Here is a 144,179-nt window from a genome sequence, read left to right as displayed (position 1 = left end):
TTCAGATTAGGTAATTTCCCCAACTCTGACTCTATGTAACTAAATGTCATATATGACTTTTGGTAATAATGTTTCAGATTAGGTAATTTCCCCAACTCTGACTCTATGTCACTAAATGTCATATATGACTTTTGGTAATAATGTTTCAGATTAGCTAATTTCCCCAACTCTGACTCTATGTCACTAAATGTCATAAATAACTTTTGGTAACAATGTGTCAGGTTAGGTAATTTCCCCAACTCTGACTCTATGTCACTAAATATCATATATGACTTTTGTTGATATTGTGTCAGATTTGGTGCATCGCCAAAAATGAGAAAATAACCTGACATATTGTCACTAAATGACAGATTGAAATCTGAATATTAGTAAAATTTTGTCATATCTGAATATTGGGAACAAAGAGTCATATTATGTCAGATTTAAATCTGAAATCTAGTGACAGTGGTTTTCTAATCTGACCGAAAAGGGGTAAAAACTACTAGGGTTTCTCTGCGCGCGCAACTTTACGGTCAAACAGTAGTGCGATAGCTGTTACAGTGAAGACACATAGATTGTTTTGATGCTAAAATTCAAAGTAAAGTTATTTTTAATAATAAGTTAATAGAAACCAAGAAGAAATCCCATGAAGATCAAATTATTTCTCTATTTTTTATTTAAATATTGCTTTAAACAGTTAAATCCAAATACTGAAATGAAAATGTTTGAGTTTTAATTGTTTAATTAGCAATATTTAAACTTAATTCTTTAATCGTAATCAAAGACAAAAAAATATCTGAAACGAAAAAACCGTCAAAATCGACTTTTTAGAGCGACTGAAAGGTAAGAATTATTTAGTAAATGAATTTTATAATTAATTTTAAGTATGTATATATAACAATATTGAAAACGTTTTGAATGCTAAGAGGGAAATGGGCGGAGTTAAAATTGGCTTGGGTTAGGTAAAGTGTGAAATGGATAGGGGTGTAATTCTACTCATTTGTGTATTATTTGAATTTTCAAACACTAGAAAATAATCATAGTATAAAGTTGTTTAAAAACTTCAGCATGCATTTAGAATAACCACACTACTTTTTAAAATCAATACAAAGGTTAGGTTTATTTGTAAATGTGTCTACTCGTATTCACAAACTTTATCTAAGTTAAGTTTAAATGTATAAATTAAGTTAAAAACATCATTTAAAACATGTTTTGGTTTTCAATCTTAGGTTAGGTTTTGGCTTTAATTATGACTATTTGACTATATGGATTGTTTATGATGAACTGAAAATAGTTGCCGAATGTGTACGCAGTTTCCTGGGTGTTTCCTCATCCTAGCTCAATATTTACTACTAGCTACAAATCTTCAAACTTCCCTTAAAAAAATTAAAATTTGAAAGTATAAACGATTTATACATTATACATTATAAATTTGAATTTTTTAAATTTTGATTTTTTTTGAAGTTTGAAGCTTTTTTAGCTAGTAGTAAATATTGAGCTAGGATGAGGAAACACTCAGGAAACTGCGTACACATTCGGCAACTATTTTCAGTTCATCTTGTTTATATATTTCAACAGAGACTAATATTCTAAAACTAAAAGTTGAATTTTCAATAAGTACATTATTATCTAGTTTGATTAATCTATTAAATAAACCTGCAAATGTACTGTACCGGTAACGCATCTGCTCACTCATTGTCAAAAATGTTTGAATCTTGGCCCAACTGTGCGTTTTAACTAGAGATGGTAAAAATGGTTCATGCTGCTGCTATGTCAGGTGCGCGACATAAAGCAATTGAGGCTGTCATCCTTATACTAAAGTAACAGGATGTTTGTGTATCTGTGTGTCTGTCTGTACCAAAGGATCTCGCTAATCGCTGAACCGCTCGGGTTCTCCTTAACAGGGTAGCTTCTCATAGGTCCCGGGAAGGTTTATAACTATTTTCTTGGGGGGTGGGACACCCCCCCCCCAAAAAAAAAAAAATACCCCCCCCCAAAAAAAACAAAAAAAATGTATTTTTTAACTACAAATAAAAATGATGGGGGGGGGGGCATCCCCCCTCCCCAAAAAAAAAAAATTTTAACCCCCCTAAAATATTTTTTTACTTTTTCTTTTAAAATCTAAAATAAGAAATTGGGTTATCAAATTCGACTCCCCCTCCTCAAGTGCCCCTAGAGGCCTCTAGGGGCGTAGCCGCTAGTATTAAATAAAGTAGTAAGGTTTTTAAAAGCGAAGCTTTTCTATAATTAGGGTACGTCCGTCCGTAACAGATAGCTTTATCCATTAATTCAGGCACGTTAGAATTGTCCCATTGACTTCAAATTTTGCATGGTGATCCCTGTAGTAGTTAGGTACAATTTAGAAAGCATAGCAACTCTATAATCGTTACCAGAATGTCCGTACGTCCATTTTCAACATGTTGATTTTTTCACTTTTTAACAACAAAATATGATCTAATTATCCGATTGATCTGATTTTTGGTATACTGATTCCTGGGACAACAAAGTACAATATCATAAGCGAAGCAACTCTATAATCAAGTCATAAAAATGTAAATATGTCCTTAAACATTATCCCGCATCAAGCAATTTTAACAAATTTACTTATAATTTTGCTTCGACTATTATACATTTATATTCTGATGATTCAGTTCTAAAAACCTTACAAGTGTTAATGCCCTTTTGTCCTACTGTTTCAAAGCTTCACTTTTGTGGATGTTGTCTTCCTTGTTTTGTTTGTAACCTAAGATTTTGAAAGCTACCGAACTGATTGAGTTCTTTATTTTAGAGAATCTTCACATTGGTCTTACTTTTTAGGATGGTTTTATGCTATTTTGTTTCCTCCTTACCCCTTCAAATACAAAGCTTCTAAATGTTAGGTTTGCAGCCGCTAGTATATCAAGTGTCAAGTAATTAATAGATTAACACAAGGATGACAATATCCCTAAAAGCGAAGCACTGAAATGGAAAGACAAACGGACATTAACACTTATATAGTGTCAGAACTGAATAATCAGAATATGAATGTATAAGAGTCTAAGCAAAATTGTAAGTAAATTTGTTGAAAAACTGCTTTATACAGGATAATGTTTATGGACATACTTACATATTTAGGACTTGATTATAGAGTTGCTTCGCTTATAACATTATACTTTGTTGTCCCAGGAATCGATATACCAAAAATCAAATCAATCAGATGATTAGATCATATAAAAATTTGTTGTTAAAAAAGTTAAAAAATCAACATGTTTAAAATGGACGTACGGAAATTTTGGTAATGATATAGAGTTGCTACGCTTTCTAAATCACCATGCAAAATTTGAAATCGATAGGACAATTCTAACATGCCTAAATTAACGAAAAAAGCTATCCGTTACGGACAGACGGACGGACCGACCCTAATTATAGAAAAGCTTTGCTTTTAATAAGAACACAAAAGCTTACATTTTACTTCAATTCATTGTTTTTTTCATTGATCTATCCCTACTCAACTTAGATTTGTCATGTAAATAAACCACACGGACGCATTTAACAAGGACACTTTACTTAAGAACAAGGATGACAACATCCATGAAAACGAAGCTCTGGAACGGTATGACAGACGAACATTAACTCTTATAGAGTATCAGAACTGAATTTACAAAATATATGTAAATATAAAAGTTTTGACAAAATTATATGTATTTTTTTGTAAATACAGAATTCTGTTTAAGGACATACTGACTTTTTTAGGACTTGATTATAGAGATGCTTCGCTTATAATATTGTGTTTTATTGTATTAGGAATCAGTACTTTAAATTTCAGATGATTTTATCAAATATAAATATGTTGTTAAAAAATATAAAAATCAACATGTTTAAAATGAACTTACGGACATTCTGGTAACGATTATAAAGTTGCTACGCTTTCTAAATCGTACCTAACTACTACTGAATTCATCATTCAAAGTTTAAAATCAATAGGACAATTCTAACTTGCCTAAATTAACAAAAAAAAGCTATCAGTTACGTACGGACGGACCGACACTTATAATAGAAAAGCTTTGCTTTTAAAAATTAAGTCAAGTAGCATACATTTATTACCATGAACAATTTATCTCTAAGTAGTGAAGCTTTTTTTTGTCTATAAAATGTGCAGCTACATAGAACTAACTATTATATACCCTCACCCAAACAAATTTTGAAAGTACATTAGATCCATAATTTAATAAACCAACCAATCACATTTCATATAAATTCCCCAATGTTGTTTTGCCAACGAATAAGAAAACGTAAATATAAAACTTTGGAAACAAATGTTTTAAACAGCTCATTGTCCTCTCTCTCTCTCTCTGTCTCTCTCCTCTCTCTCTCTCTCTTTCTATCTATCTCCCTCCCTCTCGCTCTCTTGCAGAAAATCTAGCTGACAATTTTATATTAATAAGGAAAATTATGTTCATGATTAGCGAAGCAAAATATTTTAAATAGATAGTCTAATAAGAACTATCATATCCTATCCATACTAACATAACAATAGCATTCTGTAATTATTTCTAATAGAAGAAATACCGCAGCAATATATGTTTCTTATTTTAATAATATACAGCTATGAAATAAAAGTGCACTTCAAACTAGCTATACTTATTCTAACCAAGTACAATTTCAACAATAAGTAGCACAGCAAAACCAGCCAACTATTTATCGTGCAAAGCTTGAAACTAATGCATTGCAATGGGACAAAATTTATTAATTACGGATGTACAGACCTAACTTAATTACCTTCTAAAAACTCGTGGTATCAAGAACGTCCAAGCTTTTTTTTTGGATAGGGGGGGTATTCATCCCTTTATAAGTAAAGTTTAATAAAAGTATAGTTTTTAATCCAACGAATAGATCAACGTGATTTTAAAACTTTGGATACTTTACCCTCCTCCCTGAAGATATTTAAATTGATTCTCTAAGTGATATCCCTGAAAAAATAGATTGACGATAATATGTCTACCAAGGCTATCATTTTAACAGCTATATAGTCGACGACTATATTAATTTGAACTTTTTTCCACTTCTATTTTTAGCAAAGCTACTCTATAATTATCTTTGTCCTTTAGACTGTTCGTAACTCTATGTGGGCAATGCTAATGTTTAAGTTAGACCGCTTAAATATTTGGTACTAAAATTTTTTTCCACTTCTATTTTGTAGCAAAGCTACTCTATGATTATCTTTGTCCATCAGTCAGTCAGTAACTCTAAGTGGGCGATGCTAATATTTAATATTGACCCCTTAAATATTTGGTACTAAAATTTATTTCATATTTTTTTTCTTTTCTATATCAGCTGACCATCCTCTCTAATAATAAGTTTTTTGCTTTGTTTCTTGTGGATATTGTCATTCTTGTTATTAATGTTGCAAAGTCTATTATTTACAAACTGGTTATTTCCCCCCTCCCTATTTAAATATGCTTGCACGCCCTTGAACAAGAATGACAAGCATGCATCTTTATAAAATAAAAACGCATTGAATACTACGCTTTTTAGATCGTACCTTACTGTTTGAATCATCATGAAAAGTTTGAATTCGATAGGACAATTATGACATTTTTGAATTATTCAAAAGAGCTATGCGTTTTGAACGGACATACGGATAGACCAACCAGAATTATAGGAAAGCTTAGACTTTTAACAATTGTTACTTATGCATAGCTAACTTCTTTTCAGGGATCGAAAGGGATAAGACAATGGCCGATGATTTGATGTACATCCCCAATGATGGTACACAAATTTACCCCTTCTGTAGATTACAATTATTGGTTGAAAGTCTCCAAAGTTTTCAACGAAGTTTGCAATGAATAAGAAAACATTATCATAAGACTTTGGGGACTATAGTAATAAACAGCCCAATGTCCCCTCCCTCCCCAACTACTATACTGTTTTTTTTTCAGAGAAAGAGAGGACAATGGGTTGTTTATAACACTAGTCCTCAAATTATTATAAAAATGTTTTCTTATTCGTTGGCTTTTCAACTTTGGGCCCTTTAGTTAATTTTGATTTGTTGTTTCATTAAGTTGAAAGTTCAAACGTTTCAACCAATAATTTTAATCTACAGAAACGGTGATTTTGTGTATAATCATTGGGGAAGTACATCAATTTATCAGCCATTGTCTTATCCCTTTAGATCCCTGGTTTTTTTAAAGCGACTTTGTATAATTGGGGTCGGTCCAGTTAGCTAGAATTATCCTATTGATAATCAACAAATATTAATTTTTTTTGATAAATATGTTGTTGGCGTAGAGTTGGCGTAAAACTTGTTTCTTTATGTAAATGAAGGGAAGTGGGTAATAACTGCAGAAAAAGGAAAAGGAGATTGTGGGGTAATTTTCACTTAGAATTGTTTGTTAGTATCCAATCCCTTTTCCCTAGTTTTACTACTTTGGAGCTTCGCTTTTGTATGTTTCCTCGTCAAAGAGAAGCTTTTTATATAGTTAGGGTCTGTTTGTCCGTACATAATGGTTATATTTCATAAATTTTACATGTTAGAATGTTCTATCTATTTCAAACTTTTCATAATTATTCTATAAATGTTATCAGAAAGTCCACACATCCATTTAAAACATTTTATTTTTATCAATTAGTTCAAGTGTCCTTTGATATGTTTAGGTGAAATTTTGGAAAGTTGAATTTAAGGGGGGCTGAGGTGCATTTATAAAATTGAGAGATATTTCCTGATATTCATTTTAGTAGACTGATTTTTAGATGATGTTCTTACTTGAAGTAGCCTAGCTAAAAGATGACCAATAGCATTGGTCAACTGTCTATAATTAATACTACAATTAATCCTTCACAGCTGAGAATCCACCTGCTTTTCAGAGACGTATAACATTGTCAGTGATAAAAGGGATAAAACAATGGATGATACATCAAAATACCCCTTTTAAATTCTATTATTATTGGTTAAAACGTTTGGACACTGCTGGTATATTAATTGGCTAATCAAATTTAATAAAAGTACCCAAAGTGTAGAGCGAATGAATTAAAACTTTGGTATTATTGTAATATACAGTTCAATATCTCCTCACTCTCTTTTTGACCAGGTAGGGAGGGGACATTGGGCTTTAAATTACGCTGGCACCCAAAGTTATCTTCGGTTGACAACACTTACAGGTTTTTCTTATTAAATTTTGAATGTTTTTTTCTACATTAGAAGATTGCAAATTTTTCAACCAATAATTTTATTCTACAGTAGGATTATCTTGTTTATCATCATCTGGGATATGAATAAATGTTTTGTCCATTGGTTTATCCCTTGAATTCCTATTAAATCTTTAACGTTTTTTCATTCATTGGCACAACAACTTTAGGGACTTTTTTACTCATTTTGGGTCTCCAAATGTTTTAACTACTAATTATAATTTACAGAAGGGGTAATTTTGTGCATCATCATTGGAGATGTATGTTAAGGCGGGTTGATTTTCCACTTTTTTGTTTACACAATTTTTTTTAGTAAAAGTCCCCAAAGTTGTTAAATCAGCGAATGAGTAAACGTTATTAAAAAACTTTGGGGACCAGTGTAATAAATAGCTCATTGTTCCCTCTCTCTCTGGACAATATGGTGATAAAACTTTGGGTACTTTCTTATTCCCTACTTTGACATTGGGCTGTTTATAATACTGGTACCCAAAGTTTTATGATAATGTTTTCTCATTCGTTGGTTTAATAACTTTTACAAAATTATGATTGGTTGATTTATTAAATTGAGTGTTCAAACGTTTCAACTACTAATTTTAATCTTCAGAAGGTGTAATTTTGTGTGCCATTGATATGTACATCCATTTATCTACCATTGTCTTATCCCTGAGTTTCATTAGATATTGCTATTTTCTTCAGGGATCTAAAGGGATAAGGCAAGGGCCGATAAATTGTTGTTGTATATCCCCAATGATAATACACAAAATTAACCCATCTGTAGATTGAAATAAGTGGTTAAAACGTTTGAACACTCAACTTTATGAACCAATCAATAAAAATACAATAAACATCCCTAGAGCTGGCGAGACAAAGAACAAGGAAAGGTTATTATAAAACTTTGGGGAATAGTGTATTAAAATGCCTATGGTTTTTCCCTCCCTGTATTTTGTTTCTTATTAGCGGCTACACCCCTAAAAGCCTCTAATGGGGGGGGGGGGGACGAATCAACTCCCCTTAATATTCAATTTTAGTTTTATAAAGAAAAGGTAAAAAACATCTTCTCCGAACCTATGAGAAGCTACATTGTTAATTAGAACCATATTGGTTCAGCAGTTAGAGAGATCCCATTGTATTAACAGACAAATTGACACTCTCATATAGACATCCTGTTACTTTTATATAAGGAGAAACAAATATATGAATTGTACTTTCAATAGATAGATAGTAAAGTTTAAGTTTTAAAAGGAAAAAAAATATATAAAAAAACTATATTAAATTTAAATAGTTGGAGAAAATATTTTGTGTTGTATCTTTTTTCGATATACTTTCCGGTTAGTTTTTTTTCTAGATAATCGTTTTTGTGGTTAAATTTTTGTGTTATATAACAATCAAGTTATTTGCATAAACCACAGAGGGAGTGGACATTGGACTGGAAATTATACTGGTTCTATAATCTCTAATTTGTTGGCTTAAAATTTTTGAATATTATTTAAAAATATTGATTGGATGTTACATGCCAAACATACAGACTGAAAGTTTTAAAAATTTTCATTAAAATTGTGTAAAAGTTAGAAGAACACTTTAGATTATAAGTACTGAGGCATTTAAAAAAAGGTTTTAGAAGGATTATAATCAATGTTACTTTGTGTTTCGTGCAAAAAAATTGGTGACAGCTAGGAGTAAAAATTTACAGTAAAGGTTGCATATTTGTGTAATTTAAAAAGAAATTTTGTAAATCTAACATTCAAAATAAGAGGCAAAAAAACTTTATGGGGGGGGGGGGATATTAAAAAAATATAGAAACTACTTCAAAATATATCACAATATAAATCTTATATCTTAGCTACATTAACAAAAACAAAAAATATTGTTGCATATTCTGTGTTTTTTAGTTTTTTCTGATATATTATTATTATTTAGTTTAATAAATTGTTTAATTTGTTTAATTGAATGTTGAAATCAAATATTCATAGATATCTAATTAATAGTATTAAATTTTTCCTTATTTTTTGCATCAAAGGGGTAGTTGCAATAATTGCATTTGAACTTGAATTTAGTGAACTGCATATTTTTTATTTTCAATAGTTTATCTAGGGAACATACATTTGTAATAATTTCAATTTTCTACCAGGTAGTTTTAAAAATATCAAGACTTGAAAATTATATATTTTAGATGGTATTTTTGTAACTTATGCTTGCCATCAAACTTTTTAAATGCACTTTATGCAACTATCCCTTTAGATATTATTTGTTGATTTATAATCATTTCTAATTAGTATACCTATTGTCAAAAATTAATTTAACACAAAATTTTAGAATCACTTTGATGTCAGGTTGTTTTTTTTTTAGTCTGGTGTTGAGGTGGTTTTGAAAATCTTATAATTACATCATAACTTATTTTTAAATTGTTGATGAACAGTTTTTGATGCAGTTACCACACAAACAAAGAAATGAGAAACCAAGAAAGAGACAATTTTCAATAGAGTAACTTAATTAAAAGATTGTTACATAAGAACAAAATCATTTATGATAGTTACTTCTGTTGACCCATTTGCACAACTAGAACAACCAGAAACTTTTGAAGAGTACCATCATTTAATTTTATAGTTTTATATTTTTTAATTAAATATTTTTCAACTTTGTAAAATTTATTGCTATTAAAATCAAAATATCAGAATTATTATTTGTTTAAAAAAAGAGTATGACTATTTGTCATTAAGAGTCAGATTAGAGTATGACTATTTTTCACTTGAATTCAGATTAGAGTATGACTGTTTGTCACTAAAAGGCAGTTTAGAGTATGACTGTCTGTCACTAAAAGTCAGTATGGAGTATGACTGTTTGTCACTAAAAGTCAGTTTAGAGTATGACTATTTGTCATCAAATATCAGATTAGAGTGTGACTGTTTGTCATCAAAAGTCAGGTTAGAGTATGACTGTTTGTCATCAAATGTCAGATTAGAGTATGACTGTTTTTCATAAAAAGTCAGGTAAGAGTATGACTGTTTGTCATCAAATGTCAGATTAGAGTATGACTGTTTGTCAACAAATGTCAGATTAAAGTATGACTGTTTGTCATCAAATGTCAGATTAGAGTCTAACTGTTTGTCATCAAATGTCAGATTAATGTATGACTGTTTGTCACTAAAAGTCAGTTAGGAGTATGACCATTTGTTATCAAATGTCAGATTAGAGTATGACTGTTTGTCATCAAATGTCAGATTAGAGTATGACTGTTTGTCATCAAATGTCAGATTAGAGTATGACTGTTTGTCTTCAAATGTCAGATTAGAGTATGACTGTTTGTCATCAAATGTCAGATTAGAGTATGACTGCTTGTCATCAATTGTCAGATTAGAGTATGACTGTTTGTCATCATATGTCAGATTAGAGTATGACTAATTGTCATCAAATGTCAGATTAAAGTATGACTGTTTGTCATCAAATGTCAGATTAAAGTATGACTGTTTGTCACTAAAAGTCAGTTAGGAGTATGACCATTTGTTATCAAATGTCAGATTAGAGTATGACTGTTTGTCATCAAATGTCAGATTAGAGTATGACTGTTTGTCATCAAATGTCAGATTAGAGTATGACTGTTTGTCATCAAATATCAGATTAGAGTATGACTGTTTGTCTTCAAATGTCAGATTAGAGTATGACTGTTTGTCATCAAATGTCAGATTAGAGTATGACTGTTTGTCATCAATTGTCAGATTAGAGTATGACTGTTTGTCATCAAATGTCAGATTAGAGTATGACTGTTTGTCATCAAATGTCAGATTAAAGTATGACTGTTTGTCACTAAAAGTCAGTTAGGAGTATGACCATTTGTCATCAAATGTCAGATTAGAGTATGACTGTTTGTCTTCAAATGTCAGATTAGAGTATGACTGTTTGTCATCAAATGTCAGATTAGAGTATGACTGTTTGTCTTCAAATGTCAGATTAGAGTATGACTGTTTGTCATCAAATGTCAGATTAGAGTATGACTGTTTGTCATCAATTGTCAGATTAGAGTATGACTGTTTGTCATCAAATGTCAGATTAGAGTATGACTGTTTTTCATCAAATGTCAGATTAGAGTATGACCAATTGTCACATTTTGTCAGATAAAGGATTAACTGGGCAAATTTTGAGGGTCAATTTAATCACAGATTACGATCTTAATCACCTGAACTTTGCTCACATTGAGTCAGATTCGTCAGATTATAATCTGAAATCCCCCCTGACAGATTAAAAATTTGGCGGCAAATCCTGAGTAATCTGAGTTTTAGTACCTTTTTGCGCAAAAACACAGGTTTCGTCAGATTACAATCTGACGAAATGTAATCAAATGTCAGAGTTGATTGATGAGGGGCGGGCAGATTAAAACCTGAGGAAAACCTGTCAAAACTCAGATTAGACAAGGTTTTGTCACTACTTGTCAGATTTAAAAACTACTAGGGTTATTTGCGTGCCCTGAAAATTATATAAGGTGATAAATTATTTAGGATATAAAAAGTTCTTTCTTTTTATAAGTTAAATCATTTTTCATTTCCTTAATTAAATAAAATTTAGATAATTTTAGTCTTTTTAAAAAGCATAAACATTAAGAGAAAGGTTTAAGTGGACATTAGATATAATTACACTTAAATTAATACACTATAATTAAATGGAGACATTAGAAAAAGTCAATATAGAAGAAACTAAGCCTTGAAAACCAATTCCTTTATTATCCAAATGGACAGGTTGAAATCTCAGCTTTGGTCCGACACATCAAATGAGCATTTGAATAAGATATTTTTTCATTAAACGCATCCAAATTCTATAAATGCACCAAAATGGTTATAAAAGAATAAAAATACTGAGAAATCCAACAAAATTTGCCTCTACTTTTATTAATTTGCCTTGAATTTTTAGGTTTAACATTATTCTTTTACATTTTCACCCCCTCCCCCCCAAAAAATATTTTTTATTTTTTAAAAAAAATTGGGGTCATGTGAAGGAAACGAAGTTGGGGGTTTCGTCATATTTTCACAGTAGCTTTTCTCCTATTTCCAGCCCCTCTAGCGGACAATCACCTAACCTAACTTAACCTAAAATAACCTTTCAAAATCTACTGTGAAAATACGACGAAACCCGCAACTTTGTTTCCTTCACATGACCCAAAATTTTTAATGATAATTTATTTTTGATATTTTATTCCTGTTATTAATGAATGGGCTCTTGAGGTCATAGTTCTATTCATATTGAAAGTATAAAAGCTTTTACTTTCCTGTAAAATTTCCATTATGAGTATCTGAAGAGTTGGGCTAATTCGCAGAAGAATCTCTAAAAGTATAAAAATGTTTAAAAACATAACAACTCAACTTGTTGAGTTCTCCTTTTTAAGGGTAGCTTTACTTAGGCCCCGTGGTGGTTTTATGCTATGCTTTTTTATTTTGAACTCTAGGGATGGTTCCAGGCTATTTTTTTATTCTTAGAATACAGAGCCTCTATTTGCTAGGGGCGCAGCAACTAGTCATTTTATACAAAGTAATATATATCGTTCTTTTTGTCTTTAGCTTAAGGTGTCGATAACTACTGAACCGATTAAGTTCTAAACATTTGGGAATTATTATACAGTGTTTTTTTTTATGAGCACTTTTTTGAAAGCAATTTTACCCCACTTATAGTTATCAGAATTTAATGATTAATGGCTTATTTTCTTTATTTTATAAGGGAAATTATGAAACAACCAAAAAAATTACAGTTTTTGTTGAAAAAGTACAGTAAAGTTGAAAATTAAAAACTTAGGTGACAACATCTAAAAATGGTTTTAGCGCATTTTTCTTATGTTCAAATATTCTACCTTTTGCAAGAATGGCTGCAAAACGCTTCAAAGTTGAGATATAGAGCTATAAATTTATACAGATACTATTGGGGACATGTACTAGAATAGGTCAAAGTTTGAAGGCCATATCACAATCAGGGAGAAAGTACTGGCCCCCCAAAGTCGACTACTGAAAATCCAATTTTGAGCATAAGAAAAATGCGCTAAAACCATTTTTAGATGTTGTCACCTAAGTTTTTAATTTTCAACTTTACTGTACTTTTTCAACAAAAACTGTATTTTTTTTGGTTGTTTCATAATTTCCCTTAAAAAACGAAGAAAATAAGCCATTAATCATTAAATTCTGATAACTATAAGTGGGGTAGAATTGCTTTCAAAAAAGTGCTCATAAAAAAAACACACTGTATATATCCCGGGGTGGTTTAAGAATATTTTATTTTATATGTAGGTCTTGCAATGGTTTTAAGTGATTTTCTGCACCTTTCGAATACAGATCCCATAGCTATTATGGGCATAACCGCTTGTATACACTATAAGTTTTAGAATAGCTTTGCTACTAAAAAAGTCTTGTTATAGGAAAAAACTTTTTCACCTTTTTAACGATATCTTAATGTAAAGATCCCTTTGCAATATTTATGATATATTATGCATATGAAAATACTCAACAAGTTTATGTTGCAAAATGCAAAAGGGAATATGAACAAGTACGAAAATATGCAAAATCATATACATATGTACATACTAAAAATAAATAAAAGTCTTACCCTCTGAAATAAAACTGCCACAGCTATTTATATAAATTTCCTGTTAATTTCATTATTTCATTCTTAGTTATACATCGTCTAAATATATTAAAACAAACAAACAGCCTACTATAGCTAGATTGCATAATATTTGTCTGTAGATTTTCATGGTGTAAAGAACAATTACGACTTATTCAGACTTAACCATTTGGTTACCTTTTGGTTACACGACCTTTGACAGGAAGTTCTTACCATACATAGTATTGAGAGGCCCCTGTTTTGGCCAGGGTTTTTTTCTTCCATGTAGCATATCTGATAAAGCAGCAGATGGTACTATCAATAGCTTTTTATAATACGGTTTCTACCGGGTTTCGAACCTGTCATTGAGCGGATATACTACGCTACAGTTACGGATAAAACCTTTTTTTCTTCAGAATTTGAATCCTTTCCTGAGCAAATAAAATGTGGTACATAATGAAAGGAATAAATTATTCAGCCAAAATGTTGAACAGTCTTTCCGCAAGTATTCCCACACAAAAAATACTCGACAAAATTACGCAAAAAAGCTTAATTTAAAACCTTGTAACTATTTTAGTAATCAATTTGAAATGCCCTGATTAAAAAATACTTTGGTTATTGAAAAAAGTAGAAGTCTGTGTCTATAGATTAAGATCTTGCTAATCGCTGGACCAATTTGGTTGTTCTTTACATTAAAACTTCGTATATGTCATGGCAAGGTTACAACTAATTTGTGGGAGGCTACCTTCTACACACGAATAAAATTTCGTAGAGAAATATTACGGAAGGAGATTTTAAAAAAAATCATTTGCAGGCTTAGGTTGATGATTATAAAAATGTACCAAAATCTTGAATATTTGAAATGGCTCCATTCACATAAATTTGCATTTGCAGAGATTTGATAGGACGTTGATTAAAGTCCTCCTAATTAAATGGAGAGGCGGGATGCATTCTGGGGTAGTCGTGGCCCCTTGGGGATCCTACAACAAGTCAAGTTTCAAAATACTAGAACAATCCTTTTAAGTCATTAAAAAAACGAACCAACTAACTGACTTACCCCATTAGAGAAAATCCCAAAATATATTAATTGATTCTATTTAATAGTTTATAAAATTTTGGAGAATTAGGAAACGAAACTCTTTATAGTGTACATTTATAATATATTCTTTTATTTATTCTTTTTTTTCTTCTTTATTTCAAAGGCTCATTGTTGAGGATTTTGAAGCTTCTAAATAAATTGCTGTGTTTGTTGGTAATGCTCGCAAGTACGTAATTTGGTCGCACGAAAAATTTGAAAAAAACTAGGATATTGAAACACGTATAATTACGTCCAAACTTATACATGACAGGAAATTATAAGCTTTTTAAAAGCGAAGCTTTTCTATAATTAGGGTCGGTCCGTCCGTACGTACGTCCGTCATAAACAAATAGCTTTTTTAGTTAATTTAGGCATGTTAGATTTGTCCTATCGATTTCAAACTTTGCATGGTAATTCCTTTAGTAGTTAGGTACGATTTAGAAATCGTAGCAACTCTATTTTTTAACAACAAATTTTTTTTGTGATCTAATCATCCGATTGATCTGATTTTTGGTATGTCTATTTCTGGGACAACAAAGTATAATGTTTCAAGCGAAGCAACTCTATAATCAAGTCATAAAAATATAAGTATGTCCATAAACATTATCCTCTATCGAGCAGTTTTTCAACAAATTTACTCTTACAATTTTGCTTCGACTCTTATACATTTATATTCTGATTATCTGATTATTCAGTTTTGACACTATATAAGTGTTAATGTCCGTTTGTCCTACAGTTTTAGTGCTTCGCTTTTATGGATGTTGTCATCCTTGTTATACAATAAAGTAGCAAGGTTTTTTGTATGAAGCTTAAGATCTCAATAACTAGCGAACCGATTGTGTTCTCTTAAAACTTTATATAGGGCCTATTGTGGCTTTAGGCTAGTCTATTTTCTGATTTAAGTCTTGGCATGGTTTAAAGCTGTATTATTTGCCCCTTCGATTACAGCTCCCTAGATGCTCAAGGCAAAGCTAATAGTAATGTTATAAATATAGTAAGTATAGCGAAAAAGCAGAGTAAAGTTGGCTTATTTAAGATCGGTTTATACTTCCTATGAGGGTAACTTGGAATCGCACTTATTCAACAACAAAAAACCAACAAAATGTTGGGTGTGGCTTGTTTCTTTTAAATGGTCAATATTAAAAGCTTTTATATCAGTTAATTTAATGGGTTTAAGGTCATTATTATGACTAAAACTATTTAAATTTCAACATCATTGAGATTGTTTAGCTTTGGATTAAAGTATATGTATGATTATATCAAGATGAATGTATATCATTAATACTTACGAGTACGACATCTTTTTTACAGTATATATTCACTATTTTAAAATAATTTAGTCCTTTTCTTTCCATATAAATTACTTCAGTATTTATGCATGTTTCTTAAGTATACATTACTAATAGTATATTAATATACATACGATAATTAATTATTACCAAAATAATGGAATAAAAAGTACAACTAACAAATTATCTTCGTTATGGAAATCTTAAAGAGAAATCGTAAAACCTATTAATAACAGCAGCCAAGTAATTTGCATTTTTCTGTAAGAATCTAATTTTTCCCCTAGCGCAATGGACTTACACACGGAAAAATTGAGCAGGCGAATCCTCACAAGAAATTTGAGAAGCCTATATCATTTAGAAGCTGAGTACAATACATTTTTCCTATTTGATTTTATAGCGTTATGGACAGACAGACGAAAAATGTAAGTTTCGAAGCTTTTCATATAAAAAATGGCCTATAAATTGGTCAATTAAAAGGTATACTGCCCTGCCATTGGTAATGACTATGTATTGGTTATTTGTATTTTATGACGAAATTTTTTTTATAGGCACTAAGTTTCAGAAGTTGTAATCACCAATCAGTAGAATTTATTTTCTAAATGGAGTCTAATAATTCCTCTATTTTAGATACCAAAGGTTATTGGACTGTGTTCTATCGTCCTATCCCTATTTCCCTGAATATTACCCTAATGATATTCTTAGCACAGCAACTAATTATACCAACTATAATGACATAGGCTATTAAAAATAATTGCATATATTATTTTTTATTTTAATTAATCTTACTTAATATATTTGTTTTGTATACAATATACATTCATTTTTTTGTCAAATTATCTATCCTTTTGAGTAGCAAAGCCTCCTAATAATAAACTTTGCCATAAGAAAATGGGATTTTCTCAGCTGCTACTTAAGATATACTTATATACTTTATGTGAAGATAACCCAAAGATACTTAAGTGTTTTTACAAATACTTTTAGTAACAGTAAAATTTGCACGATATTGTCCCCTTCATTCCTGGTAAATAAGTTTTTTACAAATACATTTACACTTTTTTGCAGACTTCTAAAATATAATCAGTATTTCACTTCAAAACCGATTAACATCCGCTTGATTAGAACCGGTTCTGAGCCATACTAGAAAATCATGTATCGCCGTATTACAATTCTTTTGTCAACAATAATAAAACATTTATAAAAAAAACTTAATGTAATCGATTATCTACATGCAGCATAGTAGTGGGAATGTGGACAAGAAAAATCTGAAATCTAACATTAATTGCATACAGATATGTATAATGAATGATAGAGTAGCTTCGCTACTAAACAGTGTCATATACACAAATATGCTACTAATGTTTAAAACAAACAAAGTATAAAATAGAATAATAATTATTCTAGTGCAAGCTTAACTACACCAAAACATACACACCAGTAATTAGCTACACTTTAACATGGTTCCTTATTCACCTAATTTTTAGAATTACATCTATATTTTAAACCCTGTTTAGCTTAAATATACTGTAATTATAATGTTTTAATGACCACAGAAGCTGTTTTTGGTCATAAATTAAAGATATATGCCATTAACATCCCCTAGACACACATATATTTTGACAACTTATCATTCGTTGGAATAATTGTTAAGAAAAAAAGGTTCGCTACAAAGGACAACAATGTCCAATAGTAATAAAGCTTTTTAAAAGAAAATGAAATGATCATGCATCAAAACATGAAAACCTTGTTTTGATTGCACACTTTTGTCTTATAGCCTGGCTTATGTTTATTTGCCTTTCTTATATTATAAATGTAACGTGCAAAAATGTCAAGATCTTTAGCTTCAACTTTGACCGCTGTATACATATGATAAAGTAAAAGGATATCAGGATGTCTGTATGTTTGTTTTTCTGTCTGTCTGTACCGAAGGATCTTGCTAACCGCAGAACCAATATGATCCTCCTTTACAGTGTAGCTTCTCATATAGTTCCTGAGAAGGTTTGTAGCTTTTAGGGGGAGGGTACAAAAAATCTAAAAATATTTAGAGTCGCCTAGCGGATACTTTTGGTAAACAGTGTCCTTTAAGGCCTCTAGGGGCGTAGGCGCTAGTTACAACTAAAAAAACAAACAGCATATTTAAAAATGTATCTGAATGTAAAAATTATTTTAATTTGATAAATATCTTTCAAGTATAACTGCAAAACCTTTAATTATCCAGTGAAATAGAACCGGTTAGCAGCAATACTGAAAAATTATGTATAGCATCGAATTATAGACGTTTTTCTACGATTCACAACTAAACTGGTTTTAATCATATAATTAGTTAATCACAGAAAGCTGTCTATAATACTATGCGATAAATAACTTTTCTCGTATTCATTTGAATCCGGTGGATAGGAACCGGTTCTCATGAATACGAAAAAACTATGTCTAGCATCGTATTATATCCAGTTTTCTACGAATATAGAAATGTACAATCATAAGATTAAAAGTAGTTTTTTTAGCCGGTGCCTTCGGCACCATGGGGCTAAAAAACTAGTTTTAATCTTATAATTGTACATTCTATATCCGCGGAAAGCCGTTTATAATACGATACGAGAAATAACTATTCCCTCTGATCTCAATGGCGAATATTTATGTTGGTTCAACCATACAACATAATATCGGACAAAAATAATGGGATTTCCCCCAAAAAAGTCTCTAAGTCTTTTTTGTTATAAAATTTTTAATTATAGAATGTTGTAATATCTTTACTTTCATAGCCTTTAATATTATTCCAATAAAATATGTTTTTAAAACAGTGAAACAAAAAATTAAAAATTCGACTGCTCAGCATGAGCTAAATTCATTCAGAAATATTTGTAATTTCTGTCAATATTGAATTGACCCCTTTAACAACCCTCCACCAAACTTGCTACCATTCATCATTTCACTAGCTGAAAAATTGGTCAGCTAATTTTACTTAATTTCATATGATGTAAAACAATCATTCGTCAATATTATATCAACCATGATTACTTTCATTAAATGCCATGTAGTGTAGTCGACATATTCCATCTCGATAAAATGCTTCTAGTACTAGTACTGCCATCTTTGGGCTTTAAAAGATTATAAATACCCCTTGAAAACAGCATAAAACCTGACAAGGACCATGCAAAATATACAAAATAGTACAGGCATCCTAAAGATCTTACAGGACATTAAGAGTCAGCAACCTTAGTTTTAAGTAAAATTTAAATTCATTCTTTGAATTTGGGTGAGGGATTTGTCGTGGCCTAATTTGATAACCCCCAAATAAAGTAACGGGGGATTAAAAGTAGTTAATATACAACCAATAGGAAAATGTTAAAATTATATATGTACAAGAATTTTAACCAAATTCAAGAAACTACTGATTTCTACTGAATCCTAACACATGGAAAACTGTAGATGGTTTTGTCAGTGGTTAACTCTTGTGTACAATGACTAAATGTTTAGCTTGTTTATGTACTTAACAATTTTAAAGACATACAGATAAAATTTTAAAAAACAATTTTTTGAAAATTTTATAGAAAAGGACTTTTTAAACTTAATTTATTCTCCTTTTTTTCAAAAATACTTTTAAATAATTATACTTATTATTAATAATCAACTTGTGCAAAATTGTTTTTCTAATGGTATTTATTATTCTATGATTTCTACTGGTTTCTGAAGGCTTAGCATGAAAACACAAAAATTAGGAATATCATTAAACAGTCAGTCACTTGTTATCACTAGATTTAGTAGCAAAGTTACTATTTCATTCTCAATTCCCAGTCTGTCTGTCTTTCTGTCCATCTGTGGCTTTAAGCTTACAGCTCCGCCAGTCTGTTTGTCTGGAAAGGGAAATGGTTATTATTTCAGCTGCTATTTTGCTGTGATTTGATTATTTATAATGAGACTGTATGTGAAGATTCTCCAGACCAATGATTTTATATCCTATTATATAAAGTAATAAGGTTTTTTATCTGTAGCTTAATATTTTGATAACTAGTACTTTAAAAAATATGACTTTTAGTCCATTATGATATTTATTTCAGATTTTAGAAAAACAAATTTTGGTTCTTTGGTTGTACAAATTCTTAGGGGTCAGAGATTAATTTATCTACCATTAACCCACCCTAATCTGTTCTGACTATTGTTAATGATGTCCTTTTCATTTTCAATATTCGCCTCAAACAGAATAATTTATTCTTAAAAACAAAGCTATTGTTGTTGTAAGAGGTAGGGAATCATTTCTTGGGGGTCTAACCACGCCCTTAAAAATATACTATAATCAGCCCAAGCTTCCTCTGAAATTTTTAAAAACTGGCTCTTATTTTATAATTTTTATTGAATATTCGTGGAAAATTGTCAGTAATACAATTCTACACATTGTTTTTTTTGTATGGATGAGAACCGGTTCTAATCCAGCGCATATTAATTAGTTTCGTATCAATACTGAAAAATGACTTTTTAGTTTTTGGTTTAGAAAATAAGTCTGTGTTCCAATTTAATCAATAAATGATTAATTTATCTTTTGATCTGTAATTATAAATTATAAATGCGCGTGCACCCATATACAGTTTAGTTAATAACAGTTACGGGAATGTACATGATATACCCCCCCTTTCCCCCCAATAAAAAATACAAAAAAAACTAGAAAGAGAAAAAGATTTGAAGGTGGGTTATAAAATTGCATAGTGAACCCGTATCAGGGAGAAAAGTTTTATAAAACACATTGCACTCCTTGGCTTAAAAACTTTGGATACTTTTAGTAATTCTTGATTGGATTAGGGTTATGGGTGAACATCCAATTAAACCTTACAGTTTTTTGTTGTTGTTTAAAGACCAAATTTCTAACATCACGTTGGTGTCCCTAACTGATTGTAGATGGTCAACCTCCCAGACAATTAGAGGTTAATTGTTATCCACATTACAAAGATAGATAGATCACCAGATAGATTGTTAGTCACATTACAATTTTCAGGGAGGTAGGGAGAGGCAATTTAAAAAATATACAATGTTAGTAAGATCAATACTTTTTTGTGTTTAAGCAAAGTCAGGATTAATAATTCAAAACAAATTTGCTGATGTTTAATGTTTATCTATCTATCTTTATATATCAACAATTTAGTTTTGCTTTTTAGGAAAGCTTACTGTTAAATCTAAACTTTTTCTTGGTAAATTTGATGGGAGATGTCACAAAACCATTTTGGTATAAAGTAATTCTATTATCTACAGACTTTTTAAAGCTGATAAAAACATATTTCAAAATGGTTAAAAAATAACTAATGGACTAACTTTTGCACTCATGGAGTCAATGAAAAACATTAAAGAAATATTAGAAACTAGCGGCTACGCCCCTAGAAGCCTCTAGGGGCACTTAAGGTAGGAGGGGGAAAAGTCGACCTCATCCCATTTTAAATTTGAGTTTCAAGAGAGTAAAAAAAATAATTTTTGGGGGGGAGGGGGGTGAAGACACCTTCCCCAAAAATAGTTTAAAACCTTTCCAGGACCTATAAGAAGCTTCACTGTAAAGGAGAACAATATCGGTTCAGCGGTTAGCAAGATCCTTCGGGACAGACAAAAAACGCTTACTACTTTATATAATAGGATACACAGGGTTTGAAAAATTCAGGCAACGCAAGAAAAATATCCAATGCTACTCAGCTACCTCTACCTTTATTTATGGCCACTATATAAAGCCCCAAATTCGTGGGAAATTACATTAGTTTTCGACTCTGTGAATCAAATATATTTGGCTCTTTACAAATCACATTTAGAAGTAGCAGAGGAACTCTATAATTCGTGTCATTGGTCAAACGTTCTAACGTCTCTTGTATGCGACGGTGTTGTCGAGACTTGTTACCATTTACGCGTGTTATACCTTACCTCGTATGAGCGGGATTCTCCTTCGATTTTTAATTGATAATCAAGAGATTTCAGAACATTATCCGCTTCTAATAAAACACGATACTCTAACACCCGTTACTCTAACAGTCGTAACTGTGCATGGTAATGAGTTGCGCTTGTCTATGGGCTAAGGCATTCCTCCACTCTAACTATTTATGTCGCACACCTGAGAAAGCAGCATTATGAACCATCTTTAACGTCTTTAGTTATGATGCGGTGTCGGGCCGAGATTCGAACCATCACCCCGACGACGAGCGGATGCGCTACGGTCGTGAGTTGTTGATTTTTTGACAAAACTTTTGTTAATTTTGGTTGTATTTATCCTTGTTTATTTTTATTTATATCCCCCAATAATTCATTAACCTACCCCCACATTTTTGGGGAGTGCATTCTCTTCCGCGCATTTATAAATTATATTATTTTTGGTGTTCGATTAAATAATATAATTTTCAAAAGCTATAATGATCTGAAATTTACTACTTTATTATTTTCTTGTTTAATTTTTTTTAGGAATATGTATATTGTGTTAGTATGCTACTTTAATAATTTTGATAATTATTCACGTTATTGCGTATTTGATTATTAAGCACACAAATTTTGATTCCCTTGATTTTATTATCTATATATCTCCTTTTCTGTAATCATTATCTAATCTTTCAATTTTTGCTTCCTTTTTGTTTATTATTTAACTTGATGTTATCCTTGTGTTTTATTCACTGTGCACAAAGTATCAAGTGGTATCCTAAACCTCATTAACAAGTTATTGAAGCAGTTTATAGCAGGGATCTAAGGGGATAAGACAATGTACATCCCCAATGATATACACAAAATTACCACTTCTGTAGATTAAAATTAGTTGTTGAAACGTTTAAAACACTCTACTTAATGAATCAACCAATCAAAATTCACTAAAGTCCCCTAAGTTGTAAAGTCAACGAATAAGAAAATGTTATTATAAAACTTTGGGGACTAGTGTGATAAACAGCCCATTGTCCCCTCTCTCTCTGGGTTTATAGTGTCTCCAATAAAGTGGACAAATATTACTACACTTGGCTGAACTATCCCGATTGACGTCATATTAGGAGGGAATATGACTTCAAATAAAGTATCCTATTATATAAAGTAATAAGCTTTTTTTTTGGGGTATAGTCCCTTTCGTAACATCGCGCCTTATGAGGCGATTCTTCATATTTTTCACAGTAGCTTTTCTCCTATTTCTAGCCCCTGCGGGGCCAATTAAATAACCCTGTGGGGCAATCAACTAACCCAATATAACCTAACCTAACCTAAAATAACCTATAAAAAGCCATTTTAAAAATACGACGAATCGCCCCATATGGGGCGATGTTACGAAAGGGACTATTTTCTCTGTAGGGTATAGTCCCTTTCGTAATGAAGGATCTCACTAACAGCTGAATCGATTTAGTTCTCCTTTTCAAGGAATCTTCAAATATGTCCCAGGATGGTTTTAGGCTATTTTATTTCCGGATTTAAGTCTTGGGGTTGTTTTAGGCCATTTTTTGCCATTTTCTAGCTCTTAAAATACAGAGCCCCTAGATGCTAAGGGCGCAGCCGCTAGTGACTTCAAATAAAGTATTTGAAGAAACAAAACAGAGATTGACGTCGTACAGACATCCTCTAATCCTTCATCCTAAGAAAGTAACAGGATGTCTATTTGTTTGTTTGTACCGAAGGATCTCGCTTACCGCTGAACCGATGTGGTTCTCCTTTACAGGGTAGCTTCTCATTGGTTCATGGGAAGGTTTATAACTATTTATGGGAGAAAGAGAAATCGCCATAAGAAAAAAATTCTCCCTCCCCCCTTATTTTTTAAAATTACAAAATAAAGTTAAAAATGGGTGAGGGGGGTTCGCCCCTTTGTTTTACTTTTTCTTTTAAAATCTAAAATAAAAAATTGGTTTGTCGATTTCAACTCTCCCTCCTCAAGTGCCTCTAGAGGCTTCTAGGGGGCGTAGCCGCTAGTTACATATATGGAAGAGAAGCATCGTTTTTAAGTTTCCCTAAAAATATTTTGTATTAATTCATTCATTATCATTTATTCTGATTGATCTTTCCACCAAATACGGTTAGCATCAGTTATATTAACAACTCTAGCTTATTACCAGGAAGGAGGGGACATTGGGGCTGTAAATAACACGGGTACCCAAAGTTTTATGACTATCTTATCTTATTCGTTGGGTAATTGGTAATTTGGGTACTTTTATTAAATTTTGATAAAACAAAAATTTAGACCAATAATTTTATTCTACAAAAAGGTTAATCTTGTTCTTATTAATTGGGGATGTTGTTAATTTATCCCTGAATATTAAGAACTCTAGAATTTGGGGATAAGAAAATTTTCATTTTTAAAAACGAAGCTTTTCTACTTTTGGGGAAAGTTTGTCAGTCCGTTACGTAGAGCTTTTGATTTCGAATTTTATTTCTCAACCGTAACAATTATCAGAAAAAAAACATTACGTTTGTAAACTTAAACTTTTTTGACAAATATTTTAACGTAAACAAATTTTCTGTATAAATTGACCTATGAAATATTGATCCATAGGACAATTAGGCACAATGATGTGAGCAAAGCCTCTTTACCTATATTCAATTCAATTCGGGTGTATAGATTCATGTATTTGTATAAGTATTTGTATGTTTATATTGGAAGGACAAACCTTTAACGACCATTTTGAAATACAACTTTATTGCTCATATGTTGTAAAACTCGGATTTTAGAAATGACATAATGACCGTACCTTTTATATCATTCTTTTTAAAATTTTGTTCCTGCTTATCTTTTATCAATTAACCTATCTATCTTTCTTTTCATCCAACTAACTTTCTATCTTTGTTTCGGTCTAACTTGCTATCTATCTATCCAGCTACACTGATTGATCTTTTGAACCTAATACGGGCTTTGAGCAACGCTTTGTAATATGTAATCTACAATATAAAGTTATTAAAAAAAGACTGCCAGAAATGTCAATTTATAGACATCAATTGTTTCAATTTTGAAAGAATCAAACATCTATTTGAAAATTAACAAACATACCATACATTTATTCAGCAAAATTGCTTGAAATGCAAGATATTCTACTTTACCATAATCACTTTTAGTAACAGTCTTATAATTTCTAACCTGACTAAAATATAATCCAAACATCTTAACTAAGAAACCCGAAATATACAATGATTTGGCTTGTAGAGAGAAAAAGCATATTCTAGAAGACAAATAAAGTTATTGCATAAAAGCAAATAAAAAAAATCTATAAAAAGAATCCTAAGTTTGTTTCTCTACGTCTAATAAGTCATTTTTGTTTAAATAAAGGGAATATTAGTATTTGTGGTTTTCTTAATCGCATACAGTTAATCTATGACTCATATTGTCTAAATAGAACAAGCATTATGTCCATAGATAGCGCAGAAAAAAACCAATATATTAATGAAACAGTAGTGTATTATACAGTAAATTGCAGATATGAGTAGATTACTGATCAACAAATTTTGGTTTAATGGTTAGGAATGTTAAAAGTTATAATCCAGTTTTTCAATTTAGAGTTTTAAATAATATTCTATAAAAAAAAAACTAAATTGGATCTAATTTGAAACAACCCTTATCCATTATTTGAAAAGATAGTTTTACAGCCCTTATCCTGATATATGTGAAACAAGGATGACAACAGCCATTCAAGTCAAGAAGCTTAACAATAAAACCCGACGGTAAATTATAAAGTAGATGTTAATTCTTCAGGGAAATCTCCATTAAAAATTTCAAAAGCTAATCTTTATTGTTGGGTAGAAAATTACATAACCACCACCTAAAAACATTTTTACTCCATAGGATTAAGGATATACAGAAGTAAACTTTGAAGATTTATCAGAGAAATCTTCACAATAAAAATAAAACTTCTATCTTCAAAACAAGATAAAATATTCTTGCCCCCCAATACAATTTAAAGCGGACAGTTAGAATTATAGAAAATCTATTCTTATAAATATAGTGAACTATATAAAGTATACTAAAATGTGCTGTATGGCAATAAAAGGTAAAATATTTTACAATTTTATACACATAAAACATTGTCTGATATTAAAGTGTTCCTTAAAATATATTTAAATATCAATATATTTGTACACCGATGATAAACGTACTTGGGAGATATCAGGAGTAGTAAAACGCTCAAGGATCTTTAAATTTCATGTGGTAAAAAATGCAAATGCTTAAATTTTTTTTTACAAATTAAAGAAGTTATAACATATTTTTATATATTATTTATTAGATTCTATGAGATGAATATCTATGCATTTTGATTTAAAATAAAAAAATAATTTTGAAATGAAAAAAAATTACATTTTCCTATGAACACTTGTTATAGGGTAGGGGGCAGGGAAGCAGGGAACTATCAATAATTAATCTAAATTATCTTCCACTGTACAATCTCTTAATATTTTGATCTCCCATGTACATTGAATATAAGCTAAAATAAAAAATATAAAATTTTAGACCTAATATCCTATCCCTATTTTCATGGTGGGGGGTAAGTTTTATGCCTTTAATACCAATTTAAATTTTATTACACCAAAACTTTAAACAAAATTATTTTATTCATTTAAGATCTGCTTATGTGAAGTCGTAAAGAATAGTTTTTTTAGCCTTTTCCCCTACATATGAACATCTTTTAAGTACATTGTTATTATTTACATTTAAAAGCTTCGTTACTTATGAATGTTGTCATTCTTGTTTGCTAGTTAATTGCAGGAATCTAAAGGAATAAGTTAATGGCCGATAAATTGATGTAAATCCCCAAATTTAATACACAAAATTTCCCCTTCTGTAGATTACAATTAGTGGTTAAAACGTTTGGCCACATAACTTAATAAACCAAGCAATCAAAGTTCATTAAAAGTCCCTAAAGTTGATAAGCTATCAAATAATAAGAAATCGTTAGTATAAAACTTTGGGGACTAGTGTAATAAACAGCCCTTTTTCCCCACTCCCTCTGGTATCAATTTCTGAACATGATTCCTGTAACTGTTGTATGCATTGTATTGAAATTATAAATATTGATTCAATTAAATCTCAATTTTCCCCTCCTTTGATAAAACTATATCATATCGAGAGGGACTAGACTCTCAAAAATATTGGCCCTAAGTTTATAATAATTATTGACTACCGCGTATTATAGACAGCTTTCAGCGGATAGTAAAACTAAAAATAACAAAAATTGTCTGTAATAAAAATGTTTTAAGCTTGTTTTTATCTTTCTACATTTGGACAATTTATTAGAATACTACCCCTCTCCTTAGATAAAAATATATACGATATTGGAATTTTACTTAAAATTTTTCCAAATTACTTCATATTGAAGTGCCCTTTGTTCTGTTTTATAAAATATTAATCTTTATTTATTTACGATTTTATATTCTTAAAGCAAGAGTGACAACATGCATATAAGCGTAGCCAGACGAATCTGACAAGAAAACTTTAACCTTTATAAAGTAGCAACAGTTTTAATCTTAAATATATTTTGAAATTGTATTTGAACGGATTTTGCCTTACCCACCCACTTTGAGTAATATAGATACTGTGGTTGTAATAAATTATTTCATCGTTATAGGAATCAAAGGTTAAAAACTATAGAAGAAGATAATGCCAGTTTGATAGTTTTAGCTTGGTGATTCTGTGCCTCTTTTGGATAAATCTATTCTTGTTTATTCATCAAAATTTATCCCAATCGATAAATAAATACTTGGATGTTGCACCAGATTTTCTTGAAATCTAATAAAGTTATACTACTCCCATCCACAACCTTTACCCCATCCCATCACCTCCTTCTAGATGAAAGAACGGACCAATAAATAAGGTCCGTATTGACGATAATATAAAATATTCCTCTGTCAATAAATGCTATATCAATTTTTATCTCTTATGAAAAATATTTGATATTAAACTTTAAATGGTGTGGGTTCAGAGTAGTTAAACATCAAAATGACCTAAATATATTTTTTAGAAATTGGACTATATGAATAACATTAAGCCCCTCCCCCCAAAATTTTTCTAATGCGTAAAATTTTTATTGGGAGGTTCAGGAGGGTAAAATTCCCCATCCCCCTTAAATGTTAAAGAATTAAATCACTTATAACCCCTTACTGAGTGATACCCACATTTGAATAGTCTTTTACATGGACAGATGGCACAAATCTAAATCCAAACTTTACTTGCCAAATCAGGAGTTTAATATGGTGTACCATAACTTCAACAAAAATGTGACTTTTAGGTCATATTCATAAATAACATGTTATTTTCGCGACTCTATAAGATCATATTAGAATAAACAAACATCTTATTATCTTCATATGTAAGAAATATTGGCAACGCCTCTTAAGGGACGTTTCGTCGTATGTTCACAGTAGCTTTTGATAGGTTATTTTATGTTAGGTTAGGTTAAGTTGGGTTAGGTGATTGCCCCGCAGGGTTAGAGCCCCCCTGCAGGGGCCTAAAAAAATTAATAATATATTTTGTAGTTCTATATATTCATTTTTGTAAAAAAATTTATATTTTAATGTATGGAGCTTATTATGAATGGATTTTAAAAAATATATTCATAATCTAATTTTAAAACTCAGTTTTTTTTTAAATTGAATGATTCTTAGTAGAAGCTTGTTTTTGATTTTTCATATACATTCATCAAAAATATACAAATACAAAGAAAAATCAATAGATATACAGGACAGGTAGATGGATGGGTGGGTTTCTAGGTCAAAGATAGATAGATTTAATGAAGAATTAATAAAAGGATTGAAAACTAGATGCTGATAGATAAATTAATATAGAAGAATGATATGGATAGATTTATAGATGGCTGGTTGGATGGATAGATAAATAAATGAATATATGATGGATAAGGGATTGCTAAATGGATAGATCGATAGATGGACAAATGGATAGATGGATTGATATATAAATTGTTGGATTGATATATAGATGGATCAATAGATAGATAAATGAATAGATGAATAAATAGATGGATACATGGATAGATGGATAATTGGATGGATGAATGGATAGAATGATAATTAGATATATAGATACGAATAGATAAATAGATGGATGGATAGATATATTGTATGCAAACAGATACCAGTAGTAAATAATCAGATTTCCAGATGCAAGTTTGTTTACCTTTGGTTAGGGATACAGTTTTAAATAAACAAGGACGATTATGTCAAATAATAACAAAGCTTTTTCATACATAAAGAGAGAGAGAGAGAGAGAGAAGGAGAGAAAGAAAGAGAAAATATAAGAGAGAATTTTGTTACGGAATGTAAGAAGAACAGACAGACAGTCAAAAAGACGTAGTGAGACAAAGTAATTTAAAAAATCAGCCATGTAACGTCAGGGATTATCAATCTCTTTTTTAAGGGTTTTCTTTCCCACTTCTCCTTTCATCTCCCTCACGACGTCACATGGCTGATATTTGAGTCACTTTGTCCCACTACCAGAAAGATGGACACAGCAGTTACTTATAGATCATCATTGCTATTAGTAGAAGAAATGTTGTTAAAACTGTACCACTGTAATCCTATGTGGTCCAATAAAATTTGGTACGCTAAGTTATTGGCAGTTTGTTTTATAATATACTTTTTAACAATAGAGTTCAAATCTTTAAAATACTAGAGATATACTTTTCAATAAACTATAATCATAGTTAATCTTTCATAACTTATGAAGCTCTTTATAGTGCCTATAAAGATGACGTCATACAATACAAATGACCCAATCAACCACTGGGTTCAGGTAGTTATCAGGGTTAATTAATAAGATTACCCTATTCAATTGAATTTAGAATATAGATTCGTAGGACGAACAGGCAAAGTGTTTTTAGGAAAGGGTAGTTCTTACCTTCCAAGACAATTTACATTCCTTTCAGGCTGGAGGTGCAACCAGTCCATTAGTTGATAATCTAGTTAGATCATCTCTAGTATTTAAGCAAACATAAATAAACACACACACACACAAGCTGTGGGGGTCCTTAATCCTTTTTGCCTACAGAAGTCGTCAGTGGGGGTAGCGAAAAATAGGGCGTTCTTACGAAGATTTTATATTGTTACACAGCTAAAATAAACTTCCATTCTAGAAGTGATAACCTCCAACTAAATATCATATTATAGATTTTCTGATTTCTAAATAAATTTTTCCTAATTGTAGCTTATGGCAAATGATTGAAAATTTAAACTTTTTCATCAAAAGATGCTTACATACATACTATACTAGCACAATAATTATCCTTTATATGTTATGTTTATATTCCATGGCTGAATCCTCTTACCCTACATGGTTTATACCTACAGTGCTCAAATCCTGCGGGGCCACTTCATATCCAAATAAAAATATATATATCCAAACCAAACCTAGCCTAACGAAAACACTTTAAAATAGGATTTTCTGTGTTATACTAGGCACTTTCTGCAGAAACGGCTTTAACAAATTTGTTGTAACTTTATAGCGTTCTAATAAAAAGTATAATGCTAAATCATATATTTTTTATGATATAAACATTAAAAAATGTACAAAAGTTTGATGTTTCTGAAACTATTTGCTACCATAAAATAACAGTATTATTTAGCTTTTGTTGTGCTGTTTTGTTTATAGATTCCTCTCCTAGATGATATGGGCGCAACCACTGCACTGGTATAGTGCATAGGCATTTTTAAAGGTAATTCAATTTATGCCCAATTACTAATAATTTCCTGTTAATAAATTAAATCAAAGATGGCTAAAAATTTCCTCTCACAATTTTCCGATGACAGAAAAGTCTGTGATCTGTTTGTGTACAGTACATATTCTGTACTTAAAGGTACTCCGCGATCTTTCTCAATTTTAAAATGTTTAAACAAAACTGAATATTTTATAAGCAGATTTTTTTTATGTAATTGCACTTTTTATACCTACGTACATTCTCAGACTACTGAGTATCTGTTAACCTAATACATGTAATTTCATTTTCTGGTTTACCATGTTTTTAATTCTAGTTTTGTAATCCCAACAAATTTAAATTATCCTTTTGTAATGTAGGTATACATACAAGTTCTATTAATTCCTACAATATCTTATAATATATAATTTTTTTTTTATAAAGCTAGAGATCTCTCTCAAATTGCTGGTCCACTGGGCTTCTATTGTTTTGAGCGCTTCTTATAAAATTAGTTTTAATTGAATAAGAATCGTTGCATAAATTTTCGTCTAGAAAGGGTTAATCTCTTAAATTGTTAGTTTAATTTAACGCTACAAGGTGCCATTTGTTAAAAGGAAAAATACATAATATTAGATTAATAAACATATAGTATTAATATTAATTGTGTTTTCATTTATAATTGTTTATTTTCTAAAAGAAATTTAAGGGTAAATATTCATCATTAAGCCTGAAAATAATATTTCTCCGATGTTCTCTAAGTAAAGCTGGTATAAATTGTTCATCCATTGTATATTAGCTTATCTACTGTGTGTGTTATGGCAAAAGCCTTTCCTCTTTGAGATGCTAAATGCATTATTTTCCTATAAAGTGAACGGCGCTAACATCGGAGCATTCCCATTAAGTATCTTATCTGAAAATACTAAGTTATGCACAATACCCCCTTCCTTACCCAGGTTCTACGAAATACCAGAAAAAAAAATCGTTTTACCAGAAAAGTGGTAAAGCTGGTCAACCTGGTAAAATATACCAGTTTCGTGGTAAATTTTACCAGCAAAAATTTTAGCCAAAAAATTAGTCAAATTTTACCATTTTTTTGTAAAATTTGACGAAACAAAACCCCGTTTTTTGTGTTTTAAATTAAAAACAGCTCTTCATAATCAGTTGTAGTACTTTAAAATAATGACTTCTATACAATGAAGCCTAAATTTAAAATTTTTTTTTTTTTTTAAATTTTACCACTTTTGGAAGTTTTACCAAAAATGTGGTCAATTTTACAACTCTATTTTTCAGGTTAAGTCCGAATTTTCGGACTTAGACAAAAAACGCAATTTTGTCAATTTTTACCAAAAAGTTGGTAAAATTTGACAAGGTATTTTTTTAGGCTAAGTCCAGATTTTTGGACTTTAACAAAAAAAAAACTTGGTAAAATTTGACCAACTTTTTGGTAAAAATTGACAAGGTAAATTTTTAGGCTAAGTCCAGATTTTTGGACTTTAACAAAAAAAAAAACTTGGTAAAATTTGACCAACTTTTTGGTAAAAATTTTTACTTTTTATTGAATTTTTTCGCATAAAAGAAGCTAACTTTTTTTTAAAACCTTGAAAATTATTTCATCATTTCTTTTAAAACATCCTCCCGCATCGTCAAAAATATATCAAATTTAATATTTACTTATTTGAGCTAGCTTCATACGAATTAAAATTAAAAGAAAAAAAATCCAGGTAGGTGTGTTTACGCAGATGTGCCGTGTGCATTTCAATTTATCGATTTTTCATCTTTAATATAAATATAAGCTTTCGTATATTCCCCTGAATGTTTCTAAAAGAAAGACAGAGATTTCGAATTATAGAGTAATTTCGCTACAAAACTTATATTTTTAAGTTTTGAAATTTATGGCACCTCTGTGCGCGCATGCGCACTATTGATAAGCTTATGATTATTTGAATATAGAGTGCCAAAAATAATTATTAGTTTTGATTCAATTTAATCAAATATTTTGAATCAAGAAGTAAATTACTACTCAATTTTCTCTAAATATTTAAATTTGTAGAATTTACAATTTGTTTGGAAGATTTTTTTTAAGCAAGATGTTTAAAAATGTGGCAAAATTGTGGAACAACAATGTTTCATGATTTCTATATTTATGTTGTCTTTGCCAACCGGAAATACCACCGAGATGGGTTTTTAAAAGATGAATGCCACATTTATTCGGCGTTTTTTAGACATTGATTGATTGAACGTTGACGATAGAATTTCAAACAGAGTATATAACATAAAAATACTGAATTTTAAATTATTTTTTAGCAATTTTTCTAATGTCTAACACAGCTCTAAAAAGATGCATTAATTAATATGCAGCAAAAATGGATTGAAGATAATCTTTTTTTTTTCTATGAAGGCCGTACCATCAAAAGCGAAATAATTAAATAAATCATTGTATACTCTTTTAGATTTTGCGAATGTCGCGCTTGTTATTCATAGCGTAAAAAATGTCGAAAAAACGCGGCAATATCTTTTAAGAACCCGGCCGGAAATAGATTCATTATATGTTCATATATGGTTAACAACTATATATATATTTAAATATTTTTTTTTAATATTGAATGCACTATATTTTTTTATATTCTATCGAATATATATTTTATATGTCATTACAAAACTATATTACATTTAATATTAACATTAAAAAAAAAACATCAATTTAAACTTTCGTAACCCTGTATTGGCTTCAGAAGTACAGTTCTACAGAAACCACGGTCCACGCTTGATCTCACCAGCATGGCTCTGCCTAGGCTTAAAATTAGAAAGGCCAGGGTATTATTAGTGGTTGAAAAGTTTGTACATTATTATTACAGGTATTGTGTCTTTAAAGGGACTGTGAACGTAAATTTTTCTCATCTTAATATCAAATCTTAACATTATCTTATTCATAATATCTCACAGATAGAGCAAAACGCGCTTTTGTTTGCTTAAAAAACGGCTTTTTCCGACGATTTTTATAAGGTACAGGGAAAGGAAGAAATTTTCCATTATATAAAATGTCCATTAAATTGATTTTTTGGTATTATCCTTTTTTGTCTGAAGCTTAAGATCTCGGAATTTCACCTTGCATAGAGCATTCGTAAAATGTACTGGGGTGCCCTTTCTTTACTGTTTAGTTTTAATAAGTTAAACCTTACCTAAAGACAAAGTAATCAAAAATCACCCCCCCCCCCTCACCCCATTAATGAAAATTTATTTCAAAGTAAGGGAAGAGTGGTTTTCTAGGGGCTGGGTTTTCTCTGCTTGAGTAGACACTCTGAGGGAAACCGCGAGAATCCTAGTGCTCTAACTCTTTTTATTTGTTTCCTAAAGTGGCACCTCCGCCCCAACCCTTCCTTTGTTACCTACATTTTATTGTGTTTTAGTCAAAATTTATTATAGGTATTAAAACTGTGGCAGTTTACAGTGACAGCGACAGAAACTCTTTGCATGTAGCCATGGCGGACGAAGCTGTTAGAATTGGTCCAGCTGCCTCACAACAGAGCTATCTCAGGGGAGATACTATTTTAAAGGTATATTATACCAGAGAGAGGAGATACTGTTTATTAAACTAGTGCCAAAAGTTTTATAATTACGTTTTCATTTTCGTTGGTTTACAACTTTCGACATCAGGACTTTAGTGAATTTTGATTGGTTAGCTCAATAGGTTGAGTGTTCGAACGTTTCAACCACTAATATTAATCCAAGGGGTAATTTTGTTAATCATCATTGAGGATTTACATCAATTTATCGACCATTGTTTTGTCTTATCCCTTTATATCTCTGACATTATACTGTTAGGTATTAGTTTTAGATGGACATTACAAGAATTGATTGATTAAAATAATCCTTAAATAAAAGTAACAGGATGTTTGTTTGTCTTCGTTTGTAGCGAAATATCTAGCGTACGTACACGTCTCTCCTCTACATTGAAGCTTATTGTATGTCTCGGAAAGGTTTTAATTTATACATGGATTTTTTTATAGGCCTAAGAAAAATTACCCCAAAAATTTTATTTTTTAAAAACTTTGAAAAATTAAAATTCAAGGTAGTGGGTCGGCTCTTTCCCAGCCCCCCCCCCCCTCCCCACACCTTTCACATTGCAAAAAAATGGGTGTTGTTTTTTGCTTAATGGTGTGATTGATAATTTAAATTGAAACTTGGAAGAATCTACCTATTAAGATTTAGAATAACTCTTATATGCATCATCCTATTATATAAAGCAGTAAGACTTTTTTTCTAAATAACTACTGATCCGATTGGGTTCTCTATTTTAGGTAGGCATCACATAGGTCCTGAGTTGGTTTTATTCTATTTTCTGATCATATTTAAGCCTTAAGATGGATTTTTTACTTTTTCTATTGAAACTAAAATAAAAAAATGTTGGGATCTATTTCAACTCACCACTAACTCAAGTGCCCCTAGAGGCCTCTAGGGGCTTAGTTACTATTGACCATACACTGTATTATCTTAGGTTGCGGCGGAAACCGGCTCCGATGCTGTACATCCTGGCTATGGATTTCTCTCCGAGAATGTCGAGTTTGCTAATCTTTGCCAGGTAAATGCAGGGAGGGAGGGGACAATGGGCTGTTAACTACACGTGTCCCCAAACTTTTATAATAACGTATTCTTATTCGTTGGCTTAACAACTTTGGGGATTAAGTGATCTCTGATTGGTTGGTACATTAAGTTGAGTGTCCAAACGTATCAACCACAAAAGGTAATCTATGTAAGGGGTAATTTTGTGTATCATCAATGGGGTTGTACATGTACAGTACATCAATTTGTCGACCATTGTCTTATCCCTTAAAGGGCGAATATAGGTTTGATATAATATGAGCTTATTTCAAAGGTGCCATTATATAGATTATAAATAACTTAAGGATATTGACATATCTAATTGTATAAGTCTGTTTATAGCTTAAAACCTTTCTAACTCAAGATAATATTATGTAATAAGTGTGGTTCCCTAAGAACTTAATTACCCTAGCATCACACAAGGCTTTGTAGCAAGGTTGAATTAAAAAGCTTTCGTTAAAGGATAGTCGTAATAACGTGGAAACTAATTAATCAGGGGTAAATATACCCATCTTCTACCTTAATACAAATTATATAAAGTAAAATATTTAAAAGTTTAAAAAACCATCAAATAATGTAAAAAGTAAAAAAAAAATAATTGATAAAATTTTCTTGGAGGAAGAATGATTTCAAATCCCTGTTTTTTTAAGGTTCGTGTGTGTGTGTGTTAAAATTGCGTACATTAGGGTTTTTATATTTTCCAGAATTAACCAATGATCTTTGTACAGAAAATAAACTTTAAGACGTATTATCTACCCTCGTCAAAACTATTGGTGCACTTCTACGCAAATTATTTCTACGCTTTTTAAAAATTGAATCAAAGAGTATATAATCTAAATTAATAAACATTTAAATTATCATTTAAGATGCGTGCCATTGTAATAGTCAATCAAACTTAAGCAAAATAGTCAAAAAAAAGTCTTGTAAAGGGCTAAAATAAACCGTTTGTCGTCAATCTCATTTATCATATGTTCAATTGAAACAGAAAATTGCAAAATCTACTTAAGGATTTTTTTGAATTTTTAAATTTGGCATAGATATTCTAAAAGTATGAAATGGCACCTTTCATATAAGCTCATATCATATGGAACCTATATTCGCCCTTTAAGATTCTTGGGTAAATGGATATATTATTACCTGGATGTTACACCAGTTTTTCATGTACTCTAATAAAGCGGTACTCACAGCGGGCTAAAATAAAGATACACCCTTATTCCTCCCTTACAACACCCCCTTACCTCCTTCTGGGTAAACGAACTGACCAATATATGAAGTCCATGTTAGGAACCTAAATTCATGACAACAAATTTCCATGATATGTCATTAATAATATCCACGTGTATTTTATATCCCTGGACAGGTAATATTTTCCATTTGACTGCAGGGAGGGAGTGGATATTAGACTGGAAGTTATACTGGTACCCAAAGTTTTATAAGCACGTTAGCTCACAACTTTAAATCTTGATTGGTTCATTCAAACTAGCAGTGTCTGAACTAATCTAAGGTGTTGTTTTGTTCAATATATTTGGGGATTTATATATGTATATTTCGTTCATTATCTTGTCCACGGTCATTAGTGTGAGGAATGGGGTTGACAACACACCCCTTAAAATTAAAATTATGTAGATTCCCCCCCCCCGTTTTTTAAAAACCTCTAAGATTACATCCCTTCCCGTAAAAACCCTGTGCACGCCACTGTACTGCTTACGTTTTTTTCTGGTTAATTTCAAGAATGTAATATTATATTAATAAGAATGATACCTACCTTTTAATTTAAATTTTTTTTTTTTATCAGGAGAAAGGAGTTATATTTGTTGGTCCACCGTCCACTGCCATTAGAGATATGGGTATCAAGTCTACATCTAAGGTAAATGATAGAGTAGCTACTCAGGAACTTATTTTGGTTGATTTCAAGTAGAAAGAAATAACACTCTATACTATACCGGAGTAACAGGATGTCTGTTCATTTGTCCTCTACGATCTCAATCTTCTGGTCTTCCATAATTTTCAGGGAATGTTTATGCTGTTTTTTTGGCGGGGGGGGGGGGGGTATGACACCGCTTCTTGGAAAAATGACCTCGAATATTTTCATTGGTAAAAACCCTCCAACCATCCTCTTTTAAGACGAAACACAAGTAGGCTCTAGGAAAAGCAACTGTGTATTTAAAAGAAGTCTGTCGTTACAATTTTTCTAATATTTAACCTGTTTTTTAGATGATCATGGAAGCCGCTAACGTACCTGTAATCCACGGTTACCACGGAGAGGACCAGAGCCTGGACACCTTGAAGGCGGAGGCAGACAAGATCGGGTTCCCTGTTATGATCAAGGTGGGAACAAGGACAAGTATGTCCACATGTACCGCAATAAAATAGTAAATAATATAAATATAAAACAGGATGTTTAATATGGACAATGACATAATATATTTCAACTTCAAGGCTCGATTATAACATTATACCTTAGGTATAATTCTGGGAATCAATGTTAAAAAAAAAAGGAATATGTAAGTTATATAAATTATATATATGTATGTAAAGAAATGTAGTGTTATATTTTTCTACCATTGTGTAATGATATATAGTACAGTCAGACGGAGTGACGGCATACCTTATTGTAGAGTAGCTGCTAAATTTTATATTGTTTTTATTTTTCTACCTGTGGAAAACTGTTATTTGATATTGTCATAGGCTGTCCGCGGAGGGGGTGGCAAGGGTATGAGGATTGCCATGACCGCTGGCGAGTTCGAGGCCCAGCTGGAGTCTGCCAAGCGCGAGGCGATGAAGTCCTTCGGTGACGAAGTGATGCTCCTGGAGAAGTTTGTTGTTGACCCCAGACACGTAGAAGTTCAGGTCAGTTTTGTTCCAGGGGAAATTATCAGGAACGCATGGGCTTTTTATTTCACTAGTCCCCAAAGTGTTATAATAACGTTTCCTTATTCGTTTGCTTAACAACCTTTGAGACTTTTATTTAATTTTAATTGGTTGCTTCATTATGTTGATTGCTAAAACGTTTCTACCACTAATTGTAATCTTCAGAAGGGGCAATTTTGTGTATCATCATTGGGGATGTATATCAATTTATCGGCCATTGTCTTATCCCTTTATATCCCTGGGAAATTATACTTGATTAATGCCTATGGAGAGAGATGGTTGATTTAAAACGTAGTTAGACATTTGTATAAAGTTCCAAACATTCTTACTGCCTTGCTAAAATCTTCTAACAACCTATCTCTATTTAGGATGTACCCAAGCCTGGTTTTCACTGCCTACCCCAGCGGGCTGCCTTGCTAAAATCTGTGCTCAACTTCTTAAAGAAGGCTATTCAGGAATGGGTTATTAAATGATTTAAGACGAAGTAAAATATTGTTTAAGTTAAAAAAAACATTGTACTAAAATAATTTACGTTTCTGTAGACACAATGGGAAACTTTGGATACCATTATGATATTTACACCATATTTTACCCTCCCTGCCTGGGGTTTAGGTCTAAATTTATCTAATATTAGTACTTGTTTGGGACAGGGATCTAAAGGGACAAGACAATGGCGGATAAATTGATGTACATCAGCAATGATGATACACAAAATTACCCCTTCTGTGGAGTATAATTAGTTGTTGAAAGCTTTAGACACTTAACTTGATTAATCAACCATTCAAAATTCAATAAAAGTCCCTAGAGTTGTTAAAGCAACGAAGAAGAAAATAAAGCTTTGGGGACTAGTGTAATAAACAGTCCACTTCCTTCCTTCATTTAATCCTCCATAACTTAGGACCCCGCGTTCCACGACTCCATACGCCACGTGAAGCATATAATCAGTAATGCCGAGTACTATCCTGTTCTTGTTAGCCACGGATGTTGTTACTGATTATGTTTTCCAGGTAAGCTTTCCCTTTATTTTTTCTCGTTCTGCGTTTTCAAAGATGTTTAGTTAGATAAGTTTGCTGATTTTTTTGCCACGTGTCAAGATGCCTGTAGGAAATGAATGAGGGGGGAGAGGGGGAGTCGAACCTACACACTTTTATTTTTGCTTTCAAAAGAAAAAATTTAGGTGTGAGAGTAAGGGGGGGGGGAAGTTCTGACACATTTGCGTAAACAGCGAGTATAGGCTTTATCTTTGGGACGGACGGACGGACAGACATCGTTCTACTTTGTATTATAGATTAGATATTTAGTAGGGAGGGATGGGACATTGGGCTGTAAATTACACTAGCCCCCAAAGTTTTCAAATAACATTTTCTTATTCTTTGGCCTAACAACCTTGGGTACTTTTATTGATTTTTTATTGGTTGGTTCATTAAGTTGAGTGTCCTAACATTTCAATCACTTATTGTAATCTACAGAAGGGGTAACGATGTGTATCATCATTAGAGATGAACATCAATTTATCAGCCATTGTCTTATCCCTTTATATCCCTGTACTTATCTAATTAACTAATGAGCAATTTTATTCCAGGTTGAATATCAGTGATACGAGGTCGAATGGGGCCGGTGCCCAGCAAATCCAGGAGGTTGCGCAACAGTTTTCTTCGGCCAGAGCAGTAGAATCAAGAAAAATATGTTTAAGTGTTTCAATCAATAAAGATAAAAATGAAAACAATTTTTTTTTTATTTTTGCGATTTGTGTACAAGCGATGTTTTTCTATAATTAAGGTCGTTTTTTACCACTTTCTCGTGATTTTTACCACCCGTTTTTACCACATTTTTTGGTAAATTTTTACCATATTTACCCTATTTCTGGTAAAATTTTACCAATTTAGGGCAAAAATATTACCAGGTGTTGAACAGTTTTACCACTTTTTCGGTAAAATCTTACAGAAATTTGCGGTAAATTTTACCAAAAAAGTGGTAAAAATTGGTCAAAATCTGGTATAAATTTGCGTCCTAAAATGGTAATATTTTACCGGAAATCTGGTAAAATTTTACCGATAATTGTGGTAAAAATCGATGGTAAAAAGCGTCTCGCTATACCACAAAAAGTGTTTTTACCACGGTTACGGTAAAATTTTACCACCTTTTAAATCGTATAGGCTGGTAAAATTTTACCATAAAAGTGGTAAAAACTAGGTTTTTTTATGGTATTAATTCCGTCCTGGGTATTTTGGAATAAATTGAAACAGGAAGGGGAAGAAGTTTATTTAGGTTATATATACTGGGTGTAGCCCCGCTGGGGTTGTATAGAAAAAAATACTCGGGAAAGCATTGAAAATTGTTCAAATTAGAATACGTAATATGTATTCATATAGTTTACCCAGTTACCTTGTATAAGATGAAATAAAGAATGAGTACTGATGGATATATTAGTCCTAAGTACATATAGTTTAGCTACGCTGCTAAAAAAGACTAAAGGCACGAAAGTTTAATTCTAAAATATTAGAAATTCTAAATTCTTTTACCAACTTTGAAGAGGAAATTTTGAAGGGGAGAAAAGGTTAGAAAATATAAATTTAAAAGGGTAAATAGTAAAAAGATTGATAGATAAACTGTTAGGACAAATAGATTTATATAAACATCAGGGAAAAGGGATATGGACTGTAAATTACACTTGTATCAAAACTGTCATAATCAAGCTGGATCAACAACTTTGAGTACTTTTACTGAATTTTGAAAGAATATTTCAAAACTAGTAGTATCTAAACGTTTAAACCAATCTTTTATTTAATCTACATAAGGGGTATTCTTGTTTATCATAATTTGTTATTAATATGATTTTATTATTCATTGTTTTCCCCTTTAGATCCCATGAAAACATTTACAATTTTTTTTTCCATAGGTAGCGAAGCAAAAAACAGACACGCAAAGGTAGCTAGTTAAAAATGACAGTAAATTGAAAGACATGTAAAGACAAAATATTTAGATTAGTGGAAATGTTTTAACTCTTCTAGTTGAAACAAACTATACAAGATTTGATATTGTACCCAAAATGATAGAATATAGCTGTGGGCACCAATATGATATACTGAAAGATGTCACTACCCAGCTGCTCAGACACTTTAGACTCACGGTCGTAAGAACATCCAAATATACAAAAACTTTAAAAACCAACAATCAACACACTATCCATCCGTTGTCTCTGTATCCTTAGAAAATCTACACTTCAAATGACCATTTTAAAACATTGGTGTTACTTCATTTCCACGCAATTGAAAATCCTTCCTTTATAACAAGATTATTTTTAATAAATAATAGTTATTCATCACATCATATAATAGATAGCTTTCCTCGAATATTAAAATGAAAAAAAGATCAATTACAATTTAGTTGGCTCTCTCCGAGAAGGGACGAAGGCCCAGGCTAACTAAACTGGAATTGATTTTATGATATATTTATTTCATTATTCTTGGAAAATTATCGATAATACGATAGAATACATGACTTTTTTTCAGCATGGCACAGAACTGATTCTAATCCAGCGGATATTAATTGTTTTAGAAGCCAAAATGAAAATGTCCTTTTTTGCAATTAAAGTGAGAGAAATATAAATCTGTACATACAGAAAGTGTAACATGTAACGTCATAAAAATACGTCTAAATTCATCTCTTTTTTTTTTAGGAATTTCCTTGCCCAGTTCTCCTCTCATCCTTCCTTTCAAGACGTATTTTTATGACGTCGCACATGACACTTTCCGTATCTCCTATAAATCTCAGTCCTTGGTGTTTAATCGTCTTGATTGAAAAGAACACAATATTAAACAGCTACATCATTGATCTTTTTTTGCAGTTTTGTATAAACATACTATTAGCAATCTAAAGAGTTTCTTTGTTTACTTTTAGAATTTATTTCAAACTGTCCACTTCAGGAATAGTCCATTCTATCTATCCTCTATAATAATTTTTGTATATTTTTAAAATTTTAAAATTTCTTTTATTCTTTACTTATTTTTAAATTCAAAATATCCCATTTTGGGGCGAAGCCCAAACAAGACCACAAGCAAAACACATGAAAATAAAGAAAATAAAAATTTTAAAAAATTATGAAATTCTAAAAAACCTGTAAGGAAAAGCCCCTAGATGCGAAGCCATTATATTAAGTAGTAAGGTTTTTTTGCTTGAAGCCTAATACCTCAATAATTACTGAACTGGGTTCTTTATTTTAGGTAAGCTTCGCATAGGTCACGAGATGGTTTTAGGAAATTTCATGTTCAGATTTAAGTTTTGAGATGGTTTTAAGAAATTTTTCAATAGACTCTAGATGCTAGGGGTGACGTCGCTTGTCTTTATTATAAGTAAAAAGATGTCTGTTCGTCCGTCTGTTTGAAGCTTAAGATCTCGTTGACCGCTAGACCTTTTAGGTTGTGCTTTACGAGAAATCTAAGTTAAAAGTTAGAGTCAGTTTACGTCAATGACGGATGACCTTAGTTATAGAGTAGCTCCGCTACTAGAATTATAGCAGAAATAAAGGAAAACTAATATAATATTAATGAATTATAACATTATAACTTCTATTTATAGAATGCATTTGATTGTAAATAATTTATTTGAATTGTTAAGAACTTTGTTTGTATTATATAAATGTAATGTATGGTTTATTTAAACTTGCGGCTACGCTCCATAAAAGCCTCTAGGGGCACTCACGGAAGGAGGGGTAAATGTCGCCCCCCCCCCTCCATTTGCAATTTGAGTTTTAAAAAAATGGGGAGTGTCAATTTTTCTTGGGCGGGTGAAGATACCTACCCTCCCCAAAAATAGTTGAATACCTTCCCTGGACCTATAAGAACCTTCTCTGTAAAGGAAAACTATATCAGTTCAGCGGTTGGCGAGATCCTTTGCTACAGACAAAAAAGCTTACCACTTTTTAAAAATAGGATTGACGTCGTATATGTTGGCCTTTAGGTGCCGAATGGATGGACCAAGAAATACTTTGCCCGTAGCATCGGGCTCAATCGTCCCAGGAATCATCTGTTTACTAAATAAACCAAATACATTAATCATGATAAGATTTAGTATAGAGAGTTAAGGAAAATCTATATACACCAGCGGTTATGCCCCTAGAGACCTCTAGAGCACTTGAGGAGGAGAGAGTCGAATGTAATAACCCAATTTCTTATTTTAGATTTTAAAAGAAAAAGTAAAAAAAAAATTTTTTTTGTGGGGGTTGCCCCCCCCCTCATTTTTAATTTTAGTTAAAAAAAAAAAATTTTTTTTTTGGAGGGGGATTTTTAATTTTTTTTGAGGGTTGGGGGTGTCCCAACCCCCAAGAAAATAGTTATAAACCTTCCCGGGACCTATGAGAAGCTACCCTGTTCAGGAGAACCCGATCTTGAAACTTTATTTTATTATAAGGATTACTATTAAATTCGACTTACAGACGTTATAGAGTTGTTACATCACTTTGGAATTGGATCAAAGCGATGGGATAATTTTAACATGTCTTAAATTAGGACCAGAGCCACCTAAATAGGGTCGGTTAGCAAACTCGCTATGAAAAGAAGCTTTGCTTATGAAAGTTATACATATTTTTTTAGATTTGGTATTCAAAACATGTAAAACACCTTTGATTACACATAATCTTATCTTACATATAAATATATCTTATCTTAACAAAAGAAGGGTAGGGCAATTATGCAAAAATGTGCCACTATTTCCCCCCAATAATTATAAGCTACTAAATGGTGATTTTACACTTTATATTTATCTAAATCAAGATTTTATTAATTCTCGATTGGTTGGTTCAAATTAGCAATGTCTTAACTTTTCGACCGATATTTTTTTTTTATCCACAGAAGAGCTAATTATGCTTATAACATTGGAGATATCCATAAATCAAGCGCCCATTTTTAGTAGCGAAGCAAACAAATGTCCCTCCGTACGTCTGTCCGTAATTAAAGAATTGGGGGAAACGTGATTTCCTTGGCTTCTATTCAAGATAGACAGCTGAAATTTTTAGTGAAGATTCTACATATTTCCACCAAGTTTCATTCAGATTTGTATATTAATTGGGGTGCTAGATCGATTCCTAGATTTTTAGGTTTTTGTGATTTAAAGGTTGCGTGATTTCTCTATTTTATCAAATTTAATGATTTTTGTATGACAATGCATGCTATACAGTACTTTTTTTTCCAGATATCTATTCATAATTTTGGAGCTTCGCTACTTATGGATGTTGTCATTCTTGTTTGATAACATATAAAGATAAACAATTACTTGCTAAACCATATAAGTTGCGACTTTTGGTAGTCAAAGCATTAATAAAAAGAAATAAAATCTTACCGTAGACCCGTTATGGCACACCAGGTACAGAACCCGCATGGTAAAGGTACCCCGCAGAGTTAACTTTTAGGAAAAAACTACCCTCTTATTTTCTACTTATTTTAAATTAAGAGGGATGGGGTGCTCTACAGGTACTTTGAGGGAAAGCAAAGGTCTATTGAATTAGATACTATAGATAGTTATGTTTTACAACTATATAATTTACAGTATATTAATATAAAAAATTAATGTAGGCGTATAATGTGAGTTGTGTTACAATATTTCATTGTTATGAAGAAAAAAACAGGGATGACAACATTTACAAGTATCAACGCATAGAACTATGTTAAGATATAAAAAAATTAGCCATCTTTCTAAACAGCAGCTGAGAAAATCCAGCTCTTCCTTCAGTCTAACTTACAAAAATTAAGAATTATAGAGTATCTCCTAACAAAATTATACCTTTTTCTGGCTGTCAATAATGCTCAGTTTTTATATTAAAAATGTTAGTTTGCTTTATATATTTTTGTTCGCTCTTGCTTTAATCTATCCATAAATTAATATTTCGTAACCCTACCACAATATAGAAACACACAAAGAAAAAGAAAATGAGTTATTTGTGCCAATTTCATTTACATAACATCAAACAATAGACATAAAATATCTAGATGGTCCATCCCACCCTATAATTCGTTAAACTTCCAAACAGATTCAATAGCAGACAAACAAATTAGTTAACATCTTTTGCGCGCATTCAAGTTATAAAAGCAACGTATTTTTTTTAAAACTAATAACTTTCTCCTAAGGAATTCAACTATTCGTGGCTAACTTATATAGGTTTTGTCTTGTGCTTCACAGCTATACTAATAAATGATATAACGATATAATTTACCCTGGAATAGCGCTATTTTAAGAAATCCAGCTATTTATAACTCATTATGAAAACGAAATGAAAAAAATTAAGCTCCTACAAAATCTGTACACAAATACAGCCAATGACATGCCTGGAATGTACCTCCTCCTATTGCCTGATTTATGAGAGTATGTCTCTGGATTATCTCTATTCATCCAACCAAGACAAGTACAAGAATATACGTACAGTTTTAATGGACACAAAATATTATTTGTAAAATAAAAGTATTTACATCTAATCAAGGATGAGAACATTAAGCGACGCACAAAAAAATCATGGAATGGACAAACGGACATTTATGAAAACTGCTAAGAAAATTACAAAACCTTTAAAAAATAAGGTTCATGTCGTTTGAAGCATTACTAATAGACAGACTGAAAAAAACATAGGAATCTTTGATAAAAATTTCGAGTGTTTTTTTTCAATAGCAGCATTGAAAATCATATTTCCCTCCTTAGCGTTACGGACTGACTGACAAAGTGAGTTATAGAGTATCTATGCTATCAAAAATAAGAAAACATTTATTTTAATAAATTTATTCTTTACAGAATAGAGCTATTGCTCCTCAAGGAAAGCACCAGCCGTCAATTTTAAAATTTTAAACTGCGTGGTTTAATTTTTACTAGTCTAATAAGATTTATGAATGGAGAAAATATCTAAAAATAGTCCCTCTAAGGGGAAAATTTAAACGCAAATTCAACGGGCCTTTTGTTTTAAACAGAACAAATTTGATCAAATGCTCAACCATTTCAATAAAGTTAGAAAAGAATAGTTTTATTCCTTAGTAAATCATCAATAATAGTAAACAGTATGTGGGGAGTAAAATAGAGCGCGAAGCGCGCTTATATGTTTTTAGAACCCTGTTCAAATATTTTTCTTTTGTGAAAATATGTCTTTGATTCTAGTTTCCATAACGATAACGTTCAATAGCAACAAGATGTTTAAATTCACATTTTATAATTTGTTAATAACTAAATTTTATTTAAAGACTTACTCATAGGGGGTTAAACAATTTCAGGGGAAATCTTTCAGTGAGGTTAACTTTTTACCACTGAACCTTCCAGGGATTTAAAGGGATCAATTACCTCATGCGGGCGGGTATGACAACGGGCTATAAATTGATGTGACTCCCCAATGATGATACACAAAACTACAACTTCTGTAGATTATAATTAGTGGTTGAAATGTTTGAACATAAAGTTACTGCGCTAATTTCGAATTAAAAATTTGAAAATGATCTCTATCAGTAAATATGTTTGATGAAAACAGCAATTTCTATTTTAAAACTAGTAAACTATTTGCTCATACAGCATTCTTGTTTGCTGGGGAATTTGAGTAAAACAATAGATTGGCAGAGGTTAACTAACTGTATGTCTCCACCCCGAGGACCATGTGCCGACATTCAATTGTGACTTTAAAATTCAACCAATTGTGTCGGGAATATTTACACAGCCAATTTGCTACAAAAGAGCAGAAAACAAGTTCATAGCAGACGAAAAAGGTCCCCAACAGGGGGATCCATCCAGGTAGTTATCTGGTTATACATCTATATTGGTTCTAATTCTTAATTAACTTAATAATTTTACTGTTTTATAACTTATTTTTTAACTAAAAAAAATAGCTATATAAAAATTTAGAATCAATTTAAATTAAAATATTATCTGTAAAATCTGTGCTGCTATTGGACAAAATCATCCTTGTATTTTAGTTGTTGTGTTGCAACGCCCTTTCAATTAAGTAAAATTTTCTTAGGGTCAGTCACTGTCAGTTGCTTTTCCACTTTCATCAACACAGCAATCTTCTTACAAAAAATGATAAAAACAATTTCGAGTTTTTGGTGAGATTTCTTTGTTGTCTTTTTTATTATTATTATTATTAGCTTAATTTATTTCAGTATAATTACAAATAACATGAAATAAACTATAATATTTTTGGATTTTTTTTATAAAATAAATACAGTAAAATATTTCACATTAATGAAACAAAATGTATAATATTTTGTTTTGTTTTAATAGTTTAAAAAGAAATATTTACTTTATTAGATAAAAAAAAAAACATTTTTAGGTTTGAAAGTAAGTAATATTATCTTTATATTGTAAAAGAAAATTCAAAAATTCAGATGGAATATTAATATATAAAGAAGATTTTTTCTAAAATTTTTATGACAAATTGGGCATCAAAAAGTGTTTGAGAGTAGCAATTATTAACAGTCCATTTTTGTATAGCTTCGTCCTTGCTAGATTTCAATGCTCTGTCTTTGGCTACTAAAATGATTGTTGAAATTTAAAGAAATAATTAATTTCTATATATTCATTTATCTATCTATCCATCTGTCTATCTATCTATCTATCTATCTATCTATCTATCTATCTATCTATCTATCTATCTATCTATCTATCTATCTATCTATCTATCTATCTATCTATCAATCTATTTATTTCCAGGGATTTAAAGGGATCAATTACCTCATGCGGGCAGGTATGACAACGGGCTATAAATTGATGTGACTCCCCAATGATGATACACAAAACTACAACTTCTGTAGATTATAATTAGTGGTTGAAATGTTTGAACATAAAGTTACTGCGCTAATTTCGAATTAAAAATTTGAAAATGATCTCTATCAGTAAATATGTTTGATGAAAACAGCAATTTCTATTTTAAAACTAGTAAACTATTTGCTCATACAGCATTCTTGTTTGCTGGGGAATTTGAGTAAAACAATAGATTGGCAGAGGTTAACTAACTGTATGTCTCCACCCCGAGGACCATGTGCCGACATTCAATTGTGACTTTAAAATTCAACCAATTGTGTCGGGAATATTTACACAGCCAATTTGCTACAAAAGAGCAGAAAACAAGTTCATAGCAGACGAAAAAGGTCCCCAACAGGGGGATCCATCCAGGTAGTTATCTGGTTATACATCTATATTGATTCTAATTCTTAATTAACTTAATAATTTTACTGTTTTATAACTTATTTTTTAACTAAAAAAAATAGCTATATAAAAATTTAGAATCAATTTAAATTAAAATATTATCTGTAAAATCTGTGCTGCTATTGGACAAAATCATCCTTGTATTTTAGTTGTTGTGTTGCAACGCCCTTTCAATTAAGTAAAATTTTCTTAGGGTCAGTCACTGTCAGTTGCTTTTCCACTTTCATCAACACAGCAATCTTCTTACAAAAAATGATAAAAACAATTTCGAGTTTTTGGTGAGATTTCTTTGTTGTCTTTTTTATTATTATTATTATTAGCTTAATTTATTTCAGTATAATTACAAATAACATGAAATAAACTATAATATTTTTGGATTTTTTTTATAAAATAAATACAGTAAAATATTTCACATTAATGAAACAAAATGTATAATATTTTGTTTTGTTTTAATAGTTTAAAAAGAAATATTTACTTTATTAGATAAAAAAAAAACATTTTTAGGTTTGAAAGTAAGTAATATTATCTTTATATTGTAAAAGAAAATTCAAAAATTCAGATGGAATATTAATATATAAAGAAGATTTTTTCTAAAATTTTTATGACAAATTGGGCATCAAAAAGTGTTTGAGAGTAGCAATTATTAACAGTCCATTTTTGTATAGCTTCGTCCTTGCTAGATTTCAATGCTCTGTCTTTGGCTACTAAAATGATTGTTGAAATTTAAAGAAATAATTAATTTCTATATATTCATTTATCTATCTATCCATCTGTCTATCTATCTATCTATCTATCTATCTATCTATCTATCTATCTATCTATCTATCTATCTATCTATCTATCTATCTATCTATCTATCTATCTATCTATCTATCTATCTATCTATCTATCTATCTATCTATCTATCTATCTATCTATCTATCTATCTATCTATCTATCTATCTATCTATCTATCTATCTATCTATTTATCTATCTATCTATCTATCTATCTATCTATCTATCTATCTATCTATCTATCTATCTATCTATCTATCTATCTATCTATCTATCTATCTATCTATCTATCTATCTATCTATCTATCTATCTATTTATCTATCTATCTATCTATCTATCTATCTATCAATCTATCTATCTATCTATCTATCTATCTATCTATCTATCTATCTATCTATCTATCTATCTATCTATCTATCTATCTATCTATCTATCTATCTATCTATCTATCTATCTATCTATCTATCTATCTATCTATCTATCTATCTATCTATCTATCTATCTATCTATCTATCTATCTATCTATCTATCTATCTATCTATCTATCTATCTATCTATCTATCTATCTATCTATCTATCTATCTATCTATCTATCTATCTATCTATCTATCTATCTATCTATCTATCTATCTATTTATCTATCTATCTGTCTCTCTGTCTATCTATCTATCTATCTATCTATCTATCTATCTATCTATCTTTCTATCTATCTATCTGTCTATCTATCTATCTTGCTGTATGTCTGTATGCCTGTTTGTCTGTATGTCTATCTGTTTGTCTTTCTGTCTGTCTGTCTATCTTTAGATCTATACAGAGCTTTTTTGATAAATATCCATTTATCAAATGATAAACGATGAAGAATCTGTTAATAGTGCCTATCTATTTATCTATCTATCTATCTATCTATCTATCTATCTATCTATCTATCTATCTATCTATCTATCTATCTATCTATCTATCTATCTATCTATCTATCTATCTATCTATCTATCTATCTATCTATCTATTTATCTATCTATCTATCTATCTATCTATCTATCAATCTATCTATCTATCTATCTATCTATCTATCTATCTATCTATCTATCTATCTATCTATCTATCTATCTATCTATCTATCTATCTATCTATCTATCTATCTATCTATCTATCTATCTATCTATCTATCTATCTATCTATCTATCTATCTATCTATCTATCTATCTATCTATCTATCTATCTATCAATCTATATATCTATCAATCTATCTATCTATCTATCTATCTATCTATCAATCTATCTATCTATCTATCTATCTATCTATCTATCTATCTATCTATCTATCTATCTATCTATCTATCTATCTATCTATCTTTCTATCTATCTATCTATCTATCTATCTATCTATCTATCTATCTATCTATCTATCTATCTATCTATCTATCTATCTATCTATCTATCTATCTATCTATTTATCTATCTATCTATCTATCTATCTATCTATCTATCTATCTATCTATCTATCTATCTATCTATCTATCTATCTATCTATCTATCTATCTATCTATCTATCTATCTATCTATCTATCTATCTATCTATCTATTTATCTATCTATCTGTCTCTCTGTCTATCTATCTATCTATCTATCTATCTATCTATCTATCTATCTTTCTATCTATCTATCTGTCTATCTATCTATCTTGCTGTATGTCTGTATGCCTGTTTGTCTGTATGTCTATCTGTTTGTCTTTCTGTCTGTCTGTCTATCTTTAGATCTATACAGAGCTTTTTTGATAAATATCCATTTATCAAATGATAAACGATGAAGAATCTGTTAATAGTGCCTATCTATTTATCTATCTATCTATCTATCTATCTATCTATCTATCTATCTATCTATCTATCTATCTATCTATCTATCTATCTATCTATCTATCTATCTATCTATCTATCTATCTATCTATCTATCTATCTATCTATCTATCTATCTATTTATCTATCTATCTATCTATCTATCTATCTATCAATCTATCTATCTATCTATCTATCTATCTATCTATCTATCTATCTATCTATCTATCTATCTATCTATCTATCTATCTATCTATTTATCTATCTATCTATCTATCAATCTATCTATCTATCTATCTATCTATCTATCTATCTATCTATCTATCTATCTATCTATCTATCTATCTATCTATCTATCTATCTATCTATCTATCTATCTATCTATCTATCTATCTATCTATCTATCTATCTATCTATCTATCTATCTATCTATCTATCTATCTATCTATCTATCTATCTATCTATCTATCTATCTATCTATCTATCTATCTATCTATCTATCTATCTATCTATCTATCTATCTATCTATCTATCTATCTATCTATCTATCTATCTATCTATCTATCTATCTATCTATCTATCTATCTATCTATCTATCTATCTATCTATCTATCTATCTATCTATCTATCTATCTATCTATCTATCTATCTATCTATCTATCTATCTATCTATCTATCTATCTATCTATCTATCTATCTATCTATCTATCTATCTATCTATCTATCTATCTATCTATCTATCTATCTATCTATCTATCTATCTATCTATCTATCTATCTATCTATCTATCTATCTATCTATCTATCTATCTATCTATCTATCTATCTATCTATCTATCTATCTATCTATCTATCTATCTATCTATCTATCTATCTATCTATCTATCTATCTATCTATCTATCTATCTATTTATCTATCTATCTGTCTCTCTGTCTATCTATCTATCTATCTATCTATCTATCTATCTATCTATCTTTCTATCTATCTATCTGTCTATCTATCTATCTTGCTGTATGTCTGTATGCCTGTTTGTCTGTATGTCTATCTGTTTGTCTTTCTGTCTGTCTGTCTATCTTTAGATCTATACAGAGCTTTTTTGATAAATATCCATTTATCAAATGATAAACGATGAAGAATCTGTTAATAGTGCCTATAAAAAATGACGTCATACAATACAAATGACAAATGATAGGCCAAATAAAGTTAGGCCAGAATGACGTCATTTTATGTAGGTACTACAAACAGCTTCATCGATGAAACCTTTATTCTAGGACAATCTCTCTGATGATATTCTGTATATCTGGAATCTGCCAGGTAGTGCTGCAGGACGACAAGGGAGTTCCACAAAATGCCATAGCAACACAACCTCAAACTCAAACTTCATCTGTTGTAAGATTTAAATATTTGTTTAATTGTATTTATGTAATTAGAACTATTTTTGTAAGGGTTTTTATCAGGGATCTAAAAGGATAAGACAATGGCAGATAAATTAATGTACATCCCCAGGGACAGTACATTCCCAATGATTATAAACCAAATTATCTTTTCTGTTGAATACATTTAGTGGTTGAATCGTTTGGTCACCTAAATTAAAGAACCAACCAATCAAAATTCATCAAGTCCACAAAGTTGTTAATTCAACGAATAAGAAATTGTTATTATAAAACTTTTGGGACCAGTGTAATTAACAGCCCAATTAGAGTTGCCTATTACCTAATTTTGGCTTTTCTTTTCATGTATTTTGTCCTTAAATTTTACTATGAGAACAATTTTGCTCTAAAATTTTTTTATTGTAAAAGCAGGTATACGCAAGTCGATCACAAGTCGATGGACAATAAATTTATCCCCCCCCCCAAAAAAAAAATTTTGATGAAACTTTTTAATTTATAATTTTTTAGGCAAGCTCCTCAACATTCAGTAGTGTAAATGGGTAATTTATTTTATGAATATTCAATTATTACTTTAAAACTAATTATTATTTTTCACTAGATTAGAACTGGTTCTGAGCCACAATTTAAAATATTGACCAGCATCGTATTATAGACAGTTTCCCAAGAATAATGAAAAAACATAATAAAATTAATACAAGTTTCAGACGTGAACGTGTACGTCTGAATGCATAGATTTATAGCTATGTAGCTTTTAGTGCTTTTTTAAAATATAAAATGTGAAATATCTTATTAATTTTATTTTTTTAATTAAGTATTTATTCAGGTTAGCACTTTTAGGCCTTGGAATCCAAGTTTTACAAGTAAGAATAAAACTAAAAAAACCCGCGACCGTGGTAGCGCATCCGCTCGTCATCGGGAGGTTCGACACTGCGGCCCGATACTGCGTCATACCTAAAGACTTCTGCTAAGTCAGTTGCGTGACATAAATATTTAGAGTAGGGGGAATGACTTGGTCCATAAACAGGCGCAACTCATTGCCATGAACAGTTAGTACTTCTCAGACAAAGGTCGTGCAATCAAAGGATTGGTTGTCTGTTGGGTGTTACTTAACTTAAAATCCTTGGCTACTGGAGTATCGCATCCCATAACACACAGCTGATGCTCTGGATTCACTAGAAGAGCACTTAAAAATCGAAGGAGAATCCCCCCCCCCCCGCCATCGAGGTAAGGTAAGATTAATTATTATTAAATTCATTTTTTACTGCATAATGCTTTCCATGCATTGAAAGTTGAAAGCTGCTGATTAATTAATTTTTAAAAGATAAATGAATGGACAATAAATTTATATATATTATAAATAGCAAATGATGATAAACAACATTACCTCTTTTATAAATTATAATTATTGGTTGAAAAGGTTGGAACCAACAAATCAAAAGACAATAAAAGAATTTAAACATTTTGAGTCATGAAATAAGTCAAGATAACATTGATAAAAAACTTTGGGTACCAGTGTAATTTATAGTACAATGACCCTTCCCTTCCAGCTGCTTATGGATATTGTCCAAATTTTTTTTTATTTCTAGGCAGGTCTATCATGTAGAGGTTCACAACAATGTATAAATAGAAGAGGACAGTAAGTATAATTATATTCTTTGATATATTTCAAACATTTCACATCAATGTACAAAAATTTTCTGATCACTGATATTGTTGCTAATAATTGATAAAAAATACTTGGATATTGTGAGAGTCACATACCCTGATAAAATTTCTCTTCCAGCTGGCTAATAAAACGATAATATTCATCCTACCAATTATGAATTTACCTCATCCCCTCCCCTGACCATGGAGGGACTTATTGACCAATATCTGAGGACTGTATTAGCAACCTAAATTAAAGACTAAAATTCTCTGTCATAATATTCACTTATTCTATATCAATTTAGTAAATTTAATGAAATTCAAGAAATCTGCAAAACATGTTTTGTAGCTGTTGTTTTAAAGCAAAACATGATTTCGCATTCTATATTCTAAAGTAACAGGATGTTTGTCTGCGAGGATCTTGAAAACGGATGGTCAGATTGTTACAAAATTTCAAGAAAATTAGACATTGGCTCTGGGAAGGTTTTAAGCTATTTGAATTAGAGATAGAACGGTCGTAAAAAAGATATGCTACTTATAACATAAATTAAATATTTAGGTGTTGTAGACGATTTTTTAGAAATAGAAGATGGTACTGTCCATCAGCTTGTTAATGGAACAAAAAATAATAGTATAATAAAAATAAAAATAATAGTAAATAATAAGCCGTGCTTTCCCTCAAAGTGCCCATTGAGCACAGATATCTGCCAATTATTGTTAAAACATCAAAATGAGGTGGAGGGGGGGGGGGGGATTCTTCCTATGTCTAACCTAGCGGGTTCTTTACCTGTGGAGCTGCAGTACCCAATATAACCTAACCCGACTTGTATACACTATTGTTTGGCAATTATGATCTTTTATGATTGAAGTGGAATGCTTATCTTAAATAAATTATCACTGAAATTTTTCTTATGTAAAAATATATAAGATGAATAAATAAATTCTATTAAAAACTTTACCATATCTATTTTTAAAAGCGAAGCTTTTCTACATATAATTAGGGTCGGTCCGTCCGTCCGTCCGAGATAGATAGCTTTTATTCGTTAACTTAGGCATTAGGGTGGGTTCATATCGGAATTAGACAAAGCGGGGATATGCAACAGATAAAATTAACCTTAAAAACATTTCTGACCGAAAAAGAATTTTAAAAAATTGAGTTTTAGAACACGACCACTTAAAAATATAATTCATTACTTATTAGTATGCAAAGACGACATTCAAAAAAAATTTGAATCAGAACTATGGCTTCATGGTGCTCCCTGGAAAGGCCTTGAGGATCTGAATCAGGAACTTTTGTCCGTTTCAAAATATCGCGTTTCTAGCCTTAGAAATCACTAAAAAAACAAAATTTTTAAAGGTTTATTGAGAATTGTCCAATTTGTTGAGGTTTTTTAGATTTTCTCAGGCTAGGAACGAGATTTTTTGAAACGGGCAAAAGTTCCTGACTCAGCTCCTCAAGGCATTTCCAGGGAGCACCATGAAGCCATAGTTCTGATTCAATAAATTTTTGACTCCCATTTACAAATAGCTATACAATTGAATGTCTGGTCGTCAGCGGTTTTAAGACTTAGGATAAATTTTAAATCATCCAGAGGTGTATTATATCTATATAAATAGAGTGCAGATCCCCGCTTTGGCCTCAGAAAAAAAATGTCCAAAATCGACCCACCCTATTAGGCATGTTAGAATTGTCCTATCAATTTCAAATTTTGCATGATGATTCCTGTAGTAGATAGGTACGATTGAGAAACCGTAGCAACTCTACAATCATTACCAGAATGTCCATACGTCCATTTTAAACATGTTAATTTTCTACTTTTCTAACAACAAATTTTTATGTGATCTAATTATCCGTTTGATCTGATTTTTGGTATATTAATTTCCTAGGACAACAAAGAACAATAGTATAAGCGAATCAACTCTATAATCAAGTCCTAAAAATGTAAGTATGTCCATAAACATTATTCTGTATCAAGCAGTTTTCCAACAAATTTACTTAAATTTTGCTTCGACTCTTTCGATACTTTTATATTTTGATTATTCAGTTCAGACACTATACAAGTGTTAATGTTCGTTTGTACTACAGTTTCAGTGCTTCGCTTTTATGGATGTTGTCATCCATGTTATGTATACATTTTATAGATCATTATGTCAATCCCTAATATCCCTAAATTTATTATTATTTTCGTGCACAGCGTTTTCATATGGGGGTATGCACCTAATGGGGGTAAAAAATAGAGGAAAAAAGGCCCCCTTAAATTAATTGTTAGGGGGGTATCATACCCCCTTCTGCACGCCCTTGTTTATTATCTATGTTTATTAAGGTATATTTTTATTGTTATATGGTTTCTATCCTATCTATAACATATAATCATGATACAAATATAACCAAGGATGAATAATAAAATGTCAATAAGAACCCAGGAATAAGGTATAGCCAAGCGAAATAAATATAATAATTGCCCCCTTTCTCAACAACAAATGAATCTCACGTAAAGGTTTCGTGATTTTCGTATAAGCTGATGAGAACCTAAAGTGAAGGGTTTGGATACAATCATAATTATTAGAGTTCAAACCTATAAATAAAATTACTGACATATCATCGCTATTATATTATTGTTCGTATGTTGAACTAATATCAGCCCATATGCTTAATAGGGGGCTTTTGAAAACTCTTTTTTATTGTTTTGTATATAAAGGTGAAAGCTCAATTTTTTAGACAATTTATATATTTACCCCATTTGAGTTTAGGTTTATTTGGATTACAAAGATTTTTACAGGGTTAAAAAGCCCTGCAAGATCACATATCTGAGTAATAAATACAAAAATATATCTTTTAGTATTTTAAACATGATTAAGGTTAAATTTCAATAATGAATTACTTTTCTTCTGACCATGAAAAAAGGGCATTCGAACGGACGGACTCTTACTAAAGAGTAGCTGTGTCGAAAGTATGTTTTTACCATTAACAAAGTCTATCCGTTCTAATTACAGCACAATAATAGACAGATATTATTCTGTTGTAATGATATGTAATTAAATATCTCTAAAACCTATAATGTTACATCTCCCTAGATGACAATACAAAAACAGATTTATGATATTTTCCCCATTGCATCATTAAATACTGGAATTTTTAGGGATAGGACTATGGACGATCAGCTGATAGTTCCTAGTTATAATGAACAAGATTTCCCTACTGTAGAATATTTTTTTAAAGATAAAGTTTGAACTTTGTTATTTTCCCAAACAATGAATTGTAATAAAATACATAACAACAGTTTTAAAGCGCGCAATGAACTATATGATGTTTTCATAAAACTTTGGGTTCAAGTAAAATTTACAGTTTAATGTCTAATTGGTCTCTGTAGACTTAAATTGTGAAAAGAGTTATATTCAAACATAAAATATGAAAAGAAAAGAAAAAATTTAAAGTATTTTTCATAATTTCAATCCTTAGTTTTGGAAGAACATGATTATGTGTAAAAATCCTTATCATTATACGAAAACATACACAATTAATGGTTTCTAAATGTTTTGAATCAGGATTTGGGTTCTGATTGTACATATTATTCATGCAACTCAATTTCATTATTTCTTTGACCAGACTACCCAATGGAAATTATGAATGGTGGGACGAAATCAAAGTGAATAGTTAGATAGTTGTTTTGACCATTCCCAATCCAAATCTTATCCTTATTTTTGACCATTATTTCCCCTTACAAATTATTTGGAATAACTCCCCGAACAGAGTACTAGACTACAAAGCCCCCCATAATTTATTTTTAAAATGTGTTTGTAACCACTACGGATAGCTCTTACCCTGAGGGGATTTTCTAACCCTCAGCCTAACCTATTTAAAATAAGCAATGAATATATGTAAAAAATGATTTTTTGGTCCAATTTAAGTTGCAGGGAAATTGTGAATTATTCCCTTATTGTATTCACCCTTGTAATACTATTCTTATAGAGGATAGGACATATGAATAACCAATAACTAATCACGGATCTTGAGGGATAAGACAATCGACGATAAATTGGTATACATCCCCAATGATAAACAAAAATACCATTCTGTATATTATAATTATTAGTGGAAAATTTAGAACATAGTTTAGATCCAACAAATTACAAGTTCAATAAAAGTACCCAAAGTTTTTGAGGTGGTTATAAATCTTTGGATACCAGTAAAATTACAGTCCAATGTCCCCTCCCTCCTTGGAACAAACAGATAATATGGAATTATGGAATATAAAGTAGAAGGATGTCTGTCCGTCTGTTTTATATTTATTTGAGATAATTTCTGGGGGATGGGTATTTCCCCACTGGAAAAAATAACCCCTTCCCTTATTCCAATGTTTTTTACTGCTTACAATGTCTCAAATTAAGTTTATTAATTTGTCTGGTGAATTTTTCAATGATTTTTAACAAACCCTGTATGGGCGAAGCCGCTACTTACTAAAATAAAGAAATCTGTAATTTGAGAAGGATGTAGGAGGGAGATGAATTGGTTAAGGATAATAAAAGTTATCTGGCTTCTTCCTCAAAGGGATAGATCTTCTCAAAAAAGAAATTGAAACCAATCAATATTGCAACGTTTTGTGCATTTTATTAAAAAAGACTGATAAAGTTTTCCTTTTCAGTAAAGCATATTATAGGTCCAAGAAAGCTTTATAACCATTTTGGGAGAGAGTACCTCCAACTCCATCCTCCCAAGAATTATCACCACAAGAAAAAATAATTTTTCTTTACTTTCTTTAAAATAAAAAGAGAAGGGTCAATATCCTCCACCCTTCCCACAAGTTCCCTTAGAGGCCCTATGGGGTGGGGTGGAACCGCTAGTAATTATTAAAAAAGTTTTTCTTCAAGATGAACTATCCCTGTTCAGCTTTTTATCTGATTCGGGTTAACATCTAATTCAGCTTCTGATTGACTCGTTAGTCAGGAATATAAAGGGAAGGACCATCCACGATAAATTGAAGCTATAGACACATACATGATTATCGGTTATCAGTAAAAAATAACAATATGAATTGTTTATAAGATAGATATAAATGGTTTTAAAAAAGTAGTCAATAAGACACTGATGTTACATACTTTGTTTAAGTCAAAGCAACGCTCGATTTGTGATTTTTAATTCTATATAGAGGTGCATTTCAATATTTTTATTTGATATATAAAATCAGTAAAAAAATTCTCAAAATACATTGAAGAAAATTGAGATAAAATTTGAATTATTAGTTGTATTAAAACCCAATAAAACCTGAGAAACTTTTAAATAAAGCAATATAACTTTACTCTTGCGTTTATTCAAAAAAGCAAAAACAATTCTTTTATGGTGGTTGAATTAAATATCATACGGAATTAATAATTTAATGTGCTGTGTCTGTTTATGGAGCAAGGCATTGCTTCTACTCCTTATGATGATGTCACTTGTCTTACACAGGTAAGTGTTAAACGTCATTAGTTATGACGCGGTTTGGACCAATATTTCACCTAGTAATAGTGTCTAACTTTTTATCTTTGTGACGTAACAAAAATCCATCTCTTTTTAGGGGTTTCCTTTCCCACCTCCCCTCTCATCCTTCGATTTTTGTTATGTCACAAAGATAAAAAGTTAGACACTATTACTAGGTTCTTTCATATTTCACCTAAGACAAAAAACTTAAGAAACCCAACGCTTTCTTGATAAAACTAATACTTCAAATTGTACCTATTTATGAACTAAGGCATTGCTTTTCACCCTTTTTCCTTTTTAATTTTAAGCGATTGGTATAGTAGGGGGTGTCGATACCATCCTAGAATGAGAAATTGTGTAGGACTGATTTCCCTCTTTTTCACCCACAAATAACTTTACAACCCCCTGGTGGTACACGCCTATGATTTAAACATTCTGGCTCTAACACGTTGCTCTTATCTTTTTTAGGAATCAAGTTTTTGTCTGGCCACCATTATTTCTTAGCATCTCTTTTACACTATTTTATATGAGACGTTGTTCTACTTTTTATATACTTTATATTAAGGGAGTATATAGTATTATTTTACAGGGGTGTTTATTTGTAATATCATGTAAAATTCTTTTTTTTCTTCATATTTTATATTGGAGTTATATAAGGTATTATTTTACAGGGGTGTATATTTGCTAAATTTATAATTAATCTTTTTCTTTTAATATACTTGATATCAAGTGTGTATAGTGGCAGACATTAAACTAAAAATCATGCTAGTCCCAATAGTTTTAAAACTCATTCTCTCATTAGAAGGCTTTAAAAACTTTTGGGGCTTTTATTAAATTTTAATTGGGTTAAAAAATAGCACTAATCTTTTTACCATTTTATCTACACAAGTGTTAATTTTGTTTATCATAATAAGAGATGGAAGCTAGTAAAAGTGGCTGACTCAGATTATGACGTCAAAAAAATTAACTAATGAGAGGCCAGTATACACTGTAATTGACCGATGGTAAAATTTATAGAGGCCTCTTATTGGTTATTTTTTTTGACTCATAATCTAAGTCAGCCACTTTTACTAGCTTCTAAGAGATGCCCAACTTTTTATAAGATTGCTAAAAATGGAAGCCGCTACTGTATCTACACTCCCCCTCCTTTTTACGCCTATGTTGTGCATTTCTGTAACTCTCTTGACTCCAATATAAAAGTTAACATTTTGTAAAAAAAATTCTCAGAACTAGAAAAAGTTGTAAACGGCTTCTTTTTATAGTACTAAGAAAGAAATAGATGGATAAAAAGATAACAAGAAATAAAAGTAGATTGATAGATAATTAGATAAAAAAAACATAGATAGATAATTAGCTAAAAAGAAATAATAGTAGAGAGATAGATGATTAGATAAAAAGAAATGATAGTTGGTAGATAGATATAAGTAGATAAAATGCATAAAATTGTTGCAGACGAATAGAAAAAAAAGATTGCGTTACGGACAGACAAAAAGAATTATAGAGTGACGTCGCTGCTTATAGTGGATTATAGAGTAGCTTAGTTACTAAATATTAAGGGGATAGTTTAAAATCAGACCTATGCCAATGCTAAGTGATTAAGAAAATGATGAACTCATATGAAAACCCGTTATCGAGATATTACAACTCTTTTATATAAAACTACAGGACCAGTAGGCATATTCCTTGAAGAGTAGAGCCCATTCGGTTCAGTGGTTACCGAGATCTTAAGCTTCAGACGGACAGACATCAAGCTACCTTTTATTACAAATATTAATTATGATATACTAGTTACAGCGCCCCTAGCCTGTAGGGGAGGAGGAGGGATATGTCAGGAAAATAGCCTAGAACCACCCCCAGATATATATCAAACCTACCCATTTCCGATATCTTTAGCTACAGATAAAAAATACCTAACTTCTTTATATCATAAGATTTAGATAGATTAATATATTGTTTTAAGTTTTTAACACTAAAACGTCAACCGATTTTTTTTCGTTTTTTGCTCCCAAACCTTTCTCACCATGTCAAAAAATCAAAAAAAACATAAGTAGCGCAGCAATAAGGAGATAACAGCAATTATAATGGAAAATCATTGTACAACATGCAAGAATTAAGAACATATGAAGAAAACTGAAAATCGTTAAAACTTTATTTTTTTTTCATATACCTAATTTAATGAGTTTATGATTTAAGTTTCGGCTTGTTAAACAGAGAGGTACGGAAAAACCTTCAGTTATAAAAAGTTTCGCTGTTTAAAATGAATCAATGACAGGACAACAATGAATAATATAAAAAATATAAAAGTTTGTTCGATATTTTTTTTATGTTAATACGATATGTAGAAAACTAGCGGCTGCGCCACTGGCATCTAGAGACTCTATATTCAAAGTGGTACGATGGAGGCAGAAAAGTAGCATAAAACTATACCAAGTTTTAAAACTAAAAATGAAATAGCCTACAACCGTAAAGGGACTTATGTAAAGCTTCCCTACAAAGGAGAACTCAAACATATCTATAGTTATCGAAATCTTAAGCTACATAAAATAAAATAATTCCTTTTAGAATAAAAGACATTAATTGTAATAGTTATACTCTCTGTAAACCCTTCACATTTAAGCTTCTTATAGGTCCTCAGATTGTTTTATGCTATCTTATTTTTAAGAACAAATATGAGTATTATGGTTTTATGCTATTTTTCTGCCCCACTATACTCCTTAGAACATTAATGTGGAAGTTATACCCTATAGTAGTGAAGTTATACCTGTTTTAGTGCCAATCCATTTTTATAATTTTTTTTATGCACTGGGATTTGGTACCATACACATTGAAAAATTAAAATCTTCTGTTTTGACTAAACACTTTTAACGTTCAATTCAATTTTTTCGGTTTTCCACAAAAATATCCGACAGTGTGCCATCACTTTTTTCATCAGGATTTTTTATTTTAAAAAAACGCCATTATCTGAATATCAAAGTGATAGTCTTGTCAATTGTTTAAATATTTACAAGGATAACATCCATGGATATTTAGGAAAAAAAAGACAAACCTACATAGGTTACATAAATAGGTTGTATTTTCCTTTTTGAAATAATATGGCCTTACAGACAAACTGATGGACCGAATGAGTTATATATGAGATGCCCATATGTTAGATGAGTCTTTAAAAAATAATCAGCTATCTATCTTTGGTGACAGCCAGGAAAAACGCATTTCTCCTATTGAAATATAATATTTCCCAGATAATAACAGACAGACCAACAGACCATGTTAGTAATAGATTAGTAGATGTATATTACATAGCAGAAGCATCACAACAAAAATCAGCTGTCTATCCTAGATAACAGCCGGGTAAATAAATATTTAATATAATGACGTTTGGCTATTCTGATACTATTCTTCTTGTTTTTGTGATGGCACACCAGGTATGTTACAGGGAGAGAGGAGACATTGGGCTGATTATTACATTAGTTCCAAAGTTTATAATAACGTTTTCTCATTCAATGGCTTAATAACTTTGGGGACTTATATTGAATTTTGATTGGTTTGTGCATCAAGTTAAGAATCCAAACGTTTCAATCACTAATTGTAATCTACAGGATGGGTAATTTGTAGATGTATATCAATTTATAGGCCCTATTCTTATCCCTTTAGATCCCTAGGTATGATAAGCATGGTTCTATAAATAGTTATATACATAATATAACAATAAAATTTATACCATAGTCAGATAGCTATAGGCCTAATACTTTTCCAAAATGTCTTTAATAATCTTTGACAATTTAAAGATGACATTGCAAGTAAAAATGAATATTATTTCATGGAAGAAGGAAACATTGTTGTACTGGTACCCAAAATTTTATAGATACGATCTCTCATTCGTTTCTTACTTTCATTAAACTAGCACTTATAGTGCCCAAACTTTACCCAACAATCTACAGAAGTCTTATCTCTTATGATCCCAGATATTTTTGTTGATAAAAAACTGAATTCATTCAAAAATTATATTTCTTGATTTTTCTGGCAGTTTTAGTGAATACTAAAGAAGTCCCACTCGAAAAAGCTAAAATTACAAAAAAATCAGTTATTGATTATGCAATAAAGTTAAAGTTACTCTAAATCTTTTGATTATGCCTTTAAATGGATATAAATACTTTTACAACCTCTGACACACAAAGCAGGAAAGATTGATTGAGAGAGTAAGTCTACATATCCCCCAAAAATGGGGGGGGGGGGGGTGGTTCTGTGCTCAACTTGGCCCTTGATGAAAACCGCATAAAATATATAATATGCTTTGTCCTAAATCATCTGAATTAATGGTTTAACTGTCTTTTCATTTCCCTATATTTTTAGTTTAGTCATTATTAATTAATTAACTATCTGATCTTAATAATTCATAACGATTTTTATAAGTGCAGCTACTATACAGTCATATACTGTCTGTCCTGACGTCAATATAATTAAATAAACTATATCAATACAATATAACTTTTTTTGATGGTGGGGGGGACATTTTTTATAGGGGTTGGGGAGGATTTAGGTTCTCTTCTACAAAATAGTACAAAGCCTTACATGGACTAAAAAGTAGCGTCATAGTAAAGGAGAAACTATCAGGATAGTGGTTAGAGAGATCCTTTGATACATACAGACACACAGATTGACATTCAGTTACTTTTTATATAAGTATTATGTAACACTTTAGTTCTAAATTATATGAATTTGATTATATAATTATGCTAAGCTAATAACTATCTATGCATTTATCATATAATAAAGTCAAATAGAATTGTTAGTAAAGATTAGAAGACCCCGATAGGGAAAGCACCTTGTAGGCTCTTGAAACCTGGAGTAAGGTCAAACCAACAAGCAAAATAAATCAATTAGAAAAGTAACTGTAACTGTAAACGTTATTCTTTCCATTGTATTGCAAACCCCTTAAAACAGCTGATTTCAACCTCTAATTTCATTTGAATCATTTGAATTCTTTTTATCCCAAAATATGAATGATTTAAAATTTCAAACTTTATAATATAATTTATGGTATGTTTTTATTTTAACATTGGCAAAATAAGCAGTCTATTAATTATCAACCTATGAAATGCTAACAAATTAACAACATTTCAAACTGTGAACGAGTCCATGATGGGTCTAAAAGCAAGAACTCTATTATACATTTTGGTTTAATTTGAATCTAACATTATCATAATAAGGAGTCTATCATTTATCAACTTATAGTTATACATATGTGTATAATGGTGTGATAATAGAGCAGCTAAAATTCTAAAAAGTTCAACTCCTCTCTAACCTGGATAAGAACGGGATACACTATTAGGTGTAATTTTGGTGTATCTCTGAACCATATCTTGCTACTAAAGTGCATGAATACGCGGCTAAACGTCCAACAGGCAACCAACCCTTTGATTGCACGACCTTTGTCTGAGGAGTGCTAACTGTGCATGGTAATGAGTTGCGCCTTTTTTAAGCCAAAACATTCCCCCAACTCGAACTATTTATGTTGCGCACCTGAAATAGCAGCAGTAGGAACCACTTTTGACATCTTTGATGACGTCCAAAGTATAATAAATAAGCTTCTAAATAAAAAAATCGATAATTAAATCTTGACTTATTTTTAAAGTTTTAAAATTAATAATGAATGTTGTTTATTTTTAACAAAACAGTTCAATAATTCTAATGGTCCAGCAAGTTTTTCTGCTTTCTCAATGATTCTTCAATATTTCTTGAAAATTCATCCTGTTTGAATAATATGTCACAATTCTTTTTGATTTGTGCTATTTTACTTAATCCTTATATAATAGTAACAGGAAGTTTATCAGTCTGTACCTAAGGATCTCTCTAACATCTGAACCGATATGATTCCCCTTACAATGTAGCTTCTCATAGGTCCTTGGAATTTTACAACTGTTTTGTGGGAGGATACCACCAACCTCCCAAAAGAAATCATACCTGGAAAAAAATGTCTCCTCTCAAAAAATAATGGAGGCGTAGCCTCTTGTGCACTTATGCTAAATTTAATTATGTTATTTACACCCACACCCTATTAAAAAAGTAGAACTCTATTTCAAGGTTGTTTGCACTCTGATGGGTTCAGCATAAAAAGGGGAAATAATACCAAAAAAAGTATTGACCAATATTTTAAAGAAGTCAAATATGGTAAAACTGGATAATATAAAAGGACATTATTACAAATAATCATTAGATTATTCAAAAAGAAGTACCTCAGGGAGGTTTTATTCATATCTTTTCTTTAGGGCTGGCGGTCGAATATATTAACAATACAAGATAACTGCTTTGTTCACTTTCACATGTTATGTTTATTGTATTGTATTTTATTTAGCAAAAATAACATAAATGTTTCTGGTTTAAAGTGCCATAACATAATGGTCATTGTGCAGGAATAATGTTATATTTTGTAACTGGAGCACACATAGAGAAAATAATAAAAGAGAGGAATCGAGGTATTTGAAGGACTAAAATAGGCAGTGGACCTAGAGACCTATATTGAGCAATTGCCGCGCTGAATTTTATTGTTATTCCACCACTTTTCAAAATGGGAATATTTTAAAATTAAATGTAATTTCAAGACAATTATAGTAACTGTTTAAAGCATACATTTGATTTTTATAGAAATATTTTGAATTATTATCCATTCTGATGAAACTTATTGAATTTATATTGAATCCAGTGAAGTTTTAGAAAACGTTATTTACAAAAGCAAAAGAAAAACAAACATTCCAAAAATGTTTGTGTTTTTCCAAGTAAAGTTCCTCTACAGAAAGGCTAAGTCAACAGTCCAGAAGTGACGGTTGACTGTATTCTGTTGCTGCTTGGTTGATAATAAATGGACGTTAAAACTTTAATTTATTACTCTAAGTTTCCCAAAAGTTAGTGTTCGTATGTAAGGTCGTCCTTTGATTACAGAGGAGTTAAATACACAAACACTCACACATACACACACACTCAGCCATAACCACACACTTTTATCAATTACCTGATAAAAAGTAATATTCATTGAATTTGAAAAAAGAATAAGCGTCAATAAGTCACTATTGTAAATAGTTTTATTCTTGTTAAATTTGTTTTGAATTATTCTTGAATTTAAAGACTTACATATTAAAAACAAACACCAATCTATCTATATTTTTTTCTGTATGTCAATATATAAGGGGTCGGAAGCTTTTAGCTGCTGCAGCTGCGGCTGAATGCAGGATTAAGGCAGCGAGTGGTATGAAGGTAGCTTTGACTTATAGCTGCTGATCTCCTCCTGTAAGCTACCCAGCTTTCCCAATACCGTCTGGTTATTTGTTGCAGCTTTTATGTTTTGTCTAGGCTATATCATTTAGTATTTCATTGTATAAATCTGCTGCGGCTTAAGCTAAATGAGTCTTCGAGTTACTGTATTTTGAATTTATTACCGAAATCTTCCAGGTACTGAGACTTCGAGTGGCCGTCGGCTGATAGTGACTGTGGCTATCTATCTATCTATCTATTTATCTTTCCGTGTAACGCCTTGTAATTGCAGATTTATGCAAAATAATTTGCCAACGTTTTATTTTGATTCCCCCTTTTATACCAATGGAGTTTCAACAATATCGCGTGTAAAATTAGAATAGGATATTTTTTTGTTCAGTTTTAGAATTGCAGTTACACTATAACTAAGATTTGATAGTACGCCACTAACTCATAGCCTATTCGGTAATCATAATTCTATCTTGTTTACAATGTACATCGCTCTGTTTACAGTAATTCAAGTTTTGTGTATATCATATTTTTTGTTTTGCTAAAACATCCCCCAAGACTTTCCGCATGCCTAACACTACAACAGAAGTATTAAGGTTTGTGATACTAAAATTTTAAGGAATTAAATCTAAAACATGCAGGGATCTAAAGGGATAAGACAATGTCCGATAAATTCATGTACATCCCCAATAATGATACACAAAATTACCCCTTCTGTACATTTAAATTAGATGTTGAAACGTTTTGACACTCAACTAAATGAACCAACCAATCAAAATTTAATAGAAGTCTCAAAGGTTGTAAAGCCAACGAATGTTAAAACGTTATTAAAAGACTTTGGGGACTAGTGTAATAAACAGCCCAATGTCCCCTCCCTCCCGAAAGAAAATTGTTAAATATCAGTCTTTGGGTTATGAACAGTTGGGTTCACACTAATATAGTTTAAAATAATTATATTTAACATAGGTTTTGAAAAGATTTTAGTTAGAATTTTGTTTTCAAAACCAAGATTAAATAACAACAATTTATCATTGCATACAAGGCCGGGAAATAATCTTTAAAAATTCGACCAAAGCTTTTATTGGCCATTATTTGAGTAGGGCTACCTACCCCCTTTTTAAAACTCTCCCAAGGGGGAAATTCTAATTTGGATTGGGTTAAACAGAATCTTAATCTACTTTTTTGTACCCGTTGTTTTGAGGCAAGTCTATATCAAAGTCAACACATCATAACTGAAGACTCCAATTCATAATTGTGATACATAGCGTACAGAGGTTTAATGTATTGGGGAGGGGTTTATTTTATTGTTCCGCGGTTGGATACCCCCCCCCCCCCTAAATAATTAATATACTAAAAAGTCAAACAAATTTTCTTACTCCCTTAAATAAAAGATATGTGTGACTTTTTCAACACCAATTTGGTTGATAAACCCCTCTTCTGGTCTAAAGATTTTAATTTAAAACTGCTCAACTTTCTAGTTATTTCATAATATACCTGTAAAGAGAACCTGTGTTAGTTTTAGATTGGAATAAGTCTTTATAACATTAAACGGTGCTCATTTGAAACCGTAAATTTTTCTTAATTGCAAAATAGTAAAAAAATTTCTCACACTATTACCAATAGCCTCTCTGTATGTTACCAGAGAGGATGAAGAATCTTTTCCCAATGTTCCTTGTTGTTTGAAAAAAAAATAAAAATATATATGTATATTTTTAAAATGTAACTTATTCTCTATTTCTTAAATAAGAATATCAGTCCAGCTATATCAATAAAATCTTGCTGGATACATACAGACAGACATTTATAATACTACTTTAGAAAGGTTATGAAGTTAGATAATTTTGTTGGTAATTTTTTGTATACCTGTTTTGTCTATATAATTTTGAAAAAAAAACTATGTTAATATACTTTCAGTAACATTTTAATTTCATACCTTTCCCTCCTTATACATTACATACAGACATGTAGAGTGTAGGAAGCTAAGCATTATAAGACACGTTTAATGTGTTTAAATTTGGCTTCAAAGTATAAAATTTCCAAAGCATAATGCAAAGTAGCAGTCCAGAAAATCTCCATACTATACTGTAATTCCATAGTACAAACCATTTTAGAAATATAATTATAAATGGGGTGTTTAGAATGGGAGGTATAGGCAATAAATTTTGGGGAGTTTTTTCAAGGATAATTTTCTTTGGGGTTGATAAATTAACATTCATATAAAAAGGGTACTCTTCAATTCTTTTGTGTTATTTTTTTCTCCTTATCTATTTGCATTCCAGCAATCTATAATTTTACATTTCTCTTTAGAATGGCATTCTTCATTTGCGTTGACTCAAACAGCGTCATTTCTAATGAGAATAAAAACTGCTCTTTCTTTTGAAAAGCTTAGGCTTACAAACATGTACAGTACAACTCATTAAAATGCGTTAACAATTAGGATTCAACCTTACAAAGGGGTGGTTGTAAATAAGATGTTCGTATCTAAATTGATACAAAATTGGCCCCTCGGGATTGGAGCCCCCCGCAGTGGCTAGAAATATGTGAAAAGCTACTGTGAAAATACGACGAAACCTGCTACTTCGTTTACTTTCCATGATCCTTCACTTGCATCTTTAACAACTGATTTCCTCATACATTTAAGGGTTATTATACAATTTTAAATATTGTTTTGTTATTGTCTTACATAGTAGATCTACCAAAAGGCGTTTTCATCCATTTTTTTCCAACTCGTTTGTAAAAGCAATAAGAGAATGGGTGTTAAATCTCCCAGTTCGAATTAGAATATGTTTTCTTTGTTGGTATATAACCAGGGATCCAAAGGGATAAGACAATGGCCGATAGATTGATGTACAACCCCCAATGATGATTCAATTACCCCTTCAGTATATTACTATTAGTAATTGAAGCGTTAGAACACTTAACTTAATGAACCAACCAATCAATCTATATTAAAAGTGCCAAAGTTGTTAAGCCAACGAATAAGAAAAAGTTATTATAAAATTTTAGGGACTGGTTTGCTAAACAGCCCAATGTCCCCTCCCTGCCTTTATTGATGCAGCATGTTTAGTATTTATATGGTAACTGGACAAAGTGTCTATAAAATCAGCCGAGTGACGTCATAAAAATGAGTGAGATGAGAGGAGAAGAGGGAAAGAAAACCCTTAAAAAAGAGATAAATAATCCCTCATTTTTATGACGTCACATGGCAAATTTTTCAGACACTTTGTACGGTTACTTTATATGTATAGTATTATTTGAATAATCCTTTATCTATGTGCATAAGCACATTTGACACCCCTTGTTGACATTTTTGCATTGTAGATATTTACAATATGCTGATATGTCTGTTCTTTTGTAAGGAAAGAAAGACATTATTTTTATTCAAAATCTAATAAAAATAATAAAGTAAAATACGTTTTTTTGCCTAAACAATATTATAAAACTATTTTTAGGAGGTATTAGCTACATTGTCTAAATGTTTTTTTATAAAAAAAAATAAATATATCATAAAAGCCATGCATTATAGGATGTTTTCATTCTTTTTTATTTGTGAAAGGGTGGTACTTTATTATTAGCATGTGGAATAATTTTGAATTGTTGTTTCATCTTTTTATTATGTAATAGAACAAATAGTAAAACTTTTCACTTTTAACGAGGCTATCTTATAACTAAAGTATGTAGTTAAGTCATTGAAGTTCGTTAAAGTCATGGAAATAGCTTCTATTGTGTGTACTTACTCATTCCGGTAGGGGAGATGACGGGTTCGAGTCCTGTCCACACTGAGTCATACTAGAGACGTTAAAAAAGGAACCTACTGCTGCTGTGTCTTGCACGTGACACTAATAGGGAGAGTAGTGGAAATGCCTTTTCCCATAAACAGGCGTAACTCAGTTATTATTCCAGACTAGGGTTGTACAATCAAAGGTTTGGTTGCCTGATTGGATGTTACTAACCTAATATCTCAGTGCTCGTTAGATAATTGCATCCCCTAAAACGATGATAATGCTCTGGATTCTCTAGTCTAGATAATCACTTGAAATCGAAGGAGATTCCTGCTCCAATGAGATAAGAAAAGTATTTATTCCTTTATGTCAACTCATTTGAACTAAATATTTTCAATATGAAAATTGAAAGAAATAGTTAAATAAATTTCTTCTAACCAAGCTCAGACAACGGAAAATTATTCAGTAATTTTTTTTAACAAGATTTTTTTGTTCTATCCAGTAGTGAATTGGCATTTATAGTCCATTGGGAAAATTAATCTCATGGGTTAAATTTAGTATTTTCAAACTTAATAATATTGTAAATCTCCAATATGAACCTAATATGTACAACATCTCTAAGACTACCCACTCCCAAGGACCATTGGAAACTTGTTAGACAATTAGATCATCAGGGCATGGCTTATGGATGTAGGATATACGTGGATATATTGGCAGGGGAAAATTTGTCCTTAACAAGTTAATTTAGCTTTCTAATATGAACCTCTTTTATTGTTCAGTTCGTTCATCCAGTTGGAGGAAAGGAGATTGGGTAAAGGGGGTGGATATGGAATATTTTAGCCAGCTTAGAGTAACACTTTATAAAAGTACATCAAAATCTGGTGCAACATCCAATTAATAATATATCGATAGCTTGGCTAATGCTTTACTTCAATACACAATCAACCAAAATAAGTTTGAAGATTTGTCTGTCCTGTTGTACAGTTTGTTTGCCATACTATGTATCTGTGTCCTTGACATGTTTAAACTAAATATTCCAGACAATAGGAAATAGAAATAGGAATTTGTGCCAAAAGGAAAGATTGGTGTTCAAATGATACCATGGTTTTTAGTAAACTATTGGCTGCACATCTAGTATCAATAGGCTTTGCATTCGGAGAAAGCCTTAAACAAGGCTTTAATTAAAAAAATAGCCAAAAACCATCACGGAACGTATGCGGAGAGTCCAATTAGTTCAGCAGTTATTGAAACCTTAAGCTTCAGCCAAAAATCTTCCTTATTTATCTAAGACGCATTACAGCAAAGATATTGTTGAAACTGAGAATCTTTTAAAAATCTATAAATCTCTTTTATTGCATGACCGACAGACGAAGTAAGTTTAACAATTGATGCTCTTTGGAAAAGGGTATCTTCACAAAAAAAATCAGCAATCCATCCTAAACAGCAGCAGAGAAATTAAAAATGTGAACAATAAAAAATACTTTATTAAACACAAAGAGATAAAAAATGAATGAACATCTTTTTTAACTATTAAAATAGTCTTTTAAAACTATTTTTTTACCCTGACTGTATAAACTCCATGGCAGAAAGTTTTCAAGAATGTCAAACACAGAAATAGAAATTTCAATTTTAAATTCAAAATGTTACATAAACAAATATAAATATTGGCAGAAAAAAATTTACACATTTTTTTTATTTAAGTCACATTTAAGGAGCAGACACAAATCTTTACCACCCTTCTATTTTAAAGAGAAAACAGGTAGTACAATTGCAGAAAATTAGGCCCTACAACACATTTCTAAAGTCTACCAAGGGTGAAATTTAGTGCAACCAAATTACTGTGTTAACCCAGAATCAGTTTTTTTAAAAATCTAATAACCACATTATACTAAGATAAATAAACTAACGGAAACAAAGAATTGCAGAGTAGCTTCATAAATAAAAATATTAGCTCTAATTCAATGTTTTTTTTCTAAAAATTAATTACAGTAAAAAGGTTTTACATATTACAAACACGAAATTTAACCATTTAAAGGGATATTATATAAATATTTTTTTGTGTATTGTAAAAATCTATTACTTTTATGAAACACCCATTTATTTTCTCTAATCGGCTACCTACAAATAGGACAATATTACATAAAGCCTTATATGTAAAGTAAAAAGAAATTTTTGTCTGTAGCTTAAGATTTCGTAAACTACTTATGAACCGATTGAGTTTTTAATTGCATTGGAGTTTGACACAGGTATCTGGATGGTTGTAGGCTAATAAATTATAAATTTAAGCTATTTTTTCCCTACCTCCAAACGCTATAGGCCCAGTCCTTATTATAACATACAAACTATAATTCTATTCTTATTCTTTTTCTTCAAACAACAAAAAAATAACTTAAAGAGTTCCTATTTGGAAAGTGTAACAAAGTAAAGTAAAAAATTATGTTTTTGCTTAAATATATGTTAATTGAAAAATGTATTTAATGTTAAATATCTTTTAAAATTTGATTTATCTATCTGTCTAACTATCTTTCTATCTAACGATCCATCCTCTATCTATCTTATTATTCGTCCTATATATGTATATCTCTCCATTCATCCTCTAACTATCTATTCATCCATCCTCTATCTACTTTAGAGTATGCATATTGTCACTGTAAAGTAAATCCCTCTTTATACCCATTAGAGTTAAATTAGATTTGATTAAATATAGGTTTCATAAGTGCAGTTAATTGGGGAATCATCGTATGTTCTAACTTCACAACGTATCTACGCCCGAGTAAGCTAAGGCAATTGACAGAATCTTGTTTATTTTTAGAATTTTTAAACCTTATATTAATCTTAAATAGTTTTCATCCGAATTACATAATAACTTATTTTGCAAATACTGTTAGTAATATAATATTTATTGATCTATTTTAACTTTATTATTTTAGGGCATGTGAGTATATTCGATCCCTGATTGGTCTAAAACAATATTGTCTAATGTTTTACAATTCCATTTAAGTTGAATATGTCATTAAATATTCTTCTATTTTCTCTTTTAAACAACGTCGTTTTTTTCCTGGGTTTTCATTTATTTAGTTTGTCAAAGAAATAAACTTTATTTAATTAGCCAAAAATGGTTTATTTACTAAAATGAATGAAAAAATAACCTAATCCATACGAAACAATGCATAATTTCTATATACAGTTTTATTTATATAAAAGTAACCTATGTCTGTGTGTGTGTCTGTCTGTACCGAAAGATCTTGCTAACCACTGAATCGATATGGTTCTCCTGTTCCTGGGAAGGTTTATAACTATTTTGTGAGAAGTTACCACGATGCTACCCTAGAAAAAAATTACCCCTTAATATGTTTGTCTTCTTGTTTTCGATCTAAAATGAAGTGCCCAAGTAGGTCATAAATGACTATAACCTATTTTTTTTATGTTGAATATTCCTCATTGCTATGGAATTCCTTGAAATCGACATGGCTATCTTAATAATAATAAAACTATCATAAAATCTGTAAACCTACAACAACAACCTATGCGTAGAAAATTTTTGCATCATAAAATCCTTTCGTTAATGCTTACGTTACCGTAAAAATTGTAATAATCAATAAAAATTAGAAACCCTAGATTTATTTTGGCGGGTTTTGCAGATATAAAATAATTAATTAGAACAGTAGAATCTTGAATTGAAATTATCTTTAATTATGCAATCAATCCTACTGTTATTGACTGTAGAACCCGCTTATTTTGTCATTTAGTCTGTCTGTGTATGACATTTATTGAATTATGGTTTATGATTAATAGAGGGAAAAATAGTAAAATAGATAAGTTAATAGATAAATGGTTAGACGGATAGATGATAGATTAGAATATTTATCTAAAAGTAACAGGATGTCTATGTGTCCATGTTTATGAAGGACCTTGCCAAACGCTAACCGATATGGTTCTCCTTTACAATGTAGGTCGAGGGAAGGTATACAACTATTTGGGGGGAAGGTTACACGTAACACCACTCTCCCAAGAGAAATCGCCCCACAATTTTCTTATTTTTTTTAAATGACTAAAATTGAAAATGCATGTTGGACTATTCCCCCCCCTCTCAAGTGCCAAGTACGGAACCAAGTAAGAAAGATAATCTATAATACAAAGTAGAACGATGTCTGTCTGTCCGTCTGAAGCTTAAGATCTCAGTAACCACTGAACCGATTGGGCTCTACTCTTCAGGGAATATACCTACTGGTCCTGTGATGGTTTTAAGCTATTTTCTTGGAGGGGGGGGTGGGACACCCCCAACCCCCCCAAAAAATGAAAAATATCCCCCCCCCCAAAAAAAAAAAATTTTTACGTTTTCTTTTTAAATCTAAAATATGCAAAATTAGGTTGATCAAACCTTTTTGGGGAAAAGCCCCTAGAGGCTAGGGGCGAAGCCGCTAGTTAATTAGAAAGTAAATAGATAGATAAAAAACATTGAATGAAAGATTGATAGGAAACAAATAGATAGAATTTTAGTTAAGGAAAGTTTTCAAGGAAGGACGTCCAATCTTTTTTTTTTGAGGAGTAACATTTACATTGGGGAGGAATTAACCTCAACCCCCCCCCCCCCAAAGACCAAATGCCTTGGAACCATTGTACGAAGGAATCCGATATTTTTTTATTGGGGGGGGGGGGGCCCGTAAATATAACACACTTTTCTGGGATCTTGCTGAGTCAAGTATCAACTGTTGGGAATATCAAAGGATGACTCCATGCAAAATTTGAGCCGGATCCGGCCAAAACCGGCCATGAATTTTATGAAAAACCGGTTTTTTTCCGGTTTTTAGGGGGTATCTGTAAATCGATTCAGCTGGAGCAAAACCGGTTAGAGGTACAAAAAATTTTACTTCACATGAAATTTAGCCAATGCAATTGCCTACAAAAATGTACTTCATCATCAACTTGATTGGACAACTCTTTCCCCTCCTAAATGTCCATTAAAACCTCGGAAACGGCAAAAATCGCCAAAAATCACGCCTTCGGCGGCAAATAACGGCTAAACGGTCAGCCGGAGGCGAATGAAACATAAATAAAGAAATGTCTGCCTCAAAAAGTTGTTTAACATCAAAGAGATGCTTGAAGTCTCTAAAACGACTCCTTCCCCTCCTTTAAGGGGAAAACTGAAAAAACGTGATTTTCAAAAGTATGCCCACTTCGTGGGTGTGGGGGGCACTGAACCCGTCACCCCAGGGTCACCAAATATAAAGTCTAGGCGGCCCACAATGCTGAATTTTCACCAAGTGAAAGTCTTGTGTCATTATCTCTTATGAGAAAAAAGTTATTAATTAATTAAAATTTCAAATTGTGATTTTTTGATGGATTTCTTTGATGAAATGACAGGCTGGTCAATTTTTAGGCCATTTTTTGCGGATTTTGGCTCGCCACGCCCAAACGGTTTGAGATAATCTCACGGGACCTTTTGCCCGACCTAAGCCTGGTTATTTGTAAGGTCTAAGAAAAAAAAATCCCGGATTGGATGAAGCACGATGTCGCTGCGTGCCGTCAAAAATTGCTGGTCGGCTCATTTTGCCCCCTCAAACCCTCACCTCGTGCCATTTTTCTGTGTAAAGATTATAATTATAATCTTTTGCGTAAGTCTGTTTTTTTTCCTAGACCTCACAAATAACCAGACTCAGGTTGGGCAAAAGGTCCCGTGAGATTATCTCAAACCGTTTGGGCGTGGCGAGCCAAAAACCGCAAAAAATGGCCTAAAAATTGACCAGCCTGTCATTTCATCAAAGAAATCCATCAAAAAATCACAATTTGAAATTTTAATTAATTAATAACTTTTTTCTCATAAGAGATAATGACACAAGACTTTCACTTGGTGAAAATTCAGCATTGTGGGCCGCCTAGACTTTATATTTGGTGACCCTGGGGTGACGGGTTCAGTGCCCCCCACACCCACGAAGTGGGCATACTTTTGAAAATCACGTTTTTTCAGTTTTTCCCCTTAAAGGAGGGGAAGGAGTCGTTTTAGAGACTTCAAGCATCTCTTTGATGTTGAACAACTTTTTGAGGCAGACATTTCTTTATTTATGTTTCATTCGCCTCCGGCTGACCGTTTAGCCGTTATTTGCCGCCGAAGGCGTGATTTTTGGCGATTTTTGCCGTTTCCGAGGTTTTAATGGACATTTAGGAGGGGAAAGAGTTGTCCAATCAAGTTGATGATGAAGTACATTTTTGTAGGCAATTGCATTGGCTAAATTTCATGTGAAGTAAAATTTTTTGTACCTCTAACCGGTTTTGCTCCAGCTGAATCGATTTACAGATACCCCCTAAAAACCGGAAAAAACCGGTTTTTCATAGAATTCACGGCCGGTTTTGGCCGGATCCGGCTCAAATTTTGCATGGAGTCATCCTTTGATATTCCCAACAGTTGATACTTGACTCAGCAAGATCCCAGAAAAGTGTGGTATATCTAGGGGGGGGGCAGGCTGGGGTTACACTTGGCAGCTAGACAAATTTTTATGTATTTGTGAAGTTAAGATAGATAGATGACATAGGACTAAGACAGAAATATATATTGTTACAGACAGACAATTACTGACAGATACATTAATTTACTCTAGCCATGACAGATTTATAATAATTATTCAAAGTACATAACACAAGGAAAGTTTTATACAAAAGCAGCGCAACGATAAAAGTCTGACAATACCCCAAACTGTCCCAGTTTGGGCAAGACGATTCCTGTGACGTCACATACGTTCCGGGAAAGAGAAAGGGAAGGGGGGAAGAAAATCTCTTCAAAAGAGATGGGAGAAAAGGGAAGAGATTTTCTTCCCCCCTTTTCTTTTTATATGACGTCACAGGAATTGTCTTGCCCAAACTGGGACAGTTTGGGGTTTGTCTAAAAGTCTTACTAAAGTGGCACCCTAAAAATCGTTTGGGGGGGATAATCGCCCCATTACCCCCCCCCCCCTTTGGACGTCTATGGGGGGTGGGTATCATATTTTACCCCCCAACCCAAAATATTACATCCTTGTCTATTATTGACCTATACCCGCAACCCCTATAGATAAACCACTGTCATAAATAATTATTGTGATAAATGGAAAAAGTGTTTTTCTGTTAATTTTATGCTCCAATTAGTTATACTGTCCATTATGGACAGATAGAGAGATAGAAATATAGAATAGATGGAAATATATTACTAGATAGACAGGGGACCTACGGATTGGATCATGTTTGCGAAGAGAAACCAGCAGATTTTTTTTTATTTTAAAGATAATATTACAATAGTATTCCTAAAAATGTCAGAACCCTATCATTCTTTGAAGAATTATTTTTTTTGACGAACACTGCAAAGGTAATGGATAATATATGTGGGTTTGTACTGTGGTTGCTATTAGGTTGCTACTATATTCTTGATTTATTTGTTAGTTCCTTCACCCAGTTGGAGGAAAGGAGATTGAATAAAGGGGATGAATAAGGAATATCGTTATTTTAATAATTAAATTAAATATCACAGATTTCCATATTTTCACAAATTATGGAACAACCATGAAAGTATCAACATAAAATCTGAGTAAAAGAGCTATAAAGTCAGTCAGTGAGTTAAATATGCTCCCAAAGTATTCCCCAAGTAGAGCAGAAGTGTGTCAAAACACTCTGCTCCGAAAAACCTATAGAAATGCTACGCATTTACAGCGCATATGGGGAAAGTTTTGTTTGCAATAAAATTTTTGTTGCATAAATCAAAGTTTAAGCACTTTCTGAATTTATGGTTGACATTGACTTCAAATCAAACAGGGACAACTATGGGTATTAGTGCCACAGAAATATTTTTTTTAAACGCAGCTACTCTATGACTTGTGTAATGGTGAATGTCCGCATGGCTTTCTATGTATATATTTAATTTTATATTCAAGTTTGATTAACCAACGGAAAATTCTAGTAGCTTTGAAACAAAATATAGCTTTTTAGTAGTGCACCTAAATTATAACTATAGGTTGTCTTTCCTCCTGAATTAAATTCAACCGAGTATTGCCTACTTTTTATAATAGTTTTAGTGCACGAGAGAAACATACAACTATGCATTTCTGTCATGTAGAAATAAAGAAATGACTTTCAAATAGTTGAAATTTATGCCTAAAACTTTTATTTCTATTCATATTCAGTTTTTACATATTTCTAATAGTGCAGCTACAATGGATATAGAATTACTTGGATATTATTCCAGATTTTAGCTTTCATTAATAAAATGATACGTCCAGTTGACTATTATAATGATACCCCCATCCCCCCTCTTATGACTTCAATTAACCTGAATTTGGAGGCTAGCAATGATTAATAGCTGATTCCTATATTAGCATCCTAAAGTTACGACAAAAAATCCCTTGTCACAATATCCATGTATTATAAATCCAATGGTCTTACTATTGGTTTGTATAAAGTAAAACACTATTTAAAAAAAAATCATATATAAATAAAGATATCTTTTGCCATTATCTATTATCTATTTTTGATATTGTTTTAATAATAATTTTGAACGTTAAGGCCTTTTTCTACATATAAATATAGGCCGAAATGCAAAAAAGTAAGGAGAAAAAAATGCACATATTTTCCACTTCCTTGATATTGATAACACAAGGATAACATTATGAAGCAGCTTATAGTGCCTTATAGAAAAAGACATCATACAATACAAATAACCAATGATAGGTTTAGGTTAAGACATGACTATACAAATAAGCCCCCCGCAGGGGTTAGGCACTTTAAAAACCTACAGGGTGGTTTTAAAAATGTTAGGTTAAGCTAAGTGTCATATGTTGGACACTCCTGCGTTTGTCCCGTGACCATAAATATGGTTCATAAGCTCACTTATTTAAACTGGAAATAGATGAAATCAGTCAAAAACAAAAATCAACCAAATTAAATTTTGACTTGAATTTGTTTTAGAGTAGCTTTGCTAACAAAAATTAAAATATTATTGAATAGCGCGAATAGTTAATCATCGCATCGTATTTTAGACAGCTTTCTGTGGATAAAAAGCAAAAAATAAATTACGTTACAATACATGATTCTTCAGTATGGCTCAGAACCGGTTCTAATTCAGCGGATATCTATCGACTTTGAAGCCATGCTAGAAAATTCTTGGATAATTGTTAATGTTTGTTAAAGAGTTTAATAAGTAAGCGGGTTTATAACAAAAACATACCAATGAGCAAATATAGAGAAGCCTTGCTGCTAAAAGTGCATAACTTTCTTGCTTCCGTAGTAAAGATAAAACTCATAGAATTCCTGCATACAATGTTTATACATTATATAATGCATGTTTTATTTAGAAGCTGCGCCATTAGCCACTAGGGGCAACTCAGAAAGGGTAATGTTATCACTTGAGATATGTAAGGCCGCCTCTTTTTTTGAAAATAATGGGGTAAGGTTTCAGTGTAAAAATAACACATTATATTGTGTAAAGTAGTGTAAATCCAAGTACTATATTTTTACACTTTCTTACAATTTTATTAAAAGCAAATCTTTACTACATTTAGAGTGTCCACCAGTACAGTGTAATTCAAGGCTTGATAAAGTAGATTCAGATTCCTGAGTCAAAGTAGTATAATCTTATCTATACAATGAAAAAAAGCAAGTTAAACATTTATTTCATTATTAAAATTTTTATTTTAAGTATTAGTTTTTTGTCAACCCACGAAATCTCGCAGTAGACTATTTGTTATTAAACTTATATTTTCTGAATATTCCATAAGTTTACCTTAGTCATTTCGGTATCAAAGTATACTTTCTTTTTGATACATTATTTCATATTTTATGACATAATAATGAGCATTGTTGCTATTTGTTTGTTGAATGCTTCGTTGCTATATAAGTTTTTATTCTTGTAGTTGAACCATCTTATACTAGCCTGACGTTAAGTAAAGAGTTTTTTCCAATAAATCCAACAAGGATATGTTTGTACAAAGTTGCATGTAAAAAAAATAAATAAATCACATCTTCCTCTATAAAGATCTAGGTCTTAGTTGATTAAAAATTTCAGGAAAGCTTTATGAATTTATTTGGTGGTTTTAGATTTTTTTTCTGATTTTCTTCGCCCTTCCTAGAGCCTTGAGGTGAAGCAACTAGTATAACATAAATCAGTATTTATTTTGTCTGAAGGTTAAAACTTCGATGATTACTGATCCTATTTAGATTTTAGGAAAGCTTCACATAGGTCCCTCAGTGGTTTTAGGCTATTTTATTAAAGAATTTTAGTCTTGGGGTAGTTATTGGCTATTTTACAAATTTTGAATGCAAAGTCCCGAAATACTAGGGCCGCACCTACTATTAATATGAAAATGTACTTATCTCCATATTTTTTATTTAATTTTGTGTTGTTATTATATCAACATAGGACCTAATGCAGTATAACAACAAGTCGATTTTGTTGTTGAAATGTATAAACATACAAGGATAAGAGTGTGTGTAAGCAGGATATAAATTTAGGCTGGGTTACAAATATATTTGAAGCATCTTTATTCTACCTAGAACCCAGTAATAGTGTCGGACTGATTATGACGTAAAAAAAAAATTAGCCAATGAGAGGCCATTATTGACCAATGGTAAAATTTATAGTGGCCTCTCATTGGCTAATTATTTTTTTTACGTCATAATCAGTCAGACACTTTTACTGGGTTCTTCTACCTATTTCTTGCTTGCTTTATAAATAAACTAGCAGCAGCGTTGACAAACTAAAAACTATACATATGTAATTTTGCCAGGTTAAAGAAGAATACCAACAGTTTTAAATGGGTCCATGGGTACAACCGGCAGATAAACAGCTGAATGTTTTTTTGTCAAAAAAATACATAAAACTAGCACCTCTGCGGGGCCTTATTCTTACGACAACAGATCTATAGTTTATAAGTATATACAGGCAACTACCTCCCTTTCTTTTTCGAAGACCTCTTTGGTCTGCTTCTAAATTATTTTCTGCTACTTGGCTGTTTTAATATAAACGACACAATTGGTTGATTTTCAATGACCAAATAGAAGGGTTGCACAAGGTGGTTGCGATGGGGAGATAAAGTTATTTAACCCTTTCTCCCTCTAGTGTTTGACTCTAATCCTACGCCGGGCCTTTCTAACCCCTACTTGACCTAATTTAAATGAATTTGCGATATGAGGTAAACCGCCTGATATTGTAACCCATCTTTAACACTATCAAACTATCCAGAAAATAGTTGAAAAAGTGTTTTCTTAAAGGTTTAAAGATAGTTTCTGTACCTCTTTCATACGAAATTGTCACAGTAGAATATTAACTTTGATTAGACATGCATTTTCTTTCATACTTTGGGGACTGATTGACTTTAGAACCACTTATTCTATTTTGCTAGCCGTGTCTAGAACCATTTTAGACACAGTCAGATTTTTGTGGAGTTTTTTTTGAATTACGAGTTATTGGTTGTTATATAATATAATCAAGTTTTGTCCATTCTGAAAACAGTTATTGTAATATATTTAGTTATAAAATCTTCGTACTGATAAAAAATGTCTGGAAATATTCCTTAAAAGGAAGACTAAGAACTGAAATTCTTAAATTCACTTTTTTTAGATTTTGGCCAACACTCTGTAACAGCAGACATATTCTTTAAAAACATAAATCAGCCACTTTACAATTAACAAATTTAGCAGCTGCCAAAATATGATTGGATGAAATCGTCCTGTTTTAGGCTCTATTTCCTTTTCCCAATCTAAACTGGATTAAAATTCTGTATGCTGCTCGGAGAAAAGTTTTACGGATTTTTTAACATAATATAAGGGGGACATTGATGGATACATTTACTAATATTAAAGTTTGGTAGAAACATAGATAGATCAATTGATAGTTGGATAAATGGATAGATGGATATAGAGTTAGATGGATGGATAATTGAATAGATGGATAATTGGATAGATGAATGGATGGATAATTGGATGGATGAATGGATGGATAAATGGATAGGTAGATACATAGATAGATGTATGGATAGTTTGAAACCCTAAAACTCATATCAGTAGGCTAGAACAATCTATTAAAACTGTTTTCATTGTAAAGGAGAAGCATATCGGTTCAGCGATTAGCTAGATCCTTCGCGTATAAACAGACAGATAGATCTTAAATTTTCTATTACTTTTATGTAAGGGCAATTTTTACAAGTATCTTTAATATTTATTCTTAAAATAACATTAAAGAAATGCATTCAATTAAGTTTTCATTTTACCTAATTTAATAGTTTTATTATATGTAGTTTAAAATTTTGCCGCTAGGTGCTACAAACGAAATTTTACTTTTGCAAACAATTTTAAGAAAAACCATTATATCAAATGTGCAATTAAATTTTTTTGTAAATTTAAAAAAAAATTAAATTTATACTTAATAATTGTGATAAAATAAGTATAAAAGAATGGTCAGAATCTCCTTTAAAAACAAATTGATTACTTCTTAAAGTAACATTTATCACGGTAACTTTGCGCAGTGGCGATACAGTAACCAATGATCGAATAGAGAGGTGCTGTTATTGCTAGTTGAAAACTATAACCAATACCCCGCCCTGGAGATGTGAAATATCATCACCTGAGGCAATTTCTGAAGGCTCTTACGGGAGCAAATAACAAGACAGAAAAATTAATAACCAATTCAGCAAAATTAAAATTAAATTTACTTTGGATCACGAAATGTCACTAAATTGTTAGTTTCAAATCTAGGCCGCAATGGGTTAAAAAGTAACTGGATGTCTTTAGCTTAAGGTCTGATGTGCGGAAAATGGATTGCCTGTTTCTTCAATAATTTCCAAATGTGTACAGCAGATAACCCGATTATTGCAAACGCTATTTTTAGCTATTAAATTTTGATTTTTTTGGGAATTTTGAAGCTTTTTTAGCTAGTAGTAAATATTGAGATAGGACTCGGATGCTAATTTCACTTTTGGAAACTAAAATTCAGTACATCTAAGGTCTCACTTGACTATCACCCCTTCCCTCAAGTGTCCCTAGAGGACTCTAGAAATGTAGCCATTAGTAAGTTATATAAACGCTCTTTTGATAAAGTTTGGACAATAAAGCATAATAATATAATCGTAGCTTTCCCATAAAAGTTGTGGTTGTTTTCTAATTGAACTTTAGTGTAATCCTGTCTGCAAGTTTCAGGGTGGGGTTAGCGCGTGCACATGAATTTTTGGGGCAGAGATCATAAGGGATAAGACATTGGACAATAAATTGATATACACCCTCAACAATTATATTAAGCAAAACTACCGTTTCTGTAGATTAAAATTAGTGCTTGAACTGTTCAATCCTAGTGATTTGATAAAGGTTTTACAGCCGACGAATCAAAGAACTTGTGTATAAAACTTGGGGACCCGTTTAATTTAAAGTGCAATGTCTCCTTTCTCCATTTCTTTGGTGTGTTTAACACACTCCTCTCATGTACGCCTATTATCCTAACTGACCAATAAACCACAAATAATTATTGATATTGATTTGTATGTATGATTGTAATTACAATTTCAGTGCTTTCCCTCAAAGTGTCTGTCAAGCACTGAATCTCCTCCCCCTCCCTTATTTTTAAAAATAAATTGAAAATATGATGGAGAAGGGGGATGCAGTATTCTAATCCTAATCTAATTGGCTACCTAGTACCCAAAATAACCTAAACTAATCAACAAACAAACAACTAACTACACCTGCCCCCCTCCCATTCCCTGAAGCCTTTAGGGGCACACGATTAAGGTAAGAGGGAGGGGGGATTTACCATTCTCTAAAATAGTATAAACGTTCCCTGGACCTATAAGAAACTTCACTGGAATAGAGAACCATATTGATCCAGTGGTTATTGACATCTTAATTGACAGCCAGGCACACATACATACTGCTACTTTTACATAGGGATATTGTTAACATAATCCTTTTCTTTTTAACTAGAAAAAAAACAAATTTGTTGGTAGGAATAATTCTTTCATTTCAAAGAAAGTCAAAGATGAAAGGAGAGATCAAATTAAACTTCTTTGGATATCATATTAGAAACACAACGATTTAGGATTATCTTATGTAATAAAGATATTTGATGTGTGTCTGTATGTCTTAAATTAAAATTGTTGGATTTATAGGCCCTATATACCTCATTTTTGCCCCATAAAGCTAATGAAAACGCTGACAAACCCCAAACTGTCCAGATTTGAGCAAGACGATTCCTGTGACGTCATATAAAAAGGGAAGGGGGGGGGGGAAGAAAATCTTTTCCCTTTTCTCCCATATCTTTTAAAGAGATTTTCTTCCCCCCTTCCCTTTTTCTTTCCCGAAACGTATATGACGTAACTGGAATCGTCTTGCTCAAATCTGGACAGTTTGGGGTTTGTCGAAAACGCTGCTTGTGGAATGCCTTATAGATTAAGTACAACTTATCCAAAACTCAATACTTACATATAAATATTGTATGTTTAATTTAAGTTAAGTTTGGAAAGCCCCTTGAGCTTTATACATGTTTTTTACCAAATCTAAAAAAAGGATAGGGTTCAAGTAAGAAAAAGTTTGAGTAAATGGCTCCAATTCATTCATTTTCTTTTTTCTAATACTTTGTGATTTTTAGAACTTCTATCGTTATCACTGCTTAGGAAATATATACAGGATTTTGCATTTAAATTGTCCTTGGCTTTTAAATTCAACAGATATTATTATGTCCAATAGTAGGGCATCAAATTTCTTTTATCGTAAATAACTCATAGAATGTAACACATTTGATAAATTCTAGTCACTTTGTAATTAGCCTCTCGGGGAGGATGGGAGTATTACAAAAACCTGAGGTGAATTCTTAAAAACTTTTGCCGCACTAAAATCAGTTTGCCTCACTAAAATTTTAGTGAGTCAAAATTATCCCCTTTAAATGTGTAGTGAGCCTCACTGATTTTAGTGGGGCAAACTGATTTTAGTGAGGCAAATTTTTTTTAAAGAATTCACCTCTGATTACTTTACTAAAAAATATCATTAGATTTCATGTTTTTCATGTTAGCAACTTAATTTTTGGGGACACAACCCAATCTTTCCCGATTTTGTATAATTTTTGAGGAACACGATTCCATTGACGTCATATTTTTATTTCCCGAAAAAGGAAAGGGGGGAAGAAAAAAAAAGATGGGAGAAAAGGGGGTTTTCCCCATCTCTTTTGAAGAGATTTTCTTCCCCCCTTCCCTTATTCGGGAAAGAAAAAAATGACGTCACTAGAATCGTGTTCCTCAAAAATTATACAAATTCGGGACAGTTTTCATTGTGTCCATATTTACAGGGAAATATTATTTACCTTATGTATAACAAGAAATAAACTTGCTTTATTTTTTAAAATCTAGTCATGCAATAACTTTATTGAAGAAAAAAAAGATGGGAGAAAAGGGGGTTTTCCCCATCTCTTTTGAAGAGATTTTCTTCCCCCCTTCCCTTATTCGGGAAAGAAAAAAATGACGTCACTAGAATCGTGTTCCTCAAAAATTATACAAAATCGGGAAAGATTGGGTTGTGTCATTTTTGGGACAATCCTGTATAACAGAACTAGTTTTGCATTTCTAGAAATGTTTTTAGATAAAAAAAAAACAAAGATAGAACCAGGGATCTAAAGGGATAGGACAATGGCCGATAAATTAATATAAATCCCCAATGATGATAAACAAAATTACTCTTCTGTACATAATCATTAATGGTTGAAACGTTTGCACAATCAATTTGATAAACCAACCAATCAAAATTCAGTAAAAGTTCCAAAATTATTAAGCCATTTAATAAGAAAGCGTTATTATAAAACTTTGGGGAATAGTGTATTAAACTGCAAATTGCCCCCCCTCCCTGGGTAGAACTGTTAAATTCGATGCACAAAAAAGAATGTCTTCGCTCCTTGCATAAACTTTCCTACTAATGTATTTAATTAAATTAGAAACAATTATCTACTTCTGTGAAGGATGGGAGGGAACAATTGACTGTTACTTAAAGTTTTAAAATCACGTTTATAAAAGCGAAGCTTTTCTTTAATTAGGGTCGGTCCGTCCGTACGTCCGTCCATACGTCCGTAACGGATAGCTTTTTTTCGTTAATTTAGGCATGTTAGAATTGTCCTATCGATTTCAAATTTTGCATGGGGATTCCTTTAATAGTTAGGTACGATTTAGAAAGCGTAGCAACTCTATAATCATCACCACAATGTCCGTACGTCCATTTTAAACATGTTGATTTTTTTTTACTTTTTTAACAACAAAATTTTATGTTATCTAATCATCCGATTGATCTGATTTTTTGTATATTGATTCGTGGGACAACAAAGCATAATGTAGTAAGCGAAGCAACTCTATAATCAAGTCCTAAAAATGTAATTATGTCCATAAACATTATTCTGAATCAAGCAGTTTTTTCAACAAATTTACTTACAATTTTGCTTTGACTCTTATACATTTATATTATGATTAGTTCTGACACTATACAAGTGTTAAAGTCCGTTTTCCTACCGTTTCAGTGCTTCGCTTTTATGGATGTTGTCATCCTTGTTTTTATTTGTTGACTTAAAAACTTAAGTGTTATAAAATTCAGATTTTGGGTTAATTGAGTTGAGTGTTTAAAGGTTTTAACCAATAGTTTTTACGTACATAAGGGTTAATTTTGTCTAACATCATTAGGGTCATACATCAATTTATGCTTCATTGTCTTATCCCTTAAGATCCCTAGCTTCTCCCCTATTAAACATATTTTTTTGGTGGAGGTGAGGGGGGGGGGGGGTTGAAATTATTTAATATGGGGTAGGGATGAGAAAACGATTATTAGAAATAAATTTGGTGAAAATCTTATGGGTTTTAAGTAATTGTTTGGTATAAATTTATTGGCTAAATTAAAATGATTATTTTTTGGTGTTGTCATTCCCTCCGAAATTTTTAGGGGGTGGGGTGGGTATTTAGATCTATGTACATGAGTATTATCAATGACATAAGTAACATATGTTATATCGCATATAAATTGTTCTTTTATTCATCGATTCAGAATTATTTTCATCTAATAAATTAGGATTACTATAAACACGATGATATTACACAATTAGGGATAACTAAGACGACTAAATGTCCGTACAAATGAACTTTTATTATGCTTTATAGTATAGTAGAAAGAACAGTTTTTGGGTATTCAGTGATTGATTAACAATACCTGCTAAAAAGTGAGATCAATATAGTTGTCCTTTAAGTATGATTCTTTATCATTTAATATAAAAAAAATCAGTAACAGGATATGTGTGTGTGTGTGTATTGAAGGATCTCGCTAACTGATGAACCAATATGGTTTTTCTTTACAATATAGCTTCTCATAGGTCCTGGGAAGGTTTACAATAATTTTAGATGAGGTACTACTACCACTCTCCCATCAATTATTCAGTAAAATCGGCGTATCAGTAACATTTACCAATCCGGATAGTCATGTGACTCAGTGAGCTTTGCTTCAATGAATTTTAATATCCTTGTTGTATCAATACCTAATAAATTATCGTAATCCTCGTTTGTTAACCATTTGTTATTGAAATCTAAAAATATTTAAGATTTTTTTTTGATTTTTTTGTTTCAAATCTACTCTACAACTAGCATCTGTCCCAAGGGCTTTTTTTGGGGAGGGGGGGAGTGTTTAAATAAAGGTTTGGGTGGGGGGGGGGGGGGGAGGATGTAATTTAATGAGCTATGAATAGTTGATTTTCTGAGGATAAAGTTAGCTTTGTTAGGAAATATCGTCGAAATATTTCGTTGTTTGTATTATTGGAATGAATAGTATATTTATATTGAATATTAATAAACAAATTCAAATAAACAAAAGGGTAACTTTGACGGATTAAGGGTCCAGATTGAACATCTATATCTACTGTATCTATTCCTGATTCGTATATTATTGCAATATCGATGTTACAGCCTATTCTTTAAGTTGTACTGAAATATTTTATTATCCATCTTTGGCATAGCAAGCGTGGTTTTGGCATGAATATTTCTAAAATATTGTGCAGCACTATGTGCTCTTGGACAAAAAAAGTTAAAGGTTCTATAACACTATATGATACAGGACAAATAAAGTTGATAATAGTGGCCAGATTAAAAATAATTCAACACTATGTGGTGTACTTTTGGTTCAAGAAAGTTTTGGCATAAATATTTCTATAAGATTCTAAAACACTATGTGCTTTTACATAAAGACAGTCTTTGCATAAATATTTCTATAAGATTCTGCAACACTATGTGCTTCTGGACAGAAAAAGTTTAAGTTAGTTTTCAGAAAAGATTCAGCATGAATATGTACTTGTAGACCAAGGAAGTTTAGACATGAATACCTCCATAAGATTCTGTGCTTCTATACAAAAAAAGTTGAAGGTAGTAGCGACAAAAACTAGATTCGGCAAACTAAAGTCTGTTAGTTTTTGATATGTATTTGGCCATAACTCTGTCAAAAATGCTTTAAAAAAAGACCTTTTTCTACCTATTAGAAGCTGCAATACTATGTGCTTCTGGACAAAGAAAGTTATAACATGAATATTTCTATAAAATTCTGTAACACTATGTGTTTCCGGTTTAAGAAAGTTTAGGCATTAATATTTCTGTAAGAATTTGCAGCAAATAAATTTTGATGTTGCACTCACGTAACGTAAAATAAAATAACACGCAAAATTTTGTTGTTGTTGTCCAATTATGATTGAATTAATATTGCAGGTAAAAGAATTGAGATATGTTATATTTAAATAAATATACTACATATATAGTTATAACTAAAATGTAATAATAGATTAATATACTCTTTATTCCACCCTTTGATGGTAATTAATATCAGCACTATATATACATAGATATATGGATACTTTAGTTAAAGGAATGACCAAATTAGCTTAAAAAGACTTAAATTAAACTAATGTCTTATCTCCTACTTTAAGGGTGTCAAACCTATTTAGTTAGTAAATGCATTGCATAAACCAAAACTTTTCTAAAATTTATAATTTTCTATATCGCTTTTTCCCTTTTGTATAATGCATTGCATAATATAATATAATACAAGCTGTGATATAGCAAAAGGACACTCTTCAACATAGATTTATAATAAGGGACTTTTCACACAATCGCATTGATTAATACCTCTGTCAGGGTCAGACCTTCATAGTAGGTTCCATAGCAGGTTCTGTTGTAGACAACCAACCCTTTTATTGCACAATCTTTGTCTCGAAACCCTAACTGTATATGGTAAATAATTGAGCCTGTTTTAGGCCAAGGCATTCTTATTACTCTTACTATTAACTTAACGCATTTGTCCTTTGCCGTAGGTACAACTTTTGACGTCTTTAGTTATAACGCTATTTGTGCCGTGATTCAAACACAGCACCTGGCTAAGAACGAGCGGAGGCACTATGTATTGAGCTACAATTTGGGACGTCTATCTATGATTGTTCCAGGAATCAATTATACTGTGTGTAGTCTACCTTTAAATAAAACTCTGATAATGCATAATGTGAAGATTCCCTTGTTATATCCAAACTAATCCTTTACAGATGCAAGGAACATGAATCTGGAAATCAATCAATCAAGTATGTTGTGCAGCTTTATTCCTCTCCGTTTAAAGCCTTTTAATAGTTTTGGGACCACCGAAATTAAACCTAAAATTAAAGTTAAAAAAAGTTTTTAGTCATTGCTGACCACATCAGCCTTTAAGGTTTAATTCAATGACCTTAGCTTAGCCTAACCGAATTTTATCCACTATAAACCACTAACAATTGGAGGGATATTGCTAAGGAACTAACCATGCAGGATCCTTTCTGATATAGTTACACTAACTTAAAATTAAGTTAAGATGTAAAATGGGTGGTATTTTTTTAATGAAAGCAAAAAAGTATTTATATGTGTATGATTTTCTTTTACTTGTGTATAATACAATTATTCCTATTCTGATCTGATACAGATACAAGGACATAGAAGTTCTTGACCGCACGGACTACAAAATAATAAACATATTGTTAGTTGACAAAGTTGCTCATTCACTTTTTGATTCGGTCTGTCTGAAATAGCAAAGGGAAAAATTTTACTCTTTTACAGATTCCTCTGATCGATAACAGTCTACTCTACAAAATACTATGTTATTAGTTTACATATTTGTTCATTTTAATAAAAAAAATTACAAATAATTTTTATTTTATTTTTTTCTATTGTATTTTTGTAGGACTGTTATTAAGCCTTTGTCATCCCATTATCATATTCTACACAATCACATTAACACGCAGTAATAACTAGATGTGTTATCACATAATACTAAGATAGAATATTAATATATAATATATAAACGTTGATTTCCAAGGTAGCCAAGAGTGCTCTATATAGAGCATTCTATGGAGCCTAACATTTTACTATAATATATATATATATATATATATATATACATTACTAGCGGCTACGACCCTAAGGGCCCTTTGAGTCGACCCCACCCCCCTCCAATTTTCAATTTTAGTTTTAAAAAGAAAATGTCAACGGAGGGGTTCAGGTTTTTTCTAGGGGTGATTTTTTCTGGAAGGGATGTGGTAACCTTCCCAAAAATAGTTATAAACCTTCCCATAACCTGTGAGAAGATACATTGTAAAGACGATTCAGTGTTAGCGAAAACTTTCTGTACACACAGACATCCTGTTACTTTTACGTAGGGAGGCCTAAAGTTATAGTTACTGCTTTAATATCTAAATATGTATATTATACATACTAAAGTTATAGATATGATATATAGATTAACATATCAATATATTTCATACCTATTTTTAACATCTTTAGTTATGACGTGATTTGGGTTGATATTTGAATCTCATTGGGGGGTTGCTTTACAAATTGGTCAAGATAAAATATAGATAGATAGCCAAAGAGAAAGATAGATAGATGGATAAATAAACAGATGTCCTAAATGTATCTACTAATCCCCCGCCGTAAGATTTTCCAACTTTTCAATTAATCTTGATTTATTTCAATGGTTCACGGTTAACTAACAATACAGTGAGAGTTTAATTATTTTTTTTTAAAGCAAAAATTATCTACATTTAAAGCAGAGGCGACCATAAGAGGGTAGTGTCCACTCTCTACACTCCTTATATTTATAAGAGTGCTGTGAATTAAAATTAAATTCGCGCGTCAATTTACCAGACAAATGAGGCTTTTAAAAGCGAAGCTTTTCTATAATTAGGGTCGGTCCGTCCGTACGTCCGTTACGGATAACTTTTTTCGTTAATTTAGGCATGTTAGAATTGTCCTATCGATTTCAAATTTTGCATGGTGATTCCTTTAGTAGTTAGGTACGATTTAGAAAGCGTAGCAACTCTATAATCATTACCAAAATGTCCGTACGTCCATTTTAAACATGTTGATTTTTTTACTTTTTTAACAACAAATTTTTATGTGATCAAATCATCCGATTGATCTGATTTTTGGTATATTGATTCCTGGGACAACAAAGTATAATGTAATAAGCGAAGCAACTCTATAATCAAGCCCTAAAAATGTAAGTATGTCCATAAAAATTATCCTGTATCAAGCAGTTTTACAACAAATTTACTTACAATTTTGCTTTGACTCTTTATATTATGATAATTAAGTTCTAACACTATACAAGTGTTAATGTCCGTTTGTCCTACCGTTTCAGTGCTTCGCTTTTATGGATGTTGTCATCTTTGTTTACTTTGGTGTACGTTGAATATATGTGTAATACGCATTGTGTATCCAACCCCTCTGACAACTAGTTACAAATTTTAAATAATTTAGAATAATCAAGGCTTGGCAGCCGCGCATCAACAACATATTAGCCGCAGATAAATCATATCAAAATTATCAATAATTAAAAAACGAGTTGGAACTTGGATGTCTTGCCCTGTTTTTGATATTCAGTAAAATTTCAAAGCACCCTAATGTGTTAAAACTTGCTGCATACGCGTACCGACGACGTGCATCTACTGAGCCCTGATAAAAGTAGCATCTACTACTATCAACTGAACTTTGGAAAATATTGTCTGTAATGTAATAACACTATAATATTATATTTTATTGTTAACATATTTCTTATATCATTTATTAGATCCAAACCAAGTTTAAATATATATTCTGTGTTATGGACTATAAGTGTTATATATGAAATTATTTTTAGTATCAAAGCCACTATATTTCTAAATATCTGTCTGTCCGTAGAGAACAGAATGGGAAAAACTTAATTTATTTGTGAAAATTCTTGTTTTAGTTGTAAAAATTGAACACGAATTTTCCTTGCTTACAATGGTTTTTACCTTTAAAGGAGGAAAAGAAAGAAAAATACTTTCAAATATTAAATTTACAAAAGGCACAATTGTAATGCGGGAAGGAAAAATAGTCGTCGCTTTCACACAATATACCTTGTTGATCCCTGATACCCCTACACCCTCATTTTTAAATGAATTGAAAATGAGGGAGGTAGTTATTCGTTTGATTGCTTATTGATTTATGTTATAGATAGGTTACTGGGTAGCTCAGCAGGGTTAATGGCCCTTTTGGGCTATGTATAGGGAAAAAATAAGTTGTGTGTTTGGAGGGGGGGGGGGGGGTATCAGTGCTCATATGGTACTTTGTATGAAAGCACCAAATAGTCTTTCATTTACCCATCACTGTTTCCCTGAAAAAAATATATCAATTACAAGAAAGCGTTGAAAATTATCCAATAATAAATTCTGACCAATTTTAGACATACAACAAAATTGATATTTTAAATGATTAATATTCTATTGCAAGGAGAATATATGCAATATACAATTACAGGGGCGTGCACAATCTCGGCTGTAAAAATCATGGATTGGACAAACGGATAAAATGGTTTATACACATATGTGGCAATTTCCCAGTTGAGGAGTGAGATTCTACCCCATCTGAAAAAATAAACCCCCCCCCCCCGCCATCTATCAAAATAAACCCCCCCCCCCCCCGGCATCATGAAATTTATACCCCATCGTGTGATTTTGTCCCCATCTTGTAATTTGATCCCCATCTTCATATTTTGTTCCTCTCCAAGAGAAACAAAATAATGTTAGAGAAGGGATAAATTATTGAACAGGGGACAAAAATGAAGGATGGGGTCTAAATTTGTAGATGAGGCCAGAATTGGAAGGTGGGGTCTGATTTGATAGATGGGGGCATGTTTGGCAGAAGGGGAAATAAAATCTGGGTGGGGGGGGGAGAGTCTAGAGGGGTTTGCGAGGTGAGCCTCGCGCGAAAGAATTTATATTAGGGTAGCATAAGCTACCATGCTCCACTGTAGTGAAGCTATGCCTTTCACTCTTCTATATTTTCCTATATTTTGAATAAAATTTAAAAATGCCTCTATTTATTTTTTTTATTTCTCTTTTAAGACTTTTTTTTATACTAAATCACCAACATATTCTAATACTTTACTTTACCTAATATTTTAAGATAAAAATTTGGCTCCATTGAAGAAAAAAAAACAATAGTTTGTTTGAAATAGGAACATCTAGTGGCAGATTATTGAACTACATAATATACATTTTTCTGGATGTCATCAAACATAATTAGTGGTTGAGAAACACAGATGGGGTAGCAAACAATGCTATGATATTAACATTGAAGCAAGGGGTTAAAACTCACACATGGAGGTCAAAAAATTAATATGGGGTCATTTTTTCATGATGGGGTAGCTTCAAGTGCTTATATCTGGAGAACCGTAAGAGATAGAGGCCTAGTTGCTTGACTGTGGTAACTCAGATTTACACAAGGAAGCCATTTATGCACATGGGGTGTCAAAATTTGATATGGGGTATTTTTTTCATGATGGGGTGTCAAAATTTCATATGGGGTATTTTTTTTCATGATGGGGTAGTTTCAAGTGCTTATATCTGGAGAACCGTAAGAGATAGAGGCCTAGTTGCTTGACTGTGGTAACTCAGATTGACATAAGGAAGCCATTTATGCACATGGGGGACCAAAATTTGATATGGGGTATTTTTTTCATGATGGGGGTAGTTTTAAGTGCTTATATCTGGAGAACCGTAAGAGATAGAGGCCTAGTTGCTTGACTGTGGTAACTCAGATTTACATAAGGAGGCCATTTATGCACATGGGGGACCAAAATTTGATATGGGGTATTTTTTTTATGATGGGGGTAGTTTCAAGTGCTTATATCTGGAGAACCGTAAGAGATAGAGGCCTAGTTGCTTGACTGTGGTAACTCAGATTTACATAAGGAAGCCATTTATGCACATGGGGGACCAAAATTTGATATGGGGTATTTTTTTCATGATGGGGGTAGTTTCAAGTGCTTATATCTTGAGAACCATAAGAGATAGAGGCCTAGTTGCTTGACTGTGGTAACTCAGATTTACACAAGGAAGCCATTTATGCACATGGGGGACCAAAATTCGATATGGGGTATTATTTTCATGATGGGGGTAGTTTCAAGTGCTTATATCTGGAGAACCGTAAGAGATAGAGGCCTAGTTGCTTGACTGTGGTAACTCAGATTTACATATGCAAGCCATTTATGCACATGGGGGACCAAAATTTGATATGGGGTATTTTTTTCATGATGGGGGTAATTTCAAGTGCTTATATCTTGAGAACCGTAAGAGATAGAGGCCTAGTTGCTTGACTGTGGTAACACAGATTTACACAAGGAGGCCATTTATGCACATGGGGGACCAAAATTTGATATGGGGTATTTTTTTCATGGTGGGGGTAGTTTCAAGTGCTTATATCTGGAGAACCGTGAGAGATAGAGGCCTAGTTGCTTGACTGTGGTAACTCAGATTTACATAAGGAAGCCATTTATGCACATGGGGTATTGAAATTTAATAGGGCTACTCAATCTTAAACTAACCTAACTTGATCTAACCTAACCTAACCGAACCAAACCCAACCTAGGTAATTAGGTTAGGTTAGGTAATATTGAGTAGCCCTGCAGGGCTACTCAATCTTAAACTAACCTAACTTAACCTAACCTAACCCAACCAAACCTAACCTAACCAATTTTAAACTAACCTAAACCAACAAAACCTAACCTAACCCATTTTAACCTAACCTAACCTAACTTAACCTAACCTAACCCATCTTAACCTAACCTAACCCATCTTAACCTAACCTAACCCATCTTAACCTAACCTAACCCATTTTAACCTAACCTAACTTAACCTAACCTGACCCATTTCAACCTAACCCAACCCCTGCAAGGGGGCCTTTCCCTTTCCCTTAATATTACTTTACCTAACATGACCTGATCTGACCTAACCTAACCTGATTTCACCCCCCAACTGCATCATAAAAAATTGGCCCCTATATTCAATTTTTACCCACCATCAGAGAAAAATGACCCCATATTAATTTATGTATCCCCATGTGCATAAATGGCTTCCTTAATTTAATCTGAGTTACCACAGCCAAGCAACTAGGCCTCTATCTCTTACGGTTCTCCAGATAAAAGCACTTGAAACTACCCCCATCATGAAAAAAATACCCCATATCAAATTTTGGTCCCCCATGTGCATAAATGGCTTCCTTATGTAAATCTGAGTTACCACAGTCAAGCAACTAGGCCTCTATCCTTATAGTTCTCAAGATATAAGCACTTGAAACTACCCCCATCATGAAAAAAATACCCCATATCAAATTTTGGTCCCTCATGTGCATAAATGGCTTCCTTATGTAAATCTGAGTTACCACAGTCAAGCAACTAGGCCTCTATCTCTTACGGTCCTCCAGATATAAGCACTTGAAACTACCCCCATCATGAAAAAAATACCCCATATCAAATTTTGGTCCCCCATGTGCATAAATGGCTTCCTTGTGTAAATCTGAGTTACCACAGTCAAGCAACTAGGCCTCTATCTCTTACGGTCCTCCAGATATAAGCACTTGAAACTACCCCCATCATGAAAAAAATACCCCATATCAAATTTTGGTCCCCCATGTGCATAAATGGCTTCCTTGTGTAAATCTGAGTTACCACAGTCAAGCAACTAGGCCTCTATCTCTTACGGTTCTCAAGATATAAGCACTTGAAACTACCCCCATCATGAAAAAAATACCCCATATCAAATTTTGGTCCCCCATGTGCATAAATGGCCTCCTTGTGTAAATCTGTGTTACCACAGTCAAGCAACTAGGCCTCTATCTCTTACGGTTCTCAAGATATAAGCACTTGAAACTACCCCCATCATGAAAAAAATACCCCATATCAAATTTTGGTCCCCCATGTGCATAAATGGCTTCCATATGTAAATCTGAGTTACCACAGTCAAGCAACTAGGCCTCTATATCTTACGGTTCTCCAGATATAAGCACTTGAAACTACCCCCATCATGAAAAAAATACCCCATATTGAATTTTGGTCCACCATGTGCATAAATGGCTTCCTTGTGTAAATCTGAGTTACCACAGTCAAGCAACTTGGCCTCCATCTCTTACGGTTCTCAAGATATAAGCACTTGAAACTACCCCCATCATGAAAAAAATACCCCATATCAAATTTTGGTCCCCCATGTGCATAAATGGCTTCCATATGTAAATCTGAGTTACCACAGTCAAGCAACTAGGCCTCTATCTCTTACGGTTCTCCAGATATAAGCACTTGAAACTACCCCAATCATGAAAAAAATACCCCATATCGAATTTTGGTCCCCCATGTGCATAAATGGCTTCCTTGTGTAAATCTGAGTTACCACAGTCAAGCAACTAGGCCTCTATCTCTTACGGTTCTCCAGATATAAGCACTTGAAACTACCCCCATCATGAAAAAAATACCCCATATCAAATTTTGGTCCCCCATGTGCATAAATGGCTTCCTTGTGTAAATCTGAGTTACCACAGTCAAGCAACTAGGCCTCTATCTCTTACGGTTCTCAAGATATAAGCACTTGAAACTACCCCCATTATGAAAAAAATACCCCATAGCAAATTTTGGTCCCCCATGTGCATAAATGGCTTCCTTATGTAAATCTGAGTTACCACAGTCAAGCAACTAGGCCTCTATCTCTTACGGTTCTCCAGATATAAGCACTTAAAACTACCCCCATCATGAAAAAAATACCCCATATCAAATTTTGGTCCCCCATGTGCATAAATGGCTTCCTTATGTAAATCTGAGTTACCACAGTCAAGCAACTAGGCCTCTATCTCTTACGGTTCTCCAGATATAAGCACTTGAAACTACCCCATCATGAAAAAAAATACCCCATATGAAATTTTGACACCCCATCATGAAAAAAATACCCCATATCAAATTTTGACACCCCATGTGCATAAATGGCTTCCTTGTGTAAATCTGAGTTACCACAGTCAAGCAACTAGGCCTCTATCTCTTACGGTTCTCCAGATATAAGCACTTGAAGCTACCCCATCATGAAAAAATGACCCCATATTAATTTTTGGACCTCCATGTGTGATTTTTGTTCCCCATATTTTATATACTTACCCCATATGTAATATTTTATCCCTATAACTCATAGTTTATTACCACCAAGCTTTGTTTTATACATTGAAAATTACAGGGACCAAAATTTAAGATGGGGTACAAATCACATGATGCCGGGGGGGGGGGGTTTATTTTGACAGATGGCGGGGGGGGGGGTTTATTTTTTCACATGGGGTAGAATCTCACTCCTCAACTGGGATGGTGCCCGCATATGTTCAGTTGTTATATTAATGAAAGAAAGAGAGAGAATATGCAAAAAAAAAACAAAGAAAATTGCGTAACCTATAAGAAATAAGGTTTATGCCTTTTGAACGACAGACGTACTGACAAAAATGTATAGACTAGATGCAAATATGTAAAGGGAATCATCACTGAAAATTTATCTATCTTCAAGAGGAGCCGAGAAAATTTCTCATATATCGTTACAGACTGACTGAAGGACGGACACACAAAGTGAATAACAGAGTAGCTTCGCTACTAAAATTACATTTGAATGTAAAATTAATACGAATTATAAGTATTTTCAAATTTTCAAATATCAAAATATTACAAAATAATCCAAACATTTTATCCAAAAGAAAATAAGATAAATGATAATCTTGTAATTATGATTATATTAAAAAATTACGTCATACAATACAAATGACCAATGATAGGCCAATACACATTGTAATTGACTAATGGTAAAATTTATACTGCCATTTCATTGGTAATTTGTGTTGTATGACGTCATTTTTTATTAGGCATCATAAGCAGCTTCTTCAGAAAAAAAGGGTAGACGTTATATAATTTATAAAAAAAGACCTCGCACATTGTTGCTAAAAAAGGGTCAAAGGTTGCTTAAAAAAAAGATGCTTCGGTCGTTACTTATTTGAAAACTATTTTCAATTTTAAAAAAATCCAATATAACAATTTCCAGACTTCTATCTCTAATAGGAGCAGAGATGGTAATTAGGGTTAAGACAACGTTCAAGAAGATTCTAAATTTTTATGCGTCTTTGATAATGTCACTAAAATCTCTGGATGGTTTGTAGTTCTTGTATCGGTCACTGGCACCTTTCAAATCAACTATAAGATCCTGAAATACAAAAAAAGATTGATTTTATCTACAAAAAGTGTATAAAGCTGTTTAATTAAATAAATGAAGGAAGTAAATTACACCCAAAACTTTAGCTCGATTTTCATAAACGTTATCATGTTCATAAATCTTACTAAGATTAATAATGTGCAATGAAAGGGTAGGTTGTCTGTAGGATGTTGGTCACTTATGATCATACACTCCATAATATCTGATAATATCTATTTTATTCCAATATAAATACAGAAGATAGAATAAATAGGTCTAAATAAAAGGAAGATGAAATTATATTTCTTAATTAAAGCATATTTATTACCTTGACTATTCCTTTGTCAAATTCAATGAAGTCCACAATATCCTATGAGTTCAATACTTAAATAGTTAAAAACAAGAAGTTATGACTTGAATAACTGATAATATACTAATTAAAGTTCAATAATTAAATGTACTTCAGCTCATTTGTAAGGTCAAGAAAACTAAACTAAGTTGGGTCATCTCAAAAAACGACTACTATTTCAGAAACGCCTATCTCAGAAAACGCCTTTCAAAAAATGCCTACTAAATAGTTCAATTCTTAATTTGATTAAGGGTATGATATTTTAGTTCAAAAATTAAAGTCATTACACCTTTTTTGTGTTTTTAAGGTTGTACGTACAATGTGCTCAATCCTATTGAAGTATTCCTGTGCAGTTTCCATTTCATCATAGAACTGTACCAACTTGGAGGACCAATCAGTAATCAGGGCCAGTTCAATTATAATATGCTTTCTTGCCTCTAAAAACATTACTTAATTTATCAATTTGCTAGTGATACATGTGTTTGGATTTCTATCTATTGTTCTTGTATTGCAAAAGTCTCAAAAATGTTGAACACTAGGTTCAGTGTTTTAGGTAAATTTGATTGAAGTGAGGGATTACAGTTGTTTTCTGAGGATTTGTGTTATACACTTGAACTAGTTAAAATGTATACTCTTATTACCTTTAACTTTTTCTAAGAAGATGTTGACTGAAATGGCAGCATTGTTAACATGACAGCTTCTTTGACCTGTTTCTCTTTGAGCCTGAAATTTATATATAGTGTGCTAATGATGACGTATTTTTACGTCATCAGTACTGCAGTTGCTCCTACTACTGCTCTCTAAATTTAGTCTTGTGTTTACTGTCATAGAGTGTGGATTCTGTCCTGCTGTGATTTGACACAGAGACCAACGCTTGCTGATCATTGTAACTTTATAATAAATTGTCAATCTATTTACTCATTACTGTGGGCTAGAATTGAATCAAGACAAAAGTTGAAAAGTAAGTGCCGAGCCCTGGGACCTATGTATGGTGAAAATAGACATAAAACCATGATGATTCCAGGTAAAACCAAAATATTTCAGGGGGGCTTTTTGAGAAAATTAGATTTGAAAATTTAAAGTTCAATTTTCCCCCGCTAGGAGTTGCCGCATAATCATGACAAGAAAAGCAAATATTATCAATTTTAAATTTTAAACAACTTTGCTTTTATGAAGTCCTTCTTAAAACCTCTCTATGTATGATTTATTTTAGGCTGAATTTTCGTGACCTTTGCAAAGCAAGTGATAAAAATGGCCATTTATTAACTCCCTTCAGGAGTGGTTTTATGAAGAACTTTATAAAAGCAAATTTGTTCAAAATTTAAAATAAATTATTATTGGTTTATCTTGTCATGATTATGAGGCAACTCCTAGGGGGTGAAAATTGAACTTGAAATTTTCAAATCTAATTTTCTCAAAAAGCCCCCGATGAAATATTTTGGTTTTACCTGAAATCATCATAGTTTTATGTCTATTTTCACCATACATAGGTCCCAGGGCTCGGCACTTACTTTTGTCTTGATTCAATTCTAGCCCACAGTGTCATATTTATCCATATATTATTAATTGATATTGTCAATAAACTTAAAGTAATTTGTACTTAGTTTGTTATTTGATGCGACAATAGCTCAGTTGAATAATATCCCTAATAAGCAAAATTTTTCAATTAAATTCAATTCGCTACCTATTTTTTTCTAAACAGTATTCCTCCTACACTAGATACCACCCATATGGGATTCCTTTTACACACTAGTTTCCTCCCACACCTACCCACACAGAATTACTCCCGCATAATATTCCTTACATGGAATTCTTCCAAAACGAGATGCCTCCCAAACAAGATTCCTATAATTCAGGATTCCTCCAACATGGTATTCCTACTACACAGTATTCCTCCCACGTGATACAGTATTCCTCCCACAGGACACAGTATTCCTCCTGCATAACACAGTATTCCTCACACATGCTATTCCTCCTAATAAGGATTCGTCCCTTGGTATTCTTTCCAATTATTAATTACTTAATACTTACCTGTAGTTTATTTTTCAATTCAACAATATCAGCATCTACATCACTTAGTTCTTTGTTCATATTCTTCAGGTTCACCTTGGAGTCCTCAAGTTTGTCAATGGCCTATTTAATATCATCTCAATAATCAAAATTCATTTATAAAAGTAAAATATTTACTCTATGTTCTTTTTTTCTCATTTTCCCCTTATTGTTAAGTTTGTTTTTGATATATGGATTTTACTAAAACCAAAAATATAAAGTTAAATTCTATTGCTATGCTCATTGTATTTTTCTACATCTGTTTTACTCATGTGAAAATGTATAAATATTTCTGTAGTTAGTAACCGAATATTGTTGACATTGAGCAAAAATATTATTTAAGTATCAGACCTGGGATATAAGCTGAGTAGATCTGTTGGTTACTTCAACCAACTTTGTTGCTGCGCCTTTAATATTGTTGGATGTTGTCTCCATCACTGACTCCAGACGTCCTTATCAATTACAGTATTTTCTTATTGAAGGAATTATCTCAAAAAGGCCAACCTTAGTTTGAGACATATAGGGAGGTTAGAGATATATTGTACTGTAAATTATACTGGTATCCAATGTTTAAAAAAAAATATATTCTCTAGCTCATTGATTGGCTTAAAATTTTTTAGTACTTTTATAAAATCTTAAATAATTGGTACAAATTTGCAGTGTCCAAATTCTACAACCAAAAATTTAGACGAACACAAGAGGAGTCCACTGTTTTATCCTTTAAGGTTATTAACAAAAACAAAAACCTGTCAGGCAACTAACCCTTTGATTACACAACCTGTGTGTCAACCTCTTATTGTACGATTCTCTCTACCTTAACTATACCAGACACATCTCTAGTATAACATTGTTGGGACTAAACTTGTGTCCTGCCATTGACTCCGACGCATAATTTCTCTTTCAACAATTCTCTATAACCTTGTACCTCTCTATCTACTTTTATCTTAATCATGAATTAGGACGTACAGACTACCCTACATAGATATAGTATCTGCGCTACTAAATAAGTATAAGTACCTGCTCTTGTGATAGTTTCTTCAGCTAGAAACTTAAATAATTGGCGAATTTTTAGCAGATTTTTCCAAATTCTAAAGTAAAAATTTAAAAAAAATTATAAACTTAAAGTTTTGATGATATTGTTTATTTTTTTTAAGCCAATGGCTAATGTAAATAGGCCAAAACCTGTCCTGTCCAATTGGGGTATCACTGAGAACTACGGATTTTATCAAAATGATAAAACTACAAATATGGGCCAAACATGATATCTGTCTACCTATATTTACCTAATTGACGTAGAAAATACATAGTTATTATGACAGGGGAAAAATTTCCATCTATTTATTTTGCTAATTTGGTACTCATTTATTGGTCAGTTCAGTCATTCAGTATGAGGGGATTGGTTGAAAGGAAGGAATTGTAATTTTAGCCCGCTGAGTGTTTCATTTTATTAGAGAGCATGAAAATAATGTGTAAGATCCAAGTAAAAATATCTATACATACCTTGTAAAATCTTGCAATGATTGTCTATGTCTTGGAACATAGTTGATGGAAGGAAGGGTTTTGGCAGAAAAATCTTTTCAAACAATACTTCACACATTTGTAATTAATAACTTATTCTGATTTTTGTTAGGTATTGTCATTAATCACTATAAATTCGTTTTAAATCTGTCAATGAACAAGAACGGTATATTAATTTAGCTATTAAATCAAAGAAATTGACTTTTTTTTACAACTGATATAGTAGGTAGTCAAATTAGTTTGAAACTTCTTAATTTAAAACTATCAATTTTAATTTATGATGTACGTACATGGGTGGGGAGGGGACATTGGATAACAAATTATACTGATCCCACAAATTGCATAAACAAATTCTCACATTCGTTGGCTTGATTGGATTTTATATTGAAGCAATGTCTAAATTTTTCATCAAATTATTTATAGCTTTATAATCAATGGGTAGTTTTTTTGGACGTGTAAAATAATTTATCTTCCATTGTCTTATTCCATACTTGATATGCTGCATACAGACAGACTGTGTGACAAAGTAAAATAAGGAAAAGTAAAGTTTCCTTGGATTCTGTCCTCTAAATCGTCTATGGCTTGGGTCAAGTGGGACAGTTGAAATTCATCCACAAGTTCAGACAAAGATTTTCCTGGATAAATAGATTCAGGTAGATAATAAAAGTCAGAAAGTAAGATAAATATTGGATAGATAGACAGATAGAAGTCATGGTCATCGAAATCGGGAACTTAATCTGGTCAGTGGTTTTCGAGTTATTAAGGAACACTACAAAATCGGACTAGTTTTTCAATATTTGCGACTATGACCTTACAAGGAGGTTGGTGGTACCATCACCCCCAAAAGGTATAAACCTTATAAAGCAGATATCGACATCCTTCGGTACACATAGACATATATATAATACTGTTACTTTTACTAATACCTGGTTTAATAACTTGATCAAATTGAACTTTTCTGGATGTTTTTGACCACCAGGGCTCATAATTGTTGATTTCTCTCTCAACAGATGGAGTTATAACATGACCAAATTGGGTCAAACAATCCTAAGAGAAAGATAGAAAATGTAGATAATATATGTAATAGATAATTAATAGTTTGTTTCGTTATCAACAGATGAGTGATGGCTCCTTAATATGGCTGAAGTGTGTTCGAATTCCTTATTGATAGATAGCTAAATATGAAGAAAATTAGTAAATTTTTTTCTAGTTAGATTGTGTTAACGCTTATTTAAATTTGACACATTATAATATAACATAAAATAATCAAACAAATAGAGAAAAAATCGACAAAAAGCGAAAAATATAAATATAAAAGTTTTAATAATCCATAGACAAATAAGGTTCACCTGTACCACAGTAAGGAATCCTGATCTATTTCCAGGAATATTTGCAACTAATAATATTAAAAATATTCCACGTATATTAAACATCTTTCTGTAAAAGTCAATAACATCCAAAAATATAAATCCTAATGTAAAAATAACAGGATCTGTGTGTACCAAAGAATCTCGCTTGCAACTTAACCTATATGGTTCTCCTTTACAATGTAACTTTTCATGGGTCCTGGGAATGTTTATTGCTTTTTTGGGGGAGGGAACGACATCCCTCACAAAAGAAAAAAAAACCCAAACAAAAGATTTTTTATTTCAAAAAAAGAATAAAAAATAAATTTTAATTTTTGGGGAGAGGGTTGACTCTTTAATTTAAAATTGGTCATTAAAAAACAATAAAGTTTTACAATTGCAATGCTATGCTATTACTCGATCGGCATACATAATTTAGACATATAGGTGCAGCTGTTTTTGACAACTTAAGTAACAAAAAAAACATAAAACCATTATAGAATGGAAAGGTTGTTTTGGTTTGACATGCGAGTAAAAACTAAACGCAAAAGAAAACTTGATTATTCAAATTTCAAATAAAGCAAGAATGATTAAAATCAAGAAAGGCGAAGCTCAAAGTTACGTAAATACAAATTTAATTACCCAAAGTTAAAGGTAAAAAGATAAAATAAATTAGGGATCGGCAGACGATCGTCATTTGCGACTGAGACTTAAATTTAAACTCGTTTGGATGCTTTGAAAATTGTTTTAAAAATAGGGATCGCCATATTTGGGTCAGGTTTTGACTTCCAGCTGATTTTTAAAATTGCAAAAGGGTGATTTCCCTGAGGCTTACAAGCCACTGACGCGCGGTCGCAGAGCCCGGAAATAAAAACAGAAAATTCATGACAAAAATGCTCACGTACTTGTCTTAATTTTAAAGCAGCTTCGATTTTTAAGGTAGTTTTAAATCACTTAAGATGGTATCTTTTACAAAAAAAGGGACTATAGTATAATAGCAGAGTAACTTGTTGGAAAGTAAATAATTTACTGTAATTATATATAAACAGAACAACTTTATAGACCCTCTAGTAGTGTAGTACATATCTTAGGGCATTTAAGATTTACTTGTTTTATTTTAAAAGCCATAGATTACTAACAGGCATGCTACTTTTTGTTTACTTAACTAGGGGGCATTTTGCCAAATTATAAACAAAAAAGGGAGAAAAAATACCTCATTAACCTTCTACCGACGCGTTCATAGAGATTTAAAAGCCAAATGTATAATAACCTAGTGGCGTCCACAACGATTAACCACAGGGATGAAAAAAGGGAGTCAGTTCTTCTCAATAAACATTATTTTAAAGTGGTGTTGACACCCCCTCCCAAAAACTCCCTCCTTCCGCACGCCACTGATTTGTCCCAACTAAAAAGAGGCAATATGACTACTATCCAAATTTTTCTATGAAAATGACCAAAATGTTAATACAAAACAGTTTCTTTATTAAAGGTTTTCTAAAATAAAGGTTTTCTAAATATCTATGTATCTATCTATCTATCTATCTATCTATCTATCTATCTATCTATCTATCTATCTATCTATCTATCTATCTATCTATCTATCTATCTATCTATCTATCTATCTATCTATCTATCTATCTATCTATCTATCTATCTATCTATCTATCTATCTATCTATCTATCTATCTATCTATCTATCTATCTATCTATCTATCCATCTATCTATCTATCTATCTATCTATCTATCTATTTATCTATCTATCTATCTATCTATCTATCTATCTATCTATCTATCTATCTATCCATCTATCTATCTATCTATCTATCTATCTATCTATCTATCTATCTATCTATCTATCTATCTATCTATCTATCTATCTATTTATCTATCTATCTATCTATCTATCTATCTATCTGCAAAAAACTTGGAGACCAGTTTTGGCGTTTATCATGACCCCATACGCAGTGCCTAAGACTAAGATAATATCTATCTATCTATATATCTATCTATCTATCTATCTATCTATCTATCTATCTATCTATCTATCTATCTATCTATCTATCTATCTATCTATTTATCTATCTATCTATCTATCTATCTATCTATCTATATATCTATCTATCTATCTATCTATCTATCTATCTATCTATCTATCTATCTATCTATCTATCTATCTATCTATCTATCTATCTATCTATCTATCTATCTATCTATCTATCTATCTATCTATCTATCTATCTATCTATCTATCTATCTATCTATCTATCTATCTATCTATCTATCTATCTATCTATCTATCTATCTATCTATCTATCTATCTATCTATCTATCTATCTATCTATCTATCTATCTATCTATCTATCCATCTATCTATCTATCTATCTATCTATCTATCTATCTATTTATCTATCTATCTATCTATCTATCTATCTATCTATCTATCTATCTATCCATCTATCTATCTATCTATCTATCTATCTATCTATCTATCTATCTATCTATCTATCTATCTATCTATCTATCTATCTATCTATCTATCTATCTATCTATCTATTTATCTATCTATCTATCTATCTATCTATCTATCTGCAAAAAACTTGGAGACCAGTTTTGGCGTTTATCATGACCCCATACGCAGTGCCTAAGACTAAGATAATATCTATCTATCTATATATCTATCTATCTATCTATCTATCTATCTATCTATCTATCTATCTATCTATCTATCTATCTATCTATCTATCTATCTATCTATCTATCTATCTATTTATCTATCTATCTATCTATCTATCTATCTATCTATCTATCTATCTATCTATCTATCTATCTATCTATCTATCTATCTATCTATCTATCTATCTATCTATCTATCTATCTATCTATCTATCTATCTATCTATCTATCTATCTATCTATCTATCTATCTATCTATCTATCTATCTATCTATCTATCTATCTATCTATCTATCTATCTATCTATCTATCTATCTATCTATCTATCTATCTATCTATCTATCTATCTATCTATCTATCTATCTATCTATCTATCTATCTATCTATCTATCTATCTATCTATCTATCTATCTATCTATCTATCTATCTATCTATCTATCTATCTATCTATCTATCTATCTATCTATCTATCTATCTATCTATCTATCTATCTATCTATCTATCTATCTATCTATCTATCTATCTATCTATCTATCTATCTATCTATCTATCTATCTATCTATCTATCTATCTATCTATCTATCTATCTATCTATCTATCTATCTATCTATCTATCTATCTATCTATCTATCTATCTATCTATCTATCTATCTATCTATCTATCTATCTATCTATCTATCTATCTATCTATCTATCTATCTATCTATCTATCTATCTATCTATCTATCTATCTATCTATCTATATATCTATCTAATCCCTAAAAGTGTTGTTGAATCAGCACTTTTTCTTCCTAATCTTCTAATTTTAGATGTTTGTGTTGAAAGCATCCATCTGAATAAAAAGACGTTCAAGCAAGACAGATCATTTTTTTCTCTGTTGAACAAGAAGAATTATGTCCATAAGCCTGTAGAATAAGTTTTTTCCACTGCGACTCGGCGGCAGATGGTTAACTACTTGGAGGCTGACTTTTGGACTAAGACTAGTCTTAAAACATCAAACCCTTATTTGTTTAGATTAGGACAATGTGCAATGGCAGAAAAATTATAGGTAGTTTGAAAAGCAACAAAATTACCCATTGTGTAGATTATGATTGGTTTAAAGCTTATAAACGGTTACTTTGTATTAACCAATCATGATTAAATCTTACCATAAAATTGAAGCTTTCGAGTTGTTAGTCGGCAATATCGAAACAGCTTATAGTGGCCAAATGTTACAACGCTTGGCCGAACTATCCCGATTGACGTCATCGGCAATCGGGATAGTTTAAACATTATTTTACTTTTTTGAGACAAAATAAGTTGTCTCGACAATATAATTTGGTGTGGTGTATGAATGCTAAAATCGATATTTTGTTACACGGAACATCTTAATTTTATTCCTTGGAAGGGAGTTTTTATTAACATTTTTTAATGTTTGAAACAGGATATCTTAAAAAAGATGACAAAATCCATAACAGTGAAGCCAAATGAAATAGATTATTTGATTGTCTATATGCTGAATGATTCATATGGACGTACTTACCCATTTAATCAAAATATAGAGGTGCTACGCTATGAAGTCACGAAATAAATTGGTTAATTCTATCGTGCCAAAATTTTGCTTTAAAATGGTTAATTTTTAATATAAGAATGAAATTAATAGAATAATTCTTTCGTATTTTTAATATGAAAATGAAATCAATAGGATAATTCTTTCGTATCGAAATTTGGTGTAAAAATAGTAAATTTTTCAGGGAGATAGGGGACTTTTATTGAATTTTGATTGGTTGGTTCATGAAGCTGAATGTTCCACTAATTGTAGTCAACAGAAGAGGTAATATTGTGTATCATCATTTGGGATGTGCATCATTTTATTGTCTTATCCCTTAAGATTCCTGACATTTTCTTACAGACTTGGAAATATCTGTTCCATTTAAACTTTAAAGTAATAAAAGAAATGGATACATTATATTAATAGAAAACTGAATTAACATAATTAATCCTAAAATCTTTCTATATACATTTTGTAATTTATGTAAAAAATAGGATAGGTCAATCTGTAATAAATTTTATCTCTACTATTCCAAAACATATAAATCTATCCTTATAATAAAGTAACAGGATGTGTTTTGTCTGTTTTTCTTTCTGTTTGTCTTTTTGTATGTACCTAAAGATCTCGCTAACCGCTGAACCGATCGGGTTCTTTTAACAGGGTAGCTTCTCATAGGTCCCATAACTATTTGGGGGGAGGGTACCACCACCCTCCAAAGAGAACTCGCCCCTAGAAATAAGTTACCCCACCAAAAATAATTGTTTTTTTCTCATTTTAAAAAATTCAATTCAATTTCAATGTAATAAATTTATCGTCCATTGTTTTATTCTTGAGATACATGTTTACTCAACGTTCAGCGTTCTTTTAGTAAGCTTAAACTTCTGATCCACTTACAGTCTCTGATGAAAGAGTGGCTGCGCTACTAAAATATACATATACTAGCGGCTACGCCCCTAGAAGCCTCTAGGGGCACTGCACTGGTAGGAGAAGGAAAAGTCGACCTCATCCTATTTTAAATTTGAGTTTCCAAAGAGTTATAAATTTTTTTTTGGGGGGGAGAGGGGGTTAAGACACCCTCTTGAAAAATAGTTTAAAACCTTCCCAGGACCTATAAGAAGATTTACTGTAAAGGAGAACAATATCGGTTCAGCGGTTAGCGAGATCCTTCGGGACAGACAAAAAACGCTTACTACTTTATATAATAGGATTGTAAATAAATCCCTAATTTAAGAAAAGGTTGATTAAAACTTTTAAATCCCTCAAACCCGAATTTAAAGATTAATTTTAAAAAACAAAGCTTTTCTACAATTAGGGTGTATTGTTTTTTTTTGTTCGTATTGGACAGTTCTGATCTTTAATTTACGTCCTATCATTTTAAACCTTGTTTCAAAGTAGTATAAATTACGAACTGTGTACAGATTTCCCAAATGTCCAAGCATTTAAATTTTTAAAATGATAATTCCTAGGACAATTAGAATTAGTGTAGCATCTCTATTAAAATTATGTCTAAAACTTTGGGTAACAACGAGTAAAATTTGCAGTCTAATATCACCTCCCTCCATGGACATATTCAACAATTTTTTTAAAATCTAATGCAAATATTGTAACGTTTCCACCCTTAGAATATGAAAAATGTGAAAAATATGTTGCTGGTTCCAATAACAATAAAATTAAACAGTATCACATCAAAATATGATGCTCAATGGTCTCTATATGTATTAATGAAATCAGACCTAGATTAAATTGCTTTGAACTATCCCAGGACCTATCTAAAGCTTTCCTAAAATAGTATCCCAATCGGTCCAGTAATTAACAAGATCTTACCGAATAAACAAACAAAAACTTGCTACTTTATGTCCAGAATTAAGGGATGCGTGTAGATAACCAACCAAAAAAGATGCCTTAAAATAATTTTCTATGGTAATAAGATTTGGCCTCTTTATGGAATTAAGTTTTCCATTTCTCTCTTTGTGACTGATGTTAAGACAGAGAAGGAGGGAACATTGAACTGTAAATTATACTAAATATATTCATTCTTCTTTCACCAATAATTTTAATCTACAGAAGAAGAATTTGTTTATAGATAACTTTATATATTATAAGATATAACTTATAAGCCGCAGTTACACTATTGTACTGAAATCTACATTATTTAACAACTACAGAACTATCATAAAATTTGCGGAAATAATTATCTTGTCACCAGTTAATATTTTTAAATAATGGAAAGTTTATTTAATATTTTTATTTTTAAAACAAGGATGACAGCATTCATAAAAGCGAAGCTCTGAAATGAAAGGACAAACGAATATTAGCACTTGTAGAGTGTCAGAACTGAATAAACTGAATATTAATAGATGTCTATACAAAATTGTAAGTATATTTGTTGCAAAACTGATCAAAAATAAATGATACTGTATAAGGACATACTGACGTTTTTAGGACTTGATTATAGAGATGCTTTGCTTATAACACTATACCTTTTTGTAATAGGAATCAGTATTAAAAAATCAGATGATTAGGATAATTTTAACATTCAAAAATTTATTGTCAAAAAATTAAAAAATCAGCTTGTTTTAAATGAACGTACGGACTTTCTGGTAACGATTACAGAGTTACTACGCTTTTTAAGTCGTACCTAACTGTTATAGGAATCAGCATGCAAAGTTTGATATCGATAGGACAATTCTAACCTGTTTAAATTAACGAAAAGAGCTGACTGTAACGGACGGATGGACCGACCCTAACTATAGAAAAGCTTCGCTTTTAATAAATATTTGTATAAATTAAATATATAATGTTTATTGAACTGACAGAAAATACATATTACACTAGATTGGCAACAAAAAAGTTTCATTCTGGAGGTTAAATTTTGTTTTGTTCAATTATAAAGATTAATTAACAAAGTGTAATTAGATTTTCTACAATAAAATCAGTAGCAATCTTCTTATTTAAAACCTTATATATCAAAGTTTCAATCTTTCATTTTTTATCTTTATCTACTACATCTTTCTATTTAAAACTTTTTTTTATGTTTTCGAGTTCTTTTCTTTAACTAAACTAACTTTAATATACTTTTTTTATGGTCATTTATAGTCATTGATTAGAACCGGAAATGAACGTGTAGCATCGTATTACAGACACTTTTCTACAATTAATAAAACGAAAATCACAACTGTGTAATATATTCTTCATTTTGCTATCCGCGGAAAGCTTTCTATAATACGATGAGATAAAGAACTTTTTTCTCTCTTTCTATATCCATTTTCCTATAATTAATTCAATTCCTTTGTCATTTAATGACACTACCATAACAGCGCATTATACCATTGGTTAAACTATTGCAATATTGTTATTATCAATTTTTTATAACTATTAAAACAGCAGCATTTAATTGGGCAATCAGAGTTGATGAAAAGATATTCTGACTGATTACATGGATAGACGAGGATATTATTATTTTTTTTGAAACTGTATTAATGTACTAGCAGCTATGCCCCTAGCAACTAGGGGATGTAGGTCAGTAAGATGGTATAACACCAACCCCCGGGACACCCATTATAAGAAAGAACCCCTAAACTATCTGGGGGCTTATATGAATCAACCTAAAATGGAGAACCAAATCGAGTCAGTTATTAACGATACTAGGTAAGAGGGGTGCAGAAAAAAAGCCTCAAACCATTACAGGACTTTTGTGAAATTTCCTTTAAGTGTAGAACCCAATCGATTCAGTGGTTAGCCTTATCCTAATGATATAAAAAGTGGGGGGAGGGGGGTTAGTTGAACCCCATTTTCATTTTTTGTTTTAAAATAAAAAAATTAAGCTTTTTTGTCTGGGGGGGTTCTTATTTAAATTTGCTATTTCTCATGGAAGGTTGATGATATTCTCTACAAAATAGTTCCCAAGGCCAATGAAAAATTGAACTGTAAGAAAAACATATCGGTTCAGCGGTTAGTACAATTAGACAGGTCTCCTGGTACTTTATATAGGGATAAAGAGGGACATGGACAGTTTCTCTATATAGTAACTTAGAAAATGGATGAGAAATGTTTTATCTCTTACCCATGACTGCTTTATAATAGTTTCTATATCCAGGGATCTAAAGGGATAACACAATGACCGATATATTGGAATTCATCCCCAATGATGATTCACAAAATTACACCTTTTGTAGATTACAATTATTGGTTTGTACGTCAGAACACTCACCCTAATGATCTAACCAATCAAAATGCAACAAAAGTCCCCAATTACTTTAAGTCAATGAATAAGAAAACGTTTTTATAAAACATTGGGGACTAGTGTAATAAACAGCCCTATGTCCCCTCCCTCCCTGATCTATATCTTATAACTAAATTACAGGGCAAAAGTATACCTCGGGGTAAATATAAAGATTTAGCTAAAGATTTAGAGATTATCAGATGATAAAATTAACAATCGTTAGTGGACAAAGGTATTTTTTTTGCTGAAATAGGGCTGCTAAATATTGAAAAAAAAACAAATTTTATTTTGATTATTATTTATATTTTTAAGTTAAAATGTCTTTCGACCTATTTATAAAAATACACTTTTCTATGGTATAATCCTTAAAATTTTAATATTGGAATTGATCAACAATTAGGACAATTTGGATGATTAAATTAAAAAATTTAATTTTATATCAACGTTAAAGTTTACAAATACAGAATGGTTTTCTTCAAAAGACTGCTAATTTGTAAAGCTAGAATTGTACCATAACGATTAAAGAATCATATTTTAAAATCAAATAGTAATGTCAAAATTTTATCTATTTCAAAAATTAAGAAAATGGGTTAGGGGTTTGCCGAACAAATACAAATACAAGTCTAGAATTAAACCTTAATAACCTGAGTAAAACAGTGAATGAACAATCCGACCACATTAATGGTTAGAAAGTGTAAACATTTAGAACACAGTAATAGTGTCTGACTGATTATGACGTAACAAAAAAAATTAGCCAATGAGAGGCCGTTATTGACCAAAGTGGTGTTATGACCATTTGACCGCTTCCTGACCGACATTATGACCGATTTTTGTCCGACTTTTACTACAGACATATATTATGAATATCGTGGCTTCTATTACAGCTAGAGACCTATAATTTTTTTTGGTAAATCCTTAAACAATAATAAACAGAAAAATATTAGTTTGCGCCGCCAACAGCTGTTTTACCGCCGTAACCGCCGAAAATGGCGGTTTCCGTTATTGGCCGTTTTTCGGCGATGATCAGAAAAAGTAATTTTTTTGTTATGAAAAATAAAAGTTCGTCATAAAATTTGGTCATCCTAGCTGCAAAATTGGCCGCTCTACAGCTGTTTTAAAATTTAGCGGCTGGCCGCTAAAAAGCGGCTAAGGAGCGGTCTGACTGCTATGACTAGAAAAAGTAATTTTCTCTAAAAATACACATGAACCACCAGAAAAAAAATTTACGTCTTTATCTGTACCAGGAGCCGAGATAGAGAGGGGGGCTCTTGGAGGCCCCCCCCCCCCCGATCTATTAAGGTGGGAATTGGGGCCCGATCTGTAAGGGTTAAATAAATTTGCTGCAAACAGCTGATTTGTGTAGGATTTTACCAACCAATAAGTGTCAAATTAACCATCCAGGGTAATAAATCTATTGTATAAAATGTCCTAAGATGACGTTATAGTTCATGTTACGTGTACTAGAGCAAGTGTGTTTAATACTTGGTATTTCATGTGACATTTAAATATAAACAAGGATCACAACATCAATAAGTAGCGAAGCACAATAAATTGTGAATGGACAAACGGACAAAGTTATTAAACAGATATTTATTGTAAAACTTTTTGCATGAATATGTATTAGACCGACGGACCTAAAAGTTATAGAAATGATTCTCAACGGTTTAGGTATTACATTAAATTCCAGCCGTCTATCTTGAATTCCAGCCGAGAAATTTACGTTTTTCCCTAATAATCTTTTACAGAGGAAAATGCAAATAGACAGACGGAAATTATACAGTAGCTTCGCTATTACAAAATTGTCCTTTACAATAACTTAAGTATGAATTGAACCTTAAACAAGGATGGGCACATTTTTTGCAAACTAACCGTTTGTACACTTTTTTATAAGACAAAATATGATTCCAGCTCATTTGCTCATGAATCTGGTAAATAATTATTAGAATGATTGTATTTGTGTCTGAAGCTTAAGATCTCTATAACCGCTAAACCGTAAAGGCTACATACTTTAAAAACTGTAAAGCTATAATACATTTCTAATAAATCCTAGTGAACCTGAACCTAGGTAATCCTTTTATATCCTATTATATAAAGTAGTAAGCGTTTTTTGTCTGTCCTGAAGGATCTCGCTAACCGCTGAACCGATATTGTTCTCCTTTACAGAGAAGCTTCTTGTAGGTCCTGTGAAGGTTTTAAACTATTTTTCGAGAGGGTGTTTTAACCCCCCTCTCCTCCAAAAAATAAGTTTTATAACTCTTTGGAAACTCAAATTTAAAAGAGGATGAGGTCGACTTTTCCTTCTCCTACCAGTGCAGTGCCCCTTGAGGCTTCTAGGGGCGTAGCCGCTAGTTTTATATAAAGTAGTAAGCGTTAATTTGTCTGTACTGAAGGATCTCGCTAACTGCTGAACCGATTTTGTTCTCCTTTACAGTGAAGCTTCTTATAGGTCCTAGGAAGGTTTTAAACTATTTTGGGAGAGGGTGTCTTCACCCCCCTCCCCCCAAAAAAATATCTTTTTTATCTTTTTGAAACTCAAATTTTAAATGGGATGAGGTCGACTTTTCCTCCTCCTACCTTAAGTAAAGTGCCCCTAGATGCTTCTAGGGGCGTAGCCGCTAGTTGAATAAATAAAGTAAAGATATTTTCAAAATGTAGAAATATATTTTCAAAATGTAGAAATATATTTTCAAATTTCAATTTATCTTGGTATTTAAGAAACATTTAGAGAAAATATTTAGAAATTTCAATCATTTTATTTTCTCATATTTTATGTATATAGATATTTGACAGCATTGACGTTTATTTCTTATAGTAGCAAAATTAAAGTTTTTTTTTATATTATTGCGAAGCAATGGGCCGAGCCACTTTTATTGATATGCATAAAAAGAGACATAATCTATATTGAAAATGATAAATCATTAACTATATATGTATGTATGTAATATATTAATGTATATGCAGTATAATTGTAACAAGGATGACAACTACCAAAAAAGGAAAAAATTAAGTTGGAGCATAGATGCTAATTGAACAGATAGCTGTTAATATTTGATAACGGTCTACTCCGAAAAATTTAATTCCTTCCATAGCATTATTGAAGAGGGGGCTGTAAAATAGGTAAAACCATCCCTAAAAATTGGAAAACTCAATCAGTTTATCGGGTAGCTACTTCTTGACGGTCAAACAAAAAACTTACCATTTTTTTTAAGGGATACAATTTTAAAAATGTACATTACATCGATATATGGACAAAAAACAATAGACAATGACATATATGAAAATATACAGAAAAATCGCAGAGCAAATAGATAGATACATGATATGCATCATAAGATGATAAATATAGAATATCTTTTGTGCAAACATAGTCGTCTAGACAACCATCATAATAAAGCTACCAAATTTATTAGAGGTCTGTATCATCCAGTGAAATAAATTTTAAATAATTAATAATAAACTAATAATTAATAAGGAGAGGTCGTCAATTTCACTTAATAAATGTTGCCCCCTAACGACAGCTGAAAACCAGGTATAGGTTTCATAATTTTGAACACAGTAATAGTGTCCGACTGATTATGACGTAACAAAAAAAATTAGCCAATGAGAGGCCCCTATAAATTTTACCATTGGTCAATAACGGCCTCTCATTTGCTAATTTTTTTTGTTACGTCATAATCAGTCAGACACTATTACTGTGTTCCTTTTCTATGATTAGGGTATGTCCTTACATAACTGATATCTTGTATTGTTAACTTTTATGTATGGTACAATTGTCCTATGGATTTAAGGATGTTATCGGCCTTGCTTCTATGATAATGCAAAGGCACAATCCTAATCAATGTAGTGCTATAGAGGGAGAGATAGAAATGTTGCAAATAAATATCGGAACTTGATTCTAAAGTTTTTACTATTTTAATTTTTTATATAAATTGCAAAATAAATAACCGTTCTATTGGGTAAATACATATATTAGGTTCTTAATAGTGCTTATAAAAAAAATGACGTCATACAATGCAAATTATTAAGGATAGGCCAATAAACAGACCAATGGTAGGCCAGCTTTCATTTTTGTATGATAGTTCTAATAGCTTTATTCTTAGACCTTCCTTCCCTTTCTTCTTGATTTTTCATTCTTCTCTTTCTGATAATTTGTCCTACACAAAGCAGGGATCTAAAGGGTTAAGAGAATGACTGATAAATTGATGTGCAAACCCCAATGATGATACACAAAATTATCCTTTCTGAAAATTCACTAAAGTCTCCAAAGTTGTTAAACCAACGAATAAGATAACGTTATAATAGGACTTTGGGGACTAGTGTAATAAACAGACAATTCTCTGTATACTCTATTTGTTGTCTCTGTATTATAGACGTATTTTTTTTGGAGGATGAATAAAAAGTTTTCTAAGTAATATGTAAAAGATTAATAGATAAGTAAAGTGTCTCATAAAATGCTTTTTTAAAAACAACTTGATTTTATACTCTATACCAGTGGCGTGCAAACGATTCATTGGGGAGAATGTAAGACCATTAGGGGGTGAAAAGAGAAGAGGGTATTCTAGTTATACCAATTCTCCTACTAACCTTCAAACCAACAATGAAATTCAAACAATTCATTGCAAAAATAGAATTTAATTCTTGTAATATTTAAGGTAACTGTGAGGAACAGCGGAAAGTGTCATGTGTGACGTCATAAAGATAAGGCTAAAAAGAAAGGATGAAGGAGAAATAGGAAAGAAAATCCTTAAAAAAGAAATGGATAATAGACGTATTTTTATGACGTCACACATGACACTTATCGCAGTCCCTAACTATCATATTTATCTGTAAATATGTTATATAAGTTATATATTTGATCTTTTTCCATCAAACTATTAATAAACAAGGTCTCTTCAACGAGTTAATACATTCTTACTATTTAATTAGTGGCTGCACATTCGCTTATAAATTGATCTTGTAGGTAACTCCCAAATAAATTATTAACATGGGAAGGTTGGGGTACTCTTTACTTGTAGTTTTCCTATTCTTTTCTCTCGTCTTGTTTCATCAAATAAATAGCCTAAAACATGCCGATGAACATAAGAATAATTATTCAAAACATTAAACATGTATTTTTATTTAAACTGAAAAATAAAATTAAAGCACTATTAAGAAAAGAATATTAAAAACAGTTTGATATTATCATAGCATTAGATTTTTTTATAAAAGTTTAATTTCATAATTCTCTTTATCCATTTGCAAATATTTTATAATAAACTGTAATACTGATTATAAATAACAAGAACAAGTCGTTTTTTGTTGGGGAAAGCCTTTACCAGTGAACAAAACATCTACTTAAGTTACAGATTTAAAATTGTTATTCAACCAATATTCATTTTAGATTTTTACCAAACGTTGTGTAAATCACTAACATCTTGAGGCAATGTTCTTCTTCAAGTAAACTACATATAAAGGATATCTTCTTATGCTCTAAATACATGTATCAAAACTTTTATTAACATTAACATATTTTATTTCACAACAGCATTTCTTGACTTTATTAACGTTTTACACCTTTAATCCTGTTATACCTATGGATGTACAGTGCTTGTTATTCCTAAAAAAAGTTAGATAATTAGATGGAGAAATAGATGAATAGATAATTGTTAGCCTTCCAAGTTTTTGGTACGGGAATTAGTTTTCTTTATTCATTAACAAACTTTTTTCTTTATATAAATAAACTAACAGTGCATTAAAAGCAGACACTTTTTTGTTGGATGTATAAGTTGTATGGATCTTTTTACTGGACGCTTTAGAATGCTTTTTGAGAAAACAAGGATGACTACACCAATAAAAGCGAAGCTCTGAACGACAGTATAAGTATATGAGTCGAAACAAAATTTTAGGTAAATTTCGTATGGACATTCTGGTAACGGTTATACAGTTGCTACGCTTTCTAAATCGTACCTAACTACTACAGGAATCACCATGCAAAGTTTGAAATCAATAGGACAATTAAAAAAAGCTATTCGTTCCAGACGAACGGACGGTCCGATCTTAATTATAGAAAAGCTTTGCTTTTAACAAGGATGACAACATCTAAATATTAACAAACGAAACTTTAAAGCTAAAGGTACTCTACATATTGTAACCAAAATCTAATTTGTCAACATTAAAATATTCAGATTTTTACATTGAGTCAACAGTTTATCATTTATTGACATAAGTCAGGGCTCGGCAGCCTCAACCGAAACTACAGCCTCAGACGAGCAGCATTTATATAGAATAAGCTAATCTTGGCCTTAGCTACCACAAAGTTGGACTAAATAACATCACAAGCACAGATAACCCCGCCCTTCTTGTTTAAAAAAAGAAAGAAGGGGTAGTATTTTGTTCTTAATCCAAACAATAGCGGGGATAATAATAACCTTGAGTTACCCTAACCCTGTGGGGGCAACCTTGTACCCATTATAACCTTACCTAGCCTTAAATGAAATACAAAGATACGAAAAACTATACCTTCCTAAATTGATAAAATTTAATTTAGAATAAAGGGGACAAGGTTCTTCAGTTCCACTAAGCACTTTGAGAGAAACCGCCATCTTATTTATCCCATGTTTTATTGCATAAATATTGTAAGGAGATGGAACCTAAGAGAATGACAAAATGAAAGTAATAGATATGGATAAACGATAAATCTTTACACATACCCATACATACTTAATAACCAGGGTGTATACATGCACTAGAGTTTTGATATATAAAAAAAAATTTAATTTGTTTGATATTTCACACTTGTCTGAAGGAAACCATTTTAATCTTATTTATTCAATTTTGCATGTTTGTTGATAGATTTGAGCAAAACAATAGAGGGGAAAGCCAAGTCGATTCCTAAGAACAGAAATCAATTTGCTAGCAGACAAAAAAAGATCCTCAACAGGAGGAACCAGCTAATTGTCTGGTTATTCCTCTTTATTTATAGATTTATTGTTGATAGGCATTTCAGATATGTCTAAATTCATATTTAAATCTCAATAAATAAAATTTGGCACCCCTGTTTCGTACACTTTTTCTAGGATATATTATTTTTGTGAGACGTTCTATTTACATTCTTTATCTGTCTACGGAATGCATAATAATGATTTTATTGTGCACTCACTACCATGCAGAGATAAGGGAAGATAATTTCAAACCAGAGTGAAGAGGTGCGTGAAGCGCAAGGAAAATTTTAACATACCTATAATATGAAATTTTGCTGATGTTTAATATCTTTGATTTCAACCAAATTAATGTATTTTAATGTGTTAATAAAATTAGGTTATATCTAGGTTATTCATTTAGCTAGGTTTTATTTAGGTTATTTATTAAATTGTTGAGGTTTTATTTAATTTTCCCTACAGCTCTGAAACACTAAAAAACATTTTCGGATAAATAACAAACAATAAGGATGATAAATATTAGCAAAGGTTTTCTTCTTAAAGAAATGTCACTATATTCACTAGTGGCTGCGCCCCTAGCATCTAAGTTTCTTTATTTAAATATTGAAAAAATAGCCTTAAATCTTCTGTGGACCTGTTTGAAGGTTCCCTAAAATGAAGAATTCAATCGGTTCAATGATTATTCAAATTTCGAGTTTCATACATAAAAACCTTATTTTACAGACTCTTGGATTGCAAGAACCTTGTATGTTAATATTAGTGCAAAGCAATGCGTCTGTTTTGAACCAAGGAATTCTCCCATACTCAAATTCGTGAGCTTTACAGGCAGATCGGGTGAATTGTAGAACACTTTCACAAGTAATGTTTGGGAATAACATTGATAAAAAATATTGTTCTTAACCACCAAACTTCCACTTCCATACTTTTATTTTTTGAGAAAAAATATCCTAGCCCCTTCTTGAAGCTCTAACCCAAAGAAGATAAAGTATAGAATAGAATCCAGGTAGAAGATTCTGCCTGAATAGCCTGAAATAAAATTGGAACTTTTGAAAGCCCTAAATGGCTACAAGGCTTGTAGTAAAATCACATGATTTCAGATATTATCGAGAAATTATATGAAAAATAAATGCCTTTTTTAATAGTATACTAAAAGCCATACAGCCAATCGTCCAGCCATATTTGTCCTATTCACAATGGATTAAAACCTTATAGTATGAGCAAAACTTTAAACAAAAATTCATTTCAACACGAATTTAGTAAAAAAATGACTTTAAAAATATTTGGTTAAGAAATAATGATCACGGCATTTGTATTAGGGTTGCGCATGAATTTGTTTACAAAAAATCCTTAGCAGCTGATTTTTAATTCTTTCAAGGTCTGAGAGTATAAGATGTTTATATCCAATTATATATTTTTAAGTATTTTTATTTCAATTATTATCATAAATTATTTTATTAATTGTTGAGTTATACGCAAGTTACGTTTACATTTCGTAATCTCGAGTGATTACGCAAGTTGCGTCATAAAGTACATTGACAGTGGTGAAATGTAAACAATATTAGATAAATATAAATTTAATTTCTATTCAGTAAAGACATAAAGTTAGAGGAAAAATCTAATACTTTTCGATATATTTTCATTAAAAAGATATTATTTCAGTTTTGTCCCAACTTGACATGTGTACCATTCAAGTTTCATATTATGTTTTTATTGCGCAAGCGCAACTTTTCTTCAATATTCCCTAAAATATTTGAGGTTTTCATTTCTATTCCTCCTTATTCTATGCTCTAACCTTGTGCGGCATAATCCATACGGGGCTCAACTATCCTTCACTTTACCAAAGAAGATACTTTATCTTCTTAGCACTTAACCCAGCCTAACTAAAGATAAGCATTAAAGATTCGTTTGTGGTCCAGATACAATATGAGGGAAACTCTCGGATTTGATCTTTATTATAATTTAACTCTGTTTATTTCTCTATTTTACATTCGTTTAGAAGCTCTTTATAGTTTATAGTTTGACCCCAAATCCCCCTAACCCCATCCTTCCACCTTCCCCAACCTCTTTTTATCAGTTTACTCCAATCATTCATTGCTACAATAGCCACGCTTAGCTACACTGCCATGCAAACTGTCAACCTTGTTGATCTTATAACAATAAAACAATATGGCCGACATCATGGAATCATAACAAACAGGCGGGAAAATTGCGGATCTTTATCAAGGGAAAAATATGCCGCGTTTTTTTTTATTAAGAGACGTTTTTTAAAGCGCCAACTTTTATTGCAGCAATACTTATTTACATAATTGTTATTTTAAGAAAATAACTTATTTCTAAATCTTTTAGTATAATAAAAAAGCATAAGAAATATAATAGTTATGTCTATAGAATTAGATTTTATAATAATAACTTTAATAAACTTTTTGTATTCATATATTTAAGATACAGCCATAAAACGAAAAAAAAGTTTTCCTTAAAATAATATCACAATTTTTATGAGGAAGGGGGTGGGGGGTTATGGTTGCCTCCCCCCCCCCCGCCCCCATACCTCTTCCTAAAATTTTTAAATAATGGAAATATTACGGTGGCTTTCAGAAAAGTAGAACCCAGAAGCGGTCCATTGATTACTGATATAATTTCAAACAGACAAACAGGCATCGTTTTACTATGTCAGTAAAACAAGAACTAACTTTATGCAAAACTTAGATCTATTGTATCAATTCTACTGTCATAAGCTAAACTTATAATGAAACATATAATATTGACAAGTAGCCGTATACATCAATCACTGCCACTCTATTGTTAAATTAGACTAATTTATATTGATTTAAGCAACCTTTGTCCTCAAGTCGCTGTATCACAAAGGAAAGATGTCTGGAAACGGAAATAAAATAAAGGATAGTGGAATATAACGTCAGGGAGGGAGTTGACATTAGGCTGTTTATTACACTAGTCCCCAAAGTTTTATAATAACGTTTTCATATTCGTTGACTTGACAACTTTGGGGACTTTTTATGGAATTTTTTATTGTTTGGTTCAAGTACATCAATTTATCGGCCATTGTTATCCTTTTAGATCCCTTGGAATATGTAGATTGAGAAATTACGGCTGCGAATTCACAAATAAAGATCTCGTAAACGACTGTATCGATTTTTTAACAATTTTTAGTGATGTTTGCTAATGGTTATAATTAGTCTAAATGCAAATTATTACCTATCTATTTTTTTTAAGCGAAGCTTTTCTTAAATTACGGTCAGTCCATCCGTACGTCCGTAACAGTTAGGTCTTTTCGTTAATTTAGGCATGTTAGAATTGTCCTAACGATTTCAAAATTTGCATGATGATTCATATGACAGAGCTTCGTTTTTGTGGTTGTTGTCATCTTTGTGTTATATACGAAAATGTATTTATTCAGCTGTTTTAAAAGAATGCTGAAATTTTGTGTGGAGATTCATATGGCCAGGAAGCATCTAAACTAAACAATTTAATATATCCAACTGTCGTTACTGCTCAGTTTTTTTCTTTCATTTGGGTTGCTGGTCTTACTTTTTATATTAAAGAGCTTCTCTTCTTACGGTTGTTGTTTTCTTTGTTGAATCTATACTTTAAACTCAATAAATAAATAAGAGAGATGGATGAAAAACATGAAAAACCATTAATAATTAGTATTTATATATATTTAGGTATCCAGAGGAATAAGACAATGGTCGTTAAATTGATGTACATCCCCAATGTTGATACACAAAATTACCCCTTCTGTTGCGTAAAATTAGTGTTTGAAACGTTTGAACTCTCAACTTAATAAACCAACCAATCAAAATTCACTAAAATACAAATAAGAAAACGTTCTTTATAAAACTTTGGAGACTAGCGAAGTAAACAGCACATTGTCCCCTCTCTCTCTGATATATATTTGTTTTTATATGATACATATTTTATGTTGTATTTGATTGATATTCTTACTGCCAAAATAATTCATATACACAACATGAATATAGGTATGGGTAGACTCAACATTAATTTTACCAAAACTTTGAAAAAGTAGCTGTCTTTAGTGCGCTAGCAAATTGGGGATTTATGTCACCGCGTTTGGCTTACGTGTTCTATTGTAGTCATAGTAAAAGAAGTGGGAAAGGGGAAAGAAACCCCCCAGAAAAGAGATGGAGCATAGGGTATTTTATGACGTCAATAGAATAGGCACGTCAAAAGTGGTGAAATTTATTCCTATTTTTTAAATCCTTGATGTTACAAGTGGGCCGAAAAGAGGTGTAGGGGAGTGTCAATAACCTCCTTGAAATTGAATGTTGCCTTCCCCTTTATAAAAACCCTGGCAAAACCCTTAAAATAATAAATATTTTTTTTGTGGAATTGTCTGTATTCGTAGGTTAATAGAACAATAGCCTAAATCAATTCCGGTAGATATTTGAATCTTATGTAAATGGTTAATAAAATCCAAATAACCTTACTAATCTTTTGTTATATCCGATAAATTAAATGAATATCTAACATTTAATAATTTGTGAGCTTCGCTGTTATGGATGTAGTTATATGATCAATACTTAATTCATTTTATTAACCCGAACTCCAATAATCAGTGTTTGTCCATAAGACTACTATTATTACCTATTTCTTTTCATGCATGATTGAATCATCCGCTAATATTGATGCCAAAATCAATACTAATCATACTTCTTTGCATATATATACACAGTATAGTAATAATATATGAATAACTAATAATATTTTATTATACTAATTGCATATTATAAATATTATTTGCTAATGTTTATTAAACTGCAAGGATGATAACATCCATGAAAGCGAAGCCAAACGAATCAGACACTGCAAACTAAATTAAACAGTATCTAACTTTAACTATCTCGAATCCTTTATCTATCTATCTATCTATCTATCTATCTATCTATCTATCTATCTATCTATCAATCTATCTATCTATCTATCTGTCTATTTATCTATCTATCTATCTATCTATCTATCTATCTATCTATCTATCTATCTATCTATCTATCTATCTATCTATCATTCTATTTATCTATCTATCTATCTATCTATTCTATCTAACTATCTATCTATCAACATGTCTGTCTATCTATCTATCTATCTATCAGTATCTATCTATTTTATTAATATATGAAGTATTATAAAGTTCCAAATGTCTGTGTATAAATATTTTATCACAGCTATGATGTTGTGTTCTTCACTTCAAGTTACTACAAATATTTTACAATAGAAGTTGGTTGTCCTTTTGTTGCTAGAAATCTCTTTAACAGTTGGTATGGCATGATTCTGCCTAACAGGAGAGCTTTATTAATCAAGTCTGACTCTGGTTTTATGTTATTTAGGCAGAGAGAGTGAGGGGTCAATGAGCTATTCATAACACTAGTTTCATAATTTTTACAATATCGTTTACTTATTTCTTTGCTCAACAACTTTGGAGACTTTGATTTAAAAGCCAAAATTTACTGGTTTGTCTGAAGACCGCTGATGTAGCAGATTTTACAATAAAACTTGGTTCGCGGATTTTTTTCATCACAATAGGGTGACACAAATATTTTTTTTCTTCAGCCATTTAACAGCTTCTCATAGACAAAGACCAAATTTAGTATTTTCTATTCCAGTAAAAGTTCATCTATTCCCCCCCCCCCCCCCCCAATTAATTTGTTTTCTTGGACATAAAGAAAATAAAGGAAGATTTATATCTAAATATCTTTAAAAGGGCTAAACAGCCTATTGGCACCCTATGTTTCCCTTATTTTAGAATTCTAGAAATTTCTTCCGCTTCTGTGCTTACAGTTTGGAATTCCCCCCTTTCTGCGGTGTTCATACCAAATACCAGAAATATTAAGATTTAATCAGTTCATCATTTGCAAATTTATCAAAGATATTTTTGATATGGCATCGTATTACAGAAAATTTTCCACAAATATTAAAATACAAATAATAGAATTAATACCCCCGGGGGCAACAAAACTGGTTTTATTTTAATATCCGCGGAAAGTCAATATTTAATTCGGGTGTAGATTAAATACTTGGCCATAAAACAGGTTCGATTTCCAATCTTCCAGACAAATTTAAATAAATGTTTGTCAGTTGGGTTTTTCATCAACAAATAGCATGTATGTACAGACAACAGAAGAAAAAGATATGTACCCTCTCGTTACACTTGGCGTTATAGTGTCATGGACAACAGCAGCGCACATTTTATATTATTATGAGTGAAATCCGGCAGGAACGAAAAAACACCCTTACCAAACTCGTCTATATTCATATCAATATCTTTAATATTTATCAAATAAAATAGAACAGAACAGCTACTCTAAAACATATAACTATCTATCTAACTATCCTTCTATCTATCTATCTAACTAATAATATTCATCTCTAACTTTCCTTCTAATTCTAACTAGTTATCTCTCTTTTATACCTATCAATCTATGTATATTTGGATATATTTCAAAAATATCTAGCAAGCCAACTAGCTATCTCTCTAACTATCCATCTTTACTATCCTTATAATCTTATCTAGAGGCCTCTAGGGGCGTAGCCGCTAGTTATAAACATATATTAATGCCTATTTATTCAAGTAGCTTCCCTGAAAATGTAAATTTTTTATTCTTTTCTTTCTTTCTCTAAATACCTCTCTCTTATCAATCTTTCTATCTATTTATCCTATCCTTATAAGCTAATTTAATCTGAAATAATGACCATATTGTCCTTCTGTTGTATACTAGTACTATCAATGTGTATGGCTTGTAGTTAATTCAATCAACATATAGATCATCACATACTATATCTGTTCAATCAAAGCTATGTTTATTTGAAACTGCTGTAAAAATATAGCTTTGAAATATTTAACAACATTTTATGGTTAAGTATTTTCAGGGATATAAGACATGGGACGATAAATTGATAAACATATATCCTCAATGTTTATAAACAAAGTTATGTCTTCTAAAGAACAAAATTGTTGGTTAAAAATTTTGTAATCAATCAATCAAAACCAATAAAATTACCCCAACAAATAAGAAAATGTGATTATAAAACTGTGGGTACCAGTGTAATTTACAGGTCAATTTTCCATCCCTCCCTGCGAATTTAATTTAGATAAACTTAAACAAAGAAAAACAGGCCCGTTACGTTAAAATAGGCAGGTATAAGGTAAAGCTTACAAGGTAATAATTTTAAAATGATATTTTTGGGGGGGGGGGAGGGGCGGATAAAAAGGTCGTCAATTCTATTAAGCGTTGCCTCCCACGACAGCTGAAAATCACGTATAGATTTCTTGATTTTTTCGAATTGTTTTAGTTTTTGGTATAAGCTAGAAAATGGACAATAACATGGAAACGGACATAAAACATAAAATGTGTGGGAATTGATATGAATTCTCAGTAATGTATAAACATATTATTTAATCTAATATAAAACATTAATGTCATCACAATATCAGGAGCGATGCAAGGTTAAATTTGAAGATAGATGGATAGTATTTCTATAATATAAAGTAGTAAGGTTTTAATGTCGTCAACCACTGAACCTATTGAGATCTTCAGTTTATTGATGCTTAACATAAAAGTCTGGATTTTTTAAGGGTAATCTAATTTTGGATTCTAATTCTTGGAAAGTTGGGATTGTCCAAGGGGATCTGCATAAAGTAGTATGGTGTTTTTGTGTTTGATGGATGTCGTCAATTAGCCAAATACGTCATGAGATGGTTTATGGCAAGTTTTATGAAACTTAATCCCGCAAGTGATAGCCATCTGATAACATTAGAAAGTAGTAAGGATTTGTTGCCTGTAGCAAAATATCTCAGAAATATCATTTTTTTAGAACAAAATTCTTCAAATGGTTGCCTTTTGTCTTTATTCTGTAAATATTAGTAAGGGAATTATTGTCTGTGCTAAAAGATCACGGAAATTGCTATTAAACATTTAGATAGATGGATTGATTAATCTGTTTATTGCAAGTTTTTCCACAAATAATGAATAATCTATTGAGAAAACATGTCTAAATGTTAATGAAATGACTTATTTCCATTACTTTAGGAAATGAATATAAAATAAACACTTATGGTGTGGCTTTGCAATAGCTAGATGTCATTAAGCAAACATAAACTTTCTAAAAAAAATAAATGTGAAAAAATGCAGTAATCTTTTATGCAGTAATGATTATCTCTAATCTCTAAAAAGTATGAAAAAATCAATCCAGTTGTTAAAAGATGTTTTGGTTAATATTTCTTTCATTAAAGTATGACATGTAAATACATAATAGCTTTTTAGAGTCCTAAAATAAGTTTAAAATATATAACAAAGAAAAATTTATTTTGAGTAATGTCTACCGGCCTAATACTTCTATAATGGGATTTACTGAATCTCAACAAATGGATTTTTTTATTGATAATTTTTCTAACCTACAAAGTAAATTAATGTCTTTTAAATGTGCCTCTTACATTTTCACAGATTCTAATTTTGACATCTTAAAGTATCACTGTCATGAAAAAACAAATGATTTCCTTGAAAATTGCATTGCAAATGGTTTTTTATCTTTGATAACAAGACCAACAAGAATTTCTAGGACATCAGCAACATGTATTGACCAAATTTTTACTAACGCAAAAGATAATAGTTTTCATTCAGGAATTTTATTAAATGATATATCTGATCATTTCCCAATTTTCACAATAACACCTTATTCATATAAAGCAAGTAAAGAATCTTATTTTTTTACAAGAAATATTAATGAAGAAAAAATTACTGGGTTTATCAATCTATTAAGAAATGTTAATTGGGAAAATGTAACTAACAGTTTAGAACCCCAAAATTGTTTTAATAAATTCTATGAGCTTTTTAATGAATTTTATGAACTTTCTTTTCCTTTACAAAGGATTAGAATTAATAAGAACATACATAAAATTGAAAAATTTATGACTGATGGTTTAATGAGATGTAGAGATAAAAAATTTGAATTGTCCACGTTAAGTATTAATGAACCAACTGCTGATAATATTAGGATGTATAATAGATATAGAAATGTCTATAATCGTGCAATAAAAACAGCTAAAAAATTGTATTATTGCAATGAGCTAAAAAAATGTAAATCTGACTTGAGGAAAACTTGGGATATTATTAGAGATGCAATCCGAAAAACAAAAGATAAAGCAACATGTATCAATGAATTGAAGTTTAATGATGCTATATATTTAGATAATGCAGAAATTTCTGAGAAATTGAATGAACACTTCACTTCTGTAGCAAGCAAGATATCATCTAAAATAAATCCTTCTAACATTGATCCGTGTAGCTATATACCTAATTATAATTCCAGTTTTAAAATGCATACAATAAACCCAAATATAGTTATAGATATTGTTAAAAAAATGGGAAATAAACAAAGTATGGATATTTTTGGCCTGTCAAATTCTTTTTTGAAGAAAATAATTTCTGTTATTGCCCTTCCTCTCTCTCATGTCATTAACCAAACTATTTTAACTGGAAAAATACCTTCTGAATTTAAAATCGCAAAAGTTATACCTATTTTTAAGTTAAAAGGGAATAATTCTAATGAAAAAGCTGATCCATCAAACTATAGGCCGATAAGTTTATTAGCTATTTTCTCAAAAGTTTTAGAAAAAGTCATTTATCAACAACTGTCATGCTATTTGATTAGAAATAATATCATTTTTGAACATCAGTATGGATTTCAATCAAAAAAGTCTACAATACACCCCGTGATACACCTCTTAAATTATATAGCTGAAGCAAAAAATGATAATAAAACTGTAATTGGAGTCTTCTGTGATCTTGCAAAATGTTTTGATACTATTCCACACTCTATTTTAATTAAAAAGTTGTCAAAAATTGGCATTAATGGCGTTGAACTTGAATGGTTTAAAAATTATTTAAGTAATAGACAGCAATTTGTACATGTAAACAACACTGACTCAACAAAGCTGAACATAGATAGAGGTGTCCCACAGGGCTCTATTTTAGGACCAATTCTATTTTTAATCTACATAAATGATCTTAAAAACTGTACTGATTTATTTACCCTATTATTTGCTGATGACAGTAATTTTTTAATTTCTGGTAAAAACTTTACAGAGATAAAACTGAAATTAAACAATGAACTTAAAAAGATATCTGATTGGTTTAGGAGTAATCAAATGAGCTTAAATCCTGATAAAACTAAAATCATGATATTTAATAAAAATGAAAATACTATTGATTGGAATGCTCTTAATATTAAGCTAAACTTTAACAATGAAAATGAGTTTGATCCTGAGAAAATAAAAATCTTAAATTATGTCAATTCAAGTAGCAATATTCCTGCAATTAAATTCCTAGGTGTATTTATAGATCCTTCTTTGAATTTTAAATATCATGTAGAACATTTACGTAAAAAGATTTCTAGTTCCTTATTTCTTATAAATAGAGCTAAACATATACTGAATTTAGATAGCAAAAAAATGCTTTTTCACTCACTTATAAATAATCATTTACTTTACTGTTTACCTGCCTGGAGTTGTGGTCTAAAATCTACTATGGACCCATTAATTAAATTGCAAAAAAAGGCAATAAGAATTGTTTTTAGTAAGAAACACATCTCACACACAATGCCTTTATTTAAAAAAATGAATGTCCTTCCTTTACATGAATCAGCTAATTATTTGAAATTATTATTTATGTATGATTTTATAAACAGTAAGCTACCAAGTTCCTTTCAAGGTACATGGCTTCGCCGTAATCAATTACATACCAGAAATCTTAGAAACTCTAATATGTTTGATGTTAAAAAACCGAAGTTTAAATCTATTGAAAGATTTCCTAAGTATCATTTCCAAGAATTATGGAATAACCATTGTAATAATGATTTATTAACCCACAATCAATCAAGAAAAAAATTTATAAAAAATCTAAAAGAATCTTTGTTATCAAGCTTAACTTTAGTGTGTAACAACCCATTATGTCAAGAATGTAGATAAAATTATATTTCTTTTCAATATTGTTTGAAATCTGATAAATCAATCAAAATCTATTTGTTAAAATTTTTTTTAATTTCTATTATTGCAATAATGCTGTGAGACTTGTATGTCCTAATCAATCCTTCCTATTATCATTCTTTCCTCTCCAATATGATTTTATTTATTGCTTATTATCTTTTTTTCTATTTTTTTTGTCTTATTTATATGGCCTGTATGAAAACAATGTGTGAATACACATTACTGCATACTTCCTAGTTTTTAGGAAACTGCCATTTGGGAAGAAAATTTTTTTATAAATTAATCATATCAATAAAATTTGACTGTATATATAAATGTATATAATATTCATTTAATTCATTTATTATTTTGTTGTTTTTTTTTTCTATGTATGTACACCCAAGAATAATAAATCTAATCTAATCTAATCTAATCTAAAATTGTATTCAAATTTATCCAGCTTTTTTAGAGCCATACCCATATAATAAAACATATATTTGTGTATATATATATGAAATAATATAAATAAATACGCAAACACGATTATATGTAGCGTAGCTTTTCTCTGATTAGGGTCTGATCCGTACAACGTACGGCTCTCGTCTGATTCCTTTTGTATCGCATCTTATTGTAGACTGATAGTAAAATTAAAAATTATGAGATGAATTCAGTTTTGTTGGCCTCGAGTGAACGGAAGCCAAACAAAACTGGTATGAATTCCATGAAAAATTGTCTATAATACGATGTGATATTTAATTATTTAGTACGGCTCCGAACCGGTTCTAATCCAGGGGATATTGGAAAGAAGAATTATCGTTGTATACTGCCCCAAATTTATTTATAATTGTAATTTTTTAACAATTTTATTCTTAATGTTCTAGCCTTACTTTACTGTTCTTTTTCCATACAAACATAATGTTCATATATTATTATTACTGCGCTACTTATAACCATAATTGTCCTTGTTTTTAGTCACAATAAAATGCAAAGTAGGTTGTAAATATAATGTAAATATTATTGAAGTAAATAACGCAAGGAACCGGCATAAATATGCACAAACACGATTCTGATGTTTGCAACTTATTTTCTGTCGTCGGTTAATATTTGAGCTATTAAAGAGTAATCAGAGGAACACTTTCTGTCCTGCTGCCTAAAAAGGACTAAAGCATAAGCGTGCGGAAGGGGATATTACGACCCCATAAAATATGAAAATAGGTACGAGTCTTTCCCTTTCTTTTCATCCCCCCCCCCCCCCACACTGATGAATCCCTGTGCACGCCATTGGACTAAAATCAATAATATGTAAGCCATGACCACTTTAATAGATTTCGTCTTAATGCTGATAAATTTGTACTTCTGCATTTGATTTCCCACAAATCATGCTGTAGCTGGACAAAGTGTCTTAAAAAATCAGCCTTATGACGTCATAAAAATGAGAGATTATCCATCTCTTTTTTAGGAGTTTTCTTTTCCACTTCTCTTCTCATCTTCCATTAATCTTTATGACGCCACATGGCTGATTTTTTAGATACTTTGTCCAGCTACACCATGCGTCTAATATATGTAAGAAGGAATCATAAAATAAATGTTTATTTATGTTTTCTTCATATTTGTGTCAACCCTCTATACACTAGACCTAATGGATGCTTGCAAATAAGAATATGGTATTAACGTAAAAGCAGCGTTAATGGTAACATTTTTAATTACTTTTGGGTCTCATTCGTTAATTAAACTTGAGTATTTGATTCAAAAAGGGTTAATCTACAAAATGGGTAATCCTCACTGGGGATGTACATTAATTTATCTTTAATTGTTTAACCAACTTCACGAAAAACGGTAAAAATGGCGGGCATGTCACGTGACATCAATATGAGTAGGGAGAATACCTTGGCCCACAGACAGCCATTACAGTGCTATACAAAAAAGGACCTGCAATAAATGTTATTTGGCAAAGAAGAATTCAGACAATCAACTTTTTAATCAATTTCACTTACTTTGACAGGCAGTCTTAATGATTATGTGTTAGAACTTTCAGAAAAATTGGATGTCACAGTTTGACAGGGGTTGTAATGTCTAATCATCCCCTAATCCCTGAAATATTGATCCAAATGATTTATTTATTTTGTCTATGTTTAATTCCCTAGAAATATTGGATTCAAAACCTATATCATATTTGTAGTATTGAATGATTATTTCAGGGTTCTGCAGCCGCGCATCAACAGCGTGTGAGCCTCAGAGAGATAAACTTTTTACAAATTAAAAAGTAAGATGGAAGTCTAATTCTGACCCACATATGGCAATCCCTCTTTTCAAAAAAAAGTTCAGAGCATCCAAATGGGTTTCAATTTGATGCTAATTCATTGCTGACGCGTGGTTGCCGAGCCCTTGAATATTTCTTCGGCTCAATTCAGTAAACCAACGATTGAGGGACCAAGTTTTCCATATTTTCAAATTTACTGCTGCGTGGTTCTTTACTGAATTTAACCCAAAAATAAATACCTTTTTGTCATATCTCATTCAATGACATAAATAATTAAGGATTTAAGTTTTCATACTTTACTACTTTAAGTATAACATTTCCGTGGATACGTAAATTATAATCATGTCATAATCTCTTATAGGGATAAATACAAAAATTGAGAGACTATATAAATCATTAAATAGACTGTGTAGAGAAATATAATTACAACTAGAAAACAACTATAATCTAAAATAATAATACTAAGTATTCCCTATTAAGGAATATAAGCTGTTGAATACAAAGGTCTAACTAGTAGATTCATGATTTTTTTTATGGGAGAAGCACGATTTTTAAATGGTCATCATGGGCTTGGGAGGGGTGGGGGGGTTGATAGCACCGAGGGGCCAAGGGGCCGGCCTAACAAAACTGGTATTGATTTTATTTTAATATTTGTGGAAAACTGTCTTTAATACGATGCTATACATTATTTTTCAGTATGGCTGAGAACCGTCTATAATCCAGCGGATATTAACCGGTTTCGAAGCCATACTGGAATTAATATTCAATAATTGGTATAATTTATCAAGTTAGTTGTAAATGCAATGTTATTTAAACCACACTGAGTAGTAGACTATGAACGCACCTAAGCCATTAGACCCTGCAGGTAACTGAGCTGCGAGGGACTAACCTAAACTAACAATCATATACCTTAGAAAACCCAACTTAACCTAACCTAACCTTATTAATTCCTTTTAACTAGACTTCCAAGTTCACCCTATCAAAATATGATTTTAATTGAAAACTTATATTTCTTAGTATACTTGTCATATAATATTTCAATTATATGATCAATCATGCATTAATATAATAAATAAATGAAGAAAAAATCAATAATATATAATATTAGATAATCATAGTAATAAATTGTGTTGGATATAAATTTTCTTTATAGCATAGTTACTCTATGTGTCTTACTTTCTTTTTTTCTATGTATGTTTTTTTGAGAGTTTACCTACACTCGCAAAATAGCCTAAAACCTGTCAAGGACCAATACTAGATGTCTAGTTTTCAAGATGTTACCGGAAACACAACCTAACACATCATACTACTTTAATATACAGGACAGGATATATGACTGTAAATTATATTGGTACCCAAAGTTTTAAAGCACGTTCTCTCAATTGTTGGCTGAATAACTTTTGAGCCTCTTTATCAAATCTTAATTGATTGTTTCAAATTAGCAGTTTTGGAACTATGTAATCCTATTATATAAAGTAGTAAGCGTTTTTTGTCTGTCCCGAAGGATCTTGCTAACCGCTGAACCGATACTGTTCTCCTTTACAGTGAAGCTTCTTATATGTCCTGGAAAGGTTTTTAACTATTTTATTTTTTGGGGAGGGTGTCTTCACCCCCCCCCCCAAATAAAATATTTTTAAAATCTTTTGAAACTCAAATTTAAAATGGGATAAGGTCGACTTTTCCCCCTCTTACCTTAAGTGCACCTAGAGGCTTCTAGGGGCGTAGCCGCTAGTTAATCAAAATTTATAATAATTTATTGTTAATTGTCTTTACCCTGATCATCCCTGAAAAATGCATATGTTACCAGTGGACGTAGAGATTCTTGTTATTCTATGTTTGATTGATATAAATGTTATTACATGCTGTATACATGTTCATTTATAAATTATTAATAGATATTTTTTATTTTTTGGCAGTAAAACTACTCTACGATTAAGGTATGCTGTCAATCTGTCCGTTTGTCCCTCATCTGTTTTCTCTTTCTCTTACTCTTCTTTATCACTTAGAAACCAGGGACTTTTAGAAACATCCATATAATACAGAGCGAGAGAGGAGACCATGGGCTGTTTATTACACTAGTTCTTAAAGTTTTATAATAAAGTTTTCTTATTCGTTGGCTTAACAACTTTGGGGACTTCAGTGAATTTAGATCCCTGCATATAATATATATCAAATTCTATTTTTGCATTTCCCTTTTGCTGGGGAAACAAAGCCCACCTAAAACTTTACCATTTATTTCAATCATAAGAAATTTTACTTTTAACATCAGCTCATTAATTCACTTTCCTTCTATAGTTTTGTTGGTCTCCGCTACTTCTGGATGTTGTCATCCTTGTTGCCGAATTACATATGGGACATAATTGTCCTTGCTATAATGATAATTTTCTCTTTTAATGAAATTGAAAAGTATCAATATCTTTGGAGAGAACTTTGTATGAGTCCTCCAACTTTATATTTGACTTGAGCAGGACTTTCAGATCTAGTTTTAATTAGTTAGTTTCAACATTATAGTTTCATAGATAGACTCGTATCTATATTAGTAATTTGATGGATAGATAGATTTAATTCAATTTTTGGGGGGGTACATACCCCCCCAAAATAGAAAATATCTAACAAAAAAAATTTTTGCGCGCTTCGCGTGCATTTTTAATACTAAATTTTTGATAAAATTTAAATTACTCCCCCCAAAAATTTTACCCCGGAGGTAAATTTTGGGGGGGGGGTAAACAAAATTCACCCCTGCCAACAGATTTCAGGGGGGGTAATTACCCCCCCCCCCCCCAAGCAAATTTTACCCCCGGGGTAAAAATTTTGGGGGGGGGGGTAAAAAAAAAATTTGCGGCGCGCTTCGCGCGCCATTTTACCCCCCCAAAACCGAATTACCCCCCCCCCCTTCAAAAAAATTTTACCCCCCCCCCCCAAAATAAAAAGCTTGGACGCCCCTGCCCCTAGTAAAACAGATAGGAATTTAAAAATAAATTGATTGAAAAATATTATTATCCATCATGTTTTACAAACATTAGCACGTGGATTGGAAAATATTGGTTTTGTCGGCACTGATGGGCCGTAGGCCTACAAAAAAAGTATTAAACCTATGTATTTTTTCTTTTAATGATGATTTTTTTTCGGTATTAAGTTTGAACTGGTTTTAATCCTACGGAAAATGAAGTCATAGATCAACAAATAAGTTTGTAAGATAGTTGGATAGTAAAAGTTGAAAAAATCTGATATGTCAGCGTTTTCGTAGTTTACATAAATATAGTATGTTGTATAATGCTTGTGCCATATAAAAATAATTTGGTCCACGGTTCGCACAGAAATAATAATTTACCAACATCCTTATATACAATTAAAAGGATGTCTATCTGTCCCTCTGTTCTCGCTAATCGTTAAAACAATATGGCACTCCGGATCATGTAGATTTTGTTTATTATCATTTTTGGAGGGTAAATATATCCCAAGAGAACTCACTCTCCCTCCCCCCTTCTTTTTTTTCTGTTTTATTTTTACAGTGAAATGATTCTGGACTTATATACCCCCCCCCCACACACGCACACAAAAGGTTACTTTTTTATATTCATATAAAATAATTTCTTGTTGGGGTTACCACCCCTCCTATAAGGCATCTAAGGGGCGCATCTATATAAAATATATTGTTAAAGTTTGTTGTAGAAATATGACAAACTGGGCAAATCTGAGTAAATTTATTATAGCTGTTTTAGTTCTTCTTATGCTGTTGGAAAATATACAAACCATTTATTTTATGACTAGTTACTTTTTCCTAGCCTCGAGGGACGAAACCTAAAAAGACTAGAAAGAATAAATAAATAAAATCCTGCCAGGGATCTCTGTAAAGATTTCCCGAAAAGGAGAGCCGCATCGGTCTGGCGTTCCTTGTGATATTTGGGTTATTTAGGGGCCTTTAAAGAAGAAGAGAAAATGGTGAGGGTAGGTTGAACAACCACATTGAATTCTGTTTATTAAAAAAAAAGAAATTTTTTTTATTTGGGGGGGGAAGGGGTGGTTAAAATAAATTAAGACCTTATCCAGCAGTAGTTAGGGGGATCTTTTGATACAAAACACATGCGTAGAATAAAAATAAAGTAAAGTCAGTTACAAAATTTTTTTATAATAAATATATATCTTTTATAAGAACAATGTGTAAGAAAGCCACATACTGCAGTGCTGGCTTAAAAAACCGGTGTACCAACAATTACACTTAAAAAACAGCTGAAACCCGTAGAAATCAATCGATATCAATTTAAATACTAAGATAAATTCTAATATTTAGCTTATATTATTACATTTTGAACTCGTGCTGTGAAGACTTAAAATTTTGATACTTTGCTACCTATCTAGATTGTAAATATGGTATACTCCCCTAGAGGCCTCAAGGGGCACCTAAGAGGGGTAAGTGTAAGTATAGACTCTCAATTTTAGTTTTAAAAAGAAAAAAAATTATAAACCCTTCTCTGGATCTATAAAAAGCTACACTGTAAAGGAGAACACTATCGGTCCAACGGTTATCGAGATCCTTCTAAACAGACACAAAGTCATTAAGACAGTTACATAAAGTTACTTTTATCCAGAACAAAAAAATCATTTTGGATTTGACATACATTGTTAATATTTAAGTGGAAACGATGGCACTCAGTAAAAAGAGTATTGCGAGTTTCTTCGTTGTTTCTCTTATTGAAAATCACAATTGACTCTGAACCTAAGATGGACTGTAATCACACTGTCAAATCAATAGAAAAGAGGAACCAGAGAAACGGCCGTGTGTACTTGAAGTATCTAGATCAGTGTATCAAACAAGGACATTTATTTACATAAGTGGCAAACTCTTGCTTCAATAGAAAATAATCTAGCCAATCTAAGCATATTTTAGAATAGAAAGTCTCAGTCTATATATTCCTTAGTTTAACCAATAGTATCACAAATTTAGGTACAATCCGTCTAGATTATTGGTTATTGTAGACCTTCACAAACACCTGCTTGGGATGCCTTTATCAATCCCTTCTTAGGGGTAAACTTTTACTGGGGGTGGGGATATTTTAATACATTTCGAAAAAAGTTTGACCCCAAAATATATGGGGGGGTATCCCCCCCCCCCCCCGTGGATAGCCGTGGATATTTTTTGTCCTATTTCTTTGCCCCTCCTTTTTCATTCCAAATCACAGTCTCTAAATTCTAGAGGTGCATTATATTGTTAGAGGGTAACTCAAAATAATGAATCATACGGTTAGGCAGGTGACACCATTTTTGCTTTTCATTATTTAAAATTTGTTTTTCATCCCCCTCATCAAAATACAAAAGTGGTAGAAGAAATGTAGGTTTGTCTGCAATGATCAAATTTTTTTTATTAATTGTTCTAAATCCTTAATAAAATTGTCCCATTGAAATTTCTGTCTCCTTCGTTGGTGAAGAAGCTAGAAATTACAATTTTTGCACTGTGATCATTATATTGATTAATTTGGAAATTCATTGCAGTCAATATAATTTTCATGAAAGATATATATTTTTTACCCCCTAACTTTAGTACATTAAGATGAAACCTAGGCCTTATTTTCTTTCATCTGGTTTTTATTTGTCTTATACCTCATTGTCTTAGTCATCAGCATTTTGATAATCATTAATTAATCTGCGCAACTAGATTTTTTTGTGACACTCGAGAAATATTCTTGTTAGAATTTGCCGGGTATGATCAAATGTAACAACGTTTTCGCAAAATGTCGTAACAGCAAAAGTTCTTCTAAATGCCAGACGACACAATAACATTAACGAGCGTTTAATGAAAACAGCAAAGCAGATATAAACAGTGCAGTTTCGAAATTATTATAATTTAAGCAATGACTTTATAAATATAAAAAAAAATTTGTACATATGTACATTTTTGCGGTATTAATTGCACACCGTAAGATCATTCCAGGATCATTCTGTGTCACAAACAAAAGGATTTAGGATTAATTATTTGGGCACTAGCCAGATGCATTATATAGATAGATAGATAGATAGATAGATAGATAGATAGATAGATAGATAGATAGATAGATAGATAGATAGATAGATAGATAGATAGATAGATAGATAGATAGATAGATAGATAGATAGATAGATAGATAGATAGATAGATAGATAGATAGATAGATAGATAGATAGATAGATAGATAGATAGATAGATAGATAGATAGATAGATAGATAGATAGATAGATAGATAGATAGATAGATAGATAGATAGATAGATAGATAGATAGATAGATAGATAGATAGATAGATAGATAGATAGATAGATAGATAGATAGATAGATAGATAGATAGATAGATAGATAGATAGATAGATAGATAGATAGATAGATAGATAGATAGATAGATAGATAGATAGATAGATAGATAGATAGATAGATAGATAGATAGATAGATAGATAGATAGATATATAGATAGATAGATAGATAGATAGATAGATAGATAGATAGATAGATAGATAGATAGATAGATATATAGATAGATAGATAGATAGATAGATAGATAGATAGATAGATAGATCACCACCACACACACTTCATATTTAAATACTTATGTAGATATGTATATTAAAAGATAGATAGAAGAAAGATTTTCTTCAGTTAAACCTTAAATTGTTAAAAAAGTAAAATCAGTGTAAACTAATTTTAAAGTCAACTACAAAGTTGGATTGCCTCAGATAACAATTTAATATTTTGTACAATTAGGAATCTTGTAATAATTGTTTTTAGGTTGAGTTATTCTTAATAAAACATTGAAATTGGCACAGGTAAAAAAACCTCCAAAAAATCTAAGTTTAAAAAAGGTATAAAACAGTTACATATAACCTTTGATATAACTCACTTTGTTCGTCTGTACGAGATTTCAAAATTGTTTAAAAAGCAAACTTTTGGAAATCAGGGAGGGAGGTGACATTGGACTGGTTTTTACACTGGTCCCAAAAGTTTTAGTATAACGTTTTCTTATTCGTTGGTTTAACAACTTTTGAGACTTACATTGAATTTTTATTGGTTGGTTCATTAAGTTGGGTGTCCAAACGTTTCAACTACTACAATCTACAGAAGGGGTAATTTTTGTATAATATCATTAAGATGTACATCAATTTATTGGCCACTGTCTTATCCCTTTAGATCCCTGGATGAAAATATACTTTTTGTTGAGTTGACTGTGTGACTATCAAAAGTTGTCAAAAGTATCGGGTCTAATTGTTTCTTAACTATTTACCTAACTGTAAAACTTCTCATTTTCTACATTTTTGCTTCTAATCTTTTATTTTAAATTGTCAGTTCTTCTACTTGGGAGCGTAGCTACTTTATGCCAAGAGTTTTGACTATTGACTCTAGGGGCGTAATGACGCTTCGGGCACAAGTCCTCTCCACGTCACCTTTAAACATACTCTGCGTTTTAAAGTGCAGAGTAATGCGCTCAATCGCCTAGGGTATCAGCACCCATCAGACAACCAACCCTTTGATTGCACGACCTTTGTCTGAAAAGTCCTAACTGTGCATGGTAATGAGTTGCGCCTGTTTTGGGCCAAGGCATTCCCCCTACTCTAACTATTTATGTCGCGCACCTGACACAGGAGCAGTAGGAACCATTTTTAACGTCTTCAGTTATGACGCGGTGTTGGACCGAGATTCGAACCTATCACCTTCCCGACGACGAGCGGATGCGCTACGTGTTGAGCCACGGTCACGGGTTTATGCCAAGAGTTACTGGTTACAGACAGTGAGACACGATCTCTCGTCATTGTCTTGAAAACTTTGAGTATTTTTGTTAAATCTTAATTGTTTGGTTTGAACTCGCAGTGTCTATTCCTCCAAACCTTAATCTCTACAAGAGGTACTTTACTTTATCATTAGAGATCTTAAGGCATTAATGATCAGTAAATCACTCACTAATTTTGATAAATAAAATTAAAACACTAATCCTCCTTCCAATATCAACAACCTACTAATAAGAATTAATGTAAGATTACTCTATCATTCATTGTTCCTTCCCTTTATTCCTTGAAAACTGTCAAATATTGTGTCAACGGCACGTCCGAGAATCATCCATTTGGTTCCACCTCACATCATCGACCATCTATGCAATTCCCTACTTGTATACCCTTATTATACCCCCCCCCCCCTCATCCCCAATATTCATGTGCAATATCACAGCTGCTTTATAAGTAGGGTCTGTCTTTTATGTATGTACGCTCAAGGAAGGAGGGGGCATTGAACTGTAAATTACACTAGTACCCAAATTTGTTTTTTCCGTCGGTAAGAAAACTTTGGGTACATTTTAAATTTTGCTTGGTATTTTCAAAACTAGTATTGACTAATTTGTTTAACAAATAGTTTTAGCCAGCAGAAGAGATAATTTTGTGTATCATCATTGGAAAGGTTATAGTCCCATCTGAAAAATTTTTCTCTCAAAAAGATTACCCTACCTACGGTAAATTTGTAAGTAGATGGCTTTTGACTGTTTTTTTTATCCGCTATTGTATAATTTGTTCGCCTTTTTTCACCTTTGTATTAATGATGTATTTATATTTGGGGCTATTTCAAAAATTAAACATATGAACTAATGAGTGTGTGTGATTTTATGCTTCGCTAATTATGAACAGTGTTGTTCTTGTTACAACAAATCAGACCATGTGAATTTAGACTAGTCCTAGCTAACATTATGGATATGGTCTGCTAGATTAGCAGTAGCTAGGCACCGCAAAATCTAAAATTTGCAAATATAGACTAAAGAGGAAAAAAGGCAATTTCTAAGCTTTTTAAAAATTTAAAAACGTGTATTTTGATGCTCTGTTTAGGTTTAGTTAGGGTTTAGTAAGGGTGAGAATAACCCAATATTGATAGTAAAAGCGATTTATTCCGAGAGATATTCTACACAATACTTAGATAGACATACAGAAATCCTGTTACTTTTATATGATCATTTATGTGGCTGGCAAGAAAAAGAAAATGGTTTATATAGCTGGTATAACTCTAAATAACCATATAATATCAACATATGTGTTACTATTATCAAAAATAGGTACATTTATTAAGAAATTTTAATCAATTAGAATTAGGCACTGTTTGTGTTTAATTTATCTCACTTTCTTTAACCCCCCTTAATAAACATCTTTCTTTTTTGTGTGTATGTATATGTTTGCTTGTGGGGGGGGGGGGGTAAACCTCAGAACACAAACATTATAATATTTTTGAAATGGATTAAAATGGTTGAACATCTGTCCCCATTATGTAGCGTGAGCCATTTTTATCCTAGTTAATGTGCGTGAATTATTAATATGTGAGGAGAGCAGCTTTACTCAGGGGTTTTCAGGGATAAGAAAATGATATACAATACATCCCAAATGATGATAAACAAAATTACCCCCTGTATAAAATATTGGTTATATAAAGGTTGTATACGACCAATCAAAAGTCAAAAAAAAAGTACCCAAAGATTTGGAGTAAAAAACTTTGGTTACAATTGTAAATTACAGCCGAATGTCCTCTTCCTCCCTGGTTATTCTGAGGAGGTAGGGGGACATTGGACTGAAAATAATACTGGTATCCAAAGTTCTTTCATTCGATAGTTCAAAACTTTAAGTCAGTTTTATTAAACGTTTATTATTAAGTACAAACCTTCAGTGTCTAAGCATTTCTATCAATCAATTATCTTTTTCTCTAAAAGGGGTAATTTACTTTATCATAATTGGGGTCAATATATTTTGACAGTTTGCCTATCTTTATGACACTAGTGGTCGTAACTGACATAAAACCAACTTCACATCATTAATTTTTGTTTATGTCTACTAAAGGCTATGATAAAAATTGTTATGCCTGACATTCTATCGATATAAAAATATCAAAATGATATTATTATTACATTTTGTGTTGACATAATAACTACACAATTTTCTGACAGGGTAAGAAAAACAGAAAAGTTTTGAGGCGTTGTTAATTACTTAATTTTACAATTAATGATCAAAGCAGCTCTATAATTATTTATGTCCATCTACTGAATGGTACACTCGCTAATTACAGTATTTAAAAATTGTTCGTCCTTAATTAAGTATTCTTCCCAGGGATCTTAAGGGATAAGACAATGGACGATTAATTGGTGAACTTCCCCAATAAAAAAAAAAAATAAAACTCATATTTTAAATGAAAATTGGAAGTAATCAATCAAAATTAAGTTAAAGCACCTAAAGTTTTTGAGCCAACGTATCAGATAAGTTACAAAACTTTCGGTACCATGTTACAGTCCAATGTCCCTACCTGATTCTTCCCTAACACATCTACAATTTATGATTTTCGTGAACGTCGTTTTGTAAAACTTCCTTTTAATTTAAAATAGATTATTTATCGTAGGTTTCGGGTTCGAGTTCGTCCTATTCAGAATATCAAAATTATGCTGTAAAGTAAAATGTCATCTGTGGTTTTAGAACGAATGTCTGTTTTTAAAACAGGGCATTCACCTGGGATAAGAATCACTTTCTGAACATGAAGCTTCCCTAAAAAGAATAACAAGATGTATTGAACTAAAAGTGTCAAAGGAAGGGAAAGAATAATAATGAAATTAATCTACAACCCTTTCGAAAATAAAATGTCGTCTTATCCCCACATCCCTGCTTTTCGCCCACTTCCTTCCTGTTTTCATATCCTAGGCAGATTCTAAAGTTACATAGTCACTATGTCATGACAACAGATTATAATACTACCCAAGCAGATATTTTTCTGTCACACCACAATTCTTATTACTCTAGGAACCAATATCCTATACTCATTACAATTCCTTAGGGGTGGGGTTTTTAAAACTGTGGGATAAAGGAAACTTTAAATGATTTTAGATTAAATTCATGATAGCCATACAAAATATCACAATTAAAAGAAAAAAAGCAAATTCACCACTTTGAACCTAGTAATTGTGTCTAACTTTTTATCTTTGTGACGTAACAAAAATCCATCTCTTTTTTAGGGGTTTCCTTTCCCACCTCCCCTCTCATCCTTCGATTTTTGTTACGTCACAAAGATGAAAAGTTAGACACTATTACTAGGTTCACCACTTTCAAACTTTTGCTGAAATGTTAATATTTTTAACTTCTACCGGCAACGCAGATGGGTGGGAACCTTAAAAATAAATAAATTAAAACCATCCTGGAACCTAAGCGAAGCTTCCCTAAAATCTAATACTTTTTTCGGTTCAGTAATTCTTGAAATCTTGAGCTTCAGACAAAAAAAACCTTTCTACCTAAATATAATAGGTAGGCTATACAGTCCACTAACGTCGGCAGATTGTCGCAAAATAGGCAGCTATTGCAGCCTAATAGAACTATCCAGACATCATATTTTTTTCATATGAAGAACTTTAAAAAAATGAATTT

The 144,179-nt window shown here is 31.5% G+C and overlaps 3 protein-coding genes, 2 long non-coding RNA genes and 1 other non-coding gene across 7 annotated transcripts; 4 read left to right on the top strand and 2 right to left on the bottom strand.

Moving 5' to 3' along the window:
* The first annotated feature begins 33,452 nt into the window (after nucleotides 1-33,452).
* LOC145319345 (methylcrotonoyl-CoA carboxylase subunit alpha, mitochondrial-like) lies at nucleotides 33,453-39,885 on the top strand. Of its 2 annotated transcripts, XM_080161425.1 has the most exons (9): nucleotides 33,453-33,547; nucleotides 34,116-34,246; nucleotides 35,188-35,271; nucleotides 37,087-37,158; nucleotides 37,506-37,619; nucleotides 37,980-38,141; nucleotides 38,531-38,619; nucleotides 39,063-39,169; nucleotides 39,745-39,885. In XM_080161425.1, exons 2-8 carry the CDS (start codon nucleotides 34,172-34,174, stop codon nucleotides 39,154-39,156), a joined length of 690 nt encoding a protein of 229 aa, XP_080017551.1. In that variant the 5' UTR covers nucleotides 33,453-33,547; nucleotides 34,116-34,171; the 3' UTR covers nucleotides 39,157-39,169; nucleotides 39,745-39,885. The 2 variants fall into 2 exon arrangements, with proteins under 2 accessions (XP_080017551.1, XP_080017552.1); XM_080161426.1 differs by lacking the exon at nucleotides 39,745-39,885 and having other exon boundaries at nucleotides 38,531-38,597; nucleotides 39,050-39,171.
* Nucleotides 39,886-48,539: 8,654 nt separating this feature from the next.
* LOC145320121 (uncharacterized) lies at nucleotides 48,540-52,870 on the top strand. Its single transcript, XR_013880114.1, has 3 exons — nucleotides 48,540-48,607; nucleotides 52,208-52,325; nucleotides 52,835-52,870. It is a non-coding gene; the product is annotated as an uncharacterized LOC145320121 (long non-coding RNA).
* A 279-nt stretch (nucleotides 52,871-53,149) lies between these two features.
* Nucleotides 53,150-54,929, top strand: LOC145320327 (uncharacterized). Its single transcript, XR_013880163.1, has 3 exons — nucleotides 53,150-53,187; nucleotides 53,914-53,963; nucleotides 54,531-54,929. It is a non-coding gene; the product is annotated as an uncharacterized LOC145320327 (long non-coding RNA).
* A 27,946-nt stretch (nucleotides 54,930-82,875) lies between these two features.
* Nucleotides 82,876-83,016, top strand: LOC145320403 (U4 spliceosomal RNA). The gene has a single exon (XR_013880189.1). It is a non-coding gene; the product is annotated as a U4 spliceosomal RNA (small nuclear RNA).
* A 16,467-nt stretch (nucleotides 83,017-99,483) lies between these two features.
* Nucleotides 99,484-102,993, bottom strand: LOC145320326 (uncharacterized). The gene is made up of 6 exons (XM_080162734.1): nucleotides 102,826-102,993; nucleotides 102,343-102,413; nucleotides 101,677-101,777; nucleotides 101,308-101,409; nucleotides 99,918-99,999; nucleotides 99,484-99,713 (listed from the first exon to the last, which is right to left on the bottom strand). The coding sequence occupies exons 3-6, from the start codon at nucleotides 101,758-101,760 to the stop codon at nucleotides 99,544-99,546; spliced, it is 438 nt and encodes a 145-aa protein (XP_080018860.1). The 5' UTR covers nucleotides 101,761-101,777; nucleotides 102,343-102,413; nucleotides 102,826-102,993; the 3' UTR covers nucleotides 99,484-99,543.
* A 330-nt stretch (nucleotides 102,994-103,323) lies between these two features.
* LOC145320118 (uncharacterized) lies at nucleotides 103,324-104,310 on the bottom strand. Its single transcript, XM_080162559.1, has 3 exons — nucleotides 104,193-104,310; nucleotides 103,770-103,890; nucleotides 103,324-103,478 (listed from the first exon to the last, which is right to left on the bottom strand). The coding sequence occupies exons 1-3, from the start codon at nucleotides 104,274-104,276 to the stop codon at nucleotides 103,324-103,326; spliced, it is 360 nt and encodes a 119-aa protein (XP_080018685.1). The 5' UTR covers nucleotides 104,277-104,310.
* Between the last annotated feature and the right edge of the window lie 39,869 nt (nucleotides 104,311-144,179).

Source organism: Acartia tonsa, chromosome 5, assembly GCF_053477335.1.
Source record: "Acartia tonsa isolate MP-2025a chromosome 5, ASM5347733v1, whole genome shotgun sequence".
NCBI lineage: Eukaryota > Metazoa > Arthropoda > Copepoda > Calanoida > Acartiidae > Acartia > Acartia tonsa.
This window is presented reverse-complemented; position numbering and strand designations above follow the sequence as displayed.

Bases quoted from the DNA above. Each gene is read 5' to 3' on its own strand.
- LOC145319345 (XM_080161425.1), top strand. From the start codon at position 34,172: ATGGCGGACGAAGCTGTTAGAATTGGTCCAGCTGCCTCACAACAGAGC. The intron at 34,247-35,187 runs GTATATTATACC...GTATTATCTTAG, and splicing joins GGGGAGATACTATTTTAAAG to GTTGCGGCGGAAACCGGCTC. The intron at 35,272-37,086 runs GTAAATGCAGGG...TTTTTTTATCAG, and splicing joins AGTTTGCTAATCTTTGCCAG to GAGAAAGGAGTTATATTTGT.
- LOC145320326 (XM_080162734.1), bottom strand. From the start codon at position 101,760: ATGGAGACAACATCCAACAATATTAAAGGCGCAGCAACAAAGTTGGTT. The intron at 101,410-101,676 runs GTCTGATACTTA...GATATTAAATAG, and splicing joins CTACTCAGCTTATATCCCAG to GCCATTGACAAACTTGAGGA. The intron at 100,000-101,307 runs GTAAGTATTAAG...TATAAATTTCAG, and splicing joins AATTGAAAAATAAACTACAG to GCTCAAAGAGAAACAGGTCA.
- LOC145320118 (XM_080162559.1), bottom strand. From the start codon at position 104,276: ATGTTTAATATACGTGGAATATTTTTAATATTATTAGTTGCAAATATT. The intron at 103,891-104,192 runs GTGAACCTTATT...TCTTTCTCTTAG, and splicing joins GATTCCTTACTGTGGTACAG to GATTGTTTGACCCAATTTGG. The intron at 103,479-103,769 runs GTATTAGTAAAA...CTATTTATCCAG, and splicing joins TGATCAAGTTATTAAACCAG to GAAAATCTTTGTCTGAACTT.